This window comes from Ambystoma mexicanum, chromosome 14, assembly GCF_040938575.1.
Source record: "Ambystoma mexicanum isolate Mex_15411 chromosome 14, UKY_AmexF1_1, whole genome shotgun sequence".
Lineage (NCBI taxonomy): Eukaryota > Metazoa > Chordata > Amphibia > Caudata > Ambystomatidae > Ambystoma > Ambystoma mexicanum.
In genome coordinates, this window is record NC_090940.1 from 301007536 (window position 1) to 301151714 (window position 144179).

Consider the following 144179-nt stretch of genomic DNA (forward strand, 5'->3'; position numbering starts at 1 on the left):
CCTATTAGAAAATCACAGTAAAACACCACTTATTTTCATACAGAGGTGAGCGCTTAACTAGATTGCACTCTAATAAGTTTGTGAAAAAGGGAGGGAAAAAGACAGAATAAGAAGAGGTACACCACTCTATGATTCCAGAACACTGTTAGCAAGGCAGAGAGCAAAAAGTCACTGGTGAGCCAAAGTCCAAAGGCTGGGCCCACTCTTAGAGAGAGCAGAGCACAAATGCGCCCAAGATCACACAATTACACTAGGCTTAGAAAGTCTTGCAGAGGGTTCAGAAAAGCATTTAGAGAGGCTTAGAAAAGTTTAGCCAAGGTGTCCCAGGCTAACCCAGATTCAAAAGCCGGGGGCTAAATCTACCCCGTACAGTCGGTAGCAAGGGAAGCCAGGCGGGACACGGTACTTTAAGTGGGAAGGATCCTCCAGCGGTGGCAGTTGTTCCTGGTAGTGGGTGCAAGTTGCGTCGTCGTCCAGGGGAAGAGAAGATCTCGACTTGGAGGAAAGATGAAGGTCGTTGCACTACCAGGGCAGAAACCAGCCGCGGAGTTTTCCGGTTAAAGGTGGTATCTTGGTTTCGCGGTCATGGTAAAACATGGTATCCCGGTTGCCGGGGTGCTTGGCACGGGCAAGGCAGCCACGAGATACGTCGGGAAAGTGAAAAGACGGTGAAACTGGTTATCCCCACCACTTAAAGGAAGAAGACTCTCCAGCGGGAGATCTCCTCTGTTGTTGGGAAAAAGTGGTGAGACGGTCCAGCAGGGCTCCACCGGTCGTGGTGTCGTGGAAGGTCGGCTCAGCTTCTCCCTCGTCGGATTCTTAGGTCCTGTGGCGACTTCTGAAGTTCCAGTCCCCAAAGCCCTACTTTTATGCAGCAAACCCCCATTCACTCAGCCTAGCTGTCACTCAAACATGCTAAGTGGTGAGCCGGTCGGCTCACCACTTGGGCCAATCAGAATGGAGTGCGACTTGAGTTGCCTAGGCAACTCAGTCCAGGGTGCCTAAATTTCCCTCCACCCCTCCTAAGTACCCCAGACAGAGTGGCACCACTTTGGAGGGCTTCTGTGGAGAAGCCCGCCAAAAAGTGGAACAAAGGGCTCGACTTGGGTTGGAGTCACAGAAGAGAACACAAACGCCATTTTAGAATCAAGTTTTGGCAAAAAATACCAACTGGAGAATTAATATTAATTAAATAAACCGGCGGTATGTTCGAGGCTACCGTAAATAATTAAATAAAGATAGTAGCCTAAAACAATGGGAAATCCCATAGGAAAATATTTGCGGTTGAATATAAAAAGCAGTATCCACTGCCACCAGCCAGACGTGCCCCCTCGACAATTGAATTGCCCCAGCCAGTACGTCCACAATATGATGGTTTGTACTGGTTCTGTTCAGAATTTAAGACTAGTAAAGTAAATGGTGACTTTACATGCCCTGGGAGACAGTAGTCAGTCCCAGGGTATGGAGTCTATACTGGGGGGTCACTATGACACCCCTGTGTCACTGCACTGAGGGTGCTGTGTAACACACATCACAAAAACACATGAAGCCCTATGGAGTAAGAGACCCCATAGCCCATTAAACACATCTAGCTTCAAAGAAACACACTGTAATCATGCCCAAGAGTGAGGGTAAAAGAGTCTCACTCTTGGCAGGAGAAAAAAATAAACCCCAAAAATCCAGCAAAGCTGCTGGCGGACTCACTAGGTTAGGAAATTCAGCCTAAACAGAGAATTCTCCCTAACAGGGATAATGACCCTTTCCTGAGGTATGGCCCTCTGCTTCGCCTCAGCCATAATTTGTGGGCAGGGCTTATGCAGCTGTATTAGCACTTGGAGATGGTTACTGACCTCCTCTCAGACACCCAGAACATCCAAAGGGCTTTGGTGTTTGGTAGTCACACAATATGTCTAGGGCTGGGGACTATTTGAGGTTCCTGGTTGTTGTTTGTGGGAATTGTGAGCCTTTGAGTGCTGTTGGTTTTCTTCAATAGGGGGGGTTTGAGGTTTTGGTCACACGTCTCTGAATGGGTTTATTGAATGTGGAAGCTTTGGAGGATTGTCCTGGTTTTGTTTTTTCTCTCTTCACTCTGAGTGGTTCTGGATTTCTCACACTTGAGTTTTGAAATTCATTCTGTAGTTTCTGTTGGAACCGTATGTGGGTTCCTTAGAGTAGGGATGGTTTGTGTTTTATCATGGTGGGGCATGTTGGTCCTCTCCTGTTGTGTCTTAGACTAGCTTGGTCTTGAAGCTCCTCCTTCTCTGAATGTTACTGTTTTGTTAGGATTCTAGGAGGGTGGTGCCCCAAGCTGCTGTTTAGTAATCAGTCCTATCGCAAAGCATGGCTGAGTTTTCTTATCTTGGGGTTCTTGTGGTTCTTCTGGTGGTGTTTGTGATTCTCCTCCATCTGTGAGTGAAGCTCTGTTGCTTATAAATAGGTGTGCTTTGAGCATCCCAGTGGTGGGGTTTAGGGGTCCTCTGTCCATGAGAGGTTCTATGTCTCTTGGACTGGGAGAGTTTGCAGTTTCTCGTGGCTGTGTTTGGTGGGTCTTTAGCTGTGACTGTTTCGGGATTTCTTCACATAGGATGGGTTTGAGGTTCTTAAAATAATTTCATTTGAGGTTTACATGATGGCGATCCTCTGTCTCCAAGTATTCCTGGGATTTTTAGAATGGAGAGTTTTGGGGTCACTCTTAGTTCGTGGCTAGGGGCCCTCAATCTCTGAATGGGTCTGGATTTCTCCGAAAAGGGAGGTTCCGAATTTCTGACTGAAAATGGTGCAGTCCTGCTCTTTCAAATTCACAAAGAAACTTGTTTTGTCTTTTGCTGGGGATGTGGAATTAGCTCGAAGGCCCTTTCTCTTTTTACTGTGGGCTGTACTGGTCATACTAGTCAAGGACCGTCGGGTTGACTTCGTGTTTTCTGCTTTACCTTTGTGAAAATGACGCACATTAATTATCTCTAGAATAGTGTTGTTTTTAACACAAACACTACAAGTGTTGTATCTCATTGTGGTGTGTCATGTCACATGTCAGTGACCATGTGACCACATTAATAAAAGAGATGAGCGTATCCCGCTCGTGAGTCCTGACCAACTGACTCCTGCCTGCTGTGTTGCTCTTTCCAGCACCATGCTGGCGCTGCGTAGCAGGCAGAGGGCCTACCTGCATGGCCCGATACCAGGACGGTGCCCCGGTTGGGCAACGCTGTCCCAATGTTCCTCTGCTGCAGCGGAGTCCCTTCCAGGCATCTCAGCGTGTGTAGGCCGGTGCCCCTGCTGGGCAACACCGGCTGAGTGGCTGTGATGGCCTGGTTGCCCCCAGGTCAGTGAAGCGCCCGGTGTTCATGGACAGATAGGGTGTTCCCTGTCCCTGGATGTTGGCTGGGTGCCCCCAGCAAGTCCTCGGGCTGGCCTGTGAGCCTGTGGGCCAGTTCGTAATTGTTCGCCAACGTGTGTGCTGAGTGCCCCCAGTGACGGTCAAACTGGCCTGTGTGACCGCAGGTCCAGTCACAATATTGGTGACGAGGTGTACGGGCCCGTGCAGGCAGTGGCAGATTTAAGGCAAAGGGCCCCGTGGGCAAAAATTACAGCGGGCCCCCAAGTGGGCGGGGATTAGAGTGGGCGGAGTTGCGCAAAGATGAACTTTAGGGGCACATGATTCATTTTATTTAAGTTGTGATTTTGAAGGCCCGAGCGCAGACATCCAGCACTGAACTAATATGACAACAAGCAGAATTCATGTCTGCTTAAATGTGCATTATTTCTTAACTATAACACATTAAACCCTTGCTAAAGCAGAGGAGCGTGAGTTTCTGGAGAGGGGATACGGCGAGAAGTAAACTTCCCAGTCAGAGCACCCTGGACCGAACTGCAGTGGACAACTGGGAAGTGATTAACACAGAGTAATAGTGGGCATTTTGCACCGCGTGGCAGGCGTTTAAAACCCATTAATAGATTAATTGCCTCCATTACAGTGCGCTGTGACCATCTGCTGAATTTCGGGTCTGACTGCAATGTGTGTCTCAGAGAGAGACTGGGAAGGGAAGGGGTGGGGCAGGGCACAGGGGCCCACTCGCCATTTGTCTGCCTGCCGACTGTTAAATCCGCCACTGCGTGCAGGCTACCTTGTGTCTTTGGAGGTGAGCAGTGTCGGCCGCACAGCTGAGAAGGCTTTGGGGAAGCAGCGCCAGCCAGCCGCTGGCGAGGAGAGCGGTGTCGGCCACACAACAAAGAAGAGGAACCCTGTGTGCTGTCGGTCGCCCGCCGTTGAAGATGAGCCCCTGCTGTCATGCTGCGGTCCGGGACCGGCCCAAGAAGAAAGAAGACGCTGAGTGGCCTCTGCCGCATGGTGGAGAGAGTAATGCAGGCGGCGCTGCCACAGTACATAAATAAATCTCCCACCGGAGAGTGGTGGGAATGGCCTCGCTGTTGCTCTCCGGACAGGAGCGAGGCTGTAGGTGGGTGCGCGGCCAGCCTTCAAATTCACCTCAGCGGCAGGCCCAGAATTATCCCTGGCCCACCGGCGGTGAGTGCCCAGAGAACTCTGTGTAAGCGCTAAAGTAAAAGGGAGTCCCCGGCCCTGTAGGGTGTGAATGTTTTAGAAAAAAAGGGAAAGTGCGGCCATCACTGCATCCACTGGTCTGTCTCCCAACTGGGCGGAGAGCTGCTAGCGGCAAAGCTACCCTCACCACTACATCACTGTGTTTGCCTCCCGCATGAGGGGGGGAGAAACAAAGTGGCGCGGCTGCCCGCGCTTTAATGAGAAACACGCCACTCCCTGTGCCAATGCTCCTAAGGGTGAAGGAAATGCAGCGCTGCGCTTCAGCGCTACGAAAAGGAAATGTATGGGCCCCCTTCAGATCCCAGGCCTCAGGCAGTGAATAATGGAGGGCTCCACGTTAGGAGCCGAAACACGTGGCGCAGCCCATGCTGCTGGCATTGCCCCTTCTAATAATCCTAACTGGGGGAGAGTCTGAAATAAGGAAAAGAGGTGAGGAAGGAGTGGCCTGTCATCCTGCCACACTGGTTATTGGAAAGAAAGGAAGAACTGGACTGGCACATAGGGTTGCAGCTCGCATGAGTACTTGTGCGCCATCCCATGCAAAATAATACTCCTGCATGGGGGAGACCTCCAAGTCATGCTGTCTGCCCCCTACCATCAATGGACCAGGCCGATGTGGCCCCTGGTACTCCCAGGTGCGGCTTTGCCGGCCCCTGAACTGTGAACTGAACTGTCCTCAATAGGTGCCAAAGGAAGTTGGACTGGTCTCTTGCAGACCTGCAATTGCTTAAAATGGACTCAGTAGCCGTTACCATGAAGGCTGGGATCCTGCAGACACTGCACTTGCTTAAAATGGCCCAGTCAACTGGCTATGTGAAGCTGTGATCCTGCGTATTGTGGACATGCTTTAAATGGTGCCAGGTGCTAACGATGGTGGCATTCAGTAGTCTAAGTTCCACTCACCCAGGTTAATAAAGGGTTTGTTCAAATGTGGAATTTTCAACGTGTCACCAGCAATCCACCAACCCTGACTGTCACCCTAAGTGTGTACCAATGCTCAGGATGCGTGTTATGTTTGAAAGTACCAAAGTAAGCTCGGAGGTAGTGATTGTCCCAACCTGAGTTTCAATGTACGTGACTATTATTTGCACCCGGATGACAAGCATTGCTGTTTGTGACTGGTAATTGATTTAATGTCCAGTGGTGTTCGCCACTTTGTTTGCTCATTATGGAAAAGGAGGATTGTGGTGTGTCAACCCTCCTTGGAGCATGTTATCCCCCAGGGCTCCTGCTCATGTTACATGTCTGTGACCATGTGACCACATTAATAAAAGGGATGAGCGTATCCCGCTCGTGAGTCCTGACCAACTTGTAGAGGAGGAGCCACAAGCTTCCACTAGAAGTCCCGCCCCTAACCTGCCTATATGTTGGAACCAGAGATAGTGACAAAGGCGACACCTGTAATGATGCCAATAACATGAGCAGCCTTTGAAGCAAAGTACCCATTGAGAAAGCCATTCTTTATGTATCCTCGAAGAGCTGACAGTCTCTTGGGAAAGATCCCTGAAGAGTGGAAGAAGATGGACGAAAGAGCAGACTGGTGACATCAAATGACGTAAAGTGACACACCGAGAAGAAACAATAGAAGAAGAAGTAAAGAGAACAAATGGAATCCAATGACGAAGTAAAGAATCGAATAACTGTGTATGTGCAAAATGAAGATTTCACTTGTGAAGAGTACATAAGAAAATGCAAACTGTTTTATAATTGTACAGAGCCAGCAACGCAAGTAGGCTAAGTGATCATAGAGGCTAGCTAAATGTAGTAAATAGATTGCAGGCGGTGCCGCCAAGGTATGATTAAGCATAAGAAATCTGGATGTTCCACATCGTGTTTTAGCAAACTGGGATCTCATGAGCAGGAAGCCTGAATTGTGTCGCAGTTAACAAACAGTAGCCGACGAGCAAGAAAGAATCAGGGAGGGTTGTCTGGCCCAGTGTCAAGAAGGCCAGTGCAGCCGAGAACTGGTTGCCTATTCAAAGAATACAATTAATACAAGAGATGAGCCAAGCCCCTGTCAAGGTGCAGCTGAGAGACAATGAGTGCCAAGCTCTATTCATTTTATTACCATTTAATATGGAAATTAAGTGTGAACCGTGGTCTTCAGACATGTGACCTAGATGGAAATAGACTTGAACAGAACTACGCAAGAGACCAGAAGATAAGAGCATGCTCACTCCCTATTATTCCCAGGAGTTTGTGGGGCCTGCAAGGCCATGTTCAAAGGCTAATTGAATGGCAGACAGCTTGAGTGATTACAGATGTTGGGCTAATTGGGTGGGGAGGTAAGGTGAAGACCAGCCCACCCACACCTGGAGTACCAGCTTCTGCGCTGCTAGCGAGTGGAATATTCCAGAAGGGTACAAGGTTGCCAACCAATTATAGAGGGCCACGTGTCAAAGAGCCCTATAGTTTGTGAACCAATAGATCTTTGTGTATTTTGTGATGATGAAGATGACTTGCACTAGAGGAGTGATCAATTGCCCATCTGATAGTAAAGAGCCAATCACAACACCAAACCCCATAGAGAATGTAAGTAGATGTTTCCCATTACCCAACCACAGCCCCACATAAGTTTTAACAGTTTGCCACATAGTATGACGTCAACGATGACACAATTCTAGTATGAAAGAGTATTTTTTATGAAACTCTTTGAGCGTGATACAGTTGACATCCATAGATGTCTGTTGTACTCCCTATTTTAGATAATTAATAATAAAACAGCGTACCTTTGCCAACTTCTTGAGTTGACCTTATTTTCTTTTTTTTTAGATGATTTAGTTTATTTATAAACTTTTTCATCATTTTCTTTGTGATCTATAAATGATAAGAGCTAATGATTTAGAATGAATCTCACGGTAATCTTTTCTTCAGTTCCAAAATGGTGCTTAGGAAAAGAGTGATTGTATAGGTGTATTTATTGTTCTGTCCACTAAGTAGGGTGGCCCATCTTTCTTGAGTGTTCATTTGTTGTTCTGAGAGTTGGAAGAACGCTCCAAATTGTTTGCGTTGGGGAGAAAGTGCTTGGCATTCCATAACAAGATGGAATATGGTTTCTGGGATTGCTTGATCCTTGCAGAATCGACAGTAGCTGTTTGTGACGTCGATCTGTCTTGTTGTTGATAGGTATGAGTTTGTAGGTAGAATGTTCAGACGCACTCTTAAGAATGTTGCTCTAATGCTCTGATCTGAGAAAATTTGAAGGTATTGTGGTAGTTCATGAATTTTCCTGTTGTCTTTTGTGCATTGGAGATTCTGTTTGTAGACGTTCTTCTTATGAATAGTTTTTATCCAGTCGTTCTGCAGAACATTTATTTTTGCATGTTGTGGGCGAAGAGTTAGCAGTTCTTCTGTGATGTCTTCATTTTCCATTTCCTTCCTCATTGAATGTTTCCATTTTTGTAATACCGTATTGTTGAAGGCATTAGCTTGGGGTCGCAGGATTTGGATAGCTGGGGTTTTTTGGTCAGTAAGTATTTTCCGGAAAATATCGAGTCTTTTCCATAGTACAATGGATTCAATTGACTGCGTTGTCATTTCATATCGAATTCTTGGCATAGGATATGACTGTGGTAAGTGGAGAATTTTACGCCAGAAAATTGTTTCAAATTTCATCCAGTTTATTGTGCGGGTGTTCAGCATTGCTTCTGTTCCATATGTTAGTATCGGGATGTACTTCTGTCTGTAGTAGGCAATGATGGGTTTAAATGAAAACTGGCCGTATTTCCTGTGAAGTATACATCCTTGTCTTGCTAGGGTTTGTGCGGTTTGTTCGATTTTGTCAACCCATTGTTCCTCCGATTTTGATTGGTTAATTAGGACACCAGGATATTTAAAAGTTGTCACATTTTCTATTTGGTTCCCGTTGATATTGAAGGTCGATTGATATGTTTTTTTGTGAATGATTTGGTTAAGGTCATTGTCTTCGTTTTTCTAATGTTGATCGTTAGTTCATTTTTGTCCATATAGCTACTCAGAGCTGTCAGAGATGCTTGTAATCCAGTGGGTGTTTTGTCCAACAAAACGATGTCATCTGCATATGCCATCGCAGGAACTGATGTAGAGTTTATTTTTGGTGGATTAGTTTTGTTGGATCTTAGATGTTCCTCAATGTCCACCGTGAACAGGTTGTAAAGAGTTCTTGCCAAGGGGCAGCCTTGCTTTAGGCCATTTGCTGTTGAAATTGCATTGGTGGTGGCTCCTTGTTTTGATAATCTCACTTTTATGGTGGTTTCTGAGTAGAGGAGAATTATTGGCTCAAGAATATTCGCTGGACCTTATTATGGATGTTTCAGTCATTTCTGCATCCCCATCCTTCCCATCCTTCCCATAAGAGTGCCACCTTGTCTTAAAGAGCCCCCTCTGGTTCAAACTGACTCCTGTCTGCTGTGTCGTTCTTGCATAGCAGGCAGAGGGCCTACCAGCTGGACCCTGTACCAGGACGGTGCCCCGGTTGGGCAACGCTGTCCCAATGTTCCTCTGCTGCAGCCGAGTCCCTGCCAGGCAACTCAGCGTGTGTAGGCCGGTGTTAGGCGATCCTCTACACACCAGGCCACGACACATCAGAACACTGCTCACATTCCCACAACATCTCCTCCCAAGCTTCGAGGCTCAAGTGATTCGGTGAAACCACAGAACCGAAAACCTCGTACCAGTGTACGGGCTCGATTGCAACCCTTTCTGCATTGGCAACTGCCTTGGAGAACGTATAGCAGAAAGGGCGGCCTTACGTCTTCACGCCGGTCACGTGATACGCCATGGCGTTCCCCATGTGATCTTGGTGGACGTCACATGATCCAGAGAAGTCACATGACCCAGGGGCGATCAGTATAAAGGTCTGAGAGACAGAACGCTCATTGCTTCTCAGCTGGTTTCGGACACTGTTTGGCGTTACAACTTGCTCCTTGTTACCTTGATCACGGAACTCTTTCTCGGACTCCCTTGGACACCCCTTGGTACTTTTGCTTGGAACTGTTTACCTGTTGCCGGATATTTGGACTGCACCTCGACTTGTCTTTGGATCATCCCTTGGTACCCTGCTGATCTTCTACGCCTTTTCCCTACTGGGGATTCAAGTCAAGCCCTGACTCCCACAGGTGGCTACTCCTCATCCACGCTAACCTGCGGTTCTACCATTCCAGGGACCGCCGCATCTAATGAGCCTCGAACCTCCCTACTAGGTTACCTGGGTCTCCCTTACACCAGATAGGTAAGACACTTTAGATTATTTTGTTTACCTGCCTGTATTGTGATTGCCTGGTGCTTAACCTCCTTCCTTCTTGACAGCAGCATCGGTGTTCCAGAGGCTCCGTGGATCTGGGAAGACATCTCTCACCTGTGGCCTCAAGGGTCGCACAGCGGGTTTCTATTTTCGTTCCCCTGTGCGTCACTTGGGGACGGAGGTCTCATCGGTCTACACGACACTCAAGTCAGAACAGACTGAGAAGCCGTATAGTCGTGTTAGACGATGCAGGGATCCACGGACGAACCCATAACTGCTTTAGTTCAGGCAATTACAATACTAAGGGCAGATATGGCCACCGCGAACACAGTGATCCACCAAAGGCTGGATACCATACAGAGCGTTCAGCATTCACTTCCTGCAGACCCGGAGTTTGGAGAGGGCAGCTCCTCCCCTACACCGCCAGTCCCGACTCCAATAGTCCTCCCAACTCCTTCCCCCCTGGCTGCTCCTGAACGTTACCAGGGTGATCCCAAGACATTCAGAACCTTTGTTAACCAGTGCAAGTTACATTTCTTATGCAGGCCTTTGGCTTTTCCCACGTCCACTGCTAAGGCCGCCTTCGCCCTTTCCCATTTAGCTGGAACAGCTGCCGCTTGGGCTAATCCCCTGTTAGAAAACAATAGCCCGGTTCTTTATGACTTTGATTTGTTGGTCCTAGAAATGTCCCGAGTATTCGATACTCGACACAAGGCACAGTCTAGGGATTTGGAGTTGTTGGAATTGACTCAGGGCAAAAGAACGCTGATAGATTACATCACCAGGTTTAATCAGCTAGTTGCGGAAACATCATGGCCAGAAAATAAGCGGGCGGTGGTCTTTTATAGGGGAGTGAGTAACACCATGAAAGACGCTTTAGCAGTGATCCCTTCTATGCCTACTCAGTACCAGGAATTGGTTGATCTCGTCCTGCAGGTAGATGCACGCCGAGCGGAGCGTAGAGCTGAATCGGGGGCCTCCTCCTCTCCTCCTCCTGTTAATACTCCCGTTTCTGTTACTGTAGAACCTATGCAAGTGGGAGGGGTACGCAGTCCTATTACAACATCTGAGAGGGAACGAAGAAGGGTTGATAATGCGTGCTTTTACTGTGGCACCACTGGACATTTCGTGAAAGAGTGTCCTCGACGTCCCAAGAAGAGTCAGGTTTTTCGGATGGCTCGACCTTAGAACCGGAGACCAGGTCGAGTGTTCCATCATCTTCTCCGGGAACCCCTCTTACCTTTGCTCGTGTTCAACCTATCTCCGTAAAGGCTACTCTATGTCCCTCTACTGGCCTTCTACATGCAGTCAATATCATTATTGATTCTGGTGCCACTGGTAATTACATGGATATTGATTTGGCCCATTCCCTCAATCTACCTTTAGTGGTAAAAACACGACCGGAACCTGTCCAAGCCGTAGACGGCTCTACATTGATTTCTGGTCCTGTTAGACATCAAACTGCACCCCTCTTGTTGAACATACAGGACATACACACAGAAACCTTAAGTTTTGATTTGATCACCGCACCTCAATTCGGTATCATACTAGGGATTCCCTGGTTACGTGAACATAATCCATTGATCAATTGGCAAGCAGGCACTGTACTCTTTGAGTCCGATATTTGTCAGAATTATTGTCTCCCGATCCATCAAGCCCCTGACACACCCTCTCGGGTCTTGGGAGCCCTAGCACAACTCACACTGACGGTTGACGATCCAGAAGTCATACAGTCCCATACTGTTGGGGGGTTGGTGTCTGGGATCCCGCCAGAATATCTGGCTTTCGAATCTGTTTTCGATCGAGGCTCGTCTGAGGTACTTCCTCCACATAGACCTTATGACTGCCCAATCGAATTGCTTCCTGATTCCACCGTTCCTTCGGGCAGGATCTACTCTCTGTCTCCTTCGGAGGAACTGGTGTTAAAAGAATATGTACAGAACGCCCTGCGTTTAGGACACATCCGCCCCTCCACTTCACCAGCGGCAAGTCCTATCTTCTTTGTACCCAAGAAGGAGGGGGATTTACGTCCTTGTGTGGATTATCGGCGTCTTAACGCGATCACCAAGAAGGATAGATATCCCATCCCGTTAATCACTCCACTCTTAGATCATTTGACACATGCTTCCATTTTTACCAAACTCGATCTACGCGGCGCATACAATTTGGTACGCGTTCGCGAGGGAGACGAGTGGAAAACTGCTTTCTGTACTCGTTACGGATTGTACGAATATCTTGTCATGCCCTTTGGCTTATGTAACGCCCCGGCCACGTTCCAACGATTCATGAATGACATTTTCAGGGATATTCTGGATGTGTACATGGTTGTGTATTTGGACGACATCCTGATCTTCTCTCGTGATCTGGATGACCATGTAAAACACGTCCGAGAAGTATTAACCCGTTTAAGCAAACATTCCTTATTTGCCAAACCCGAGAAATGTCAGTTCCATAAGACCTCTGTTGAGTTTTTGGGTTTCCACATCACCCCTGGGGCGTTATCCATGAACGAGTCTAAGGTCAAAGCAGTCTTAGATTGGCCAGTACCTCAAACACTCAAGTCCTTGCAGGCCTTTTTAGGATTCGCCAACTTCTATAGGCGTTTCATCTCTTCCTTTTCCACGATTGTAGCCCCACTCACGGCCCTGACTAGTCCTCGGGTACCATATCAGTGGCAGAGAGAACAGCAGGAGGCTTTTGAGACTCTGAAAACCGCCTTTACTACCGCACCGGTACTCCAACACCCCAATCCGGATCTTCCGTTCATAGTCGAGGCAGATGCCTCTTCCTTTGCCCTCGGGGCTGTGCTGTCACAAACGTGTCCTAATACCGGCAAATTACATCCAGTGGCATTCCACTCCCGTAAGTTTTCCAGTACTGAGTCTCATTATACCGTTACGGAAAAAGAACTCTTGGCGGTCATGGACGCGTTCCGTGTTTGGCGTCATCATCTTCTGGGGGCTAAGTATCCTGTCACAGTATACTCCGATCATCGGAACCTACAGGATTTGGCCTCCCTGAAATGCATTAATAGCAGACAGGTCCGATGGCATCTTTTCTTTTCCTCCTTTGACTTCCGTATTATGCACCGTCCTGGAACGGCGCATGGGAAGGCGGATGCCTTGTCACGTTCCCCGGGGGGGGTCCAATTGCCTACATTCCCCGACACTGTTCTCGAAAAGAGTCATGTGATCTGTCTCTGTACTCCCTCATTGTCACTGATAGACTCGGTTCGATCCTGGACTAGCGATCATTCTGACCAGTTACGAGAATGGGATCCGATATATTCTGATGGTTTACCTTTCGTACATGAACGCCTGTTCCTTCCTACACCTGATACACGTAATCTTGCCCTTGAGTGGTCTCATGACGCCCCCTTTAATGCCCATCCCGGACAAGAGCGCACTTTAGACCTTCTCAAGCGTTGGTGTTGGTGGCCTTCTATGAAGCGCGATGTGGAGTGTTATGTCAGATCTTGTGCGGTATGTGCTCAGGCTAAACATCAAAGGGGTCGACCGATTGGGTTGTTGCTTCCGCTTCCGGTACCTCCCAGGCCCTGGCATACATTGACAATGGATTTCGTTACCGATCTCCCCAAGTCGAAAGGCTTCGATACCATCTGGGTAGTGGTGGACACGTTCACAAAAATGGCCCGTTTTGTTCCTTGCAAAGGCATCCCTTCGGCCCCTGTCTTGGCGGACTTGTTTTTTGAACATGTGTTTATGCTATTCGGCCTCCCTTCGGTCATTGTTTCCGATCGAGGTTCACAGTTCACCTCTCGGTTTTGGAGATCCTTGACGAAACTATTGGGCATTGATACGAGGTATTCTTCGGCCTATCATCCGGAGACCAATGGTCAGACCGAAAGGACGAATCAATCGATGGAACAGTACCTTCGTTGCCTCATATTGCAACATCAGTCCTCTTGGTTGGCCGTTTTGCGGCTTGCGGAGTTCGCGTATAACAATGCGGCTCATTCAGCTACTGGTTATTCTCCTTTTTACGCCCTCTATGGTCAACATCCCAAGGTTTTGCCGGTCCCTGATGCCTCTGGTTCTTCGAATCCTGCGGCCACGACATGTCTTAGGGATCTTTCTGCTATTCATGCGAGCACAGTGGTTCATCTCACTGAAGCAAAGGCCTCTATGAAGGCCCGTGTGGATGGCAAACGTCGTGCTGCTCCCCCTCTGGTGGTGGGTTCTAGGGTCTGGTTATCTTCCCGACATCTTCGCCTAGTGGGTTGCCGGAAATTGCTGCCTCGCTTTGTCGGGCCGTATGTGATCTCACAGGTTGTTAATCCGGTGGCTTTCCGTCTAGTACTCCCCAGCTCTTGGCGTATCCATCCTGTGTTTCATGTCTCCCTCCTCAAACCCTGTCCTGACTCAGTCCGCCTTCGTACCCCTGTTGCGCCGGTGTCCTTGACCTCTCCTGATGTTTTTGAGGTGTCGGCCATTTTGGGTTCTAGATGGTTTAGGGGTAGGCTCCAGTTTCTGGTGGATTGGACGGGTTACGGCCCGGAGGAGCGTTCGTGGGTTTCCGCATCTGATTTGAACGCCCCGCGGTTGGTAGCCCGCTTCCATAGGGATCATCCGTCCTGCCCACGGGGTCGTGGGCCGTTGGGGGGGGGCTATGTTAGGCGATCCTCTACACACCAGGCCACGACACATCAGAACACTGCTCACATTCCCACAACATCTCCTCCCAAGCTTCGAGGCTCAAGTGATTCGGTGAAACCACAGAACCGAAAACCTCGTACCAGTGTACGGGCTCGATTGCAACCCTTTCTGCATTGGCAACTGCCTTGGAGAACGTATAGCAGAAAGGGCGGCCTTACGTCTTCACGCCGGTCACGTGATACGCCATGGCGTTCCCCATGTGATCTTGGTGGACGTCACATGATCCAGAGAAGTCACATGACCCAGGGGCGATCAGTATAAAGGTCTGAGAGACAGAACGCTCATTGCTTCTCAGCTGGTTTCGGACACTGTTTGGCGTTACAACTTGCTCCTTGTTACCTTGATCACGGAACTCTTTCTCGGACTCCCTTGGACACCCCTTGGTACTTTTGCTTGGAACTGTTTACCTGTTGCCGGATATTTGGACTGCACCTCGACTTGTCTTTGGATCATCCCTTGGTACCCTGCTGATCTTCTACGCCTTTTCCCTACTGGGGATTCAAGTCAAGCCCTGACTCCCACAGGTGGCTACTCCTCATCCACGCTAACCTGCGGTTCTACCATTCCAGGGACCGCCGCATCTAATGAGCCTCGAACCTCCCTACTAGGTTACCTGGGTCTCCCTTACACCAGATAGGTAAGACACTTTAGATTATTTTGTTTACCTGCCTGTATTGTGATTGCCTAGTGCTTAACCTCCTTCCTTCTTGACAGCAGCATCGGTGTTCCAGAGGCTCCGTGGATCTGGGAAGACATCTCTCACCTGTGGCCTCAAGGGTCGCACAGCGGGTTTCTATTTTCGTTCCCCTGTGCGTCACTTGGGGACGGAGGTCTCATCGGTCTACACGACACTCAAGTCAGAACAGCCGGTGCCCCTGCTGGGCAACACCGGCTGTGTGGCTGTGATGGCCTGGGTGCTCCCAGGCCAGTCAAGCGCCTGTGTGTTCATGGGAGGACAGGATGTTACCTGTCCCTGGATTTTAGCTGGGTGCCCCCATTAAGTCCTCGGCCTGGCCTGTGAGCCTGTGGGCCAGCCCGTAATTGTTCAGGCCAACGTGTGTGCTGGGTGCCCCCAGCGACGGTCAGACTGGCCTGTGTGCCGCAGGTCCAGTCACAATACACATTACTTTGTGTTTCTTCGGGCTGGAAGATGCTAAGAGCTTTGGCACGTAATAAAGATGATACACGGCGTAAGTATAAAATAATGGCTCAGTGAACTTGGAGGGCTCCTGAAGGTTACAGAATCCGTCACCCTGTGATGCACCGTTCTAATTGTAGAATATACTTCAGAAAGTTTGATGGAGCTCTATAGCAGTGCTGGATACAGCAGCCAATGAAGCAAAGCAGCCTGCTGGCTCTGCTGGCACCATATGCATATTTATGGTGCTCGGAGTGTGTGGGCTAGATTAATTCCATGTCTAATTATGTTTTTGCTGATGCGGCATCTGCAAGCAGTGACTCTCTGACAGAAAGTTGGTGCTCATGTTTGTGCTTGCCTGGGATGTGGGGATGTTATATATGGAAGGTACAGAGAAGGAGATAGGAGGCCGTGGGCAAGTGATTCAATTAGTCTATGCATTACCTGACCTGATTCTTAGTACTTGGCAGATGCTCTTAACACCCACTTGTTGTATGGGCCACTCATGTATGACAAGTAGGCATACTATTTGAGAAGGAGATTCAAAATTTCATATTTTATTAGCACCACATTTGCAAACTGCCTTTGTGTACACAAAATCATTTCTTTTCAAAAAGGTCAAACGATCACATGTAATTATTTCATCTATCGCTGAAAAAAGCCTCTCTCAATAACACTGAAAACAAAAACATGCTTATCAATAGAGAAAGGGTTAAAAAAAAACAGCGTTGAAGGGGGGAGCGGGGCGAGACAGATTGCTACCGTGACCCCTTCGTACCTCATAAGGGACCAAGGGGAGGGAAAACACGTTTTAAAAAATAACTATCGTTGTAAAGTGCTCTTGAGAAAGACACTTTTCAGAAAGGTAGCTTGAGATAGCTCGATGTAGCCCTGATCGTTCCCAGAGATGAACCTACAGAAATCCCTGTAGACCTGTATTCCAGCCACCTACTGGTGTGTCGTAAACTGAAGATGAAACTTTGTTTTTCGCTTTTCGGTTCTTTTGAATCTCAAACCCCTCTACTTTCCTACCCCTCCTTTTCTGGTTCTCTGAAACTAAACTGCAGGTTCCTCTCACAGATCAAATATAGCTAAACACTATCAGGAGGGGTCAAAGTGTAAAGTGTCAAGGTTCACCTCCAGTGGGTTCTCTATTCTCACAATTTCTCAGGGATATAGCACCGGAAGTCTTCTTGGCTCAATTTCACATTCAAAAGGACAGCACCCAGCCACGTCTTGACTCAAGGTCACCGGCACAGGGGTATAGTGCCCAGAACCTTCTTAGCTAAAGGACACATCCACAGGGATATAGTGCCCAGCTACATCTTGGCTTAATTTTACTGTCAGAAGGGTATAGCACCCAGCAGCTTCTTGGCTCAATTCACGTTCAGAAGGGTATTCTACTCAGCTGCTTCTTGGCTCAATTTCACTGTCACTTGGGGTATTGCACCAACAGGTTACATTTGAAATCGACCCAATGGTGCAAAATCATATGGACTGTTGATGGACGGAGTTGCCAACAGCTTACGTCTAATGAGGCGTTCAGAGCATCCACGTGCCACCTGATTCCAAGAATGTGGAAGGGATTTTGAGTTGATGTGACAGGCAAAACCCCCAATGATTATTTACTAGATCCTCTAGTGTTTTTGATCTTGTGCCAAAGGCACTTGATGTACTGTGCTGCCTTCAGATTGTTCTTATAGAGTTGAACATCTTATCAGTTTGGTTATTCAACGAACTTAGGCTAAATTCCCTGCCAGCATCTCTAAACCACTGATGCTTCCACTATGGATCATGCTCCTCCAGTTCAGGACGAGCTGCACAGAGCACCCCGCCCCCAGACACTGGTTTCAATAGTACCTGGCGATAAACTAAAAATGACATTTCCTTTTGAGTCCTCAATGTGACCTATCCACCTCCTGAGCACTGCAATTGCCTCCCTGGAATAGGAAGTCCAATGGGTGTAGGACATTTCCATTCTGTCCATTTTTCCAGGATCCCTCTTCCACGGAAGCCTATAACATCTAAATATCACATGCCCATGGAAGGAAGAGGAGAGGAAGCCTATGATTCTGACCAAGCACCTGAGGAAAACCAAAGGTGATATAATATTCCCGGTCAATGAATGAGTAGCAAACTTTGCAGACTTCACCCACCACAGTGAATGCCTCAGTATTTCTAGAATTATTAAACAACTCTTCTTTAAAACTGGTGGACACTCATGCCTCCTTAAATACCAGCCATGCTAAGACCAAACCATCTGCCCATTGGTACACCCCCGAGCTCGCCTCCAGCAATCTCTCAATCAGATCCCTACATAAATGATGGCACAAAAACCTTAACTCTGGGGACCTCATCAACCTCAGATCCCTATTTGCCAACCACAGGATTCTGATTATCTGGCCAATACTGCTTACTACTCCACCACCATTGCAGCAGTCTCTAACAGGAAGGAGCAAAGCCCTCTTTGAAGTAATGAAGCACTCTACCAAACCCTCACCCAAACCCAAGGTACCAGCAACTCAGGAAAAATGTGATGGGATCAGCAACCTTTTATTGAAATAAATGGACCACATCTGAGAGGTTGTTGAATCAACAACCAACAGCATTAGTGCCCCCTGTGCTCAAGCACACAAACTGCCCTTCTGGACTGAATGTTCTCCTTTTTTGCCCCAATACCTCCTAAAACCTATAATCTCTCTAAAACCTACTTCCTCCTCTGAAGATATCATCCTGGCCACCATCATTAAACAAGTGTTGGGCCTGCCGTTCAACGCACTCCTCAGCATCATTAATGCCTCCCTCACAGAAGGGCCATTCCTAGACACCCACAAAACTGGTCTCATATGACCTCTTTTGAAAAAAACGACCCTAGACCACACTCGACGTGGCCAACTACCAGTCCATTACGAATCTCCAGTTTATAGTCAAAATCTTGGAAAATATAGTCCCTACACAACTACTCGCCAGAATTGAACAACTTCACCTGCTATATAACTATCACTTAGGATTCCGCCCCAAGGGTAGCATTGAGAAAACCAACACCCAGCAGGTGGATGATGTCCTTCAAATCATGAAGAAGGGTGACTCATGTTTTCTGATCATCCTTGACCTATCGGCTGCATTCAACACCATCGACCACTGCATCCTCCTCTCCATCCTTGCAGACAGGATGGGTACCTCTGGCACTGTCATGATATGGTTTACCTCCTATCTCTTGGGCAGACACTAGACCATCCAGATGAATGTGTATGCTCAAACTGACTCCCAGTCTCCTGCAGAGTCCCCCAAGGCTTCATCCTCTGACCAACCTTCTTTAATCTTTGAATGGAGCCCCAGGGCACTCTCCTATAAGGTCCCAATAAAGCCATCCACCAATACACAGATGATACTCTGATGTCCTGGGGGCTTTTTACTCTCATGTACAACTGTTGTCTCTGTGATTACCTAGCCATCATCCAAACCTGGATGTCGACTTCCTACCTCAGACTTAACCCATCCAAGACTGAATTTGTCCTCATTGGCCCCCCGCTAAACAACTTGACCAACTGGTTCAATGGTGCATGCCTAGAAGGATTTGATCCACGACTCCCGGATTCAGCTAAATCCTTAGGCTTCATCATTGACAGCAGCCTGCCCTCCAAGAAGCACATAGCCAAGAAGGCCCAAACAGCCTGGCTCCAAATCTCCACCCTTCTCAAAATCAAACCTGTCATCCCATCGCAAGACTTCCAGACCATAGTGCAGGCCCTTGTGGTATCACACATCAATGGGAGAAATGTCCTCCAGATGGGGCTCCCAGCTGCTGACTTGGCTCCCCTAAAAGCAGTTCACCATGCTGCAGACCATCTTATTATGGGTGCATTAATATTTGACCAAATCACCGCCCCCCCATCCTACAATAACTACATTTTCTCCCTCTGCAGGCCAGGATACTGTTCAAGATGGCATGTGTCATCTGAAAAGTAGTGACGAGTAGCACACCAGTGTACCTGTGGCTAAGCTCTATATATCTGCTGGCATACACTCCTCATGCAGTAAATCGACCAACCGGCTTCAATCACAACTTGTCTGTAAACAGTAGAGCCTCGAACAATCCTTTTCTTGTCACACACCCACAATCTGGAACTCAATCCTGGTATTGGCTCCATAATTCTCCTATGTAATGGTTGGGCGGAAGATCCCAGCCCAGAACAGACCAGATAGGCCGGAAAATCCCTGGCCCAAGAAATGGAAGAGCCAAGGGGAATGACAAAGGCCTGTTTTATCAACAATCACCATAAAACAGGGACAGCAACAAACACAATTTTTCTCAGCACTCTGAAAGAATTTCATGCACAACATTAGCTTATAATCAAAGACAAATATGTCATAGTGACGTTACATTTTCTAAAACCTATGTGAAGGTGGGATTGGTGCAGGGAATTGTATACATATCGAATACATAGTGGTCAGTGTTTTCATTGGACATGCCTAAAGGTGATAAGGTAGGAGAAAACATCATAGTAGTGATTAATCGGCTCCTGTAAAAGTGGTAAGCCAGCACTTAACAGAGAGCAACAATTAGTTGGTACAGGTTTTTACCAACATTGGACATTTTGGTAGGTCATCAACACAGGAACAAAATGGGCCTCATTACGATTTCGGCGGTAGCCATGCCGCTATTGGCGTCATGGCTGCTGCCAAAATCGGGTCCGGGTTCCCAGAAAGAGGAATTACCGGGCCATTCCGAGTTCGGAGGGCCTGGTAATTCCTCCCTCTGGGAACCCGGACCCGGGCCTTCCCCATTCCCATTTCAGCCCCCATAGGGCTGAATGGGAATGGGAGAGGGAGCAAACAAGGGGCCGATTACGAGCAGCCCGTTGTTTGCTCCCTCTTCCCCTCGCGGGACCCGGTCTGCACGTCTGGCGAAACCAGACGTGCAGACCGGGTTCCGTGAGGGGTCCTTGTAATCAGGCGGTACGGGGTTGACGGCGCCGGCACCTTTACCGGCGGCGTTAACCCCTTACCGCCTGACTTGTAGTAAGGCCCAATATCTTTGTAGGAGGAGAGGGAGTGGATAGCTGCTTCTTTTAACTACTAAGATTCCATCCCCAATGTCCTAGGCCACAGGTCAGCGCATCTGTCTTTGAACCTAGCCGTAACCAGCGTCTTTGAGAATTTTTATGGAGTCAAACACATGCATCTCCATGCCTGGTGCTAATGAATAGACACTGGGGTTCATTCCGAGTATGGTGGTAGGGGGTTAACGGCACCGGTAAGGATGCCGGTGCCGTTAACCCCCTACTGCCACATTCCGAGGTCCCTTTGCGCCACCAGGACCGGCTGGTCTGACCAGCCATCCTTAGCGGGACCCGTTAAGGGAACATGGAGCTAATAACGGGCCCGCAATTTGCGGGCCCGTTATTAGCTCCTTCCCCATTACCATTGAGCCCTATGGGGGCTCAAATGGGAATGGGAAATGGTTTTCGAAATGGGGACTTACCAGGTCCGCATAGGTCGGAATGTCCCGGTAAGTCCCCATTCCGACTGACCGGACCCGGACCCAAGTTTGGAGGCAGCCATGGTGCTAATAGCACCATGGCTGCCTCCAAACTCGGAATGACCCCCACTGTCTGTTATGTATGAGTCACGTCTAAGGAGACAACATTTCAAATTATCCTGCTTAGCTTTTACCATGAATTTAACTCTTATTAATATGGGTGTTGTTGCATTCTCTGACCTCTGAAGACTTTGTCGAGTTGCTCTTCATGTGTTTTAAAGCTTTTGATTAACTGACACCTGGCATCCGACGGTTGTTTGATCTTTCACCTAATGTAAGAGAAATATGTCTTGAGCTTTGGAACTGTTATCTTTTCTTCTATTTCGTGGCTAGCTGGTCCTCCCTTTCCTGCACTAATCCTGGACAGGGGCCGCATAGCTCTTGGTGATTCATGCGAATCTGTGTTTCAACTAGTTCAGCAGACTGACTTTCTCTGCAGTGTTGGGTATCCTTAAATTCTCCATTTGCTCTAACGTGGCTGTGCTGTCGTGTTTCTCCAAAATGGCACTTATTAATGTTTTATTTCTACTTTGAGCAAGCATTATATGTCTTCTTAGGCATTTTGCATGCCAGTGTATTCATATTTAATATCTGTGTTCTAGTGTCTATTGAATGCAAGAAAATTCTTCATGTCTAAGTGCAGTTTGACCTAATGTCTGTGTAACTTCATGGTGAATCCATGTCTGCTTCATGTCTAATGCGTCTATGTGTGTCAGTTTCGACGACAGTGTTATTTTGCTCTTGTAATTTTTGGTTAGAGCAAGTCCATTTCTACTAGAGCTTGCAGATTCATCTCTTCTTCAGTCGTCCTGTGGTACAGTCTTTAGGGTTGTCTCAGCGAGTGCCATCTCCTGTGCTTGCAATACGGTGGCAGAGAGTGAACAGGTTCTATAAATGGTGCACGTCTTCCATCCCTATAATATTGAGGTGGGGGAGGGGCCCACGCTATGGGTGATGCATTCATCTGCCTCTCGACATTCCTCCCTCTAGTCGAGTCCTCGAACACATCTCTCTGTGGTCCCTCTTGCCTGTGAGGTGTCTTGGGGGTTCATATCTTTGTCACCCCCCTCAGGTCACGCCAATGTTTTATGTGTTCATCCACAGTCCAGGTCATATGGCAGCATTCCCCGTCTGGTTTGCAGAATACCCAGCATCCCACGTAATTGCAAGGATCTTGGGGGGTAACAAAATTGTGAACCTGGAGAGATGATCGGTTTGTGTTGTGAGAAACCAGAGGGTGTTTTACCCGCTAGTCCCTGGGGATCTCTCTCAGGTGGCCAGGGCACGGCCATCGGATTTTGATCCAGACCCTGGGGGTGGACCAGTGCGGGAGGATCACCTGGGTGAGGGGTCTTTGTTGAGTGGGGGTGACACAGCTGATGGTGAAATGTGGTATTCCCCCCTTTTTTGTTCATCTACCCCATCCTATTGTGTTGCATTTCCCAAATCCCAACCCCTCCTTTTTACACAAACACTGGGCCAAGGAAGAGGTTGAATGAGAGTAACTAGACTAACTCTCTCATATCGTACTGGGCATGTCCCGTTAATCGGGTCAGACAAAGTCAGGCACTTTAAACTAAGTGCATACACCAGATACCAGTTAGCTCTCCTCACATGAATAAAAGGCAACACCTACAGACACACTCCAAGCAAGGCAGAACAAGAGTACAAGGAGAGACAAAGGCACACCTCCTGGAGCAGAGCAACGGACCAAGCGATGAGAGCAGTGGGCCGAAAACCCCAAGGATTCCCTACTGGAGGCCGTTGTCACTGACAGACCATGAAAGACCATGTGGAGAAGGCCAGAACCCACAAGTGAAGGTTGAATTGTGTTTCAAGGACGCCAGCCACCCTCCTGGGTGAATGGCAGAGTTGGGGAGGTGGGGCAAAGACTGTGGCACTTACCTTGACTCGTGAATTGGAAATATAAAAACAAGAAAGAAACGCACACAGCCGGTGAGTTGGCAAGTGACCTGAGAGACCAGTGTGTGTTAAAGCGAATGGATTAGCAACAATATATCACCAGTGAAGGCTGCACGCACGTGGATGAGACGCAAAGAAAGGCAGACCTGTAAATGAACTTTGAAGTAAAAGGCATCTGTGAGATCAGTGATACTAAGTAACGGAGTGGTCCAGCGAAAGGAAGTAGCCCATTCAAAAGTCTCAGTGAAAGATATATTGTTTAAGTTATAAAGTGACAAACAGCAAGAGAGAATTAAACAAGAGTGAACATGAACGTTGATGTCGGAGAAGTCTTGCTGTGTTCCGAAAGAGAACAAAGCACATTCAAAAGTCTTCGACATTCGAAAGGGGTCTGAGCCCAATTGAGGGGAACCCACAGTACAATAAGCTTGGGGAAGTGGGACCCCGGCAAGTTTCTATTGAACTGTGGGAGAGAGGTCTTTGCCCAACAGAAGGGGACCTTTGTGAACTTTATGTTGGAATACAATTTTAAAAGTCAAGAAAGAAACTTTAACGTGAAAGGCCACGCGAGCCTCAATCCATGATTTGGAATGGCTTAGAGTGTTAGAACCCGAGCCAGAGTGTGTCATCCTGCCTACAAGGACAGCCTTAATCTGTGAGGTTTAATGTGAGGAGGAGAGCTGGTTCAACTACCTTCATACTTTTGAACACTGATTTTTCGTTTGCATACATTTCTCCTTTTTACACTTTTTTTTACACGAGTTAGGGCAGGCATTATGTTTTTATTAGCATAGGCCATTTTTATTTGACAGACTTCACTGGACTGCATTGTTTATTATTTGTTGGTCGAGACTACTCCCATCTTAGTTATAGGTCAAACTAGGAGTTTCTCCGACCAGAACATTTTCAATAAAGGTTTACAAATTGTATCCATTGTGTCAGCGTCATACTTGTGATACCATGCCTTCCCTACATATGGTGTCAGTAGTGGGATATGACTCATTTGAGATAAATTGGGGGACCCTAAAATTCCAGAAACTTAGTCACAGAGCCTCCGACCCCTCTACCGCCACAAAAGAATCCATAGGCTTTGATATTTGTAGCAGCAGAGAAGCCACTATCCCGCCTGGGAAAAGAGGTATGATTCCTACGGACTTAGTCGTAATACCCCCTGCGGGTTGGTATATAAGATTGGCCCCAAAATCATGCCTAGCCTGAAAGTTTGGTTAGATGTCCTAGCAGGTGTCATAGATCCAGACTTTCGGGGAGACATAAAGGTTCTTCTCCAGAACCATGGCAAAACTCTATTTGAAATACCCCGTGGGACAATATTGCACAGGGAATTCTTGAGAAGGCTCTATTTCCCCATTTTAAGGAAGAAAGTGAACCAGAGGAAACAGAGAGGTAGCTTAGGCTTTGGAGAGGATGATGAAACACCCATCCCTGATGCAAAAAGAGAAGAAGAAAATACCGTGCTTCCTGATATAGCCTTAGTTTAGTTTAGTATATTATTTATATAGCGCCGCCTGACCCTGGGGCATCCAGGCACTTGACAAAGGTTATAAGTTACTTGGTTACAAGTTGCAAGTTACAAAGGTTGCATGGTTGCAAGTTACAAGTTGTGAAAGTGTTGCAGGCATGGTAAGAATAGATAAGCATTACATAGAAAGAAGACATTATAATCCAGTTGCTGGTAATGTCCGAGTGATAACGCAGTTAAGGAAAATATACAGGTTACAACGTATTTACAAGGTTAGGGAGAGTTCACTTTATATGATATATACAATACAGTTGTAATAGGTCGGTGTTTAAGCTTCTTTGGCCAAGAGCCAGGTTTTGGCACTATGTCTGAAGCAGTGAAAGGAAGGTTCAGATCTCAGGTCGGTAGGTAGAGAGTTCCAAAGTTTGGCGGCAAGTACTGGGAAACTTGTGCCACCGGCTTTTTGGAGCTTAAATCGGGGGATATTTAGGCAGTGAGTTTGGGCTGACCTGGTTGGACGAGATGGTGTATGTTGTGTGAAGTTGTCTGCCTTCACCCAGCGAAATGACCCAGCACTCGCAGCGGCGTTCTTACAAGTGATTCCAGAGGGAGAAGGACCAAAAAGGGGGAGTCCCTTTTTCTTCCTGAAACAGCGATTACTATATAGAAAAGGGACCTCGACAGGAGGCCTGAGTAAAACTCAGTTGGTAATACCCAAAACCCATCGCAAGTCTGTGCTAGAGATTGCACATTCTCATTTGACAGTGGGACATGTAGGGCAGTCTAAAACCCCAGCTCACATGACTGGGAAATTCTACTAGCCAGGTATCCATGCTGACATAAAGAACTTCATTCAGACATATGAAATATGTCAGAAAACAGTGCACATATTCCCTTAGCTGCCCCTCAAACCCCTTACCGATAATAGAAGTCCCTTTCTGCCGAATTGGGATGGATATTATTGGAGCGTTGGAAACTTCTAGACTGGGTAATAAATATGTTCTCCTAATCGTTTATAATACTACCTGGTATCTAGAGGACTTCCCCGTGTGGAACACCACAACCCAGCAAATTTTAAAACACCTGCTGCCATTCTTTTCTACTTATAGGTGAAGTCTAGGAATGACTATGCATTACTACCTTAAGAACCTCAGTTTACCATTCCCAAACAGATGGATTGGTTGAGAGATTTAACAAAACCCTTAAAATGATTTTGAGGAAATTGATAGATGAAGATGGGAAGGACTGGGATCGCATGATCCCATGGGCCCTATTTGCAGTAAGAAAGACCCCTCAGGCATCCACCGGATTCTCTCCTTTTGAGGTACAACCAAGAGATGTCTTAGACATGCAGACAGCTACCCGATTGCGAGAGCACATGAAACTCTTCCAGAGTCTATTCGACACTCACATGGAGAAAGCTTAAGCCCAACAGAAGTCCACCTATAAAAAGAGGGTGAATTTGAGATCATTTTCAGTAGATCAGAAGGAATAAGTCCTTTTACCTACATCTGAAAATAAACTTGTCTCAAAGTGGCATCGGCCATATAAGATGCTAGAGCACCTCGCGCTCTGAAACACTTGTGTATGAGTGCGATACAAATAAAATATCATATATATCATATCAAACTTATTCCACAAGAAATATCTAGAAAAACACAAGGAGATTGGAATACCTTATTATGGCATTCCCTGATGTATTCTGTGAGAAACCAGGGAGAGAACATGCTACTTATCATTATATCAGAACCCGAAAGGGAAAAGTGGTCCATTTGAAACCATACAGACTCCAAGAAGCACGAAAACAAATAGTCATTGAGGAAAAAAATAATGCTGAAGGCAAACATTATCGAGCCCTCTTCAAGTCCATGGTCTTCTCCTAATGTGTTGGTAACTAAACCTGATAATTCTTGGAGGTTTTGCATAGTGTCATGATGCCTACCTCCAAGGAGCCAGGTCCGACCCAGCGACCCCAGAGGCAGGCATCATTTCCCCCAGGGGAGTGCCAGCGGGCCCAAGCTGGGGCCCTTTGGACGCAGTCCTGGCGCCTTAGGCGCCAGGCTCATGTTGGACCTCTGCCCTGGCGCCTTAGGCGCCAGGCTCATAAAGCTAGACATGTGTTCAAGTGTTTTAATGTGCACTTACCTGATGCAGACCATGCTGCCACATCCAGGCCCTCTTGAGGCCTGAATGGAACTACTTTACCTGTGGGACTACTTTCCACCCGGGTGTGGTCGGGGAAGGATACATACCTGATCGGAGGAAGGATACACACTTGGGACTTCTTCCAAAGCTATTTAAACCACAACCGATTAGCAACTCACGCTTCGCGTTGTTCTGCTCCTCGCAGCTGGACGCTCAACGTGTCAGCTCCTGCATCTGGACTTCAGCCACGCCTGTCAGCATCCTGGGTCACCTGCAAAGGGAGACAAGAGACCTTACCAGCTAAATCTGCACCACGGAGACATCACCGACGATCCTGAAAGGGAAGACATTATTTTTAAAAGCATTTCGTTACGATCGCTGCAGCGCTGCATTTCACTCACCTTTCCTGGGTTCCTCCATCTTCAGCAGCGATCATCCGGATACACAGCCACTTCCCAGAGCCTAGAGAAAAAGACAAGAATAAGAGGTGAGAGAAGGAAGGGAATAAGACTTACCTGTTGGGTCATTCCCATTTCATTTCTGGTCTTGCCGCTTCCAGGCATTTTCCGGACCCCGGCCCCTATGGGGAAAAAAGACAAAGACATTGAATGAGCGTATGCAAAGACAGTTTCCGAGAGCTCATCCAGAACTAACCTGCCATTTACTGGAACTGGAACTGCACGTTTCACTTCGGGTCGGTGCCATATCTCCGGCATTCCGAACCCCGGCCCCTAAGGGGAAAAAAGACATAAGCATTAGCGCTTGCTGCAAAAAAGACAATGAACATTATTATTAAGCTTGGACTTTTGAACTTGTAACAGAACTTTTACAGAGCCTTACCTGAATAGTCAAGCTTACCTGAACTCCCATCAATCCTCAATCCAGTGAAGTAACTGGGTTTCAACGCGCCCCAGCATCAGAAGCAGAATGGAGAGCTCATCCTTCCTTACCCTAAGGGGAATATTCCTGCGAGCCGGAGAAGCCAGAGTAGAGGGCCCTTCCTGTCCATCTTCAGAGTCCTGCGCTTCACCATTGAAGAAGCATCAGCACTCGAAGCCAGACCTGCGCCTCCATGGGAATCAGGTGAGCGTTACACATAGACTTCAGGCAGGGTAACACTATCTCTGCCTTCGATTCCTATCCTATGTCAAGCATTAATGACTTAATAGATATACTTGGAAATGCCACACTCATATGTCGCGGTTTATTGTACCGTCACAATCAAGTCAGGGAGCTCCTACCCTACCATGAATGTGGCACACAACAAAACACTATGAGTTTTTATTTGGTTCACTGTGGTGAGGCCTCCAACCCGTCTCGCACACACCTCAACAGACACCCATTGCCACAATGGACTAGGAACCAGGCCGGTGTGTATTAATAAGATATTTATTAATTTATTAATTTAAGCAAATTAGAGCCAATAGATTACAGCAGCCACCAATGTTGTGGCAACACAAAGACACAATATCCTTTTTAGTAGATTATCACCACAGAGCTGACACAAGACTATGCAGTTACAATAACTACTTTTTACATCACCCCGCCTCAATACAAGCAGAGAACAGTTCACAGCACACCAGGAAAATGAATGGAAACAGACAGGAAAGTGATACTTTTGTCCCAGCAACCCTCACCCTCCAAACATCAATTTGACATGATTTCTTTGAATGGAAGGCAGTGGCAGGGAGTGGGGAAAACAAGGGAAAAATCGGATTTAGGACTTGTGGGTCACAGAACCAATAGGGAAGACAGTAAGGCAATGGGACAAATTCATTTAGCTACACCTGATAACAACACCTAAGGCTTTTAGGATTATGGTCAGAACAGAATGGGAAAATCGGTTTTCAGTTACCTAACACAGTTGTAATGGGAAAGCATAGAAATAAATGAGAAATTTGTTTTGTTACACCAAAAGGAAAAGCAGGGCTTTGGGGAATATTAGTCAGCACACAATGGAAAAAATCGGTTTTGGGTTGTGATTCACAGAAACAATATGGCAGTAAGAAAGGTAAGGGGAACATTCGTTTTGCTACACCTGATAATAACACACAGAGTTTTAGGATGATGGTCAGAACAGAATGGATTGGGATGACAGATGCAATGGGAAAAGGAAATGCAAATGGAAATTCGTTTTGCTGAGCACAATTGAAACACAGGGACACATTTGTTTTGCAGATCACAATTGGATGAATTCTTTTGGGCAACTCTTTATGACTATACCGGCTCACAATACACTGGGAAAAGATGGTTGGTTTTGAATGCAACAATACTGATCCCGTGAAACAAATGGGGGAATTAAGTGATTTACTTTGTTAAATATGCTAAGGATCTACATGGGCCAACAGAGGATTTTTCGATGGGGAAATAACTAAATACACAAGCAAACAGGGGATTTTGCAATGGCCTACACACTCTATGGCCTTTGGGGTTTAGTTCTATTTACAGGAGATGTCTGGACTGGACATCAGGGAGTGTTAGGGCACTGCTAGGAGAGCAAAAGGGGGTCAGTCAAGGTCTCTGCTGAGACCTCCAAGGGGTCCCAGGTCAGCTTCTATGTCTCCTGGCTCCACTGCAAGCTAGGCCTCTCTCTGCTGGGATGTTCACGCCAGATTTTGACAGCAGGTCACCTCATGGGATTAGTGGCAAGAGTCTAGCCCTGAGGTGGCTGTCTTAGGTATAGGGCAAATGACATCTCTAATTTGTCATAATTCCCACAGAAGGGATTGGTTGAGTGTCACTACTCCACTCCTCTGTGTGCTGATAGGAAGAGGGAATATGGGAGTGATTTGGGACATTAGGGGAGGAGAACCTTTCATTATCTCATTTTGACAGGTGGGCTCGGCCATGTTTTTGAACTCAAAATCTCACTACATGGCAAGTGCCCTTAACTTTCAAATCTTTACATATATGAATACATTTTTTAGAACGATATTTTAATTGGCATTAGATCAAACTAATCTGGATTCCGCACGTCCTTTCTGTGCAGCAATGCAGTTTTTCTTAATTTTCTCAGGAGTCATATCAGTGCACAAAATGCCATTTTATGGGTGACATGTGAATTATGATTGGCGTGATCTATCAATTTTCGCATACCTGGCAATCACGGGAAGGCCCAAATCACAATTTCATTTATAACTTCAGTTGTGTTTATCCCACCACATTTTTTTTAGATGGTTAGAAGGAGTTAACTTTCAACTTTAATAAAAGCTTACGATTACTATTTTGTGATATATACTGTCCAATTTACACGATAAAAGGCATTTCTCCCATTTTTAACAATGGTCAGCGACCTCCCATCTTTTTTTAAGTTTCACTTCTGGTATGACGTCAGTGGAGGGATCTGTGTTTACATTAGCTCAGCCCTTCAAGAGATAATGACCAGATACTGCATTTTTCTATTGAGGCTTGTGACCTGGAGGTCATCAGTGCTGCCAGACCGGCCCCAATCTTATCTCGTCCACCATGTTTCTGATCTCCAAAGTAATTATGTTCTTATATTATTAAGGAAGGCACTGACAATTACGGCAGCCAGATCTCTCTCTCCCATGCAACAGGGCAGGGAGTTGGGTTTCACATTTTGAAGAAATCAACATCCCAGCCCCTTCCAGCAAACATCCTGTAACTCGTGCCTAAAGGCATTGGAAATTGTCGATGTAATTGAGCTGCTGATAGGCAGAAACCATGTTCATACTTTGAAAGCTTGGCAAACATTTCTCTGAGCAAATATTAGTTTAGAAGGAAAAAACGACATTACATACATTTGTTTTAATGTTCATAAAAGAAAGTGCTCCATTCCTCTGCAGCTGCTTCAACACACAATCTTGGCATTTTTCATTTAAGATTCTGTGGACTGCTGTTTCATGGAAATATTTGTACAGCCCTTCATGGATTTGACCAACATTTGATTTCCACGTGTCTTTCGCTTTCTTCATGCAAGGCAGTTTGCATCTTTAGATTTGTGCATCTGGAAGTTTTTAGGCCCCCTTTGTCTCATTGTTACTTGGGTTTCATAGGCCTGATGTTGGACATTGTTTCGGAGCAGCCCGGGTATTTAGGGGCATTCACACCAGTGACTCTGGCCTCTTTATTTCTCACATCCAGGGGCTATTTCTCCCCACACCTATCAACCAAGGGATATTGGCAAGTCCCACTACATGGACCTGATAAGGAAAAGACAGCTTTCTCGACATCCCTGGGACTTTTCCAGTTCAAAGTGCTCCCTCTTGGCCTGTTTGGGGCCCCAGCCACTTTCCCACTTATGGACAGGATATTACAGCCCTACTCTGATTTCTGTGGGGCTTATATTGAGGACATAGTCATTTATAGTAAAACTTGGCCAGACCATCTTTTCCATCTTTCTACTGTTATGAGAACCCTCAGAGAGGCCGGCTTAACTCCAAATCCATCCAAATGTAAGCTTGCTTAATCACCCGTGAAATACCTAGTCTTCTTTGTAGGGAATGGCAGTATCCAGCCCCAACAAGAGAAAAGTGAAATCTGTCTCAGGTGTACCCACACCCAAGACCAAGATAGACCTCAAGGCATTCCTAGGATTGATTGGTTATTTTCTTAGGTTTATCTCAAATCATTCAGATAGAACAGCGAAATTAACAGACAAACTCACGAATGCAGAATCCCATAAGATTCATTGGACTGATTAGGAGGATGCATGTTACAACGTGTCGGATCCCCATCCTAAAAGTAGTAGACTTTTTGAAAGAAGTTATGTTACCAACTGATGCCTCTTTCACAGGGTTAGGAGCAGTTTTATCGCAAATATATGATGGATTAGAACACCCCATCCTATTCACTAGTCGTAAACTCTTCCCACGTGATAAGAACTACTCTGTGTTTGAATTAGCGGCCCTTACCTTACCATCAAATGGGCAATTGTCCTTCTAAGATACTACCTTCTACGGAGAAAGTTCACACTTGTCACTAACCTTTAGTATGGATAAGTCAACAGAAGGACTCTAACCCTCGAGTCATGCGATGGTTCTTAGACCTGCAACCCTACTGTTTCACTGTGGAACACCGAAAAGGGAAAGAACGTTGATTTCCTTTTCTGGTTTCCCTGTGAAACAGATGCAGCTACATCACATAGAGGATGGGTATGTGAGAAATCAGAGGGTGTCTCACCCGCTAGTCCCCGGGGATCTCTCTCTCAGCTGGCCAAGGCACAACCATCGCTTTTGGATCCAGACCCTGGGGGTGGACCAGTGCGAGAGGATCACCTGTGTGAGGGGTGTTTGGGGGGTGGGGGTGAAACAGTTGATGTTGAGATGCAGTATTCCCCTTCTTTAGTTCATCTAGCCCATCCTATTTTATAGGATTTTCCAACTCCCTCCCTTTTTACACAAACACTGGGCAGAGAAAGAGGGTGACTGAGTGTAATCAGACTAACTCTCACATCATACTGGGCATGCCCCGTTAATCGGGTCAGGCAAAGTCAGGCACTTTACACTAAGTGCATACACCTGATACCATTTAGCTCTCCTCACACAAATAAAAGGAAACACCTAGAGCCACACTCTGAGCAAGGCGGAACACGAGTATGAGCAGAACTTCTGGGACAAAGGCACACCTCCTGGAGCAGAGCAACGGACCAAGGGATGAGAGCAGCTGGCCACAATCCCCAAGGGTTCCCTACTGGAGGTCGTTGCCTCCAACAGACTGCAAAAGACACGTGGAGAAGGCCAGATCACACAAGTTGTGGGCATTGTGCTTCAAGGACACCAGCGACCCTCCCCAGTGAACGGCAGAGTTGGGGAGGCATGGTCAAGCCTCTGGTACTAACCTTGACTTGGGAATTGGAAATAGCAAAACAAGAGAGAAGCGCACACAGCCGGTGAGTTGGCAAGCGATTTGGGAGACCGTTGTGTTAAACCAAATGTAGTAGCAACAATATATCACAAGTGAAGGCTGCACACGTATGGATGAGATGTATGGATGAGATGTGAATAAAGGCAGACCTGTGAATGAACTTTGTAGAAAAAGCAGCTTTGAGATCAGCGATACTAAGTAACAGAGTGGTCCGGACAAAGGAAGTAGCCCATTCGAAAGTCTGTAAAAGGTACATTGTTTGAAGTTATAAAGCAAAAAATCAGCAAGAGTGAATTAAGCCACAGTAAACGTGAACTTTGATGTCGAAGTGGTCCTGCGGTGGTCCGTAAAGAGAGCCATGCACATTTGAAAGTTTTTAACATCTGAAAGGGGTCAGAGCCTGATTGAAGTACAATAAGCTTGGGGAAGGGAGCCCCCTGGCTAGTGTGTGTTGAACTGTGATGAGAGAGCTCTGAACCTGACAGGGGGGGGGGGCGTACTTGATCTGTCTGCTGTAAGGTCTGAGCCCGACAGAGGGGGACCTTTGTGAACTTTACGTTGGAATACAATTTTTAAAGTCTAGTAACAGACTTTAACATGTAAGGCCATGCAGGCTACAATCCACGTTTTGGAACTGCTTAAAGTCTTATAACTCGAGCCAGAGTGTGTCATCCTGCCTACAAGGACAGCCTTACTTTGTGAGGTTTAACGTGAGGAGGAGAGCTGGTTCAACTACTATCATTCTTTTGAACACTGAATTTTCCTTTGCATACATTTCTCCTTTTTACACTTTTATTTTTACAAGAGATAGGGCAGGCATTAGGTTTTTGTTAGCATAGGCCATTTTGATTTAACAGACTTCACTAGGACTTTTTTGTTTATTATTTGATGGTCGAGACTACTCCCATCTTAGTTATAGGGCAAAATAGGAGTTTCTCAAACCCCAACCTTTTCAATAAAGGTTTTACAAATTGTATCCATTGTGTCAGTGTAATACTTGTGATACCATGACTTCCCTACAGTGTGTATTCATGCATCTGGGCATTTACGTTCACCACTATCTTCATCTCTACTGCCTTTTTAGCCATCTTTTTACATTGGTTTATGGCTATCCTCAAAGTGCAGAATCCCAATAATACTAACACCTGTATTTCTATCAGTATTGTGAATGAATTAGCCAACCAGAAGGGGATCCAGGAAAATAGGTAAGCAAACCAGTCACCACTTAGAATATCTTCCACCTCCTCTACCATTTTGGTGTGGATATCTATTAACAATGTAATGGCCTCTGTGAGGGTTCCATTATTGTCATTATGGGCAGGTAGGTAGGTGCAGCAGGACAGGCCAATTCTTGTGCACATGCCACCGTCCATGGCTGTCAGTAGGTTGATGACATACCTGTTCTGCAGAGCCATGAGTCTGATGGCCCTCAACTCTTCCCTTATGGCATGAAACGTTTTTACTGTTGTATTGATTGTCTGCAACAGTTCCCACCTCGAAAGTTTGAGCCATTTCACATTTGCAGCAACCTGTACCTCAGGGGGGGACGAAGGCAGAGAAAACCACTGCTGTTTTGCTGAAGTATTAATGCTCGTCTAGTATGTCATTGTAGGCCTCCTCTGATTTTGCTGAGAAACAGTTTCCTTTTTCCCACGCATGAGAGTGAGGGACCTTTTTTCCTCAGCTATGCATCAATTTTAGGGAAGCCAGTAATTCGAATGTCACTTTGGGGTACCACCAGAGTGGGTACGCCTAGTGTTACTAGGGAACATAGTCCTCCCCAATTAGGGGGCACCTTCATGTAGGCTCTTGATCCACAGGCCCGATGGTGGTCCATTAGCAGAGCTGTTCCTTCTTTCATCCCTGGTTCATCAAAGATCCGTCTACACCCTGGGTTTTTCCTAATATTTATTTTGCCATTATTTCAAAAGCACATGGTGGCATTCTTTAGGGGTATTATCTGCACGGGACCTGGGCCACTGATCAATGCACTCTTTATTCACATTCACTACAACCTCTTCCCATTGTCCTAATACTGCTAATGCTTTCATACTACCAGTCTACCCGTCCACCCCTCAGGCGTGAGTACTGGTCCTCTTACCTGCAATTACCCACACTCTCAACATCCCGATATCTCCTTTCCTGCCTTATCGTTGCACTGCAACATTTTATTTTCCTCTATTGTGATTCCTGCTCCACTTGACCAAGGCTGCTCATACCTTATCACCTTATGCTCTGTTTCGGATTTTGTTCTGGATTTTAAATCTTGCATATAGTCATCATCTCATTGGCATTTTGCCTTGCCTACTCATACTAATAAAGCAGTTCAACCTTGGATTTGTCCTCTGGTTAGAGAGAGTGCAAGGTGTGTCAGGTAGTTTGCCTTTTTGACGGATACCTCAGTGGCTGCAAAAACCTTTGAGGTGCATATAGCATAGGTAATAAGGGAACACATGCAGCAACCTTCATCCGAAGTCTCTCTCCCCATCTTACTAATGTGCTTGTACCACATATTATTGGTCACCTGGGCGAAATAGGTTATATAGTAATTTATGTGTTGAATGTTAGTGCTAACATCCTGTTTCATTCTCCTTGCGTGTTGGGTAGTAATAGGAAAGGGTAGTTCTGTTAAACCATCTAACATAGGAATGGGTGTCATGTTAGCATGCACTAGGTTGGGCACATTATATAGAATCACTTCTCGTACAGCCAGAAGAATGGAGAGATAGAGACAACAGAATGTAAAAAGGCAGCCACAATTATCACTTCTAGTGTGTCCACCTGTTGCAAAGCGCCATGGCCATTACATGGTCCACATGCAAAAGGCTGTACTTAACTCGTTTAAAAAGATTAATAATTTTGCCTCTCCTTCTCTGGTATGTTCTACACTCTGGGTACTCTCTTGTTGACATCAGGTTACCATGGGCTACAAAAAAGAAACAGTATCATAATCGCCTGAAGAATCCTTTAAAAAATAAATCTAGTCTTTGGATCTACTAATAGAGTTAGAAGTTGTATCTTAGTTATCTTGAAGGCACAGTAGCTATCTAGTATAAAGGCAAGAATTGTGTACATCAGAACTCTTAGAGTAACACCTAGTAATGAGTCCTTATTGCTCTTTCTCTTTTTATTTTTAAGATACAGCGCTTGCTTTATTATGCAGGCAAAATGTTCTGGGTGGAGTTCATTTGAGCCAGTCAATAGTTTGTAGAAGAAGAACAGTGTATTATTGGCTCTCATTCGCAGGCTGCTGTCTGTTTCTTGTTGTTGACCTCATCTGGATTCTTCTCACGCCTTCTTCTGGTTCATCATCTTGGACTGGCGGCAGGTGGGTCTCTCCTTTGTAGGGTTTGATGTTGCTGAGATGCAGCCAGGCGTGCCTTGCTTGCACTTTAACAGCCGTGGGAGTTAATTATTCCATCGCAAAAGGTCCTTCAAATCTTGGCTTGTGCCAGGTTCACACAAAATTCTTTACAAGAACAGAATCACTGAATCACCAATGTATAAGGCGAGGGGTTTGAGTAAAGTCTGTAGATCAGGCTGTTTGCTGTTTTCCCCATTGTTCTTCGATCTCACCTGTCAGTTTTGAAGCTGTTGAGTCATAAAAGAAACACTTGTGGTCATAGCAATCAAGTATAATATTTATTATAATAATTTGGTTTTCATATAGCGCTTTAATCAAAGTGCTTTACATAGTAGTCATGCATTTCAGTTCCGAGAACAACAGCAGCAATGTGGGCATCCGCTCGCGCTTTAGTTGGAGGACCAAGAGGTGTGTGCATACAGCATCCTGTCACCAGCTCATGAGGAGTCAGGTGATGGTCTGAGCCAGGTTGAATGTGCAATGCCTGTGGGTGGTATGCGGAAGAGAATTTATGCTTAATGCCCAGCAGGACGGTGATATGTTCGAACAACTCATTAAAAATTGCAGTCCAGACAGAAGTACTTTGCACACTCCCCATCTCGGGAAAACCTCTCATACAAGGACATTTGCAGCACATGTGGGATCGGGGTGCGCACATGGACCCACCTCGATCAACCGAGAAAAAGGGCACATGACCACCAGCATGTATCTGTAGCCATTACAATTTTGGAGCATATCTACATAATCGATATGCAAATGCTGAAAAGGTTAGGTGTATTGCTCCTCTCGCTGCACGCAGCATGTGTCCCGCCATGAATTTCTGGCATACTGAACAATTAATGACAAAAGCAGCAACATGCTCAGCAACATTGGGTGTGAACCAGTCTTCCGAGATCAGGGCTGCAAGACCTTCTCATGTCGTGTGTGCAGGATAGTGAAGCTGGTCTAACGCTACCTTAATTAATGCAAGGGGCATGACTGGGTTAACAGTACTGTCTTGCCGCCACATTGCATTGTTGGGGGATAATGAGCACCCCCTCCTTTTCCATAACTCCTGTTCTTTGAGTGGCACACTGCCCTGTAATTCAATGATCTTTGTTATGGGTAGTAAATGAAAGCCTTCTTTCGCACTTCTTGCGTGTGTCTACCAGATGGTGTATCAAATTCAGATATGTCAGGAAAAAAAACTGCTGTTTTTGCTTCTGTGTCAGCGGCTTAGTTGCAGTGGGAAATAAAACATCTGCCTCTTGTGTGGGGTACGCACGTCACCACATTGATGGAGGATTAGAGCTGTAGTGAGTCTATAAGCCTGTTCAGTAATCGTGAATGCTGCACTGGTATGCCGTCTGCGCATAGGAAGCCCCTCCTGTTCGAGTTTGATAGTACTGCATGCACTGTCAACGTCATGTTGGAGAAGTCTGAATACTCTGAGAAACCAAAGTGTCTCACCCTCTAGTCCTTTGGGACTTGTCATATAGGTGGCCAGGACACAGCCATCACATTTGGATCCAGTTCCTGGGGGTGAACCAGTGTGGGAGGATGACCTAGGTGAAGGGTCTTCAGGGAGTGGGGGTGAGGCGACCAATGGTGAGACGTGCTATTTCCCCCTTTCCCGTACATATGACCCATTCTATTTTATAGGATTCCCCAACTCCATCTTTCTACACAAACACTAGATTGAGGAAGAGGGTAACTGAGAGTAAAGGGGCTAACCCTTACATATCTCATTAGACGTGACCCGCTAATTGAGTCAGGCAAAGTCAGGCACTTGACTTTAAGTGCAGTCGTCTGATACCAATTACCTCTCCTCACACAGATAAAATGTGGAACATAGAGACACACTCTGAGCAAGGTGGAAGACAAGCAAGAGCAGAACATCTGGTGCAAAGGCAAACCTACTGGAGTAGAGTGATGGACTGGGGGATGAGTGCAAAGGGTAGACAGCCCCAGGAGTTCCCTGCAGGATGCTGTTGCCTCCAAAAAGCTGCGAAAGACACACAGAGAAAGCCAAATCCCAGACAAGTAGACTGCATTATGTTTCAAGGATGTCAGCAACCTTCCCAGTGAACGGCAGAGTTGGGGATGTGTGACCAAGCCTGTGGTATTAACTTTGACTTGTGAATTAAAAACTGCAAAGACAAGAAAGAAATGCACACAGCTGGAGAGTTGGCAAGCAACATGAAAGACTGGTGTGAATTAAGAGGATTGAAATTGCAACAGTATATCGCACAATTGAAGGCTGCACAGGTGTGGTTGAGACATGAAGGAAGGCAGACCTGTGAAGAACATTTAATTACCGATAGCTGTGAAACCAGCGATACTGAGTAGTATGATGGTCCGGTGAAATTAAGTAGCCCACTTGAAAGTCTCAGTGAAAGGTGGAATGGTTTTGTTATGAAGCAATAAAGTGAAGGAACTATAAAAAACAAAGTGAACAAAATTATCCCCTGGAAAAAGGGGGGGTCAAAAGGTGAATGTTGAACTTTTGTGCTTTTGTCATTGAATACCCAGACCAAAAGACACTGGGGCAAATAACACAAGAGTGTGAGCTGAAGGGAAAGTCGAAGTGGTCCTGCGAAGGTCTATAGTAGAAGCCACGCACATTTGAAAGTCTTCGACATCAGGAACAGGTCTGAGCCCGACTGGGGGAGACCGGAAGTGTGATAAGTTAGGGGTAGGGAAGCCCTAAAGGATGTGAATTAAACTGGGGAAGGGAATCCCTGCAAGTGTTGTATTTGAAAGGTCTGAGCCCAACTGAGGGAGACCTACGTGAATGTTTTGCTTTGAAAGGTCCGATCCCAACTGAGGGAGACCTATGTGAATGTTTTGCTTCGAAAGGTCTGAGCCCGACTGAGGGAGAATGGCGTGAACTTTTTGTTGAACTGTGTTTTGAAAGTTTAAAAGAGAAACTTTAATGTGGAAGGCCAGGTGGGCCTCAATCCATGTTTTGAACTGACTTTGTTTTGAGAACCTTAGCCATAGTGTGTCATCCTGTCTACGGAGACCACCTTACTCCATTCTGTCTAACATGGGGGGGAGAGCTGACTCAGCCACATTTATTCTTTCTAACACTGATTTTCTGTTTCATATATATTCTCCTTTACACACTTTTTGTACAAGAGATAGGGCAGGCATTAGGTTTTGTTAGTGTGGGCCATTTTGATTTGAAAGACTCGACTAGGACTGTTTTATTCATTATTTGATGGTAGAGACTACCCACATCCTAGCTATAGGGCAAAGTAGGAGTTTTTCCAAACACTGAAAATTGAATAAAGGTTTTACAAATTGTACCTTTGTGTCAGTGTCATACTTGTGACACCATGCCTCCCTTACAATAGACGGTAATTTCCTTATCGTCATGTGTTTCAATGGCTACAATAAGTGCCGCCAATTCTGCTGCTTGCACTGAAAAATGAAAAGGCAGTCTTGCACTGGCCACTACTTTGAAGTCACCATTCAATTTTAGCTTCACCACAGCGGTCGCTGTGTGTCTTTCTCCTGATGTCTGGTCAATTGTCTAGAAACCAGCTATGAAGAGCAGTCCCTCCCCAGGGCATTCTCTCTAACATGGGGTATATCATCATAGTGTTCGGTGTACTCTGTGCAGTCATGCACATAATCCCCTTCTTCTACTGGCTCTGCCATGGACGTTGCTGGGTTCACTACTCTACATCTCACTTTCTTGACTGCCGGGTTTGAAATGAATACCTCATACCCAGATGCTCTCTTTGTTGTCTGTGTCCTTTTGGGTTTCTCAAGGATGGCAAATAGGGCATTCTCCACATAAAGTGTTATTTCACAGCCCATTGTAACATTTGCTGACTTCTCAATTGCAAAGGCTGTGGCAGCCGATGATTTTTCACAGGGGTAATGGACCCTCATGTAATATGCCAGTGGCTTGTGTCCCAAAGCTATCTTCTGTGTAAGCACAGCTGTCATTACCATCCCGTTTGAGTGTGAGAATAGAAATAATCCTGCACTGTAATCAGGGATTCCTAAAACTGGTGCATGCATATTGCTTCTTTCAAGTTATTAAATACTTCATTAATTTCGCCTGTTCAGGCTACACTGTTGTCATTCTTCTGAGCTTCTTTAAAAGGGGTCTGACATACTGTGGAAACTGCTACATATCTACCTTTGGCCTAGCCCCGCGTGGGCGACCATTTTGTCATACCCAGACAAATCTCCTAGGGGGGTGTGGATCACTATGCCCCCCTGCTCTTGTATCTCAGGGCCTTTGTGTTACTCCTATGTTACTCCTAAATTACTCTTATGGACACACTAACATAAGACACAAAGAAAACACATGAACCGATTCAACAATAAAAACACGTTTATTCATACACAGCAATGCATGATGCAAACACTACTATAATGCAAATCTCGTATTTGCACCTTTTATGCTTTTGGTGCAAATCTACAATGCAATGCAATAACTATAAGCCTTACAGGCTTCTAATGCAAGCATTCTAATAGCAACTCCAATCCACACCATTCCTCTCCAATCCACACCATACTTCACACTTTTTCTCTAAGACAATCCCTGTCTGATTACCCCATCTATCATGTCAGCCAACGCTCTATGTGAGTGTCTGTTCTAATTCCCCATGCACGTGTCTTATTGTCAATACTCCCCTTTTGCTCTGTGTTGCTCTGTTTCTCCTCTCCAGCTAACTCTGCAACCAGCCAGTCAGTCAGGGCCTCTCCTTGGCCTCTCTCTGCCAGATCGATCTCATCAGCTCTCATCAGAATGCTTCCCCTTCTGCATATCAGCCAAAGCCATCCGATTCTGCTGCACCCAAACCACTTCCCGAAGTACATCCAATCCCTCCCAAACGCCTCTCCAAGTCATTTCTCGATCTCTCAGAGTGTCAGTGTGTCATCTCCACCTCAAACTCCATCTCCAACAACTTCTCAGAACTAGCAACTCCCAAAGCCTCACCTCTCATTATCCTGTTCAATGACGTAATTACATATCCATGGTTAAATGTCTCTCCAAGCTAAAATGCCTCTCTGTCTGTCAGCATTTCTAAATTTGAGCAGTGCCTAAAAGTCTGTGATGCATGTCTTGTACTTTTCAATCACTGTGTGTTCTGGTCATCATGACATTTTCTACATATCTATACCATGGCCTTCTTCTGTCTGCGGTCACCATCCTACCATCTCGTCATATTTCTCCTTTCACTCCCTCTCTCCTTCTGCATGTCTCTCTGTGCAAAAGCTCCTCTCTCTCTCTGCTGCTGCCTTCCCCCACCTTTTCTCTGTCTGCGAAGCACAACCCAAGGCCTGATAAACCAGCCCTTCTCCATATCTCTACTAAGCCAAAGGCGACCTCTAATCTCTGTCTGCTAAGCAACTGTTTACGCATTCCTCGTTCACACTAACTCATAACAACTTCCGCAGTGCGCGACGCTTCTGTGTGTCTCATTCAGGATGGCTTCATGCTTTCTCTAGTGCTTACTCTCTCACTCGCAAACCCAAGCGAGCGCTGTCTATAATGCAGACTCAATGCATATTCTAAGTGTCTCTAAACAATGCATACATAATACATAACAACATATCTCTACATGTGTCTACATGTCTCTACAAATATAACATGTGTCTCTACATGACACTTGAAATATAACCGGTCTCATTCTATAGCAAATTGCAAATGCATACAAAGTGGCAGAATAATGTGGATAGTCTAATATCACTACTTCATGTCACTACTAATCAGTACTAATCAGAATGAATGATGGATAACTGGAACCTTAAATGGGTAATATTCTCTAACAATTGGTAATGATTCTCTACCAATGGGTAATGATTCTTTAATGATAACAAACCAGGCTTCTCCGTACTATCTGGTTTCACAATACTTACTATTGTCAAAGACCCATGCTCTGCAGTGGCTGCAGAGCCCCAGGAATTGATGCATTCCTCTTACTGTCTTTGGCTGGGCAGTCTTCATGATTGCTTCTGCTCTTTCAGGGGTCACCCTTCTGCTTTCTTGAGATATCAATAGTCCGATGTACAAGACCTCTGCCTGAGAATATTGTAACTATTCCTTGTCCACCTAACATCCTTTGTCTGCTAGAACTGTCATCAACTGTACTTAGTCTTGCCTGCACTGTTCTTCAGCCTCACTGCACACCAGTAGATAGTGAACTGCTGTGCTGTCAAGATGACTGTTTCCCAGGTCCATCTGGAGTACTCTATTGAAAATGGATGGGGACTCACAGCACCCTTGTGGTAAACGATTATATTTCCACTTGTTATTTCTATATGAAAATGAGGTCAAGTCTTGTAATTCTTCGTGAAAGGGGATTGAAAAGAATGCATTTTTTAGATCATTTTTTGTGAAACATTTGGCTTAGGGTGGGCTATTGCACAATATTGGAGCTGGATTTGGGACCAGTGGGAACTTTTCTACAACAAAGATGTTTAGGGGGCGTATATCCTGAATAATTCTCCATGTCCCCCGTTGATTTCTTCACAGGGTACACCACTGTATTGCAGGAAGATTACGATGGTACTAGTATCCTTTGTTGCACTAGCGCAGAGATTGGGCCTCATTCCGAGTACGGCGCTAACCAATGGCGCTATTAACGCCTTGGTTGATGCCGTACCCGGACCGGCAGCGCCTTGGTGGATGGCGGAATTACCGCCCCATTCCAAGGTTGGCGGGGCGGTAATTCCCCATTCACCAAGGCTCTTCCCCATTCCCAAATGAGCCCCCATAGGGCTCGATGGGAATGGGGAAGATGCAAATAACGGTGACCGTTCATTACGGTCACCGTTATTGGCTTGGAGGCCCCTTTGCGCCCTCAACTTTAACACCTGCTCAAAGCAGGCGTTAAGGGCGAGGGCGCAAAGGGAACTCGGAGTATGGCGGTAAGGGATAACTGCCACCGGTCTCGTTACCGGTGGCCGCTATCCCTTACCGCCATACTCGGAATGAGGCCCATTGTCTCATAAATGCCCTCATCTGCTTTTCTTGACATGGAGGTTCTGTTTTACTCTTGGTAGAATTGCCCCTGGTTTTAGTTTGATTTTTTACTGTGCCTACTCCTTTCAGCAGGCACATCATAAGAACTGTTGCTCCATATTGCCTGGTATTTGTGCCAAATCTTCTTGGAAAAATGATGGTCTCTTTTTTATCAGTACCATCCTTTGTGGCACTTCCCTGTTTTCAATTTCCGCCCAATATGTGAGGTTTATAGATTTGATTTTGATTTGACTTTTGGTATTTGTAATGCGCAGAGAATACCCCTTTGTCTTTTGAGCTTTCGTCTTTGAACAATTCCTTGTCTGTCAGGTCAGATAGTCTGTGTCCTTCGTCCACAGCAATCACTGCTCACCAGGTTTTCCCTTCGTCATCAGTCCCGTGGATAATCACCCTTTCCTCTCTCACTACGACTGATTCTAGCTCTAAACGAAATGCATGTCCTTCCTTCTCATCCATGGGAATCTCTGGCCTGAACAAACATTTGGCGGGTAACCGTAATACCTTTCCCCATAATCCTAGGGGGCCATGCTAACAAGAGGTTCACTCCATATTGAAACACTCTGGGATCCATGGGTACGCCCCTCTGTGCCATTTGCCCTGAAAAGGCTAATACGAAATTTTGTGCATTCATGTAATGAATCCGTGGAGTGGAGCACAACATTCCCTGGTCAGTGAATGAGATGGTCATGTTACTTTTGCTCCTGATATCCCTTCCCATGATGTTTACTGGTGACTGATAGGAATATAATAGTGGCATGTAGAGGTTGCGTTCCCCTCTAGTGATGGGTAGGTCGTCAGTGAATGGAACCAAATTTGTAGGCTCAGAAAACCCTTGTGCATTCATGGCCGTGCCCGACATTGGGTATCTCCTTTCCCGTATCTCCAAGGAAGGATAATGTCCTATCGTTAAACAGACTCGTGGTTCCTCTTGTGGGTTGGGTGTAACTGATAGGATTGAACACATCAAGTCGGTCTGTGGGCTGTCCCATTGTGGGTACAAGTTCATCCCTGTCACAGTGAAAGGACTTCCGCCCCACTACGATCACTTTCCCTATTCTAGGTGTAGGTGTCAGCATTCCACGTTGCCATACTGGTATCCTGTTGTACTGGTACTTGCGGCTGTGTTTGTGCTTCCTGTGTCCGTGTGGTGTGAAGGCATCATGAAGTTGGACACAGACAACAGATTCACTTTTCTAAAATAAATGTTTTATTTCTTATTTCATCACAATGGAGTAAGGCCTAACTTGCCTTATTCTAAAGTGGGAATTCCCTACCTAAAGAAACTAAGGATAGTCTGTGTCATAAAGTTCAACTCAAAAGTCTGTATGTGTCCAAAACCTATGCTTGCCCTTGCAACTAAATCCATACAATGTCTAAGGATGTCAGCAACCAAATAAACAGTGTTCAAAATAAAGTTCTGAGGTTCTTCCAGCTCCCAGCTTGCTTTCAGCTTCTCCTTCCCCAAGTTTGAAACGGTTCCTCAAAAAAACCTTGGGGTTCCCTTCCCCAAGTTCAACAACATTCCATATGGCCTCAGGGTTCCCTTCCTCAAGCTCAACACAGTTCAAAATATCCTTGGGGTTCCCTTCCCCAAGTTCAACAAAGTTCCCAGTTAATTCAACTTTCTCAACTTTTAATATTGATTCAAAATCTACTTTGTAACCTTTCAGGCTTTTCAATCATTCACTTGACTTATTCTTCTCTTTAACACGTGTTAGGCAAAACAACGTCAACCTCTTGATTTTCTTTGGTTCATTCCAAGTAGGGGTTACCCTGTCTAGCGCACTTGTAAGATCACACGGTCTACCCATCAAGGTCATACAACCGATAACCCTTGGTACTTTATAATGTTGATTGATTCTCATTGGACTTCCTTGCCAACACAGGTTTCCTCTATGCACCTGTGACATTAGTCCATCTGCACTCATGTTTCTCCTTGGCAGTCTCTTGACTCTGCCAATATGTGACTTTCACACAACTCACTTTGTGGTGTTTATCCCTTGTCACCACCTTGCTTTCAAACTATCCAAAAGTGCTTACCATTTGCCTTTCACTTGCTTCACAAACTCTCATTACTGGTTTTCACTTGGCTTTGCACTTTCACATTGTTCATAAATGTTTTTTCCTTATTTTCACTTGTTCGTAAATACACATCACTTTCTTTCCACTTGTGCAGTATTTCCATATATTTTGCATAGCTTTTCTTTAGTTTGATAGTGATTAAATCATTAAGTACTTTGCTGTTTGTTTGGTGTTCAATATCATCCATTTGGTCTCCAGACCCATTCATTACATGCTGTCACTTGATCGGCATCTTCCTTGGTCCACACCAAGTCGCTGGAGAGCCCCGGCATGAGTGTTCCCTCTCTGTCACTCACCGGTGTACGGCCACTCCTCCTGGTGTTTTCGTGTTCCTCTTCTGCTTTCACTCGCTCCCCTCTCTCTCGTCAGGAGCACTGGCTAGCAGGCTTACATCTTCCGAACCTTCTTGCTGCTTCCTGCAGTGTTGTGGATGCTTCTGGGTCCCGCAGCTCCAGCTGGGGACACGCAGCTCAGGGCTCTGCAGTGCTCTCGATCCTTTTTCAGCCGGCTCTGGCCTCAGCATCTTTCGCGCACTCTTGCAGCTGTTGGTGCCCTTTTCACTACCCCCTCTCCATCCTGATCCACCTCATCCTGGCTTCCCAAGCGGTTCCCTTTCTCCAGGCAGGTGTCTACTTTTTATATGCCCTGTAGACTCTCAAGTTATCCAGAACAGGACTGCGAGATTTGTCCTTGGCCTCAAGCCCTAGGATCGTATCTCTCCAGCCCTGAAATCTTTTCAATGGCTCCCAGTAGCTGCAAGGATTTAATTCAAGACCCTCTGCATCATCCACAAGGCTTTCTGGGGCCTGGGTCCAAAATACCTTCAGCTATCCCTCCGTAAATACCTTCCCTCTCAAGCCATTCGGTCCTTCACCTCTAACTCCCTCAAGGTCAGCCGTTTTTCTAAGAAACGAGCTGGGGGTAGATCTCTGTCTTCGGCTGGGGCCTCCCTCTGAAACAGCCTCCCTGCCACTGTAAAACTTGAGGAGAACCACCTCTGGTTCCAGAAGCACCTCAAGACCTTCTTCTTTGCTTCGGCCTTCTCTCCTCCTCTCCCCTGTTGATCTGTTCTGTATTGACATCGTGCACCTGGTCTCCCTCTGTCTTTAGGGCCCTGGTATCTGCTCACCCTGTCACCCGCACTGCCTCTGGGCAATCCCTTACACTGGGGTGGGGTCTGTATCTGTAACCCTACAGCCCCCCCTTCTTTTTCTGCACTTATTCAGACACACCCTGTCTGTTGCCTTATTCCTAGTACTTGGAACTTGCTGGCTGCACTACCACTGTTTGTTGCCTTTGTTATTTATTTATTTATTTATTTGTTTATTTATTTATTTATTTATTTATTCATGTCTTATTTACTTATTTTTATTTTTGCTCAGCACTTTCCACCTCTCCCCCCTCCCTTGCACTTACCCCTCTCCATCTCCCATGCACTCGCACGTTCTCAATGTCACTGTGCCTAGTAAGATCGTTTTTTTGATGTCCCTTGGTCCCCTACCTTGTCTCCTTGCACTCTGAAACACTTGTATACGAGCATGATACAAATAAAATATCAATTACATGTGGCTGCAGATGCAAGTCCTTTGCCTGACCACAATTACTTCTGTCAATGAGACATACCTGACCATTATAGTGGTGTTCCACAGTCCTCTTCCTCCTCCCGGTGCCAAAGTGGTGTGCACAGATGGAAGTGTACATTACTCCTAGTTGTCTCTTCCTCGTCTCAGTCTTAAAGCGATATGAATGTGGGACAGTTGGAGTATGTGACAGTGGGGAAGATTGATAATAACCTAAAAAGGTTGAGGGTGGATAGGATGAATGTTGACAGAGGAGGTACATGTGGGTCTAGCCTGCCCATATAAGGAGATGCTCTCATTATTGTTCGCTTCCCTGTCCCTCTGTATGGATGATTTACCTGAGGGTTACTTTCATAGAAGGAAGGGAGGGGGTTTGACAGTACCCTATAAAGGCTTTGGGAACTGAAGATTCATTGTGAAATGGAAACAGGGGATACTGTGTCTCACCTAAGGACACACCCCTTCCATCCCCCAAATCTCCTCTACCCAGGTGATCCTCCCTTGCATATCCACCCCCAGGGTTGGGATCCAAAAGTGATGGCCTTTCCCTGGCCACCTGAGCAGATGATATTGGGGAGAAGGAAGTGAGGATGCCTTCAAGTTTCTCACAGTGGGCAACCTGCTTCTGTACCGGTGGTGGTTTTGCTTGCACTGGTACCTGTGGTGTGTGTTGCATTTGCGGTGCGTGATACTGCATATGTTCCTGGGAATAATACTCAGGTGACTGGGAACTGTATGGTGGCGGATATGCCATCCCCCCTCTTGAATCCTGCCAATTCTGTTGAATCCTTCCCCTGCTTCTGCATACTTGGCTAATGTGTCCCATTTTCACACATGTCCAACACTGCTGAGGTGGTCCACTGAATCTGGACAGTCCCCCATTAAATCCTCCTCCTTGCGTAGCCTGGAACACAACCCCTCCTCCTCTCAGTATAATCCCTCTTCCACATGGCCAATAATTATATGTACCTGTTCCTGAAAAATTCCCTCCAGCCATTGGATGTACCTGCTGTGTATCTTGTGTAATTAATCCCTCTCCACTTGTCAACATGGCTTATTCCACAGAAATCTTTGACAGTTTTTTCTGAGATAACTTCGCTTCTTTCTTGCTTTCTCTTGTAATAATCGACAAAGGTGAACTATCGACCATGGCTTCTGTTCCATTCCCACACATTTTTTCAATGTCCTCTGCACTGGCTGTGGTTACCCTTGACACAGAATATGGTAACAAAATAGCTATAGTTTTGGCCAGGGGCTCTCTTGTCTCAAGACGCCATCACTCTTGAAAGTCTCTTGAAACTATTGATTATAAGCAATGGGATCTGTGTCCTCCCTCATTTTGTGTGACATGATCGCACTCATGTCTGACATGTCAGGATATTGCACTCTAAATGCCCTCCATATGGTTGCTCTATAGTTGTTAAATGGTGCGTTATCATGAGCTGTGTCAACCCAGGGTACCCGCCCTCTTCCAAATGTCATCTGCTCTCTTCCCAATGGTGGCTGCTAGCAAACCTTTTATGTCACCCACCGCTTTCCTGATGTCATTCTCTCTTGCTCATAGATCAATTTCCCTGACCCCAGTGTCAATATTGGTAATTTACATCTCATATTGTCCTTGTCCATTTGTGGCTATGGTATATATTTGGCCATCTTCCCCCTTTTCTAACAGTGGAAATTGTGTTAACTCTGATTAGTACTCCTGTTCAGTTATGCCCTTCATCCTTGTGAATTCCCGTCATGTTCACCTTTTGCCATCCTGGTAATGTTCTTAACCCGTTTCCCTATGGCGTTATCTATTCTAAGCCCTGAAATAGTTTCCTTGACCGACTGGGATATGTTACAGGTTACGGCCCTTTCTCTTCTGGTTCTTCCAAATCTGACCACACTTCCTTCTTCTCCGACCACTCTTGTACTGTCGCTTCCTCTGCCTCATTATCTTGTTTACCTCTTCCCTTGTTGAACCCCATTGTCCCACATTTGTCATCACCTTCTTCATTTTTTCTGCCCTCACGATTTCACCGCGGTAACAGGTTTGTCCCGTATATTCCCCTTAAGGATTTCTCCAATAAACGTGTCTCTCCTTGCAGTTATTCTACCACACTCCTTTTCACCTTAAGCGTGGCACCGCTGCACCTCTTATTTCTATATAATTTACCAAACTTTCTTCATATCGCAGCCCTCTCATCTTCACCTGGAAGAGTATTATTTTTCACTGTCTCCTCCCTTTCTCTTAAATATCTCTCTAAACTCCTCTCTTTTTCCCGCTCCTGCTCATTCCTCTCTTTTTCTTTTAGTATGTGCAACTCAACAAGCTTTTGAACTTGCTTTCTCCTCCTCTCTCAGCTCTGCTCTATTTGCCTTTCTCGTACTTCTTGCACTTCCTTTGCTCTCCTTTCTTCCACTTCCCTTTGCATTTCCCTTTCCTCTTCTGTTTTCTCATCTTTTCCCTTTCTTTTCTCTCCTTCTCTTTCTTTTAGTTAGCTCCTCACTTCCTCCTGCCACTTCTTATCCCTTTCCTTGTTCATTCTATATTTCCTTTCCCTTTCTGCTACTTCCTCTATTAGTCTCTTGCATTCTCTCTCTTCGTCCTCTATCTTTTTCCTCTGTCATTCCGCTGCTTCCTCTCTTTCATGTCACCTTGTAACCTCCTGTTCTTTGTTTCTGGAATTGTCTGTAGTCCTTCCATCAAATTTAAGTAATATCTGTCCTCCCACCCACTCTTTGGAGTAATCACTGTCTCTTCCATGTCCTCCAGCCTTGATTTCTGTCCTTGCGTCCCCTCTTCAAGCACTGTTAGTTTTGCCTCTAGTTGGCCTCGCTCGCTATGCTCATCGCTCCTGGGCACTGTCTTTTGATTGTTTATCCTATCTCTATTTATGGTGTTGTCACTTCTGTAAGGTGTTGCATATGTGGGGCTAATATATCCTGCTGCTGCTTTTAACTCTTTTAGTGGGTAAAACCCTTAGTTTTGTCTGGCAGAAAATACCTTGTTGCAAGGTTTAATACGTCACCTTCCAAGAAGGGCCCTCATTACAAGTTTGCGGTAAGCCACCGGTATGACTGGCGGCTCACCAGCAAACTTGCCTTACCGTTTCCGCCGCCCGATATCCCGGTGATTCCAGGATATTACAGGTTGCGGCCAGTGGTCGAAGTGTACGAAAAGAAGTAGTGGAATTGTGTTCCCTGCTGGCCTGCACCCACTCCCCACAAACCCCATCATCATGTCCCCTCCCACACACAATACACACCACCAAACACTTGCACCTGCTGTTTAAGGGAACGTTCAGTGCAGTGCACAGAAATGGCAAATTTCAACTTCTTCCTACACTTTTATTTTAAAATGAAACCATTCCGGAACGGTTTCTTTTTAAAATAGAAGTATAGGAGCTGTAAAAGGTAATTTAAAAAAGTAGAGGAGCACTGCTCCCGACCGTTCCCGCTCACTTCGACCACTGGTTGCAGCAGAACGGTAAGTTCCCATTCCCATGGAATCCCATAGGACTCCATGGGAATGGGATCACTGAAGCACTGGCACTGTTACTAATGGTGCTGGTGCTTTAGTGAAATGTCTGCCGGTAGGGGCCTGAACTACTGGCAGGCCTGACCTGCCAGTAGTTCACTGCCCCTACTGGCAGACAGACTCAGAGTAAGCCAGTCCAGGAACAATGCTGGAGTCGGGTTTCCTGGCCATTTTACTGGAATTTTTTTCAGACCGGCTTACTCGTAATGAGGGCCCTTGTCCTAGGTAATCTTCTCATAAAACGCTTTATCACAATTCCCCACTCTATACAAATACCTACTTCCCACCTTTGTTTGTCAGTACGATGCCTCTTATATTTACAACTGTGAATCGGCCGAGGTCTACGGTATTGCTCCTCCGTTAACCCGCCGCTCGCCTTCACCCTGTGGGGCATCTCCGCAGGGGTCGGGGCAGAACTTTCACCAAGGGAGCTCCTGGCGGCCATCTTTAAGGTTCACACGTGATTCTCCGGTCTCCATGGCTTGCTCCACAGTCCTCAGGCTCACAACGGGAAAGAGTCGACCTTCCGGGGCACCTGGTCAAACATCCGGTTCTGCTACCATATGTAATGGTCGGGTGGAAAATCCCAACCCTGAGTAGTGCAGACAGGCAGGGAAATCCCGGGCCCAAGAAACAGAAGAGTCAAAGGGAATGGCAAAGGCCTGTTTTATTAACAATCTCCATAAAACAGGGATAGCAACAAGCACAATTTGTCTCTGCGCGCTCAAAGAATTTTACGCATAACATTAGCTTATAATTGAAAAAAATACGTCATAATGATGATACATTTGCTAAAACCTACATGAAGGTGTGATCGGTGCAGGGAATTGTATACATATAAAAAACGTACTGGACCGTGTTTGCGTTGGACATAGAATTCTGGTGGCGCCCCCTCGGGCCATGCCTTAACATTGTAAGGTAGGAGAATACATCATAGTAGTAATTAATCGGCTCCTGTAACAGTGGTAGGACAGCACTTTTCAGAGAGCAAACATTAGTTTGTACAGCCTTCACCAACCATGGACATTTTGGAAGGTCATCAGCACATGAACAAAATATATTGGCATTAGGAGAGGTACCAGAGAGCTGCTTCTTTCAATTACTAAGATACCATCCTTGATTTCCTAGGCCACAGGCCAGGGCTTCTCCATGGTTGGCGGTAATTAATAGACACTGGGCCTCATTACACGGATGGCGGTGAACCATGGCGCTATTAGCGCCATGGTTCATGCCGGTAAAATACCGGCACCGCCTTGGTGGGAAGGGGAATTACCACCCTATTCCAAGGTTGGCGGGGCGGTAATTCCCCCTTCCACCATTGCCCTTCCCCATTCCCATTTTTGCCCCATAGGGCTCTATGGGAATGGGGAAGGCGCTAATTACGGTACCGCAAATTGTGGTACCGTAATTAGCTCCCTGGTCCCTTTGTGGGTTGGTTTTTAACGCCTGCAAAAAGCAGGCGTTAAATTCCCCAACCCGCAAAGGGACCTCGTAGTAAGGCGGTAAGGATTTACCGGTACCGGTAAAATACCGGTACCGGTAAACCCTTACCGCCATCCGTGTAATGAGGCCCACTGTTCGTTATTTGTGAGTCACATATGAGGAGACCACGTTTTGAATTATCCTGCTCAGCTATTACCATGAATTTAGCTCTTAATAATATGGATGTTGTTGCTTTCTGTGACTGCTGGAGACTTGGTCGGGTTACTCTTCATGTGTTTTTAAGCTTTTGATTAACTGGCATGCGGCATTCGAAGGCTGTTTGTTTTTTAACCTAGCTGTAAGTAGAACCTAGAGGTCGTTATGACAGATAGTGCGCTAGTTAATGCTGCCACAAGAATACAGATGCTAGTATTGTATTGATAGTCGGACGTGCTGCGTTAAAACACTTCGAATGATACCCCCAGAAAGTATCAGGTAACATAAAATGGAGAACAGTATGAAAGTATATTCAACGTGCAGATCCTATATTTAGGAATTGACTAGATAAATCAGTGATAAATTCACAGTGACTGTAACTTGTCTTGAAATTTATTTTGGTAGTAGGAAAGTCAGCCGACACGTGTTTTGACCCTCTGGGTCGTTGTCAAGGCTGTACATGAAACAATAACAATAGTAAATAGTAATAGTAAATAGTAATAGTAAAGCACTGCAGAAGTACCGAAAAAGTACTGTTTGCTGACTTGCTGCCATTCTGCCCACGCTACGCTACGCGGCGGCAGCGCTTTCAGGATTTGAGAGCCGTGTGTGCTCTCGACTGCTTTTGGACTCGTGGAGGACGTCTGGATCTGCTGCACTGAACTTGCCTGACTTCCTTTCCACTGAGGTGACTGCTATTTCTGGCCAGCCTTTTTCTCTCTAATCAATCGCATCACCCAGTCACACTTGTTGTGCTGGAGTTCTTTCCGGACTTTGGCTTGATGTGCCCAATGCTGTGTGACCAATGCTGTGTGCCCACCATCATATAGTGTGCCCGTGGGAGTTGTAAATCACCTCAAATAAAAAAAAAAAAAAAAAAAAAAAAAAACACAAAGTTGTAGATTGAATCTACTATCACACGAATTACTCGATCTTATTTTTTCTGCTTTTCTGTCATAGGTCACTTCCACTGGCTGGAGCTCCTCCCTTCCTAACTGACGTGCTCCCTCTGGCCTATAACTGTCCCGCTGAACGCGCACCGCGCGCGCACCGCAGAAGTACCGAAAAAGTACTGTTTGCTGTTCGCTGTTCGCGGTGCGCGCTCGGTGGGTAAGTTTAAACAGTTTTTTTACTTCCCTGGCTTGTGCTTATGTCAATCTATGTCTCTCTAAGCCTATAAGTATATTTACAGCAGGGTAATGGTTAGTGGTCTTCGTAGTGGAGCTACGCTACACTCTCCCGCTCCAGCTAAACGCTCCAAGAGAAATCGCTCATTAATAACTAACGCCAAAAGGGGCATTCCCATAGTGACTACGGATATGGAAGAGCCTGATACTATGATTCAAATTAAACCCGTTACTGGGGTCACCCCACTGAATGAGATGGAATTTGGCTCCAGTACTGATTTGGTAACTTCAGAGATATGTAATAATGCACCCAATGTCTCGGCTAGCATGCTGTCTTCTGATTTATGCATAACACTTCCTAATTCAATGTCTATTGCTGAATTAAATTGTTCAGGTGTTATTTATCCTAAATTGAGTAACCAAACACACAATCATGATACTAGTCCCCAGTTAGAACATGGGGAAACTATACTCTTTAATAAAAATCGGGAGATTGCGCTTTCGCTGGCCCCATCAGAATCTGGGGTAATCACGAGTTCGGAGTCTTTGATTCCTCTGATGATCGTGCCTTCTAGCACCACTGAATTAAATTCCAGCTCACCCAAAGGGTGGATGGACGATAGTCCTAACCTGGAGGATAGCATTGTGAGAGCAGCCATTAAAAGGGAAATGGGAAATGAGAGTTTTAACCATCATCTGGCTGACTTCTCTACTCTTCCCCCAATGATTGAAACTGATTTGGGTAGACGTATTAGGCTATCTTACGAACCCTCCTCCCCAATCGCACAGAGAAAATGTAAAGCAGACATACCTACTTTGCCTACTTATGAACCATCCTTCCCTTACTCTGCTACAACCCAAGTATCTACATCACATGGAAAAGCTACAAATGGTGGCTCTTCCAAGCTATATTGTCCAGAACAACGGACCAATTCGCCTGTGGCTACAAAACAGCAAACTGTAATTCCCAATGTTACATCTCATCGTGACTGTTTTCATCCACATCCAATAGAAGATACTAATCTTATCCATGACTCCATTCATACACTGAATTCTCAACCTCAAATGGAATTACCATTCAATCCAGAAGCGTTTCCTATCATTACGCGCATTTTGAATTTACTTGATAAAGGTCATGAACGCACGCATGAAGAAGTCAGGTTCTTGCAATTGCAAAATACGGAAATATCTTCCAAAATAAATAAGATAGAAGGTCTGCTATTCGCATGCAACACAATCTCTCTTCTGAGTTCTAATCACACTACTCCTAACACCTGCAGTGACAAAGGCACTCAGACAAAAACATATGCGGAAATAGTAGCTGATCCCCCAAGGCCTTTGCAATCCCCTTCAGGATCTCAGAAATGTAAGATGGAACAATTAGTGGAAACAAATGCGGCTAACATTGAGAAATGATTGTTGGCCCTCGGGGAAATTCAGTCAACTTTACTACTAGTTACCAAATCAAACAACGACGTGGGCCAAAATTCAGTTGAATGTCCTAAGCTCTCTTTTCCTGATAGTCCTTCTGCACTTACTGATCTACTTGCGCTATCGGAAAATGTGATCGATTTAGATTTGGCATGTGACAAATCAATTGCATCATTATCGTCCGATGAAGTTCCCCCAATGGTTCTTACTAGAAAACAAAAAAGAGCACAACAGAGAGCTGAAAAAAGAAAAGGGGTTGATAAAAGACTCAAACAAAAGGAAGAAAAAAAAAACCAAGAATCAGAGTGCTCCTAAACTAGATCGTCATAATACAAACATAAAAGAAATATGCAATCTGTCAGGCGGGGAGGGTACTATTGACTTGAATCAGCTAACTGCGGAATCTAAAGCGGTGCTCAACCTTTCTATACCACAGCCACTTACTCCTAATTTACCTGATGCATGTGTAAAAGAGGCTCGCCTAACATGCAACAAACAAATGTGCAAACAATCGCCGAAAAAAAAAAAATTGCAATTGAAAAGCAACTCATGTGAGGAAATAAAAATGCCTTCCTCGATGTTTACACTCGAAGAGCCGCATTTGACTGCAAAACAAGCCACGCTCTCTAACTTTTATCCTCTGCTAGCCATAAAAAAAACTGATAGAGTTATTCAAGGTGCATGCAATGATGCAATGTCGAAAAACCAGCAAAACTCCCTGACACAAATGCCAAAAGTGGCTGTGTCTAACCCGGTTGAAAATCGGAGCAGCAATATTGAAAGCTTGGGGAATAAAAAAGAGATTGATTCACTGATTGTAAACTCAAGTCGGGAAAGGCAAGGTGAGAAATTAACACCCATCCCTCCAATTGCGAACGGTTCCCCATCACCTGAGAGCAAAAAGGTAACAGCCATGATAAACACAGCTGATGAACTAAAAGGGACTGTCGTTATGGGATGGGAGAGTAATGTTGAATTTCATGGTAAGGCAAGGCTGAACCGCTCCTACTTTATCTCAACCTTGCAAGCTGTTCCGGCCTTGAGATTGATCAGATCCAACGATATTGACTGGATCACACTTGCAACTGTAAACAATAATAGAATGATTTGTAGATACAACTCTCCACTAATCTTAAAATTGATCTGGGACCAAAAGGCGGATCTACTTTCCATAGGTCTAGTACCTACATTATTTTCCAACATCGACAACGCAGAAAGCTTCGTCAACACTCCGATTCCTGCAATTCAAACTCCGGCTGTATTAAAAGATCAAGGGGTAGCTTTAGACCTTGATGCGAGCACCCTTACACAATTGATGGCAATTGTATCTGCTCTCAAGGGAATACAATCTGCAGGTACTACCGTAGTCGCACCCAGCTCCAACTCTGGAGCACTAGGACGATCCTAGCTTGGGGGATCTCTTGATTGTGTCCTGGAACTCCTGCGGTCTTAACAACTTCCGGTCATGGATTAATAAAAAGAATCGTCCTCAGCCAGATGTAGTCTTTTTACAGGAAACAATGTGCTGCTATCCATTCCTAATTGAGGGTTTTTATGTTTTCTCACATGCGGCCTCGCAGGGTCCTATGGGCCGGCCATCAGGAGGAATTGCTATTCTAATTAATACTTTAACCAAATGTGTCGCGAAATATATATGTTGCACTCAAAGCATCATGGCTGTTGAATTAACAGCCATAAATTTGTCTAAAGATGCCCTACTGTTGGTTTTCATTTATTGGAATAAACTGTCTTCTCCTCTTGATATTATCATTGATGAATTGAATTCACTATTAGTAGCAGCTTTTGCACGAAACTCAAATCTCAAAATAATTGTTGGTGGTGATTTTAATGCATTATGTTATGATTTATCATTAAGTAAAAGGAATCTGGTTCCCAGCCATTCTCTTAATTCTGTACGAAATGGACAAACTTGGCTTGATTTTTTTTTGGAATGGGACATTCAACCAGCTCCTGTATTACTAAATCCATTTAATTTTTCTTGGCACAGGGGTAACTCTAAATCTTTGATTGATTTTTTCTTTGTATCAACATGTTTATATTCCTCTATCAAACCGGTTATTATTTCTGACCCTGAACTTGGAGTTCATATGTTAATTTCCCTATCTATTCAATTATTTACTGCTCGTTTTGACGCTATGCCTAGTTTAACTTTACTTGAAACTGATCGACATCTATTATCTATACGATGGAATACAAAAGTGTGTTGTAAACTGTTGCAAATGATTGCGGCGGATCCGCTCATCTCTACTGACCTCCGTGATTGTAATTTCTCCTTATGTAAAGTTGAAGAGCTTAATACGAAACGTATTCAATTCCACTTATCAAAAATTGCCTTGATTAAAGGCTTCACAACCGAATCTAATCCAAACCACATACACAAATTCAATAAGTTGGTTGCTGACTCAAAAAAAGAGAAGTACAAATAAATCAGGGAGATCATGAGATCTATGTCTCCCTCTCTTTGCAGGACACTTGCGCTAAATCGAATAAAACAAGTCTACAAAAACAGAATTAAATCTTTGAAAATTTCAATGTACATTACTGATAATCAAAACATGATGTATCACCTATTAAAATATAATACAAGGCAATCTTGGTCATTACTACGCTCTTTAAAATCAGGCCAACAATCTGATCCGCAATGTGTAATTTCTGCTGATGCATGGACTAACTTTATAACACAAAAATTTAAACTGCCCGATCGTTTTTCTTTTGTCAAAAACTATTATCCAACGTTCATTCGTAATACAAGATCTGGATGGACGGTTAATGACATCATTGGTGTAATCAACAAACTCAATAACTCAAAAGCTCCAGGTCCAGATGGGATCCCTCCGTGTGTGTATAAATCGGATCCCCTTTTTTGGGCATACATCTTAAAGATCCGATTTGATTTGATTTTACAAACCGGAGAAATTCCCGCAACATGGCACTCAGCACATATAATACCTATTTATTAAAAAGGCCCCCCTGAATTGCCATGTAACTATCGCCCCATTGCACTTACTGATGCTTCATCCAAAATCTTCTCTCTTTTACTCTTGCAGGAGCTTCAAACGTATATCACACGTAATAACTTGCTATCAATATTTCAGGTAGGTTTTAGAAAGCTCATTGGCTGTCCCTTGAATGCAACAATTCTGGCACATCTCTATGCACAGACGAAGAATGCACACATGGGGCCCGTGTATATGGCCAGTCTGGATCTGACAGCTGCATTTGACAGTGTAATTCGAGAAATCCTCTGGGCCAAACTGATCGAAATCGGTATCCCTTATTCGTTGATTGCACTGATCGCCATGTTGCACTGCAAGACCTCTTATCGAATTCGTTTAAATCATAATGGTGCCTTAACTAATCCAATCAGCACCGAAATTGGTGTTAAGCAAGGATGCAATATGGCGGCAGTCCTATTCAATTTATATCTTTATGGGATTGACTCTCTTTGGAAAGATCAGCACGTATTTCCAGCTAAGTTGGGTGCACTTAGGCTTGATTGGATCGGTTTTGCAGACGATCTTCTCTTTTTTGATCGCACCCCGTTTGGCCTTCAGAACAAACTTGATCTATTTGCAAAATTTGCTCACAATCTGAATCTTATAGTTAATCCAACTAAATCTTCAATTCTTACCTTCTATGATGGGCGATGCAAGGTAAATAAATTTCCATGGCTCTTGCAAGGAGTCGAACTTTGCTACACTTCATCCATCCGCTATTTGGGCTACCCACTGATGGACTCTTATTCTTTAAGTATGTGGCAAACATTTCTTAACAATAAAGCCAAAATTTTAGCCGCTCAGATGAAAATCATATTCCATAAATATTGTTTATTCTCTTTATTACCTCTTGTTCATTTTTACTTACTCAAAGTTGAACCCTGCTTATTATACCCTTTGGATATATGTTTATATGAAATCGATTCTTTTCTTGATACAATACAGGGAAAAATGTGGAAGTCTGCCCTGGGTTTAGCCCAGTCCATACCAAATGTTTTTATATGCCACGAAATCAATCTGCTGCCTCTGTCTGTAAAAAGAAATTGGCGAAATATAAAAAACTATATTAAAATGCTGGACCCTCCGGCAAACTCCTTATATGTTAACTTGAATAAATTACTTGAGAATTCAAGTATTTACTCACTCAAAGTATTCACAAACAAATTAAATGCAATTTTAAATGCTATTAATGAAACCCCTGAAAGTATGACCTTGCTGCTTCCTGCTCAAAAAAAAAAATATGAACTCTACTTTTGGTGTAAGCTTACAGATAAAATGGGAACTTACCCATCGTATTCTGAATACAACCAATTTCGCAGAAAGTGGGGTGATCGTGCATTTTATTTGACTCAATTTCCCTCTGCGGTGGGTAGAAATCTTCTAATCCGCTTTCGTTTGAATCAATTTCGAACTCTATCCAAAACAAAAAATTGGAACACATCATTTAAGGCCGGCTTTTCTACTGTATGTCGATTTTGTGAAGCTCCGGAAACAGATGAGACACTTAAACATGTGGTCACTGCTTGTCCCTTTTTCTCACCATTCCGTAAAAAAAACTTCAATTTAAACGCTCAATTCCAAACAGACATTAGTATGGAAGCACTTTGGAACCGTTGTATGTGTAGTAATAGTTTGTCATTCAATTTGAAATTGATAGAATTATTGTCGACTATTGAAGTTAAACTAAATGAATTTTCTACACTTTCAATATGAGAATTCGAATTTGATATATTAAGCATAAACTGTGGTATGGAAATATTATCCTTACAAATGTTATGTATGTTTTTAACTCATTGTTAAATTGTTATTGTGCTGGATGTTTTAATCTTTATTTTTTACTCTAATGATTGTAAAGATTTGTATAAACCAAACACAATAAAAAAATTAAAAAAAAAAATAGTAATCATAAAAACCAGAAAACAAGAAAAAAGAACACAAAAACCCAAATAGTACGGAAATTCGTAGTGTTACAGACATCAGAAAAATTAGAAATATTGAACAAAAGTATGCGTTATAACATCATGTCATTGTAGCACAGTATGTTAAAATTGTACCAAGTTGGAAAACATACCATGTTTCAGTCGAGCAGATGTTTCCAAAATAAAAGGAAATGTAAAATGAAAATAAATGTCAATTAAAGAATTAGTTGTCATATACTTTGAGCAACATGCACATGGGAGCATTTCATGGGCCACCCCCGAAGACGGAAAAGATGTGATTAAGTGCTCCCAGAAAGTGGCAGTGTGCCATGAGAAGATGGTTACAATTGAAAAAAGTAAATCACCTATGTGCTCTGTGAACCAGATAATGGGTATGGTAAGATGGTGAGTGGAGTGATATAAATTGGGGCCAGCTGAGAGAAATGAAACATACCGTTTGTTCTGAGTGAAAAGAGACAGGTTCTCTATTAACGAAGGGTAATTACAACCTGAATGAATTAAACAAAGGGAGGAATGGAATTATATACTGTCAGGTTAGTGGCAAGGCGCCATCTAAGGGCGGTGTGTAGTCATAATCAGTGGCCACTTACCCTGATTTCTAGGTAGCAAATATTGCTAGGTAAATCTAAGTGTAGATATGGTCATCAGAAGAAAATCTGTAATAAAAATAACACGTGGTTGTTTTAGAAATGAGTAGGTCAAAGCTGCTCCTTATAGTAATTAGCTGTTGTAGCTCATGTGGTATGAGAGTGCAAAGAGCATGGTAAACAAAGAAAAAAGCATATATGTATAAGCAGGATAATCCTGTGTGCAATGCAAGGGTTTGAATCCCAGGTCAAAGTAAAAGGAACTAGGTGTAGTACCATCAGAATCCGGACATATTCCTAAATGGAAATGCAGAGCGCGGCGCCGTGACGTCAGATGTGTGCCGCGCTCATGACGTCACGCGCACGTGCGAGCGAGTGACGTCACGTGCCCGGCCCCCGCGCCTCAGAAAAGTAAACAAGTTGGGCGAAATATTAAGTATATTATTGTTGTAAGTATAAGGATAGGGGCAGAAGTCGTGGTGATGTATGGAGAAAAAAATAAGATGTAAAGTAATTATGAGTGGGGATGTTAAGAGCTGATTAGATGGGTTACAAAGGCCAGTAATAGTGGTAAACAGTTATGAAGTAAGAACTTGATGGGTTTGGAAAGTGCAATGGTGTGGCCAAATGAGATGCTCTCATGTTGGTATTATGGCTATAAAATGATATTGATAACTCATAATGCTACTTATAGTGGAAAGAGGCAAGGGAGAGAAACAAAAACCAAAATATATATATTTGCAACTTGTTCATTGCTTGTTACAGTATCTTGGTATGACTACAGGTCAGCATAGATCATACATGCCAACCCTCCCGATTTAGGCTGGAGACTCCCGATTTTTCTGTGAAAAATATTGCTATTTTTCATGGTCTCCCGCCTAAAATCACTGTAACCCCAATGCACTCCTAAATCTCCCTCCCCAGTGTGTCTGAATGTTGGCATGTATGATAAATACAAAAGTGTTACTGTTATTTATTTATTTATTTTATTAATAATGTGTTACAGTTTATATTTATCGTGGACAGAATTGCTATAACATACTTTGTAAGTATCCATCATATTTACACATTTAGTTAGTACATGATTAGCGGTTTCTTTGCATCTGTTATCCTTACATAGTCGGCAATACCTCTCTGTGGAAGATAAACCAAAAGTGTTACTGTGTTGAACGACATCTTAAGCACAATGAAAGATATGCAGGTGGTACTATTAGTAATAGCAGTATCTGAGTAGAATTAGTTTACAAATGATCTGAGCTTGTTGCAGTATTGGACAATCTCCTAAGTATAGTTGAAGATACATAGATTATATTGCTGGTAATAGCAGTGTCAGGGTGAAACAAAGAATAAACATGAATACACATTATCTCAAATTAAATGATGAGAATACTGATTGCAAGGTCATATCATAATAGAAAGTATGTATATAAGTCTCACGTATTGAATTTATGTTATCTGGACATGAAATGTCCTAAATCTATCTGGTATACAATTCTGGTAATACTTGTTTGAGCATAATATGAAATACACATAGACACAGATAACATGAAACAATTGGAATGCTAATTGGTGCTCTATATCTTATAAGAATATATGCATCTCATTACAAATAGTTTTGGATTCTAATTGTCTGAGTTTTAGGAAAACATTGCCTCCTCGTTTGCCACATTTTGCTCTGATCAAACCAATAAAGCGGATGTCTGCTTGATTGTCCATTTGGTGCTTGGTTTGCTAATGGAGCGCCAAAGGTAAGTTAGTGTCCATTTTCTTGAGACTCGAGAGGTGTTCTCTAATGCGAATCCTTAGTTGCCTAATGGTGCTTCCTATGTATATTTTGTGACACACACAGATGATAGCATACACCACCAGTTTGGATTTGCAATTAATGAAGTTCTTCATTTTGATTGATCTTCCACTGTTGTCTACAAATTCTTGACAATTTACATGAGCATATTGGCATTGGTTACAGGTACTGCATTTGTAAAAGCCAACTGGTTGTTTCAACCATATCGAAGAATTGTTAGTCTCCATGGGATCAAAAATGGAGGGACTAAGTTAGTTCTGTAGAGTATTGGCTTTGGTGAAGGTGAACTTGGATTTTTCTGTAATATAGGGTGCAAGGTCCTGGTCTAAATGTAATAAATGCCAATGTTTAGATGCCAATTTGTATAAAATAGGTGAATCGCTAGAAAACTGTGTGTTGATAGAAATGGGTCTATTGGAGTTGAGTGCTGAGCTATGTGAGACTGACATAGCAATTAGTAATTCTCCACATTTGATTTGTGAGTATTTTTGAGAAGCTTTGAGGACTGTAGTTTCTGGATAACCTCTCTGCTTAAAGCGGTTGGTAAGTTGAATGCATTCTGCTTCATAATCTTCCTGTCTTGAACAATTTCTTCGTGCTCTATAAAATTCACCCCCTGGGATGTTTCGAATGGTTGCTTTTTGGTGACAGCTGTTGGCTTGTAATATAGTGTTGACAGAAGTTGGCTTTCTAAAGGTCCTAGTTTCTAGTAAGTTATTTTCCACAAAGATTTCTAAATCTAAGAAAGTAATTGTTGTAGAATTGGAGTGTCCTGTCAAAGCAATATCAAAGTTGTTGCTATTTGCATATGAGACAAATTCTTCAAAGGAAGGCGCCGGAACCATGCCAAATGATCAAAATATCATCTATATACCTCTTCCAACATATGAGTTGGTTGCGAAATTCTCAATTGTTAAGGATATGAGTCTCTTCATAGTGTAACATGAAGAGATTGGCCAACGATGGCACAAATTTAGCACCCATTGTCACACCTTTTTGTTGAAGATAATAGACTTGGTTAAAGAGACATGCATTGTTAGATAGGGAAAATCTAAGAAAAGACTTGATGATCTGAATGTGGTGGTAGTGTGAAACAGATGAATTATGGAAAACATAGTGTACTGCCTGAATGGCTAGATCATGTTTAATATTCAAGTATAGTGCAGTAACATCTAGAGTTGCTAAACGAAAATCTGGTTGCCAAGTAATATCTTGCAAAATTTGAAGGACATGAGTACTGTCTCTAAGATATGTGCTCATTTGTAGAACAAGTGGTTGGAATATTTGGTCGCGTTATTGTGAGATTCCTTCCGTAACCCACCCTATCCCACTCATGATGGGTCTAAATTCTGGTAATGCTGTAAAGTGTTTGTAAATTTTGGGTAAAAAATATAACATGGGTATAGTGGGGTGTGTGATAGAAAGAAAAGCTTTCCCATCATCTATTAGATGCCCAGAAGTATACCACTCATTAAAGAGTAGTTGTAATTCTTGTACAATTTGTTTAGTTGGATTCTTAGTGAGTTTGGTGTAGCTCCCAGATGTGCAAATATGTTTGGTCCCCATTTTGATGTAGTCATCGGTATTAAGGATGACCATATTGCCACCCTTGTCAGCTTCTTTGATTGTTATGCTGGAGTCCTCTTTCAGTTATTTAAGTGCTTGTAATTCTTGTGAATCCAAATTATGAAGTCCTGAGATTTTAGTTGGTCGTTCAAGAATTAGATGTATATCTTTGATCATAGCTGAATGGAAAGTATCTATGATATTGTCAGGACTAAACATGGGTGAAAAATTTGGATTTGAGTTTCAATTCAGTCATATCTATATGTCTGTTTTGTACTTCAAGGTCAGTCATTAGTTGTGTTCTGTCCGGGACAGTCTCCATAGAAAGCGATAGTAATGTCTCTATGTGTTCGATATCTGACATCGAATGCGTGCTGAGTGGCAATAGTGGTTATTTGGAGACATGTGTTTTAACTTGGTTGGCAAAGAATTTTTTTAGTTTGAGTTTTCGAATGAATTTGAATAGATCTATTTGAAATGGGACAAAATCTGTGCTGTTGGTGGGTGCAAAAGAAAGGACTTTGTTAAGGACCCAGATTTGATCACTAGTCAAAGTGCGGTGAGGTAGGTTGACTACTAAATTGGGAATGTTCATGTGTTCAACTGTTTCCTTGCATTGGCTCTTGTGAGAATTCCCATACGGCCAGACTCTATGTTTGGTCTTGCATTGGCATTTGCTTCCCCTGTTGCCCCTGACATGATGGTTGTTGTTTGCATATTTGTAGCTATAGGATCTCGAAATATGACTTCTTTGGTATTGTAATTTAGTTGGCTGCCCTTTTTGTACCTTCGAATCTGTTCTAAAAAACCCTTTTCTGTAGTGGGAGTCGTAGTTGGTTTAGAGATTTGTTCACTGGTACTCGGTGTGTCACCTTCGGAGTCTGGGTCTGAACTAGTTGGACTAGTGTTGGCAGTGCTATCGCGTGATTTGGAAGGAGGTGCATCATATTTGGTTTGGAAAGTGTACACTCTGTCATGTCTATAGTCTTGATCGTCTATAAAATATTTACAGAATTTCCTTAGTTTAATTTCGTCTTGATACTCTCTAAGTATTTCATTCATTGTATCAAAGTTTTTAGATTTGGTGGTTTCTTGGTTGGGCATGGCTTTAATTTCTTCTTTAAGAACATTGATTTGTGATATGACTCTAGTGAGTTCCCGTTCTGCATGCATAATTAGTAGTTCTAGCATGGTTTGTGAACTTTGTGTAAGATTGGCTTCCCATTTGTTTGCCAAGTCAGCATCTTCTTCATTGGTAAAATTAGGGAAAATAAGAATTCTTAAGCCTCTTGGTAGTTTATCATTTTCTAAATAATTGCTGAGGGATGCTTGCTCCCAATATTTGTTAATTTCTTTGTTTGATAATCGCTCTAATTTGATTCATTTTTGTCTAAGGGCCTCATCACGACCTCGGCGGTAACCCTTAAATCCGGCGGTAGCGCTATTACCGCCGGATTTAAGGGTCCGCCGAATCAGGGCTTCGGCGGATTTCGCCCCAGCTCTTAGCTGGGGGGAAATCCGCCGAAAATTCACGCTATTACCGCCGGCGGGAAATCCGCCGGCGGAAAGAGCGCGAAAATTCCCCATTGAGCCCAATGGGGAATGGGGCATTCCCGAATGGGCTCAATGGGGAATGGGAACTTCCAAGTCCGCCCAAGTCGTGATCCCGCGCTATTAGCGCCGGGGGCTATGGCGGTCGCGCTAATAGCCCCCGCGCTAATAGCGTTACCGTTACCGCCGAGGTCGTGATGAGGCCCTTAAGTGTCTCTATTGAGCTCAAATTGCTTCTAAGGGCATTCACTGTACTGCCTCGTGGTGCAAAGAGGGCAGCACGGTCTTGGTCTCTGTTAAGTAAATAGTCTGCCATGTGATCAAAAATAATAAAAGCAGTTGTCGGCAGCACTATCAAAACGAAATGTAGAGCTGTAAGTAGAACCTTACTAAGAGAAATATGCCTTGCTCTTGGGAACTGTTATCTTTTGTTCTATTGTATAGCTAGCCAGGCCTCACTTTCCTGCACTAACTTGGACGGGGGCTCTTGTCTGGTTCATCCAGCTCTGTGTTTTAACTAGTTCATCAGACTGCCTTTCTCTGCAACGTCGGGCATCCTTAAATACCCCATTCGCTCTAACGTGGCTGCTCCATCCATTTTCTCCAAAATGGCCATTTATTGTTATATTTCTACATTAAGCAAGCATGATATGTCTTTTTAGGCATCTTGCATGTCAGTGTATATATATATATATACACTGACAGATATATATATACTGAGTATCTGTTTTCTAGTGTAAATTAAATGCAAGAATATTCTTCATGTCTAAGTGCAGTTTGACCTAAGGTTTGTGTAACTTCACGGCGAATGCATGTCTGCTTCATGTCTAATGCGTCTAAGTGTGTCAGTGTCAGCGACAGTGTTATTTTGCTCGTCATTTTTGGTTACAGCATGTCCATTTCTGCTAGAGCTTGCAGATTTATCTCTTCATCATTTGTCCCAGCGTACGACCGATAGGGTTGTCTCTGCGAGCCCCATCTTCCGTGCTTGTGTGTCAGCTGTGCCCTCTTCCTCTTCACCTGAACCTTCGATGGACGATAAAGGAGAGGGATCCTCGTGCGTGATTGCCTGTTTTCTCCTTTGGGTGATTCTTCTTTCCTTGAAAATACATGGTCTGCCATTAGGGGAAGCTTCTATGCCAGACTTAAGAACTGTCTATGCAAGGGGCCCCTCAACGGAACAACCGAGATAGGGCAAAAAGCCTGGATGGCTCAAAAACCTCTGTGACTGGATAGAGTACAAATTGAAACAAAGGCTCCTGTGCAGTGGAATGTTGGTTCACAAAGCTGCAGAGTGGATTCCGTGAGTAATATAATGTACGACTAGAAGTAGGAAATATCACTGCCAAATGGTGAGTAGAAAGGTTCCAACAGGGAATAGACAACACAAGAGAGAAAGGAAGCACAGACTTATACGTGGAAGGGAAGCACTGGAAAGGACTGAAGAGTGAGGAGTGCACAGAATGGAGGATCCGACACAGGAAGGCAACACAGCAAGAAAAGAAGAGAGAAGACAAAAACAAAGATAGCACGGGGGCTCTGGAAAAGGAACACTAGCATTTTACCCACCGAGTAATAGAACGGGTTGCACCGCATGTCCGAGGATCCGCAGACTGAAGGTAAGCATTTTGGCGGTGGCCATCTTGGAAAAACTAGACCAGTGAGAGACGTTATCCAGGGACGTGATGGCATGTTAATGGCAGTGGAGCAACCACTGTTTCTAGAGAGGCCAGGATGGGCGCGTGTTGAGAGTATGCCCCCTCTATGCCTGATGGTACCAGGCTTACCAAGATGAAGACGATGGAATCTTTGAATCAGCCGATGCACCTTGATATGAAAGCTAGGTTCCCAAGAGTTCTCAGAAGTGGGGTGTCCCTTCCTTTGTACTAGATATTCAGACATTGAAGGGTACCCTTTAAGTATCAGGAGTCATACTGGGTCAGATGAAGTAGATGTCCGGTGGACCTGTCCATTTCTGGAATAATTATCAGGAATGTAAGAGCGTAAAAGAGAGGAATGGAAAACTGGATGTAAGCGACTCACGGATTTAGGCAGATGTAGTCTGAAAGCCACAGGATTGACCTTGGTTATCACCTTGTAGCGTCCGATGTATGTACGAGATAGTGTAGAAGGACAAACCCATTCCGGCAAATACTTAGTTGACAGCTAAACCTTTGTTCCTACCTCCCATCCATGTACCGCTCTCCTATGCTTGTCGGCTTGTAGTTTGTTGCTTTTCTTGCTGGTTTCTAGGTTTTCATAGGCCTTCTTATGGGCTTGGGAAATGTCGTTCAGCAAAGATTTCACTAAGGGTACTTAAGAAGGTGGATAAGATGAGGGTGGCAAGGCAAGAGGGTGGATCCCATGAGTGCAGTAGAATGGGCTCTTCCTTGAAGAGTGGATTGAGTTGTTATATGAGAACTCTGCAGTGGGAAGGAGATCTACCCAGTTGTCCTGTTGTGTATTTATGAAACAGCTAAGATATTGTTCCATCATGGAGTTGAGTCTCTCTGTCTGCCCATTAGTTTGTGCCAGAGGACAATGCCCTTTCTATGCCCAGGAGTTTGCATAAGGTACCCCAGAACACTGAGGTGTACTGAGAACCCCGATCAGAATGGATACTTTCCGGAAGGCCATGTATCTTGGAGATTTCTTGAAAAAACACCTTGGCCATCTCTGGTGATGTAGGCAATCCCGAGGGTGGAACGAAATGGGCCATCTTGGAAAACGAGTCTGTCACCATAATGCCAGTACACCCCTGAGAGGGCAGAAGATCCACCCCAAAGTCTGTTGACACGTGACTCCAATGACAGGTTGGGGTAGGGCCTAGTTCCAATAAACGGATAGGTTTACTGGTTCCATATTTGCTCTGAGCACATAAAGGGCATGAGCTGGTGTAAATCTTGACATCCTTGCAAACATTAGGCCACCAGAAGTTCTGGCGTATGAGATCTAGTGTAGCTGCACAGCCCTTGTGTCCTGCCACCTTGCTCTCATGACACCACAATATAATCCTTTTCTACAGGGAAATTTCAGGGATGACTAGGAAATCTTTGTAAAAGAACAGACCCTCCTTTTCCAGTAAAGGTTGTATGCCATTGGTGATCAACGATGGAGGTAAATTAATTGAGGCTTCCTTCACATCTTGCAGAAATGAAGAAACTGTAAAGACAAATCGATTTCTTTGAAACAAAGATTCCTTAGGAGGACTAAGAGGGGTTTCCTTGCAGTGATATTGTGACAATTGCGCAAAATAGTAAGCCCATCTGGCTTGTCTGGCGTTGAGACATTCCATCTGTTGCAAGATTCCGAGATTTCTGTGATATGTTAGTACTTCGAAGGGGTGACTGGCGCCTTGCATAAGATGATGCCATTCCATGCATGCCATTTTTATAGCCAGCAGTTCCTTCTCAATGACTGAATAGTTGTATTCACTTGGATTCAAGGTCTTGTATAAATATGGAATGGGATGGTCCAGACTCTCCACCACTTGTTTAAGGACGGCTCCAACTGCTCCTGCAGAAGCATCAGCCTCGACTATAAATGGAAGGGGTTGATTGGGCTGTAGAAGGATGGGTGCAGGACAGAACAAACCCCAGACAAGGCACTGACGTAGCTTCAAAAAGATACTTCTCTGGCTTGACCAAGACCTGGTATTCCGTTAACCAATGCAGGACTTCCCTTAGATGTTCATGATGTTGTTGCCTTGAAGCAAAAAAAAAACAGAATGTTATCTAGGTGCACGAAGAGTAAGTGGAATAACATATCAGAGAATAAACTGTCCGTGAAGAGCTGAAACACAGCTGCGGCATTGACCAATCCAAAGGGCATCACTCGGTATTCAAAATGCCCATAAGGGGTTCGAAATGCGGTCTTCCATTCGTTACCAGCTCTAATGCGCAAAAGATGGTAGGCGCCATGGAGGTCTAAATTTGAGAATACCACTGCCCCTGCACAGCTTCCAAAATGTCCTTGATGGAAGGCATAGGATACCTGTCTCGAATAGTGACCCTGTTGAGACCACAGTAGTCTATGTATGGTCTTAATTCTTGTGTGTCTTTCTTAGGAATGAAGAACAAGGATGCTCCTGCAGGTGAACGTGAGGGCCTGATAAGACCATTTTGGAGGTGGAGTCAAGATATTCTCGGAGTGCCTTCTTTTCCAGTCGTGATAAAGGGTAAATGTGTCCAAAGTGTACTAAAGCATCCAGAATGAGGTCTATGGAGAAATCCTCTGGTCGATGGGGAGGTAATTCCTTGGGAATCTTGTCTTGAAAGATGTCTGAATAATCCAGATACTTCTGGGGAATACAATTTACCCCTAGAACGGAAGTATGAAGAGTCTGACTTGTCAAAACTGAAACTTCCAGAGTGTCCTCAGGACAGTCTTGACACAATACTCAGACTTGAGATGTAAAACATTCTTAGCCCAGTCAATACTGGGATTGTGAAGTCTTAGCCATGGTATACCCAAAATGATTGGGAATGGGCTACACGGATGATGTCAAAATATAATGTTTCCTTATGGTAAAACACTGACATGACTAGATGAGATGAGGTGTGAGTGATATGGCCCGAACTGAGTGGTTGTCCATCCACCCCTTCCACCGCTTGGTACTCCTTGCATTCTTGCCTTGGTATTCTTTCCTTTTCTGCCAAGATGACATCCATAAAGTTACCAGCGGCTCCACTGTCTACCAGAGCCAATATTTCAAGGGCCTGTTATTTTAAGTAGACACATAGACGAACCACAATCAACCTGGTATCTGCTTGGTTGGTAAAAGCTGAAGCAAAATGTGAGGGACTTGTGTCCTGGCCCCGGTGCTTAGTCCCTACTAGGACCGGGGTCTGTCATTTCCTGACCATCTGGGAGGAACTCCAGGACATTCTCTGAGCAGATGACTTCCAGAATTGTAATACATACATTATCCCTTCCCCCTTTTCCTCTTCCTTTCCATGGGGATAAGGGTCCTCTGGCTGAGCCGATCTGCATATGTTCTTCCTTAGAGGTCTCATTGGGGGAAAGGGATGGAAGTGTGGATCCAGAAGAAGGGCCTGAGGTTCCCCTATACTTCTTCTTTTTTACTTGTCTTTCTGACAAGCGATAATCAATCTACAGGGCTAAGGAAATCAGATCCGACGGTGTCGCCAGACAGTAGGTGCCAGCCAGCTTGTCTTTTATCTCTTCCTGTAGTACTCGTCGGAAGATGGTGTATTGAGTTGCCACAGGCCAACCTGCCTCAGCGGCCGTAAATTTGGAAGCTGAGACATAGGATAACAAGTCGGAAGAACCCTAATGTACGTCTAATAGGGTTTCGCATGCCGAGTATACCAACTCTGGTCTTTCAAAGGTCTGTTTGAGCAAGGAAATAAAGGCTGTGTAGTCCTGCAACACGGGATTGGCAGAAGAGACTAGTGAAGTAGCCCAAGCCAAGGCATTTCCAACCATGTTAGATATCATGAATCTGACACAGGAGTGATCTGACGCATAAGTAGCTGACCGAAATATGAAGTAGACCACACAGACATCTACGAATTCCTTCAGTTTCTTGGGAGACCCATTGTACTTGCCTGAAGCTAGACCCATAGACAGAAAATCCATGGAATGGACTTCCCTAGCTGTCACCAATTGTTTTAGCATAGTGATCTCAGTCATCAGGCTATGTATCTCCAATGTGAGCCCTTGCACTGCTGCAAGTAATTTTTGAACCTGTTCTGCAATGGCCATGTCTACTGGGTGTTGCGAGCTATCAGGTGTGCCCTATTCCTCCTAACCTGAACCTTCAAAGGATGACAGAGGAGAGGAATCTTCATGAGGGATTGCTGCTTTCTCATTTGGGTGGTTCTTCCTTGAAAATCTATGGTCTGCCACGAGGGGAAACCACTATGCCATACTTAGGAACTGTCTACGGAAGGGGCCCCTGACCGGAACAACCGAGATAGGGAGAAAGCCTGGATGGCTCAAAAAAACCCTGTGACTGGATAGAGTCCAAATTGAAACAAAGTCTCCTGTGTAGTAGAATGTTCGTTCACAATGCTGCAGAGTGGATTCCGAGGGGAATATAATGTACGAGTAGGAGTATGAAAAATCACTGCCGAATGGCGAGTAGAAAGGTTCCAACATGCATAGGCAGCACAAGAGAGAAAGGAAGCACAGATTTATCTGTAGAAGGGAAGCACTGGAAGGGACTGAAGAGCGAGGAGTGCAAAGAATGGTGTAGCCAACACCAAAGGAGGCGTGGCAAGAAATGAAGAGAGAAGACAAAAACACAGTGCACATGTGCTCGGGAAAAGGAACACTGGCGTCTTAGCCACAGAGGAATAGAACAGGTTGCAACACTTGGCCGAGGGTCCACAGACTGAAGGTAAGCATTCTGGCAGTGGCCATCTTGGAAAAAACGAGACCAGTGAGAGACGTTCTCCAGGGACGTGATGGCACGGTAATGGTGGCGCAGCAACCACTGCTTCCAGAGATGCCAGGATTGGCGGGTGTTGTCATATTGATTCAGCGGCAGAGAGGGAACAGGTTCCATAAATTGTACACGTCTTCCATCCCTACAATATTGAGGTATGAGAGGGGCCGAAACTATGGATGTTGCATTCATCTGCCTCTAGACACCAATTTTGCAAATCTATCAAACCATGCCTTTTTCAACAACACCTGACAAAGGATTAATCCCAAAGGACGCACATACCGACACACAAACCACAACTCACATTACTGAGCTACTGTTAAAAGATTGCAGCCAAAATTATGGCCGCCTGCACTCTGTACAGCACTCCACTTCTCTTGAGTTAGGTCTGTGCTTTAAAAAATAAAGCAAAGTATTTCTCTGACTTTTCTACCTGATATAATGTACATTCAATGAAAGGAATCTCTTGCATGATGTTTTGGCCTCTATGATGCATCACACGATTTCTATGGTCAGAGAATGAATGAGTCTGATTTGTCCCAAAAGATGATGCGCTCCATTTTTTTAGCACCCTGACAGTTGGATGCATGTGGAATGGGCATTGTTTTAGATCACTGCCCATCATGAGAATGTTGTGTAATGTGAAAAACCTGAGGGTATTTCACTGCCCCCTTCTGGGGAATTCCTTATTCAGGAGATTGGAGGGAGAGTGCCTCGGGCAGGTACGGCGCATTTCCCCCTTTCTTTTTTGCCATCTAGTCCCTTTTCCTTAGTCAGGAGATATTCACATACGCATTCCATCTCCCCCTCCCCAAATACTGAAATGAAAAAGAATAAAGAAAGAGGGATGAAGATTTCCCACAGGAATAGCAAGATTATGGTTTCCTATGGGAATCCACCATATTATCATACTGATGAGGACAGGCAGGATCAGGCACTCCACCCCAATCATGCACACTTGCAACCAATTGACACCACCAAGGTGTATAAAAGGAGTGGCCCGGTACACAGCAGGGAGTTGCTCTTGTGCAGCCAGGAGGGAGACTGCAAGGCTGAGACCGGCAGAGATTCCTACCCAAATCCCAAACACTCAAGAGGCAAGGCTGGACACAAGAAGGAGCAGCTCAGCAAGGGCTGATAAGGACCAGGCAGAAAAGCACAGAAAGCCGAGGGGCTGTTCAACTGCAAAGGAAAGCCAGAGAAAGGCCGTCGAGAGAACCGTGCTCGCAAGAAGCCAGAAGCATTTGTGACTTGGAGCCAAAGAGCTGGAGAAAGTATTATTTTTTGTGTCAGGAATTAGGGCCCTCTCCTCTCGGGTGAAAGAGAGTGTTGGAGAGGAGTAGAGAGGCTGATGCTGAAGACCCTGACCGCAACCCAGCTGAAATAAATGGAGAGCCTGAACGCTACCAGTGAGTGAGTTAATGAAATAAAAGTCTGGTTGGCGAAAGGTACCAAAGATAAAGAGACAAGAGGGAGGCCTTATGGGACTTGTAGTCCATTTTGGAAAAGGGATATTGTGAAACAAAGTAACCGAGTGGTCCAACAAGAGACAGATGTCCATTCGAAGGTCTCTGTGAAATGAATGTTGAATTTTTGTACTTACGTTTATTGTACTACCCAGACCAAGACACACTGGGGAAAATAACACAAGAGTGTAGAGGGGAAGTCGAAGTGGTCCTGCAGAGGTCTACAGTAAAAGCTACGCACATTCGAAAGTCTTCGACATCAGGAAAGGTCCAAGCCCGACTGAGGCAGACGTACGTGAACTTTGAAGTGTAATAAGTTAGGGGAAGGGAAACCCTAAAGGATGTGAATTAAGAGTGGGGAAGGCAATCCCTGCAAGTGTTGTGCTTTGAAAGGCCCAAGCCTGACTGAGGGAGACATACGTGAACATTTGCTTTGAAAGGTCCAAGCCCGACCCAGGGAGACCAGCGTGAACGTTTTGTTGAACTGTGTTTTGAAAGCTTGAACGAGAGACTTTAACGTGGAAGGCCAGGTGGGCCTCAATCCATGTTTTGAACTGCCTTTGTTTTGAGAACCTGAGCCACAGTGTGTCATCCTGTCTATGGGGGCTGCCTTTCTCCATGCTGTCCAATGTGGGGAGGAGAGTTGACTCAGCCACATTGACTCTTTATATTCTGACACAAATTTCCCTTCACATATACATTTTCCCGTACACTCATTTATTGTAGTAGTATATGGGCAGGTAATAGGTTTCTTTAGTATAGGCCACTTTATTTTGCCAGACATTACTAGGATTGTTATATTTATCATTTGACGGTCGAGCTTGCTCCCATATTTAGACATAGGGCCAGCAAGGTGTTTTTCCAACCCTTGTTGTGTAATAAACGCCCTTGAATTGCATCTCTTGTGTCTGTCTTCACTTGTGATACCATGCCTCCCTTACAGTCAGTAAATCAGCATTCTCACTCTCCTCAGCCTGAGGAAGTCTGGATGTGACAGGGCATAGAAACATGTATCCCCTTCACTGTATTGAGTGGTAAAAGACCAAGTTGTTGAGGGAGAACACATAAAAAAAAGCGGAAATCCTAAGTCAATTGTAAAAAACACCCATATGGATAAAATATGGGTATAAAAGGTATGTATCTAAGATCAGGGCATTCTAGACAATCACCTGATCTCAATGTATCCCTCAGTTAACCCATATTCTCCATCTCGAAGAGTCAGAAGACTACATAGTTATTCAGTTTGCTTAGATGATCCATGTCGGATTTTCAGGATGCCCCTTATTAATATTCTTGAGATAAATTTGAATACAATGATTCTAAATGTAAGCAGATTTTTGCTCATGAATATTAATGAGGGGTATCCTGAAAACCCATCAGGTTTCTGGCTCTTTATGTCTGGAGTTGGACAACCCTGGCTTAGATTGATAACTGATTGGTATCCTTCATAAACATAAAAAAATCCCTTTCTTTGGAAACCCGTGAGGCGCAAAGATTAGTGTTCTCCCTCCCTTTTTTATTATGAAATGTTGGATAAATATAATCTGACGTGTAATGTTTTGTTATGTATGATTGCACTGGAGGAAAACATTATTTAGGATAAAACCCCTTCACTTTATACAGTACTCAGTTTCCTGATGTTATCTTTGACCAATTTGCAACAAAAGATCAAACTCTCTCCCGAAGCTATACATTGGGCAAAGGTACTGTTTGTCCCACCCTGTTGGAATCCGGTTACATTTTTCCAAACACCTCAGTTGTAGCCACCTCTTCCTCATGGAGGGAAAAATATGGTCTGGAGATACTTGAATTCTGGGAGAAGGGTCTATGGTTTGTATGGAGGAGGGGAGATGCTGGAGTTGAAGCAAGAAGAGCAGACAGGTGGCCAGCTCCTTGTCTGATCAGCCCAGGAAAAGACCCAGGCTCAGTACATGTTTTAAGAAAGTCTGCATACTATCTAGCAAAGTAAATGTGGCAGTGAATTTTCCAATATCTTTAAATAGTTTGTCCACAAACAATACTTCTCCTTAATGTTGACGAGGGCAAGTTTCTGCTCAATGTCTCAACTGCAAATTCACTTTTAACAGGATGTTTTCCTGTGTTCCCAGCAGTGGGGCATATTGGCATCTCCTAAGAAAACACAGGGCTCACTGTGCCCACTCTGTGCCTCTGGGTGTACTATTTTCCTCCTGTGATCTAGCAACCTTTGCCATGCCAAGAATATCAACAAGTGCGACAGCCATGTTAAGTTATTGACCCTGACAACAAAGGAGGGCTTTGGCTGTTCCCTTTTCTGGATCCTTTCCAAATGTGGCTAAAAATGTTGGTATGTTCGGGTCAACAATAGACCGGTACATACCTTGCTCAGTAACAAGGGCCTGGGACACTCTGATTTCATTCTGGAACTAGATGAATTTTGCAGTTTGACCTCAGTCCGGCCTTACATATTCATCTACATGAGGTGAAGAGAACCTACCAGAGATTGTGACGAATACACTTATTGCTTTTAAAAATTGTGCCTCCCATATTATCGTTCACTATTGAGGGGTCGCCTATTAATTGGCTCTGATTAGTAAGGTCTTCCTCCATGATGGGATCACCCGCCACAGTGTGATATTTCTCCTGGGAATCATCCAGGTTCACACCATTTTTAGAGTAATCTGGTGGAGCTTCCTGATTCAAGATATATGTGTCCTTTCAAGCTGCTCTGTCCTCCCTTGTGGTTGAAGGGTCCCCCACCTAAGATTGAATCCCCAACTAACGGAGTATCACCAGTATTTCTGGGTGGAAAGAAATGTGAGGCAAAGGCACAGCATCCATTTTCTCTGATGTAGACAGATGTTTCATCTCTTGTGAGGCCTTGTGCCCTTTTTCCAACAGTAAGGCCAGTTTTTGTGCACACATGAGTTAAAGAAATGGCTTTAGAAGAAGAGGTCTTTTCAAATGCTTCCACAACACATCTGTAAATATGCTAAGTGACCCGGACATATGTACAGAACCTGTTGCCTTTTCTGTCTTTTTGTTAAAAGTTTCTGTCTTCTTCAATATCTTTCTGGCTTTGGTACAGAAGCCTCATCATAGTACAACAATGCATAATTGTTGCCCCTCTTTTCTACTTGCAAAGGAGTGTCTGCGTTCTAAATTAATTACACTGCAAATGTGTGGGAACGGGGAGACACGGAAGTGAATGCTAATCACCTTTGTAAGCATGATTATGGGCCATATTATAACCCATATTTCTATTGGTGTAAGGACAGTTAGCACTAGGGCAAACATATTCCTATTGGGAAAAAAGATATGATTTAAATTGCTTTTTAACCAAATGACTAGGACTAGGGTGTTGGGGAGAATTCTCATTTCTGTGCTAATTCCCTTCAATCTTAGAGACCCCCAGCGCTTTTGCTGGACTTTAGGACTTTTTAATTTTAACCCCAGAGCGAGTGAGACCTTTTTCTCACTCTCTCATGTGTTTGACCTGATTTGGATTATGTATTTCCTCTGTTTTTGGAGTCTGACAATCTCTATAGGCATCTGTTTTTTGTATGATGACACACAGCACCCTCAGTGCAGTGTCACAGAGAAATCCTTTATATTTCTCTGAAGGTTTAAATACCTTTTCTTGTGTGAACTACTGTTCCCAAGGATAGTAAAGTGAAATTGACTTTACTTACCCTTTTTCTTTTGTAGGTCCAACACACACCATCTTATGTGGAGTGCTGGGGGGGTTACCTAGTAGGCCCTTATCCTACACTCTCATGTAAAATAATGTATGCGACCCTCACTACTTTAAATGGCTGGTGGCAGTGGTTTAATGTTCATACCTTTGTGCTTTTTTACCACAGGCTGTATCCTCAGCTGCAGTATAGCACCCATGGGTGACCAGTTTTTTCAAAAAGGCCCTGGTCTTCTTTTTTCACCATTTTCTGTTTGTAAGTTCTTTCTAGGGTTTTACTCTTGCATTGAGCCAGATTTCACACCTTTGTTCGATTAGCCTTTGGTGGGGTTCAGCCGTGAAACCCGGCACTGGCTCCAGTGTGTCTGGAAAGGCATGATGTGAGGGAGGTTCCCCTGTCCTTTGTCTCTAGGAATGCCTGAATGCAACCAGTCCTGATTGGCTGGCTGTCCTTTTAGGACAGCCACCCTGCTGTGTGATTGACAGACTAGGTTGTCCATGAATGGGAGAAACCTGCTTAAAAGGCGAGGGTTTTGGGACTAGGGGCAGAGTCCACCAATGGGAGAAACACCTGATGAAGAAACCATGAACAAAGCTTGCTGCATCCTCCTGGACCTTTGAATTGCCCGTTGAAGCCCTGCTGCTGTGCTGAAACTCCATTTTCAATTTGACAGAGAAGCTCCGGAAGGGACGACTTCTTCCCTTGGGTTATTGGGACCAACCAACCCCGAGACAAACTCCACTGGACTTTCTTCCCTGACTGGCTGTACTTCTTGCTGCTGCAGGAACCGAGTTCCAGGGGTCAAGAAATCCGTAGTCGAGTGCAACGTCTGAAATCTGACCAGAAGCTCCAGGAGTCTCCTAAGAACCCTCTAGAAGCATGACGACCAGAGCTTGAGTCCATGAAGGTGCTGTATACCAAGCTGAAACCGCAAAGTGCAGCTGAACTGAAAAGAGCCTATAGCTGCCGACCACCTCCAAACTGCCACTACAGGAGCCCTCCAGACATCCTCCCTCTTGTATCCATGACTGAGGCTCAGGAACCCAGGGTCTGCATCGCTGCAACAGGACAGAATCCAGCTGGACCACTCTTCTTCAAACCAGAGGTACTGTTTAGACCTGGGGTACTTACCTCAGTGTCTTTGAGCTGTGCTTTTCTCAGTTGAGACTTGCAGTGGGTTACCTTTAGAGTTGACCCTAACTCTGCTTTTCACAGGCTTAACAGCTTGTGACCCTACAAGTGATTTTCTCTACAAACTCTGTAACTTAGTGCACAACTTTTTATCTAAGAAGTGCCTCAGCTACATAGAGTGTGTTCCAATTGACTATGGCTGTCCTGGCTCCCTGCAGACTCTTCTAGCCTATTGACTTTGCTATTGTTTTTCCCTCACAGGTTGTAACTTGTTTTAGACTGTTACTGCTGGAAAAGGTTTGTCTAGACTTCATTGGAAGATTTAGTTGTCCTCACAGGTACTGAGAACCTGTTTGACCTTTTCCTCCCTTAAACCTTCCCTTTCTGCAACCTCAGAATCTGCAAAGTATAACTAGTCATATATAAATTGATATTGATATTTTATTTCTATCGCGCTCTTACACAAGTGTTTCATTACCATGCCATTACTGTCCTTGTGAATGAAGTCACCTCAGGGTGTAGGAAGTGTGTAAGAAGCACATCCAAAGAGTATCCACTAACCTGTTTGATTCTGAAAAGTATTTTAATGTATATTTACAGTGTTGCATATCTTGCCCTTTTTAAAGAAAGCTTATTTAAAAAATGATGATGAATAAATAAATAAATAAATAAATAAATATGTATAACTGAAACCTTGAGTGTAAGTGTTACTTGGCTACTTGTATTTGCGAATTTCATTGCTACAGCTCTACAGCTCACATGTACCCCTCTTGAGATAGGCCTGGCCGCTCAGTCACACTACCAACTTGTGTAGTACAAGCCTATACCAAAAGGTGGGTTACCTAATACCAAGCAGATAAGTGTTGTGTAATCTTACACAGTGTTACTACATCAATTCTTACCTAACATAGCGCTATCACAACACTGGTGCAAAAATGCATTGTGGGAATGCATTTTGTGGCACTAAGGAACTGTTTGCCGTAGTGCTAATTTCACTTGCTCTGTTTCTGTAATACCACCCTTCGCGTTTGTTGATTTCCCATTTACTTCTGCACTCAGGAAGGTGAAGATTTATTAAGCCCTTGCACATTGAATGACCGTTGATCTAACTATTATCAAACTTTGTCTAGCTTAAGGTTGAGAGATGCTCGTGGAAGTCAGTCATTTATTCGGTAGCCCCTCATGTAGGGAGGGCGGTTTCACGGACAAAGCATGGAGGAGGTCCTCTGAAGAAACCTGCATAGTTGATCCTACCCATTCAGACAATGAATGGGAAAGACATGCCGGGATTTTAAGTACTTGGGCCTCATCACCAGTTGGGCGGTATTCTGGTGGCAGATCCACTGCAATACCGGTCAACCAAAGCACTGTTACCACCATTTGGTCTGGTGGATTTATCGCTGGATTAAAAGTTGTGGCGGCGGTGTTAGTCCCCATTATTTAGAGTCCATAGGACTCCCTTGGGGATTTCGGCAGAATTACCACCGGCAGAATTACTGATGCAATATTTCTGCCGATTTTGCTGGTTTTTTCAGCAGAAAGTGGAAGGGTCTACCTCCAGCATGATGCTGGCGGTAAATCACTCACTCCAGGGCCAAACTCATAGTATGGTGTAGCAGGAAAAGTGGCGTTAATTCCGTTACCACCGCTTTTTTCCCACACCACCACACCCGTAATGAGCTTTACATGAAGCTGGTAAAGCATTATAGTACTCATCTCTTCCACAGAACCACAAGAAAAGAGGACATTTTGGAGTCGCACTTAGATTTATGCTGTTGCAATAACAGGTCTTTGAGGTACCGGGCACTTTGAATTTTACTTGTTACTAAAAATTATAAACTCAGAGAAAGAGAACGCATAATAGGAGTCTCCGTGCTGCACCATAAATCGGTTTATCAATCACAAATGGATGCATTTTTTGGTTTCAATCAGTTTTCTCTGTCCTTAAAAAGCGTTATGAAAGCTTTGTCGGAAAATGTAAGCGGCTATGAAAAAACGTGTTTTTCTTATGCTGTAGAAAGATGGGGCACCTTTCTCCACCTTTCGCTCGACTCTCCCTGCACGAGCGCAGCCAGGGTCGGTGTTTAGCCTGGTTCTGGATCATTTCCTTGCAAGGAGATGTAAACAGTACAAGCTCTGCCAGTTATGTCCTGCAATGAATCAGTTGTTCGCAAACATAAACAAAGGACAAGTATGAACAAAGCATTTAGTTCCAGTCAAATCGTTTACTTCTAGGCCTCCATCCAATTGTCTTCAAAGCAAAGTTGCCAATTAGATTCATGTCATCAGGGTCAACACTGTTCCAGTTGTGATTGTTGAGCCAAAAATACTTGGCTTTTTTCATAGTTCATTCTGTTAATTGGTTTTCCAAGAATAAAAAACCCATACATAATACAAACCCCCTTTCACATCTAGTCAAGCCCCAAATGTCAGTACGCCTCCTTTTAGTGCAACCCTTTCTGTGCTGGGTATCTCAGCGCAAAGCATAAGGCATGCGCAACCCCCTCCCCCTCTTCCCCCCTCCGTGCCCTGTTAGCTGCGACCAGCAGGCCGCAGGGACCCAACCAACACCTCACAGTGTCCGTATCTGGGACATATCAGGGGAGGAATTCAGCCGAACAAGGTGGAGCTGCGCTCTTGCAAAAACTGTACTGCTGGAGCACCGTTACACAAGATCCAAACCTCCCCCCCCCCCCCAAACTGCGGAAGCGAGTCTTGCTGTGGCTGGAACTGCAGCCAGGTGCAGAGAGCTTTGTTTATTTTGTTTGTTTGTTTATTTTATTTGTATGGCGCTCCAAACCCAGAGGTAGAAGGGCACTTAAGAATTTGGTTACAGCGTTGTGAAGTATCTTAGTTTTACATACTTCGTACAAGTTTATAATATAAGCATATATCTATACAGTGAACAGTAAACAAGAGCAAATGCGTACAATATGCAGTTTTCAATATAAATACAGATACCGCACGGGTCTGGTGTTAATGGCGTTATTCTTTGTTTAGAAGCCAGCTGATGACCTGCTTCCTAAAGATCTGGAAGGATTCGATCATTTTGATGTTAAGCGGTAGGGAGTTCCAGAGTTGGGGGGCAAGCACTGCAAAGCTTACCCCTCCAGCTCTTTTTAGGTGGAACCTGGGCACTGATAAGCAGAGAGTGTTGGAGGATCTGGTGGATCTGGTGGCTGGTTTCAGGGTGAATTTATTAGCTAGGTAAGGTGGTGCTAGTTGATTGAGGGATTTGTACGTGAGGCAAATGGTTTTTAGATCAATTTTTTGGCGTATGGATAGCCATTTGCAGGCTTTCCTAGCAGCGGTGATGTGCTCATGTCTGGGAATGTTGAGGGCTGCACGCAAGGCGTTGTTTTGTATTACCTGCAACTTGTTGAGTACGGATTGATTAGCACCTAGGTACAGGCTGTTACAGTAATCGAGTTTTGATTGTATTAGGGCCCTGGCAAGGGTGAGGCAGCTGTTGGGTGATAGGAAAGGTCTGCTGGCCCTAATGAGCTTGCCAGTATAGGCAGCAGCTGAGGCAGTCATATTGGTGTGTTTGCTAAGGTTGGTGTTGGCATCTAGATGGAAACCAAGGGTTTTTACGCTTTTGGCTATGGGAATGGCGTGGCCGTCTATAGTGATGTTGTTATAGCTAGGGTCGAGTTTAGTTAGAGTGCTGGGGGACCCGACGATTAGGAGTTCTGTCTTCTCATCATTCAGGCAGAGGCCATGGGAGGCCATCCATGCCTGAATGATGGAGAATATTTTGTTGATCCGGGCGGCGTCTTCTTGGTAATTACCAGAGATGGTGAGGAGTATCTGGGTGTCATCTGCGTAGTTTGTGTAGGTGACACCCAGACGGTCCAGTTGGTCAAATAGAGGCTTTGTAAATATGTTGTACAAAGTGGGGGATACACAGGATCCTTGTGGGACCCCGCATGTGATGGGGATGGGGTCTGCTGCAGCTGTGGTGGAAAAGACTTGCATGGTTCTGTTTGCCAGGAAGGATTGTATCCATGTGATGGCAGAGGGGGAGAAGTGGGCTGCGGTGGCAAGGTGATTACAGAGGACTTCGTGGCTCACCAGGTCAAAAGCCGCTGAGAGGTCTAGTAGGAGTAGGATTGCGGCATTGCCTTTGTCTTTAATTTCATCAATCTGGCTTTTGAGATCAACAAGGGGGTTTCAGTTCCGTGTTGAGGTCTGAAGCCGGATTGACGTATTCCTAGCAGTTGGTTGGATTCCAGGTATTCCTGAATTTGGATGTAGGCAACTCTGTCCAGGATTTTCAGTAGGAAGGGAACTGTGGTAATGGGCCTGTAGTTGGTGGGTATGGCCGGGTCGAGGGATTGTTTTTTCAGGAGTGGGAGAAATTGTTTTAAGTTGCTGGGGATAGAGTTATTGGTGAAGGATAGGTTGATGAGTTTGGTAATGAAGGGGGAGAGCTCTCTGGCTGCATCTTTTATGATCTGAGCCGGACAGCTGTCTCCTTTGCAGTTAGAGGGTTTTAGGGTGGTGATGATTTTTTGAACTTCCGGGATGGTGACTTTCTTAATCGAGAAGCCTGCGCTAGTGTTGTTGGGTGTGGGTAGGCTAAGGTTGGTGACCTTATTGTTGAAGAGTTGTTGCAGTTTGTCTTCAATTTTAGTTTGGAGTCCTAAAATTTTATTGTTGAGGGCGTTCTGGATGTCGGTGCACCAGGATTTGTCTTTTAGGCCGGTTTCTGGAGGTGAAATAGGGTTTTCTAGTTCCTTCAGAATTTTGAATAATTCTTTAGTGGAGGATCCTGCCTGAGTGATCCTGGTGTTGTAAGCATCTTTTTTGGTTTGGATTATCTCACTTTTGTAGCGTGAGGATAAGTTAGAGAGGTTGGATTTGTTTACCGCGGTGGGGTTGGTCTTCCAGGTGTGATGAGCCTTAGCTTTCTCTTTCCTGAGTGTTTTGAGCTCAGGGGTGAACCACGAGTTCAAATGAGCTTTAGGTTTAACTTTGCGTATTTTTAAAGGGGCAACAGTGTCCATTGCTTTAGCCATGGAATTATTGAAGGTGTCGATCAACAGGTTTAGGTCAGCGTTGGCTGGGAGAGCATTAAGGGTGGGTAAACCCAGTGGTAGTAGGGCTTCAGCAGTAATGTTGCGTTTATTCCTGGTGGGTCATGCTGGTGCCATGGGGTGCTTATTGGGCAGTGCCTGATTGGTGTTGACCTTAAGGGGGATCATGTGGTCATCGGTCCATGCCAGAGGTTGGGGGTCTTTGCAAGTTGTATTGCAGTTGTGAGTTGCTACCCAATCGAGGGTTCTACCTTTTAGGTGGGTGGGGAGTGTAACGAGTTGAGTAAGACCATGATCGGTTAGGACATTGGCTAGGGATGCAGCATGTGCATCTTTGGGTCTTGGTAGCCGAGATTGAAGTCTCAGAGGATCATGATTTGTGCTGATGGTTTGGAGTTTTCGGTGATGAGGGAGGTGATGTCTTCTTCAAAGGTCCCAGGGGGCACTGGGGGTCTATATATAAGGTGGATGGTGATCGTGGTTGTGGGGGAAGTTTGTAGCTTGGCTGTGAGTAGCTCACAGGATGTGAGAGCGACTGTGTCGGTTAGTCTAAGGCCTAGGGCAGATTTGGAAATGATCGCTACACCTCCACCTCTGGCGTTTGGTCTGTCCGCTCTGAGGATAGAGTATTTGTCTGGGATGGCTAGCGATAAATGGGGTCCGGACGCCTCATGAAGCCAGGTTTCTGTTAGGGCTAGAAAGTCGAGGTCGTTGGTAAGGATAATGTCTGCAATTTCTGTGGGGTGGGCAGCCAAGGATCTGACATTGAGTAGGGCTCCTTTTAGAGGGGGAGGTGTGGGCTTGTTCGAGGCGATGTGCTTTGTGTTAGTTTTGGTGTAAGGTTTGTAGCTGGGAGTGGAAGTTGTGGTGGGGAGCCTGGAGCCTAATCTATCATTGCGTGCTGTGAGGTTGGGGGTAAGGGATGGGGTGGTTGGGACGGGCGGCTTAAAGCGGGCGGGGGGTTTGGTGGTCAGTTTAGTTTGGTTAGATTTAGCAATGGGGCTGGGGTGGCTGTTGGCAGGTGGGCCATGGATGGCAGTGGTGGTGGAGGTGGGAGGGTGGTTAGTGGAGGGGAAGGGGGATGCGGAGGGTAGGAACGGAGTGGGGCATGGGATGGGGTGGTGTCTGGGGCACCCTAGTTTAGCTAGGCCGTCCTGGAGGGCTATGTAGCTGTTGTTGCTACAAGGTACGTTGTCCTGTATTAAGCAGAATGGGAACATGATTAGGGCGAGCCAGAAGATCATGGTCTGTAGATACGGGTGGCACCGACTAAAATGCAGTGAGGCAGTAAAGACACTGGGGCTAGAGGCGAGAAGTGTGTACAGATAAGGCTAACGTGACATGTGCAAACAGGTACAGTAGACCAAAAAGGTTCACCTAAATGCAAAATTCACAGGTAAGGCTAGCGTGGCATGTGCAAACAGGTACAGTAGACAAAAAGGGTTCACCTAAATGCAGGATTCACAGGTGAGGCTAGCGTGGCATGTGCAAACAGGTACAGTAGACCAAAAGGGTTCACCTAAATGCAAAATTCACAGGTAAGGCTAACAGTAGACCAAAGTGGTTCACCTAAATGCAGGATTCACAGGTAAGGCTAGCGTGGCATGTGCAAACAGGTCCAGTATACCAAGAGGATTCACCTAAATGCAAGTTCACAGGTAAGACTGGCGTGGCATGTGCAAACAGGTACAGTAGACCAAAAGGGTTCACCTAAGTGCAGGATTCACAGGTAAGGCTAACAGTAGACCAAGGTGGTTCACCTAAATGCAGGATTCACAGGTGAGGCTAGCGTGGCATGTGCAAACAGGTACAGTAGACCAAAAGGGTTCACCTAAATGCAAAATTCACAGGTAAGGCTAACAGTAGACCAAAGTGGTTCACCTAAATGCAGGATTCACAGGTAAGGCTGGCGTGGCATGTGCAAACAGGTACAGTAGACCAAAAGGGTTCACCTAAGTGCAGGATTCACAGGTAAGGCTAGCGTGGCTTGTGCAAACAGGTACAGTATACCAAAGGGTTCACCTAAATGCAAAATTCACAGGTAAGGCTAACAGTAGACCAAAGTGGTTCACCTAAATGCAGGATTCGCAGGTAAGGCTAGCGTGGCATGTGCAAACAGGTACAGTAGACCAAAAGGGTTCACCTAAGTGCAGGATTCACAGGTAAGGCTAGCGTGGCATGTGCAAACAGGTACAGTATACCAAAGGGTTCACCTAAATGCAAAATTCACAGGTAAGGCTAACAGTAGACCAAAGTGGTTCACCTAAATGCAGGATTCACAGGTAAGGCTAACAGTAGACCAAGGTGGTTCAATTAAATGCAGGATTCACAGGTAAAGCTAGCGTGGCATGTGCAAACAGGTACAGTATACCAAAAGGGTTCACCTAAATGCAAAGTTCACAGGTAAGGCTGGCGTGGCATGTGCAAACAGGTACAGTAGACCAAAAGGGTTCACCTAAATGCAGGATTCACAGGTAAGGCTAACAGTAGACCAAAGTGGTTCACCTAAATGCAGGATTCGCAGGTAAGGCAGTGAGCTCATAGGATAGGGCAGCAAAATCGCGGCACAGTAGGTTCAAAGCAGTGTGGACAGCAAGATCCCGGCAATATGGGAATAAAATGCAGTGCGGGCGACAGGCTCTATTTGGGCGGCAGTATGCGGGCTAGTAGAGTCATGAGAATGGGTTGTCCCAAAGCGGATAGGTGGGTTTGGGTGGGTGGCTGGGTGTGGATTGCATTTGCCCTCCAGTGGATAGCAAGTCAAATGAGGGGTGGTGAGATCACCTCGAGTTCTGTGTGAATAGGGGTCCCAGGCAGGTGCAGGCACAGGTGTAGAAGAAGTGTACCTTATGATGATTGCAATCGCGCAATCCGGCGCATAACAGGGCGTTATCAAACACGGGCCTTTGCAACAAGCGGCTGGCTTCCGCCTACCGGCGGATGTGCATCATTAATATGCACGAGCGTTGCTTAGCAACGCGTTCGGGCGCCATCTTGGGTGCAGGCAACTCCGAAATGGCAAGAAACAACGTGTATTCATTCAGCATTCAGCACTTTGCTTAACGTGACAGGGTTTACTGCGCTCTTTGCATATCTCTGCTCAGCTGCATGCATAGAGATGCAGTGCTTCTATGCATGCGACTTCACAGACTGCATCTGAAGCAGGCAAAGCTCAAATTGCATGCTCAGAAGAAATGAACGTTTGAATTATTAGCACAGACATGGTTAATACATTGGTGGTCACGCTTATGTTCCCAGAATACACTTTGTTTTATGCAAAGCAGCCAGCATCCTATATTCAGGGTGCACACATCATTCGAAACTTAGCTCCAGCCCGCAGTCCCCCCCACACCACTGACAATTTGGCCCCAGTCCTGCCCATACCACTCATACCACTGACAATCACCACCCTTAACCCCCGCAAAGGAGGGTGTGTGGTGGGTTCTCCCAATACATTTTGGCAATTTCCAGCACTGGGATATACTGCCATCCAAAACACTGGTAAATCCCGTATTTTGTTAGACAGTATATTCAAGGAATGCACGGCCCATTCAGTCAGTGGAGGTGACAGCACAGCTTCACTTGCTGAGCATTCTGTGAATCCCTGAGTATACCGTCATAAAAAACACTGCACTTGCTAGTGATTTACATGAAGGTCGAAGAGAGTCCCTGGAAGGCCCCACCTCGCCCCCATGAACATGACGGCCAGAAGAGTCAAAAACGCACCCACTGTTCGGTCAGCCCCCAGGAGCACCAGTGACTGACACGTATGCAGAGAAATATTCTCTCAGACAGTCATTCAAACCTTATACAGTGAATGTCTTTGTACATACAGGTGCTTCAACAGTGGTCATGGACCTAACTGCCTTGATGGATGACATTGGCTAAAGCCAATAAACCACTGTGCTGACGTCATTAGTGATATCACGACATAGCCACATTAGTCATGAAGTACACTCGCAAACATGCACAATGTTACACAAACACACACTCGTATGCCCAAAGAACATGCTTACACAGATCTGTAGATAGAGGGCAGATACATATCTATACTGTCAAAAGCTTTTATTATTTTTCTCATTAGCTAAGTGCAGAAACGCTGGATGCAAGGCAAAGAAGAGATTCAGAGCAAGCTTGCAGAGGCTTGTGGCAACTAACCCTATGGAACTACCGGATCACATAAGGAGCCTGGCCGCACCGAATACAACTAACCTATAGGAAATATAGCATGATATAGAGGTGTAGAAATCATAGTATAACTACGATCACATAAGGCCACAAGCCGGAGAACGAGAGATGAGGGAAAGCAGAACCAGACTGCACAGCACAGGAAGGACAGGGCTCACAGCCAAGATCAGAGACAAGCAGCACATTCCAAACCAAAAACGACAAGCGGCCCTCTGCAGAAAAACAGAACAAATCCTCATAAACTGCAGGCCAGAAGAGCTTGATTTTGTGGTCCTCCACCACGTGATGCGGCCGAGCTAGGCAATGGTCATTCACCCGCGATGGGAAGACAAACAGTTCTCAGCACTACAGACATGAAGTGAAACATGAACAAGTTAACAACATTGCAATGTGGAGAGCACTCTCACAGGCAAAAGTGGTGTTGCTAACAGATACATTGGGAACACATAGTCATTCTCATCACCTTGAAGAGGTACACAGAGCGCTGAGAACAGAGCTGTGTCCCAGGTATGGGGAGACCAGTTCCAGCCAATCAGGGGACAGAAATCCAGGGGTGGATGGCAGCGGACAAGGGCCAATAGTAATCCTGTGACCCTGAAACAATGCAATTGATAGTTTAGGGAAAGGGCAAGCCAGCCACCTGACAAGAGAGGACCAATTAATTAAGATCTATAGGGACAATCCATACTGTATACCATTTCAAGCACCCAACCAGAAAGTCGGAGAGGTTTTTCTGGGCAGGACCCATGTTGTGATGACACTCTGCAACAAAAAGGGTTGACACGGGTTTCGGAGCAGAGACCCTGGAGATTTTGGAATGTCCTGTATGATCCCTGTTGTTTTTTTGTAATAAACGAGTCTAACTTGCCCTTGGCTGAGTCCTCCGTTTGATCTGGGGACAAGGGTTTTTGGGCCCTTGGGAGCTGAGCGGGTGAGCTCATCGTAAGCCCCAGACCTATGGCATAACAGACCTCACCAACAAGATATATTTAAGATACAGCGTGCCCTGCTGTCTGTGGCCAACAGGGGGGTCTGCGCCGAACACTCTGTGGGCAAACAGTCAGTACCGAAAGGGCCAGGCTGAAATGCCCTGCTTCGCCCAAATGTATTCCCTTTGCTCCTATTTCCAGTTTTGTCTTGCATTTGTACCAATTCAGGGAAACTCCAGCCTTGCAATGAAACCAAAAAAAGTTATCCTTTTAGCCTTTCCTTTTCAGTCAGAATAATCATGTTCATCATAAGGGGTTTTGGTCCCTGGGGTGCAGACAAATTTCAGCCCCCCCCAAAAATAATTAAATTACGGCCTTCTGGACTCCTATTCAAATTCAACAGCAGTTCATCCATTCTTTGAACGGAATGTCTACTCATTAATAAGATGATAGTAATGTGTTATTTTTTGTAGCGCATTACCTAGAATATTTTTACCAAGTATTATTAATATTTCATATCAACAAACGAATGAGCAAGGTCAGGTCGATCTCTGCTGAAGAATAACCACTGCTACACCCTGAGTGGGTAACCCCTTGTGTGGGTGGTCACAGAATTCTCATGAAACTGTTCTTCTGCACAAAAGGGTTTTATTTTGAAGTTCAGTGGTGTAGTAATACACTGGTATTTTTCAAAAACATAGGACATTCACATTTGAGGACATACAAAGTGTAGTACCTAAGTACGAATGATCAAGTAGTCAATATTTGAGACATTTAATTGTACAGTTTGTTCATTCTCTATAGGTTCCTTGGGAAGGAAGCTTAGAGAATTCAGTGGAATCATAGACAGGTAGGGGGCCCATAGAGTGTGGGCATAATCAAGAGTTGAACAACAACATATAATACATGTCAACACAACAGTGTTTCGGCCATTTTGCGTGGAGCTAGGTGAGCTCTAATGGTGTAGCCCTTCATCAGGACAGGAGTGTCTTTACGAGTGGAGGGTCCTATGTGGTCGAATCTGAGGAGCTTAGTTGCTCAGATTAAGTGTGCAGTGTGTCGTCAAATTTGCATCCGAGACGACACACTGCTGTTTCAACGATCTTGGTAGCTGAATGCACTAGCAATAGGCGTGACTGCGCCTGTTGACAAGATGATGACTGCATCCTAAAGAAGTGGATCCTTCCACCTCTTAATCTGAGCCACTAAGCTCCTCGGATTCAACCACATAGGACCCTCCACTCGTAAAGACACTCCTATCCTGATGAAGGCCTACACCATTAGAGCTCACCTAGCTCCACGCAAAATGGCCGAAACACTGTCGTGTTGACATGTATTATATTGTCAAAACCAGACAGTTCTTATCACAACCCCCTCTTAGCCTGGAGCTAATTTGCAGCCAAACTTTCCTCACAAGAGCGCAGTCTGCAGGAGTATGAAAAAGCACCTAACAGACAAGGGGCTTGAGTGAAAAGGCAGGAGCAGCAGCAACGGAGCTAGAGGAAACAACAATAACAGCTGTTCAGTACTTTGATCAAAGGTACCAACCGTGTCAGCCACCACCCCCTATTTCCCACTCTTACCTGCTCCATGAAGAACAAGACCCGAAACCCACTTGGCCACAGTGGATGAAGCGAAATGAAGACAGGATAAAGAAATTCCAGAAGAAGTCCAGTGATCCCAATAGAACAGATAAACAATAGCTTGTGTCGTAGTGCACAGCGTCCTGGTGGTAATGGGAGGAGTGACCAAAGAAGAAAACAGGAGAGTGTCCACAACAGTCCCACTTGTATCCAAAGGAACAATCCTCGTAATTCAGCAGAGCGTCCCAGTGTGTAGGTAAGTGAGTCCGTGTATAGAGGTGAGGAGGAGGGGCGACAAGCAAGGATAGGGGGCGAAGGAAATGGAACTGAAAGAGAGGAAATAAAGGTAAGCAAGCGGGTCCAGGCGGGAATCGGGAGGTACTTGACCAAGTTGCAGAGGCGATTACCCCGGGTTGCAGAGCTCCGGAATAGCAACGTAACCAAAACGGTAAGCAACAAAAATCCAGGTAACGTGTGCCGCTTCGGGGGTAACAGGAATCAATCCAAAGGAACCGGATACCAGAAATCAGGGTCAATTCAAAAGACTAATCCATAGTAACAGGCCAAGGAGTCAAGGACAGGTTTCACAATGACGCGATTACAGGAAACTAATGCTACAAAACTGGCTGTAAAACTCAGTTAAGGAGCACCCGCTCCATGAGCGCAGCAAGAATAAGTACTATTCGCGTTCAGATGAAAGACGATGCTCCGTGCGTGTCACGTGACCACAGTGCCCGATTCGAGCACTAACGCGGAATGCTGGATGCTGCAGTCCGCATGGAACCACTGCGTTTTTGGCGTTGACTCAAACACCTGGGAATTTTCCAGGTAATTGGAGGGGCAATCGCAAGCTTTCGTGGCCTTATATGGGGCCGAGTCACGACAGTACCCCCCGCAAATGGCATTGCCCCCGGAACCTCGCAGGTGCTTCCGCCAGAAGGAGCGTAAAAGTCAAGGAGCATGTTGATTTGTAGGCCGGTTCCCAAGTCCTGTCTTCCGGACCATAGCCCTTCCAATCGATCAAATAAGAGCGTATACCTTTCCTTACTCGTGTGTCCAGAATTGCATGAACCTCATATTCTTCTTCACCTTGCACTCTCAGTGGAGCGGGAGATACCGGGAGCCGAGTGCCAGAGACATAAGGACGGAGTAAGGAAACATGAAACACAGGGTGTACACGCCAAGTTGAAGGGATTCGTAGATGCACAGCAGCTGGATTGATGCAATGCGAAACCTCATAGGGGCCAAGGTAGCATGGCAGAAGCTTCTTCTTGCCTTGAAGAGTAAGGTGTTTGTTCGACAACCATACTCGGTCACCTGGAGTGTAAAGAGGGGCCGGGGAGTGATGTTTGTCCGCTTGTTCCTTAGTGCAACGCTGGGCAGCTTGGAGGTGACAAAGAACAGAGGTGCGTATAGAGAGCAGAGAATCCCTCACTTTCTTGGCAGCAGGAACCTGGTCCAGGGAAGGAAGGACGGTTGAAGAGTCCTCGGGTGTAGGCCATACAGAGCATAAAACGGAGAACACCCCACCGAAGAATGCCAGGAATTGTTGTACGCGAACTCAGCAATCCCCAAAACAGACAACCAATCCGACTGATGTTGTAGACATATACAACGGAGGTACTGTTCCATGGTAGCATTAGTACGCTCTGTCTGACCGTCTGCCTGTGGATGATATGCTGAAGACAGATGAGCATCGATACCCAGAGCACTGGTTAATGCACGCCAGAAACGTGACAAAAACTGTGATCCCCGATCTGATATCACCACTGTGGGAAGTCCAAAAAAGCAGACTATATTGTCAAAGAACAAAGAGGCCAAGAGGGAAGCCGATGGGATACCTGGACACGTAATGAATCGGGCCATCTTGGTAAACTTGTCCACAACTACTAGAATTGCCGTCCTACCCTGAACCATAGGAAGGTCCACTACAAAATCAAGCGTAACCATGAACCACGGGTGCGGAGGCAATGGCATATTCATCAGAAGACCAACTGGTTTACCTGGTTGACACTTGCAATGAGTACAGACGGCACATGTGGCAACGTACAGATCAACTTCTTTTTTCATCCCGGGCCAGCAACACCATCGGCTTAATAGCTCATGAGATTTTGTCCGGCCTGGGTGTGCCATCAGTTTGGAATCATGCGACCACTCAAGAGCCATTCTCCTTGTCTTGTTGTCTGGCAAATACAAGAGGCCATGAACATAGGGAAGACCCGACACCAGTGTAGCCCCCAATTCCTCAAGAGAGGAGACATGATCCTTGGCCCACCGTCGGACCAGATCCAAAAGTGAAGAAGAGGCTGCACAAACACAGAACACTGACCCAGTTGGTAAAATCTGTGTCACTGGTTTATCGGGGGTACAATCGGTACCAATCCGGGACAGGGCGTCTGCCTTCCCATGTAGGGGGCCGGGACGATAAGTCACAGTGAAATTAAACATTGTGAAAAAAAGGTGCCAGCGTATTTGTCGGGCATTGGTACACTTGGCTTGCGATAGGGCTTGCAAGTTCCTATGAACGGTGTATACCGTGACCGGATGTTGGGCACCCAGAAGATGATGCCTCCATTCCTTAAACACAGCCCGTATGGCCAAAAGCTCCGTGTCCATTATTTTATAATTGCGTTCAGCAGGTGACAATTTCCGGGAGTAAAATGCCACAGGGTGCAATTGCTGTGTAGAAGGGCAGATTTGCGAAAGGATAGCTCCTATAGCAACAGCAGAGGCATCAGCTTCTACAATAAACGGGAGAGACTGGTTTGGATGTTGTAAAACAGACGCGGTTGTAAAGGCCCCTTTCAAAGCTTGAAAAGCTAACTGTGTATCAGAGTTCCATAGGAATGGAACTGTAGGACTGGTAAGGTGTGTAAGGGGTACTACGATATCCGAAAAAGAGACAATGAATCTGCGATAAAAGTTTGCAAAGCCCAGGAAGGATTGTAAGGCTTTTACAGAAGTGGGGACAGGCCACTCGAGCACTGCCTGGACTTTGGAAGCACACATATGTACCCCTTCTGCTGATATTTGGAATCCTAAGAATTCAACTGATGATGCATGAAAAACGCATTTTTCCAGTTTCGCGTATAAGGAGTTTTCTTGTAAACGTTGCAAAACAGAGCAGACATGCTGAATGTGTTGAGACAGATTATCAGAAAAAATCAAGATATCGTCCAGGTATACCACAACATGACAATCCAGCATATCCCTGAAAATATTATTGACAAAATGCTGGAAGGTGGCCGGGGCATTACAAAGGCCGAAGGGCATTACACAGTATTCGTATAGACCAAACTTGGTTTTAAACGCGGTCTTCCACTCGTCCCCCTTTCGCATCCTGACCAAATTGTAAGCCCCTCTTAAATCCAGCTTGGTAAAAATGGTGGAAGAGGTCAATTTATCAAGCAGTTCGGATATCAAAGGCAGTGGATACTGTTTTTTTACAGTAATTTTGTTTAGAGCTCTATAGTCCACACAAGGGCATAGATCCCCCTCTTTTTTGGGTACAAAAAAGATGGGGGACACTGCAGGAGAGCGAGATGGCCGGATATGCCCCAGCCGTAAGGCTTTGTCTATGTATTCTCGTAGATGGTCCTCCTCTTTTTGTGTCAGGGAGTAAACTCTGCCATGTGGAATCACTGCCTCAGGGACTAAATCAATCGGGCAGTCATAACTTCGGTGCGGAGGACGTTTTTCAGATAGTTTCTTGTGAAAGACATTGATATACTGTTTGTGTACCGTAGGCAATTCTGTGGTAGGTTTTTGCAACGTGGCATTGACTGAGGAAACGTTAGCACCCATAGCCAAACAAGGCGAGAGCTCCGGAATAACCGGAGAATCAAAACATCACTTACGGCAAAACTCAGAGTAAAAATGCACCGGTTGTTGGGTCCAATCAATGACAGGGTTATGTGCATGTATGCAAGAAAGGCCGAGAATAATCCCGAACTGTGGAGTTGAAATAAGGTCAAACGTAATGTACTCCGAGTGACCTTCTGAAGTTGACATCCAAAGAAGCCCAGTCTGTTCTGCTATCTGACCTGATACCAGACGGGAACCATCGACGGCATGTACTTCTTCCGGGATCTCTTTGATGATAGTAGCTAATCCATGGTGACCAGCCAGTTGGACGTCCATGTAATTTCCGCTGGCGCCAGAATCAACCATGACAGGGCTGGAAAATGACTCAGAAACAGGAGCGGAAAAGCACATATGAAGAAATATGTGAGAGGAAGAACAACTGACCCCTGAGCCTTGTGTCTGTTGACTCGTCCTGCATGCTCAGGTTAAGGACGAGTCTTGGCGTTTCCCGCCAACTTAGCCGGTCTTTTGGGACAGACACGAATGTAGTGACCTGCCTGGCCACAATAGAAACAAAGGTTGTGAAGCACGCGTCTTTCCCGTTCCGTCTTGGACAAAGGTCCTCTGATAGCCCCTATTTGCATGGGCTCCGGTCCAACAGAAGCGCTAGGAGTACCAGCGTCTGGTTTCCCGGAGGTGTGGAGTTCTGGGATTCTGCATTCTCCCCGTCTCTGCCGCTGTCCAGCATCAACTTTCAAGACTAGGTCCACCAGTTCTGAAAAAACAGAAGGTACTGCTGGTACTACTGATAGGGCATCTTTAAGTTTGTTTGAAAGCCCTTTATAAAAGACGGCGGCTTTCTTTTGTTCTGGCCACGAGGTTTCAACCGCTAATTGGTTAAAGCGAGCAAGATAAGTTATAAGGTCTGTTTTCCCCTGAGTGATAGCCAGGAATTCAACATCAGAGGCTTGCGATTTATGTCTCATGTCAAACACTGCATCCATAGATTGGATGAGGGTGAAAAAATTGTACAAAACCGGGTCATCCCCCTCTAAAAGAGGGTTAGCCCAGGCAGCTGCCATCCCACCCAAATGGGACAGAACAAAAGCACCTTTCGTTGTGGCATCAGAGAATGCCAGGGGTCGGCAAAGAATATGCAAACGGCACTGGTTTACAAAAGTGCAATAGGTTTTAGGGTCTCCCATAAAACGTTCTGGCGGAGCCAGACGAAAAGGCCCCGGCAATACCACTGGGGTCGGAGCAGGAGGGATAACCTGGGGTGCTGGGGGGCCTGTAACTGCTGCAGCCTCACTGGATTCCTCATCAGGAGGTAACGGTTGTATAAAGCTCTGTAACACGTCCATACGTTGGTTTAAGGTCGTATGGGCCGATGCCATGTCTGCATGCAAGGCTGACAAGGCTTGCATGAGTGTCTGCACTGGATCTGGCCCCAGATCCATTCCACAGGTTGATAATGGAAGGCTCCTTAATCTGTCACAACCAGACAGTTCTTATCACAACCCCCTCTTAGCCTTGAGCTAATTTGTAGCCATACTTTCCTCACAAGAGCGCAGTCTGCAGGAGTACGAAAAAGCACCTAACAGACAAGGGGCTTGAGTGAAAAGAAAGGAGCAGCAGCCACAGAGCTAGAGGAAACAACCGTGTCAGCCACCTCCCTCTATTTCCCACTCTTACCTGCTCCGTGAAGAACAAGACCCGAAACCTACTTGGCCACAGCGGATGAAGCGAAATGAAGACCGGATAAAGAAATTCCAGAAGAAGTCCAGTGATCCCAATAGAACAGATAAACAACAGTTTGTGTCGTACTGCACAGCGTCCTGGTGGTAATGGGAGGAGTGACCAAAGAAGAAAACAGGAGAGTGTCCACAACAGTCACCCTTGTATCCAAATGAACAATCCTCGTAATTCAGCAGAGCGTCCCAGTGTGTAGGTAAGTGAGTCCATGTATGGAGGTGTGGTGGAGGGGCGAAAAGCAAGGATAGGGGGTGAAGGAAATGGAACTGAAAGAGAGGAAATAAAGGTAAGCAAGCAGGTCCAGGCAGGAATCGGGAGGTACTTGACCAAGTTTCAGAGGCGATTACGCCGGGTTGCAGAGCTCCGGAATAGCAACGTAATCAAAACGGTAAGCAACAGAAATCCAGGTAACGTGTGCCGCGTCGGGGGTAACAGGAATCAATCCAAAGGAACCGGATACCAGAAATCAGGGGCAATTCAAAAGACTAATCCGTAGTAACAGGCCAAAGAGTCAAGGACAGGTTTCACAATGACGCGATTACAGGAAACTAATGCTACAAAACTGGCTGTAAAACTCAGTTAAGGAGCACCCGCTCCGTGCGCGCAGCAACAATAAGTACTATTCGCATACAGACGCAAGACGACGGTCCGTGCGTGTCACATGACCACAGTGCCCGATTCGAGTGCTAACGCGGAATGCTGGATGCTGCAGTCCGCACGGAACCACCGCGTTTTCAGCGTTGGCCTAAACGCCAAGGAATTTTCCAGGTAATTGGAGGGGCAATCGCAAGCTTTCGTGGCCTTATATGGGGCCGAGTCACGACATATATGTTGTTGTTCAACTCTTGATTGTGCCCACACTCTATGGGCCCCCTACCTTTCTATGATTCCACTGAATTCTCTAAGCTTCCTTCCCAAGGAACCTATAGAGAATGAACAAACTGTACAAGTAGATGTCTCAAATATTGACTACTTGATCATTCGTACTTAGGTACTACACTTTGTATGTCCTCAAATGTGAATGTCCTATTTATTTTGAAAAATGCCAGTGTATTACTACACCACTGCACTTCAAAATAAAACCCTTTTGTGCAGAAGAACAGTTTCATGAGAATTCTGTGACCACCCACACAAGGGGTTACCCACTCAGGGTGTAGCAGTGGTTACTCTTCAGCAGAGATCGACCTGACCTTGCTCATTCATTTGTTGATATTATTGTACCGACCTGAGCAGAGGAAGGCAGTAACCAGGTATCCTTCTGAATACTTATTAATATTTCAGTTCAGCCCCATAGGGTTCTCCACAGAGACAGTTTAACCGATGTTTTTTAATGATGTGTTCCTTTTGAATGAAAAAGGAATCATCTTTATAAGCAATGCAAGGGTGCAGAAGGAGGAGACTGACACACAGGTGGCATAGTGATGGCTATAGACATTTATTCAGTATAAAAATGAAGAGAAAACCTATCTTTCCCTATATCTATGAAGGGTTTCCCTGCCTAAACTAAGGTGCTAATGGGTCTTTCAGGATGTCTTTGGTAACTTAAAGAGTCCACCGTCCTTTGTCCAAACGTCCCTTTCTCTGTCCCTTACACTTATAACTAAACTAAAGGTTGTGTCAATGTTCTTGGTCCAGGAGAATGACTCCCTCCTCATGGACTGGATGGCAATGTTCTGGTTGCATGTTTTTCACCAAGGAGAATGACTCCCCTACCCTTCACAAATAAATTATTTCTGATTCTGTAACACTCTGCACCAGAAACCTCACTATTTCATTACTCCAGGGGAAATTACTCCCTTTGCCGGGATCACTGGTTTGATCCTCCTTGCAAACTCAACTAGTAGGAGAATGATTTCCTTCTCCTGGCCTTCCTTGACTTTGTTCTCACAGTTCTCAGAACCAAGGGGGGGAGGGGAGTCACTCCCTCCCTCAGACTTAGTTGCCAGTTCACGACACCAGGGGCAATGTCTGCCTTCCCCTGATCTTTCTCAGGCTCAATTGCACAGTTCATAACACCAGGGGAGTGTCTCCCTTCCCCTGACCTTTCTCAGGTTTAGTGTCACAGTTCACAACATCAGGTGGAAGGTCTCCCTTCCCCTGGCCTTTCTCAGGCTTAATTTCAAAGTTCACAACACTAGGGGGAATTTTCCGGCCTGGTGCTTAAGTGCCTCTCTTTTGTTTCCTCTGCGCAACCTTGCTGCAGCTCAATGGTTGGGGTGACAGCCGGGGGCACTGCACTCTCACCGTTTTCCAGACCGCCATGCAAGTCAGTGATTCGCAGGCTCTCTGGACCCTCTGCTTCGGTCCACTTCGCTCATTGGGTTCTTCTATGGAAAGGTGGAATAACAGGTCTTCTCAACTTGAAACCTGTCTTGACTGCTAATATTGTAAACAGGTGCCACTACGTTCATTCGTGAGTTTTTATTTTGAACGAACAATTAAATAGTCTGGTTGGTGTAATCATACAAGGACCCAGCGAGGCAGAGCAAGGCTTCATAAGTAAGTAGTGTGGAAGGAATAGCAGACCACTAAATATGTCCCATTGACCAGATTCATAGCCTGACTAATACACAAACAAAGAGAGTGACATGTAGCTGGTGTTCATTTTGTGTTTACAGATGTAGCTGGTGTGTGCACAGAGCACAGACAAGCCAGAACATATCATACGTATGAAGACCTGGGAAAGACATTGGAGTGCCTGGGTAATTATAATGGCATGTAATCCAAGTTCCATATGGTTTATTCACAGAAATAATTACAGACGGTGGACAGCGAGAAGCAGGATGGCCCAACAAGTCAAGCACGCTACTAAATGAGGCTGACTTACAATTTTGGAATAATGGTTAGGATGCATGTGAAGCCCTTGCAGGTATAGGAAAAAGAGGGTAGCCCACTGATTCAGCTACTACAAGGTTTACACTCAAGACTGTATGGCTCCTAGCAGCACAGGGGTCAAAGGATTGATTAGGAAACAGAAATTGTCCTAAAGGCAGTGCACACCCGAGCACAAAGATATGTATGGAAATGTTCAGTAGGAGCATTAGCCCCTGAAGAAGTTCTATAGATTTATTGTAAATTAGAAAAAGAACGAAACATGTTGGGCAGATGATGGGTAGATGTATCCATAAGAGGGTCTACTAAATAAGTGTTGGATTTGTTAGGGTTCACAGTTGGTAGAATGTAACATGTTGACTTGACACGTGAGCACATTGCAGTATAAATTGTTTTTTATCATAAGTGTTTTTATGTTGTGATAAATTTTATGTTGTCAAAGTTTTATTGGATGTGCCTTTCAAGCTGAACATTAGGGTGCAGTATGTTATATGTATTGACCATTTAATTGTTCGCTAAAATAAAAACTCACGAAGGAACCTATTGGCTCCTCTTTCCTATATCAGCAGTGCATGCAGGTTGCAAGTTGAGAGGAGTCTTAATTACCAGGAACAACCCGTCTGCTGCTTTAACAAACGATCCTGGAATCTCTAAGTGTTGGTTGAGGCAGAATCATAGGTGCCTTCGTCTTCTCCATTCAAACTTTCTGGGTTCGCCACATTGGAAGTCCTTCTTCTGTGTTTAAGTTTATCCAAAGTTTGTTCCATTTTGTAAGACTAGACTGTTGCTCTCGATTCTCGAGATTAATCCTCATGTCTCCACACATCTTCTTCATACCAGTATATTCTCGTGAAGTCTTAATTTAGTCATCTCTACTCTTCCTCGTCCCAGTTAGTGTTGAACTTTCAACTTCACAGAAACAAATAGAAGTGTGTGATAAAGAGGGGTGACTGGTGGATAGGAGGATGGTTATGAGATGGGTGGAAGGTTGGTATAACACGTTTTCCCTAAATGGTTATCCTTGCCCTAGAGGGTGAGTCTCTCCCCGTGAGATCCTCCTGCCGTGTTCCACCCTCAGGGGGACGATCGGGTAGCAGCATCACCTCCTTGGCCTCATGGGAAGGGGCTCCTCCTCGGGGAAAAGTGACAACATCTAAGGATTCATCACATACCCTTCCCCTAATGCTGCTGGCTTCCTCATCTTCCAAAGGAAAACCGGACAGGAAATCCAAATTTCCTTGCTCCTTTCTCTTCCTGTGTTCAACACTAAAATACAAGGTTTGAAGATCAAGGAACCAGCGCATTACCCTTGGGTTGATGTCCTTTCTAAGACTGAGCCACATAAGCGGTTAATGGTCCATGATTAGCTTACATTTTCTACCTGTGAGTTCATATTTGAGGTATCCTGCTAAAACCCCTAATTCAATGGTGGCATAGTTCCTTTCTTTTGAGAATAGTTATGGCTAATATAAAGCAACGCATGGTCCACCCAATCATATTCTTGAGATAAAACTGCCGCTATCCCCACCTTAGAAGCATTTGTTTGAAGCAAAAATCCTTGTCAAAGTTAAGAACTTTTAAGGTGGGTTAGCTGCATAGAATTGACTTCAGGGAATCAAAATAGGCCTGATCTTCTTTTTGCCACCGTAATTTTTGAGGTTTGGCATTGTAACTTATCAGTTAAACAGGAGTTGATGGCGGAGTAATTAGGAATTGAACCTCCTGTAGTAACCTGTACATTCTAAGAAGGCCCTCAGATCCCTTTTGGTTTGGTGAATTGCTGTTTCTTGAACAACCCAGACCTTTTCTAACTACGGTTGAACCAGTCCGTTTCCCCCAAAGAAACCCAAGTACTTAACTGCGGATTGGGCTAAGTGGCATTTCTCAGGGTTGGCAGTTAGGTTCGCTCCTCGCAGGGCTCTAGTAACTTCACACAGATGGTACATATGCTCTTCCCAGGTTTTGTTATGAATAACAATATCGTCCAGATAAACGCTACAAAAACTGGAATATGGCTGAAAAATCTGGTTCATTAACCTCTGGAGCGCCACTGAGCCCAAATGGAAGAACTTTAAAGTGAAATAGTCCTTTAGGAGTGGAGAATGCAATTTTGTCCTTGTCCTCTGGGTATAATGGCACCTGCCAATAACCCTTGGTAAGAACAATCATGGAGAGGTAGACAGCCGTACCCAGTTGATCAATAAGATCGTCAATCCATGGCATCAGGTAATGTCGAACTGAGACATAGCATTGAGTATTCTAAAGTCTATGCAAAACCTTCACGATTGATCGGCTTTTGCCACTAGGACTATTGGCGAGGACCACAGACTTTGTGATAGTTCAATAATATCCACGCTCAGCATTTTCTCCACCTCTTGGAGGACTATTTTCTTTTGGACTTCAGGGATCCGATAGGGCTTGAGATTAATGACTTTCGGGGTGGAAGTGCGTATATGATGGTAGATTCCCTTCACTCTCCCAGGCTCACACTAAAGACATCATTGAATTGATCTAAAAGATCTTGGATGTCTTGTTTTTGGGATGGCGGAAGGTCTGTTGGTATTGAACTGGAACCGCCTGTCTTTTCTGACAAGAGACTGGCCATTACCACAGAGGAGGATTCCAGTGGGTCTTCTTTCCACTCCTTGAAGAGGTTAATGTGGTATATCTGAGCCTTAAGTCTTCTATCGGGTTGGGAGATGTGATAGTCACAAGGGCCTGTCTATTCCAATTCGTCATAGGTTCCGTGCCAGCGAGACAATCTTTTTTGTTCAGAGGTAGGCAGTAGTACTAGGACATTCTGTCCAATAGAAAAAGATTGAGTGACAATTTGTTTGTCATGTTGGGCCTTCTGGTGTTCTTGGCCCTTAGCTTGGTGAGTGTGGACTATGGGCGTCATCAGAAGTTGGGCAGTATCCTGGCGGTAAATGCGTCAGGATACTGCCCAAAGCGGATAGTGTTACTGTAACTCAATCTGGTGAAATTAGCGCTGGATCCTGAGTTGCGGGGGACTGGAAGTCCCCATTCCCATTGGGTGTACCCAATGGGGCATATTGGGCACAATTACCGTGGCGCAAATCACGCCGCAAATGGGCAGAAACTCACAAGATTTACCTCCAGCTCAAAGCTGGAGGAAAAGCTGGCCGACTTTCCACCCAACTCATATTTGGGCGGAGTGGTAATGCAGTGGTAATAGCATTACCACTGCATTTTAACCACCCAACTTATGATGAGGCCCTATATCCCTTACCACAGTTATGTGCTCTTTAATCTGCGGTGCGGTTCGGGATAAGGGTAAGATAGCCTCCTCCCTCTGTTCCTTAGCATGTCTAGGACATTTATGGGATCACACCCATAAAGGAGTTTTAAGGCTGAAAAACTGAGGGAAGTTTGGGGAGCTTTCCTGATGACAAATAGGGCCCAAGGGATCATCATATCCCAGTTCTTTCCATAAGTGTCTACTAACGTTATAAGAATGCTTTTGAGTGTTTAATTAAAGCGCTTAACCAGGCCATCTGTCTGAGGATGGTATACGGAAGTGCTCAAAGATTTACTTTGAAGGATTTGCTTGACCTCTGCCATAATTTTACTCATGAAGGTTGTTTCCTGGTCTGTTAGTATCTCCTTTGGGAAGCATACCCGTTACAAAAAGGGAATAAGTTGTTTTAGAATTTGTTGAAAGGTGTTATTTCTCACAGGAAAGGCCTTAGAGTAACCTGTTGCATAATCTAGTAATGTAAAGCTTACCTTAAGTGTTACAGGGATGCCTGGTTTGCTCGTGGAATGTCCTGCACCAGCAAGCAACCCAATCACAGATGGCACTTCTCAAAGTTTCTCAGAAGTGCCTAGGCTAAGAGGATATGGGGTTGGTGGTGAAGCGGACTGCCCTCGGGTGGCCTTTGATGTGCTGGTTCCCCTGAAGAGAAAAATGTGTTTTAATATGAATTCTGACTTCTGCTCCCATTCCCAGTGTCACCCTATGGGGATTGGACTCATCATATGATGCAGGTGATGGGCAGAGATACAACCAATTACTTCACTGGTTCTGGCCCAGTCCAGCTGGGACCAACAAGGTTTCTTCACCACAGATTGAGGTTCAGGGTTTACGCCTGCTTTCTCTTGCTGAACAGTTGATTGCAAGGTTATATTGGTTTCTTGAATGTCTTGCACGCTTAACAGAGCATTATGGATCTGTGAGTTGCTGTGATGTGCGAGAAGGCATGCTATTATGTGCTTTTAGCAGTCCTTGTCTTTAGGTGTGTGCTGCTACTGTGCGCAGAGGGCATTGTGCTCCTTGGTGTTTCTAGTCTGCAGATTGCTGCTGCTGCGCGCATGCAAGTGCACAGTGTTTGCTTAATAAGTTTGTTGAGTAAAGCTTTTCTTTTCCTTTTCAGGTCAGGAATGAGAGGCGACTGCTGGTCAGGACATGCAGTGAAATACAGGCTCGCTATGCCTGCTCGGAGCGGATCAGCTAGGTCTTGGTATTCAATGGGGTAAGCAATGTCTTTTGGCCGGAATCACAATCTTACTTTGTCTCTGTGTTTTCTTTCCTTTTCAGAGACAGCCCTGGAAGGCAGCCACTGAGCTGCTGAATGGGAGCTCCGTGGACTTAAATGCAGCTGGTAAGCGTTAAGCACAAGAGTACTCTGGTAGCTGGAGAAGAGTGCTAAGCACCTTGTTGGGCCCAGGGTGTGGTTTATATAGCCCTGAGCCCATGCTAAGTGCATAGTGTCAACATGACTCCTTGGACTGTATCCCCAGTGGCGGCCATCTTGGTTGGGTAGGTTTGTTCCTCCTGGCAGCCATCTTACAGTGGGTTTTGAACAGCCACTAATGCATCAAGGATCTCCAAACCCCATTGTCCCCTGCTATTGCTAAGGTCTGGGTAGGTGGGGAGGAAATGGCACAAGGGTGTGGAAAGGGAGTAAACCAGATTGGGAGAAGTGTACCTGCTTAGGGTCTCTGTAGCTCCCCTGCCCTCACCTACAAGTCCAGCACTGTGGCCCAAAAAGAGGCCCAGCCCTGGTTCTCTCTATACTAAAAAGGCTATTGCTCCACCCCTGCAGAGACTGCCCACAGGGTTCAGGGAGGAAGGGGGTGGAAATTATGACAGGGTGTAGGATGACACATTCAAGCACAGGTCCCCCTTCACAGCTCTCACTTCCTCCCACCATAGGGGAGGAGATGAGATTCTCAGGAGGTCAAAATATTTCCCAGGGTCCAAGTGACAGGAAAAAGGGTGGATATTCACAGGGGGGTAGGGTGACACATGCAGGTACAGCCCCCTCCTCCACAGCTGTCCCAGGAAGGGGGATGGAGGTGTGATCTACCACCTTGTAGCGTCTTTATGCTAGATGGAATTACCAATAAAATTTCTCAGACCAAATAATCGGACAGAATAAAAGAAGATGGTAAAATACTGCTTTTATCTCAATGAAGGAAAGCAGAGTTAATCGTCATTCATCAAATTGATTCATGCCGGATCACATTGTCTTCTTGGTCATACTTAGTTTATATAATGCTAGATGCGTCATCTATGGTGTCATCCAACATGGCATATTACAAAAACCTATTCAGGCGTGAGATTGGATTAGGGGAACATGTCTACATATAGAGTGTATGAGTATTAATCTCCCATTGGTGGTCCCTTGTCTGTAGGACACGCCCTGAGCTACTCTTACACATCTAGCACACTGATTACATCAAAGAATATGGCAGCAGAATAATACTTGAAACATTGCATGTAAAAGTGCATGGCAGGTGTTTCTGATTGGTTGGCAACCCAAATCCAACCTTGGACATTCGGCTTGCTTGCTGCACGTACATAGAAACGAAACCCAGGTACTTGGAGACACGTCAGATCTCCCCTTGTTTTCCCAATAAGTCTACCCTCTCTCATCGATAGGCCTCATGCCAGTGTCCTCTGTTTAAGACTGATCTTGCCAGTCTGCTCTGTCTCGGAACATTCAAGGGAGTTTAGGCACACCATTATCTTAGTTTCAAGACTAATGAATAGCCCTTGTTTGTGTGCTCTTCCTCACATGTTAAGAGACCTCGAATGTGTTCATTTTGACAGTGTATTTAACACTATTTGATTCAATTGCACTGGGTGCAGTTGCTCCACTTGGCCTTTACAGACTTGCTCACTCTATCCCATATGAACTTTATACACTTTTAAGTATCCAATACCTGGCAACTGTAGATGTTCTTGTTCCTCCTATTCTTGAGAAATATGTCTTTTGCACATGGTATGCTCGTTGGACTCCCTTCGTACTTTGCCTTCATCTCTCGAAATAGCATCCCTGGTCCTAGGTCAACGTACTCCTTTATTTTGCGAGGGAAAAACAGCCTCTTCATCGCCTTTTGAATTCAGGATCCTGGGTTTGCATTTTGAGGTAGCTGGGTAGAGTGACATAAGCTGTCGTCCATCTTCTTCTAATGTTCGTCCAAAACATTGAATATATACCTCTCATAAGCAAGCTTCTATATGTTCTTTCTACCTTGCGTTACGGCTTATTTACAGTTATTGACCAGTGAATCACTTAATTCTTCTTTGTGTTCATGATTACTGTATCATTGGGTACATGTTTCTCTTAGTGCTTCAATCCTTAAGTATTTTCATATTGTTTCAGCATAGTTTCTTATATCTTCTTTATGACAATCTCTTGCTGTCGTCAGACTTTGTTTTAACGTACATCAATTCTGTTCATGGCTGCATTTTGACAGCTCAGTAAAGGGAATGCTTCTTGGTAGCTTTCCTCCACTATGCCAGCTTGTGGGTACAATCTGAATGGTTGCCTGAGTGCATATCGTCTCTCATATACCCAACATGGTACAAGAATATTGCAAGGATTCATGCATGGATTCTGTGAGAAACATGAAGTTGACTCACTTATTAGTCCCCTGGGATCGGTCATCCAGGTGGCCAAGACACGGCCATTGTTATTGAATCCAGTTCCTGTGGGTGGACTAGTGAGGGATGATCACTTGGATGTGGGGTCCTCGGAGAGTGGAAGTGGAACACCGAAGGGTGAGACATGGTATCCCCTTCCTTATGACACCTTTTCACCATCCTGCCAGGTAGGATACTCAGAAACTCTACCCTCCCGCCCTTTTTCCGACAAGAACACTTTCTCACAGCGTGAACGACAATGGACCAATACCCGAGCCGTTTACCTGACATGTAGCAACAAAAGGGTCAGGCAGAGTCAGGCAATTTCCGACAACTACACACAGCTGACTACCCTTTCCCTTCCACATTATGGATAAAAGGGGGAGCATGCAAGCACTCTCTGAGCAAGGCCAAACGCACGAGGAAGCAGCTATTCCAGGACGGCAGTTCAAATGGAGGAGAAAGTCACTGACACCTCAAAGGACGTCAAGGAGGGAGTTGCCCTTGCCCTTTTCAACCCAGATCTGCAAAGCCTCCGATGAAAGATATGTAAGACTGGGAATCGCAGCTGACACGTGGTGCAATGGATGTCAGCGGTACATGGCCCCCTCCCGCACTCATTGCCAGGGCGAGGAGGCGTAGTGGCCTAGGAGGTACTGTGCTTGACTCCAGAGGAAAAAGAGACAGAACGAGTTCAACACAGCTGATGAGTCCAGCTTGTGTTAAGCTGAAGGTTGCAGTAGCAACCGTAAGAAGATAAAGTAGACAAAGGTTGTTTGTGAATGAACAAACTGGGTACCGGAGTCAGAGTGGTCCAGCGTCATGCAGGTGCTCAGTCAAAGGTCTCTGGCTGGTACCCCTCGATTGAATAAAGAAACTGTGTTGAACATTAAGAATAAAGGAAACTACAAGTGCTAAGAAGCCATAGGGAAGGGCGTGCTATAATGTGTTAAGTTGGTCATACAAAGGGCAAGTCAAACCCTTTGTACAATCGAAAGTCCTTGACACCTTGAAGAAGTTTTGTTATAATAAATTGGTGTTTACACCCGGCTGAGGGGAATGCTGTTTGAACCTTGTTAAGAACATTGTGTTAAAAGGTCTGCACTTGCCGTTGGCTAACAGAGTGATCCAGCAAGATGGGATCACCCTTCGGAAGTCTCTGTTTGAATCGGAAAGTGCTCTGGTTGTTCTGAGTCCAGACGAGGGGACCTAATCTGAACCTTGTGCCACTGTTTAAAAAGACATTTAAGACTTGCGATAATTGTAGGGGAAAAGAAAAGCTAAACACAGGAAACTGTGTTAGTGGGGCAAACGTGAACTCGACCAAGGGATGCCCAAAAAAAGCATAGTGTTGATAGAACTATGTGGAGCCTGACTGGGGTCTAAGAGAAAGCCTGACTGAGGGCTGAAAAACCAAGGGAAGTGAATTCTGCATTGTGTTAAAACACCTATGAACATTGTGATGACAAGTGTGAACCCGACAGAGGGTTGTCCACAGTGAGTGGTTGGTCTGAACCCGACTGAGGGCGGCGATGATTGAGAGAAGGATCGGAACTCGGCTGAGGGATCCAAGGGTGACAGGTATTCACCCCACGTAAAGATTACCCAAAAGAACCTTTTTTGGGGCGAATCAGGCCCTCTGACACAAGAGACTTTACATGAGAAGAGACTTAAGCACAGAAGGCCCTGCTACTGGAAAAGGAACTGTAACCTCATGCTGGAGAAGCCCAGGAGTATGCTGTGCTCAGGAGTCCCACCATGTCCTGTGCTAGAAAACGTGGGGAAGGGAGATCCCAGCTATAACATCCAGACTTATCATTTTTGTGAACACTTATTTCTTTTCTTATCAACCTTATCCCACACAATTTTGGAACATAGCGGTAAGGGTTGGCAATAGGTTCCGTAGTATAGGGCCTTTTTATTTGACTAGACTCCACTTGAACAGTACTATTATTATATGATGGTCGTAGCTTGCTCCCATCTTACATTTAGGTTTAGATTAGGAATTTATCTCACCCATTTTACAGTTTAATAAACACCCTTGAACTGTGATCACTTGTGTCTGTCTTGCTTTGATACTATGCCTTTCTTAAAGTTCCCAATTGTGGCTCTTCGTCTGTCATTCCAATGGGAAGGTGCTAAGGGGGTGGATATCAGGGAGAAGGTGTCCTTCATTCTCAACCAAACCTTTCACCTCCTCTTCTCCAATTCCTGCTTTGTCTTCTTCCATCATTTCATCATATTTTCTTTTCTTCGGCACCCATATCTTTGTAAACCCCCCAGGTGACCAGGATTTTTTATATATTCACTCACACTCCAAATCACCAGACAACAATCTCCTGCTGGTGCAAGAATTTCCATCGTCCCATATATTTCTTCCGATCTTTAGGATAATAGAACTTAGTTTCTGGAGGTGCAAAGGTACATATCTTTATGTTTTCACGAATACTGTCTTCACTTTGCACTGATTCACCAGTTATAGTATCCCGGTCAATAATTATCTGCATTCCATTACCTTTCTTGGCTGTCCTCTTACATTGTCCCACGATGATCCTTATGAGACAGAATCCTAGCAATATGAACACTATAGATTGTTGAAAGCATTTGCTAGCCAGGTTGGAATCCATGAAAACAGAGATGTAAACCAATCATCATCTTCAATTTTGTCTACCTCCTCCACCATCTTTTGTGTGCAAAGTTGATAGTGTGTTTATTGCTTCTGTCAAGGTTCCATTTTCTCCATCATGAGAAGGTATAAAAATGTACAGCAAGAAGGCACAACCTTGGCACACACGTCTCCTTCCATTGCTGTAATCAAGTACAGGACATACCTGTTCTGGAGAGTCATCAGCCTGATGGCTCTTAATACTTCTCTGGTTGCATCGAATCCTTTTATTTTTGCATTGATTGTCTGCAGTAGCTCCCATCTGGTAATCTGCAGACACTTGGCATTTACTGCAGCTTGAAGTCTTGGAAAGAATATAGCTGTCATTATCATTGCCGTCTTGCTGAACACTTTATGCTCATCTGGGAAATTGTCATAAGGCTCCATTGGTTTTGCTGCAAAATGATTACTTCTCTTCAGTCGGCGGAGTTCAGGTGATCTCTTCTTCCTTAAATGTCCATCCATTTTTGTATATTCATCAATATGGAGGTCACTTTGGGAAATCACTAATGCTAGTAAATGTAGCATTACCATAGAACATGTTCTTCCCCAGTTCTTAGACAACTACATGTAGGTCCTGGATACACAGGCCCAATAGCGATCCATTAATACTGCAGTTCCTCCATTCATTCCTGGGACTTCAATTACCTGTCCACATCCTTTATTTTTCCCAACCAGGATCAGGCCATCGTTCCTGAAGCATGTTGTTGCATTCATCAGTAGTATTATAGAAATGGGTCCTGCTTCATTCTTGACCCATGTGAGTAACTCTGTATACTTGGCCCACGATTCCAGAGATTTTTCGCTCATTATCTGGACTATACTTGCTGATTCTCTCTTCAATAGATGTGCAGGGCAGGCCAATAGCCTTTCTTCCCATTCAGTGCTAGTGAAAACACACACTTATATCAGCAACTGAGGTATTTCTCCACATCTTGGCTCACCTGGTTTTTCAGTGATGTCTAAGCAATTCAGCTTCTTCATCTGGACAACCTTTATTCGTTTTCCTATCTGGCATGGATGCATGAGTTTCTTGCTTGTCCATCCTAATCCATTTTCCATCCTTCTTGTTTTTCACATAGGTATCTTTATATGGGATTGCCACTTTTGTTTGCCATCGTAACATAGCTAATTTCCTTTCAAACTGTCCTCTGGTTGTGCATGCTACTATATGATAGAGGCATTTTGCAAAATGTGGAGACATTTCTCTTGCAATCAAGGATCTTTCCACTTTCATGGCATACGGTATTAAGGAACAAACATAACAATTTTCATCTGATCGTTCTTTTGTCCACTTACTTCATGTGCTCGTACCATATGGTATTCTTCAAATTAACCAAATTTTCAAGATATGTATTTATACCATCATGGTTATTTTCAGTGTTTTTTTTTTAATCAAAATATCCTTCTAGGTATTTTATATAACACACTATCCGTGCTTATAGTTTGGACAATAATAAGTGTTTCATTAATACACTTTATGTTAGTGTCATTTTCTGCAGCATTTCGCAATGCTATATTGATAAGCAGAAAAACACAAATCATAATACTACCTGATATCAGCATCAATATCACATGAAACCCTATCAATTCTTTGGAAAGTAATGACTCTCTGAAATGCTGAAGCCTCTCCATTGTATGAATATGCAAATGTATTACCTCCCTTTTAAATCATTTTAATATCAGAAATTGGAGTATTTTTCAATTATCACTCTCCAAATGATCCAACTGTTCTTGGGGTTCTCCAGGAATGCAACAATGTTTATTTCTCTGTGAATCAAAGCTGGGTACGTTTGAGAAATGTAAGACAAAAGAATAACTAAGAATGTATATACCAATGTAATGATAGGTATCATGAACACAGATCAGAAGTATTTTTCCTACTTTTTCTTTTTCTTTCAAAGCTCAAACTCTTCTCTCATTGTCTCTTTTGGCTTTTTTTAGGGAAAGTGTTCCACGATTACTGTTAATTAATCAGTTCATAAGACAACCCTAATCTAAAAATGTTTTGTGTTCTTTATCTGTGTTCTTGGCCATAGATTGTGTTGTCATTCATTGCCACTCCTCTCTTGCTTCACTGGCGGTAGGTGCAGGAGAGGTCAATACTTCACCTTTGTAGGGCTGATGTCATGCAGATGGATCCACGCCTGTCAATCTTTTAGCTTTACTGCTGTAGTGCTTACTACCTCCACCACATGAGGTCCATTGAATCGAGGGGTATTCCAGGTATGAACACATTTTCTTACTACACCTGGTCCCTTGGGTAAAGTACTGGAAGTTTTAATGAGTCTTCAAAACTAATAGACACATTGGGCCTCATTATGAGTCCGCCAGTAACTGCAGCGGTAAAACCGCCTGGTTACCGCCGGACTCGTATTACCATTCCGCCTCCGTGACTCCCGGAAATACCAGGGCATTACGACCCTGGTGTCCTGGGAATCCCGGAGGCGGAATGGTGTAAATCCTCATTCCCATTGAGTCCCATAGGACTCAATGGGAATGAGGAAGTGGAAACACCGGCACCATCTCGTGATGGTGCTGGTGTGTCCACGTCCGCCTGTAGGCGGGAGGTGTTCAACCCGCCAGGTCAGACCTGGCGGGAAGATCACCTCCCGCCTGCAGGACTCGGGATCGGGCGGTCCGGAATTAACACTGGTGGCGGGTTTACCGCCACTGTTAATTCCGGATCCCCCGACCTGTAATGAGGCCCATTGTCTTCTTTGTCACTTTTGACCCCTCCTATTGATTCTTGATCTGTTGAGAAATGAAATGAATACTTTGAGTCATCGTTTTCAAATAATCATGTATCTCGTCACCTAATGCCTTCACTACACTGTGTGCCTCTGTATTTGCCCTTGTTGAGGGGGTGAGAGGAGTTCTCATTCGGTGTCCAGTCACCAACTCATGGGGAGTTAAATGGTGCTCTGAACCAGGTTGATTGCGTAATGCATACAATGCCAGGGGTAGGCAATGCAGCCGTCCTTTCTTCAATGTCATTTCAAGCTTTGCTATTCTCTCATTCAGAAGGCATTTAATTTATCACATATCCAGTTGGCTTGCGGGTGATAGGCCAAAGCTAACATATGCTTGATGCCTATGAGTGAGACTATATGTTCAAAGAGTTCATTTACAAAGTGCGGTCCATTGATGGATCGCAAACCTTTGCACACCCCACATCTTGGAGACATTTTGCAGACTACAAACATTGTGGTGCATGCAGCATCAAGATGCATGCACAGACCTGCTTCAATCCATCAAGAAAAGGGACATGCTACAACTAACATGTATTGATAACCATTACATGTTTGAAACATATCCACATAATCTATATGCAGATGTTGGTGTTTTACGATCACTCTCAGAAGACAGCTTCCCCAACTCCTCACCTGAGCTTCAAGAGCTGATGGTCGTTGTCTTCTTCCGCCGGTAGTCTTTCTTTTTGTGTAGATAGGGTCTATCATGGGAGGCCGCCACTGTGCCCCCTTAATGAACAAGGAGCCCAGTGGCTCAGCACCGGGGATAGCCTGATAGGGGAAAAAGCCAGGAAGGCACAAAAAACCCCTCAGTAGTACTTGATGGTTTCCAAAAGTAGCCCCAGGATAGGTGTAGTAGAAGCACTAACCCAAATCACTCAATCTCATGTCTCCCTTGTGGTTTGAGCTGGATGGAGAGAATCGTGTCCCAAGAGTCTTGCAAGGGGTGATGATGATAGCCGGGAGTCCAGGGAAGCTCCGCAAGGGAGAGTTCGGAAAGACGCAGATCCACTGCAAAAGACAGTAAGTGTAACACTGGAGATACTGGGAAGAATTGCCACCAATGAACGGAATGCAAGGGCGAGGGAAAGAGAAAGCAAATGGGAAGAAGGAGCGAGCCACGGGGCCAAGGGAGAGAGATATAAAGTGGGCAGAAAGCAGACTGGGAAGAGGAAAAGGGACAGCGAGTATGTCCCAGCAGTGAAAGGCAAAGCAGCGGACCGCCCAGAGAAGGCAACAGAAGGAGGAAGGGCGTCCCGCGAGACACAGAAAGAAAAGGCAGGGGCTGGGCTCAGCAGAGCCAAGAGGAAAAGCACAGCGTAAGGACCCAAAGTGAGATAAAAAACTCACAGGTTGAAACGTGCTGGCCGCCGGGGGTTAGAATGCTAAGTATCTCCCGGCGGCGGCCATATTGAAAAACACTAGACCTCTGAAAGGTGATCTGTGAAAAACGTGACGGAACCTCAATGGCGACTCATGCACCACTGATCCCACAGCCTGCAGGAGGGAGGCGTGTGACAGTTTGCCCCCCTTTGCCCCTGGATGTACCAGGTTTCCCGGGATGATCCCAATAAAATCTGTGAAGAAGAACAGGGGCGTGCACATAAGAGCTAGGCTTCCATGAGTCCTCGGAATCGGGGTAGCCCTTCCAGTGTACCAGGTATTCAAGTCAACCTTTATGGTACCTGGAGTCCCTAATCTGTGATACTTCGTATTCTTTGGTGCTTTTCCCCTGTCTGGTGGTTCTTTTGTGAACAGGAAGAGATGGAATATTGTCTCCTGCTGGGCAAAGGAGGGAGGAATGGAAAACAGGATGAATCCGACTAAGGCTTGTTGGTAATCTTAAGCGAAACGCCACTGGGTTGATCCGTGCAATAATCTTGCAGGGACCCAGGCATCGAGGGGATAACTTTGAGGGATGAACCCACAGGGGAGAAATTTGGTGGAGAGCCAAATCTTGGATCCCACCTCCCAGAGGGGGCCAGGGGAGCGTTTGCGGTCCACCTGGGTCTTGATCTTGCATTGTGAATCCAAAAGGTTGTCTTTAGTGATGCGATGCAACTCCGCTATCTCCTATAAGAAAGCCTCGATAGATGGAACATTGATGCGGCGAGAAACCACTGCTATAATACCCCAAGGATGTAATCCGTAAGTTCAAAAGAAGGGGGTGATTCCAGTGGCGGAGTGGACAGAGTTATTATAGGAGAATTCTGCCATAGGCAGCAGAGATACCCAATTGTCCTGTTTTGTGCTAACATAACAACGCAGGTATTGCTCCAGAGTGCCATTGAGGCACTCGGTCTGTCCATTGGACTGTGGGTGAAAGCCAGAAAACAGAGCCCCCTCAATACCCAGTCTGGCACATAATGCTTTTCAGAACCTTGATGTAAACTGGCTACCTCTATCGGAGACAATCTTGTCTGGTAGTCCATGCAAGCGATAAATATCTCAGATAAAAACCTCAGCAGTTTTAGATGCCGACGGCAGACCAGAAAGATGGGAAAAGTGCACCAGTTTGGTGTAGTAATCCACTGTCACCATGATGCATGTACATCCTTCAGACTCTGGTAGTTCACCAATAAAGTCTGTGGAGATGTGACTCCATGGTCTGGTAGGGGGCGTAGCTTGTTCGAGTAAACCGGTGGGTTTCTGAGTTCGGGATTTGCTCCTAGAGCAAACTAGACATGCTTCAGTGAATTTCTTAACATCAGAGGTCATACCTGGCCAGAAGAAGGAACACAAGATCAGATCCAGAGTCCCTTTCAAGCCTCTGTGGCCTGCGAACTTATGGTCATGACGCCAAGACAGTTCCTTGAGGCGTAAAGTGGGATCTGGAAGGAAGAGTTTTCGATTGACAAAGAGAAATCCCTCCTTACTCTCCGTAAATGACAGGTACCGTTTCGGGATGGATGGCTTAGACCTAACGGTAGCTTCCTTGACATCTTCCATAAAGGACGAGACTTGTGCAATGATCCAATTTCTGGGAAAAAAAGGTCTGGTGGATTTACTGAAGGAGCTTCCGGAGAGTCTCTGCGAGAGAGAGCTTCTGCTAGGATATTCTGAGACCCTGGGAGGTATGTGATTTCAAAGTTGTATTGGGAAATAAAATGCGCCCATCTTGCCTTGCCTGACGAGAATTGACGCAGTGCATGCATTGTAGCTTCTTCAGGTTTTTATGATCTATCCGGATGATAAATGGATAGATACTACCCTGCAGCAGATGCCTCCATTCTTCGCAGGCTCTCTTCATTGCCAACAGTTCTCTCTCAATTACTGAATAATTACATTAGCTGGAAGTAAAAGTCTTGGAAATGTATCCAATGGGATGTTCCCTTCCTTCGTGCTCTTAGAGTAATACAGGACCTATGGCTCTGGCTGAGGCATCTGCTTCAATGACGAAAACCTTAGTTTGGTCGGGTTGGCGGAGTATCAGTGCCGATGATAACAGGTCTTTAAGGTTTAAGAAGGCCTTATCTGCTTCTTCCGACCACTTGAACGGGTTAGGAGACTTTTTAAGGAGTCCAGTAATGGGCAGAACAATGCCGGAGAAATGAGGAATGAATTTGCGATAGAAATTCGCAAAACCCAGGAATCTCTGGACCCCCTTTACTGAGGACAGAGTCGGCCACTCCAGAATGGCTTGTACCTTCGGTTTGTCCATCATGATGCCGTCACTGGAGAGGATGTATCCCAGATAGGGGACCGAAGAAACCATGAACAAACATTTTTCGGGTTCAACAAGTAGACAGTGTGCTTGCAGACGTGACAATACGGACCAAACATGATGAGTATGTTCCTGAATAGAGGGCGAGAAGACCAGAATGTCATCTAGGTAGACAATGACTGTATGAAATTGTAGGTCTGAGAACAAACGGTCCATAAAACGCTGAAACACTGCAGGTGCATTAACGAGACCAAAAGGCATTACCTGATACTCGAAATGGCCATACGGTATCCTAAAGGCTGTTTTCCACTGGTTGCCCTCTTTAATGCGTAGGAGGTGGTATGCACTCCACATATCTAATTTGGAGTAGATACAAGATACTTGGACTGCTTCGAGAATGTCAGCGATAAGGGGCATCGGGTAACGATCCCTTGTGGTCACCCTGTTGAGTCCTCTGTAGTCTATGCAGGGCCGGAGCTCGGAGGAATCCCTCTTAGATATAAAGAACAACAAAGCTCCGGCAGGTGAACGGGAATGCTGGATAAGACCGTTTTCAAGATTTGAGTCAAGATACTCTCAGAGGGCCTTCTTTTTAGTAACTAACAATGAAAACATCCACCCAAAAGGAACCAGGGCGGCTGGCACTAAATCAATGGAGCAGTCTTCCGGTCTTTGGGGAGGTAGGGCAAGGGATCCCTTGTCAACAAATACCTTGCTAAATTCACTCAGGACAGCCGGTATGCAATGTACAGTCCGGGGTTCCATGGGAGGGCTAGGTAATGTGGTAACTGAATGATATCCCGGTTTCAGAAGACACTGATGTATACAGAAGGAGGAGTGAAAGCCTAATACATTGTTAGACCAGTTGATCGATGGGTTATGCTTTCGCAAACCATGCTTTGCCCAAAATAACAGGGAAATGGGCAGCGCGGATGATATCGAAAGCCATCTTCTCTGTATGTTGCATGATGTTAATCTGGAGGAGTTCGGTAGTGTGGGTGATGGGTCCCGAGCAGAGCAGAGTACCATCCACCCCTTCAACTTTCTGGTCCTCCTTCTCCACACGCTGAATGCCGACTTTGTTGGCCCAAAGGGTATCCATGAAGTTGCCAGCTGCTCCACAGTCAATGAGAGCCAGGGTATCGACCATCTGATTCTTTAGACTTAACTGCAGGTTGACTACCATCAGTTGTGAGTCTTCCTTGTATTCGGGGGTCATTACTGCTACTGAAACATAGGGACTGTAGACTGAACCTCGGAATTCCGTCCCACCTAAGACCGAGGTCGCCCATTTCCCGGGCATCTAGGTGGTACTTCAGGACAGTCTCGTAATAGATGGCTCGATGATCCGCAGTATAGACATAACCCAGAGTCTCATCGACGTTTGGGCTCTTCTGGAGTGAGTGGTGCTCTTGTAGTCCCGAGCTGCATAGGCTCATCCTTGTGTTGACGGGAAACAGCCGGAGAAGAAGGTGCAGCTGGAGCAGGTGAGGGAGTGTAAGGAGCTCTGCCTTTCTTCCTTTCTGTTTTTCTTTTTCCCAGACGATAATCGATCTGGAGAACCGCAGAAAGTAGTTCCGAAAATGAAGACCGTCGGGGAATCCCAGCTAACTTGTCCTTGAGCTCTTCCTTAAATCCTCTCTGGAATATCGTGAACTGTGCTTATTTAGGCCAACCCGCCTCTGCTGCTAAACGCTTGAAGTGAGTGATATAAGTGAGCAGATCTGTGGATCCCTGCTGAATGTCCAGTAATTCTTCACAAATGCCAAAACTTATCTCAGGGCATTCGAAAGTCTGTTTGAACAAATCAAGAAAAGACCCATAGTCCTGTAAAACAGGATCGTTGCATGTGTCACCAGCGGGGTAGCCCAGGCCAGGGCATTGCCCACTAGATTGGATATCATGAAGCCCACTCGGGCATGCTCAGACATGTAGGTAGTGGAGCGAAAAGCAAAATGGACCGTACATGCCTCCAAAAACTCTTTCAGTCTTTTAGGTGGTATTTACCGGAAGAAAGACCCAAGGGAAGAAGATCAGGCGGCAGGCGATCTCTTGCTGCTACCGTTTGCCGGAGGATTGTGTTCTCAGATTTTAAATTCTGCATCTCAAGGTTAAGGTTCTGGACCGCAGCAACCAATGCTTGCAATTGTTCTGCGGTGGCCATCCTTTCTGCTGAAGGTATTGGGCGTTTCAAACTGTCATGATCACTCTCAGAAGACAGCTCCCCCAACTCCTCACCTGAGCTTCAAGAGCTGATAGTCGGTGTCTTCTTCCGCCGTTAGTCTTTCTTTTTTGTGTAGATAGGGTCTATCATGGGAGGCCGCCACTGTGCCCCCTTAATGAACAAGGAGCCCAGTGGCTCAGCACCGGGGATAGCCTGATAGGGGAAAAAGCCAGGAAGGCACAAAAAAACCCTCAGTAGTACTTGATGGCTTCCAAAAGTAGTCCCAGGATAGGTGTAGTAGAATCACTAACCCAAAGCACTCAATCTTGTGTCTCCCTTGTGGTTTGCGCCGGATGGAGAGAATCGTGTCCCAAGGGTCTTGCAAGGGGTGATGATGATAGCCGGGAGTCCAGGGAAGCTCCGCAAGGGAGAGTTTGGAAAGACACAGATCCACCACAAAAGACAATAATTGTAACACTGGACAAACCAGGAAGAAATGCCACCAATGAACGGAATGCAAGGGTGAGAGAAAGAGAAAGCAAACGGGAAGAAGGAGCTAGCCACCGGGCCCAGGGAGAGAGATATAAAGCGGGCAGAAAGCAGACTGGGAAGAGGAAAAGGGACAGTGAGTACATCCTAGCAGCGAAAGGTGAAGCAGACGACCGCCCAGAGAAGGCAACAGAAGGAGGAAGGGCGTCCCGCGAGACGCAGAAAGAAAAGGCAGGGGCTGGGCTCAGCAGAGCCAAGAGGAAAAGCACAGCGTAAGGACCCAAAGCGAGATAAAAAACTCATGGGTTGAAACGCGCGGGCCGCCAGGGTTAGAATGCTATGTACCTCCCGGTGGCGGACATGTTGAAAAACACTAGACCGCTGAAAGGCAATCCATGAAAAACGTGACGGAACCTCAATGGCGACTCGTGCGCTACTGATCCCATAGCCTCCAGGAGGGAGGGTGCATGACAGTTGGAAGGAGACATTAGGTTTAGGGATTACTCCTCTAACCGTTCGCAGGGTGCGTCCTGCTGCAGATTTCTCACACACAATACAGTTTAGTATGAACTGTGCCACATGTTCACTGAGGTTTGGTACGAACCAATCTTCTGCTGTTGCAGCAGCTATACTCTCTCGAGTCACATGCGCTGGCTAATGGAGCTGCTCCAATGCTACTCTCAATAATACTAGAGGCATAACTGGCTTTCCTGTACTGTCCTGCCTCCAAATTGCATCAGTGGGGGATAAGGAACACTCCTGCTTTTTCCATAGTGTCTTCTCTCCTTGCGATGCTCCTCCTTGTGTCTCAATTAACTGTACAATGGACGTCATATTAAACCCTTCTTTAATCAACATGCATCGCCCTGCAACTTTCTTTATATCTTTTATCTCATTTTCCAATATGTTTGAATAATATGCGGCACATTTGGCCTCTAGGTCTGAGGCTTAATTCCCGCTGGGAATTTCACGATGGCTATTGTTGCTGGAAAGCTTAAACCTTCAATGAGTTTGTCTAATAGCCCTGCCTGTTGCACTGGAGTGCCGTCTGCGTGAGGAAGCCCCTCCTCTTCCAACATGACAGGCCTGCGTGTACAGTTGATGTCAGGTAGACCGAGTCAGAGTACACTGTCACTTCCTCATCGTCAAAACTTCGTAGTGCCTCAATAATTGCACCTAATTCAGTGGCCTGCGCTAGGTTGACGCAATCTTCTACTTATCAATACTTCAAATTTACCTCTTGGGGTCAGCTTAACTTCTGCTGTACAGTGGTCGAATATATGTTCTGTAGTCAAAGACCCTCGCCCTGCAATAATTTCATAGACCTAATAATTGCTGCATTTTTCTCAACGTTTTTGGCTGTACAGTTCTCATAATGGCTTCTGCTCTTTCAGGTGTCACTTTTCTTCCTTCATGCGAGATTAACTGTCCTATGTATAACACTTCTTCTTGATAATGTTGTAATTTTTCTTTGTCTACTTTGTACCCTTTCTCTGCAAGTATCGTCATAGGTTTGACAGAGTCTTTTCTACATTTTTCTTCTGTCACACTGCACACTAAAATGTCATCAACATATTAAATTGTGGCACTTTCAAGATGAACATTTCCCAACCCCATCTGAAGGACTCTATTAAAAATAGAAGGGGACTCACAGTACCCCTGAGGCAAACGAGTATGTTTCAAACAAATCTTTCCATATGAAAAGTAAGACAAATCCTGTGAGTCTTCATGTAGGGGAATTGAGAAAAACACATCTTTAAATCGATAACATTGATGGAATGTTGCACAATATTGTCACAGAGTTTGGAACTAAAGGAAACTCTGGTTTGACCATATTATTTAGGGGGAGAAGATCTTGTATAAAGAGCCACAACCCCCCCATGGATTTCTTGATAGGGCACGCAGCCGTGTTGTATGGAGAATCTGATGGTTCTAGAATGCCTTGTTTCATTAGGGCGGATATAGTTTTGAATATTCCCTCATCCACTTCTCTGGACATCGGGTACTGTTTTGCATGTGGCAAAATAGCTCCTGGTTTAAGTTTAATTTTCACTGGTCCCATTCTTTCAGTAGGCCCACGTCATATGAACTTGTAGTCCATTAAATACTTGGCACCTTTGCCACGTCTTCCTGAAAAAATGGCGGTTTCATTTATACCAACGCCATTCTCTGTGGTACCTCTATGTTCTCAACTTTAATCCAATAAGTGACTCTTACAAAGAATATTAACTCATCATATGAATAGTCATCCCCAAACAGTTCTTCATCTGTTAAGTCTGTCTGTCTATTTCCTTCATTTAGGGCTATCACTTTTCTCCATCCGCTTCCCTCATCATCTGTCCCATGAAGCATCACCCTTTCTTCTCTTACCACAGCTGATTCTAGTTCCAAAGGAATAACTTGCCCTTCCTCATCATCCATAGAATTTTCGGGACTGAACAAAAATGTTTCAGGTGTATTTACTATTTTACCTGCCAATTTAGGTAACCATGATAATAAAACAGTCACTCCATATAAAAATACCTCCTCATCTAGAGGGACTCCCCTTAAGGCTTTCTTTCCTGTAAATGCTAATATAAGTTCCTTCACATTCAAATAATGTATCCCTGGGGTTGAACACACTATGTTTTCATCAGTAAAAGATATTGGGCCTCATTCCGAGTATGGCGGTAAGGGATAGCGGCCACCGGTAACAAGACCGGTGGCGGTATTCCCTTACCGCCATACTCCGAGTTCCCTCTGCGCCCTCGCCCTTAACGCCTGCTTTGAGCAGGTGTTAAAGTCGAGGGCGCAAAGGGGCCTGCAAGCCAATAACGGTGACCGTAATGAACGGTCACCGTTATTTGCATCTTCCCCATTCCCATTGAGGCCTATGGGGGCTCATTTGGGAATGGGGAAGAGCCTTGGTGAATGGGGAATCACCGCCCCGTCAACCTTGGAATGGGGCGGTGATTCCGCCATCCACGAAGGCGCTGCCGGTCCGGGTACGGCGTCAACCAAGGCGTTAATAGCGCCATTGGTTAGCGCCGTACTCGGAATGAGGCCCATTGTCATGTTAAACTGTGTCATTAAATAGTGTCCTAGTATGTTCACCGGTGTCTGTTTAGAGTATAGCAATGGCATAAACATGTTGTGTTCCCCTATAGAAATGGGTAACTCGTCTGTAATTGGAACTAAATTTGTCACCCTAGCATGCCCCTAAGCATTCATGGTTGTGACAGATCAGGCTGGAGACAGGAGTGCATCAACCAAATTAAACCCTTTATTCAAGAACATAGCTTCCCAAATAATATCTCAGAACAGTAACTCAAAAAGTCCTTAATTTCAGGGTCTGGTCCTCTCTAAGGGAAAAAATAGGGGTGTCTTCTTCCAGAATTGAAGTGTCCAAGAGTTTTAATAGGCCGAGTTAACATATTCTCCTTGTTCGGTACACGTGTCTCCTACAAGAGTCAGAGACAGAGGGCCTCATTACGAGTCCGGCGGTAACCGAGGTGGTAAAACCACCTGGTTACCGCCGGACTCGTATTACCATTCCGCCTCCGTGATTCCCTGAATTACCGGGGCATTACAACCCCGGTTTCTCGGGAATCACGGAGGCGGAATGGTGTTAATCCCCATTCCCAATGGGAATGGGGATCATGGAAACACCGGCAGCATCTCGAGATGCTGCCGGTGTTTCCTCGTCCGCCTGCAGGCGGGCGGTGTTAAACCTGCCAGGTCAGACCTGGCGGGAACATCACCTCCCGCCTGCAGGAATCGAGATCAGGCGGTTCGGAAAAAAACGGTGGCAGCGGGTTTACCGCCACCGTTATTTCCGGACCGCCTGATTTGTAATGAGGCCCAGAATCTCCTTTAGGAACGGTGCTGTAGGTTTCTATAGGCGAGATAGGTCTCATTAGCTAATCAGGATCCTTTTTGCAGGCAAGTTGAAATATCCTAGCCCACCCCCTCCTGCTCTACGGACTGCCATGGCCGCCATATCCCAGTGTTGATTTGGCGTGTTGTTGAGGACCGTATTCCTCACTCTTTACAATGTGTCCACCGCCCGGTGGCCGGGTAGGGTTGCTGTCATCATAGTGAGCTGGGTGGACCGACTTTGCTTGAGTCAATGTATGTTACTCCGGTTCTGGGTAAAAGTGGCCGCAATGTATTCTGTCCCAAAACGAGGAGGGTTCCTGCATCCCCATGGGGTATGGTGAACCCAGCTCTAGGGAACCCCTTGCAGGGCTCCGTGACCGCACCTGCAGCCACTCAGAGTTGGGAAATGCAGTACTTGCACTGCCCAGACGTGGGTCCCTTGCTTTCTTCTGCATCCACTTGCCTCTTCTTGCTTCCTACCCTTGGCTTTCTTCTTATCTTTTTCTTTTAGCATTCTGCAATAATGCACATTTGCCAATTGTATCTCTGGCCATGGTTTTGCTTCCACTCCCACCTGTTTCTTTAACTGCCTTTTTACTGGTTCTGGCAATCCCAGACATAGTATGTCGTAAAATAATGCTACTGTTTTATCCCACAGCTCGTGCGTCACCAAACTCCATCTGTCCTGAATTTCCTGAATAAGAACAATGGGGTCTTCATCCTCCCTCATCTTACTAGTAATTTTTGCCCCAATATCCGATGTATCTGGATATTGCACTCTAAGCGCTCGCCATATGTCTGCTCTACAATTATTGAATGGCGCTCCATCGTGCACTGTGTGTTCCTCAGTTACTTTTGGGTACCTTCTCCAAATGTCATCAGTTCTCTCCCTGAGGATAGCTGATAATTGGCCTTTTATATAGCCTATAGCCAAGGTCATTCCTGGTGTCCTTTTCTTTAATTATTTAATCCATTTCCCCCACAGGAAATCATCCATCTGGGGCCATGGTATGTATTGTGGTCGACCCCCTCCTTTCTCTAATAGTGGAAACTAGGAAAACCCTTGTACTTAGTCATACCTACCCACACTACAACCAAAAAAGTGTTGGGTGGAAGGTTTTGAATAAATCTGAACCACTAACACTGCTCTGGGCAACTTTCCACAACACCATTTTTAGCCCATCTGCGCCATTGCAAAAGGAGTCCAGCTATATGCAAATCAATAAGGTACTGCCACCAATGGTAGCAGCCGAGCTGGAACTGCTAGGCCAGGTCCCCTCTGCACAAAACCACAAGCAACCCCAGACATGTTTCAGCCTTGTTGGGCCTCCTCAGTGAGAGGCAACTTGGTTCCCTATGGCGCAGCGAGCAAGGGACCCACGTCTGGGCATACCCTCTCTCACACAGGGAGACAAACTAAAACCAAAAAAATGATGGGTGGAAGGTTTAGAATAAATCTGAACCACAGGCACTGCTTTGGACAACTTTCCACACTGCTGATTCTTAGCCTGTTTGCGCCATTAAAAAAGGGGCCAGCCATATGCAAATCAATCAGGTACTGCCACCAATGGTAGCTGCCCAGCTTGAACTGCTAGGCCAGGTCCCCTCTGCACAGAAACACAAGCAACCCCAGACATGTTTTGTCCTTGATAGGCCTCATCAGTGAGGTGCAGCCTGGTTCCCTATGGCGCAGAGAGCAAGGGAGCCACATCTGGGCATACCAACTCTATCATAGAGAGACAAACTAAAACCAAAAAGTAATGGGTGGAAGGTTTTGAATACATCTGAACCAATGGCCTTGCTCTGGGCAACTTTCCACACCACCGTTATTTAGGCAATCTGCGCCATTGCAAAAGGGGTACAGCCATATGCAAATCAGTTAGGTACTGCCACCAATGGTAGCAGCCAAGCCCGAACTGCTAGACCAGGTCCCCTCTTCATGGATACACAAGCTACCCCAGACATATTTCGGCCTTGTTTGGCCTCCTCAGTGAGGCACAACGTGGTTCTCTATGGCGCAGTGAATAAGGGACCCACGTCTGGGCATACCCTCTATCACATAAGGAGACAAACTACAAACAAAAAAGTGATGGGTGGAAAGTTTTGAGTAAATCTGAACCACTGACACTGCTCTGGGCAACTTTCCACACCAGAATACTATAGCCCGTCTGCGCCATTGCATACCTACCCACACTCCTTGTTCTCCAGGCAGCATTATCACTGCTTGCTTGTTTTCCTCTTGGCAATGCCCTTAGTCTGCTCACATAGGGCGGGACGCATCTCCCGTACTGTGCGATCATACTTGTGGTCGTTCAGTATATGGTATTGGTTCTGGCGTTCTTCTTATAGGGTCCTCTAAATCTAACCATTATACCCCTTTCTCTACACTTGATTCTCTTCAAAATCCATATGCACCCTCTTCTTGTGTCTTCCTATTTTGTTTCCTATCCTTGTCACACATTACGACGCCCCAACTCGTATGACTATTATCCTCTTCCATGTCATCAAGATCTACCCTATTTAAAGATAATGTTCTATGGTCCTCTATTCAGACATCATCTAAGCTTCCTCCTATTTCTCTAACGGAGGCTCCTTGTTCACCCTCTTGAATTCTACATCCTTCCTTGTCCCTCATTTGCCTATTTTATTTCCCCCTCCTTGTCCCTATGGTGTTTGTGTCTTCTCTCCGTGTTGGTATGTCTCATAATCCTTGCAACCCTCCACAGGACAGTTGTAACTCTCTCTGTTCTTCAATTCGCTCTTGCGTTTCTATGGGTATCGTGCTTCTGAAGCATGGATATTCAATCTCATCATCTTTAAATCCCCTACATCTGTTCATTTCTTCCTCTCTTGTTCTTATTTCCTTTAATTCTTCTTCCTCTCTCCTTCTTTGTAACCTACGTACTTTCAATCTTTGGGCTTCTACTTCTTCTTGTTTCTCTTCTTCTAGTCTCTCTTTTTCTCTGTTTGCCTCATGCATTCTTCGTTCTTCCCTTCGCTTGCATTCCTTGTCTCTTTCTTGTTTGTATAGCCTCTTTTCCTCCTTCTCTTTTGCTTTCTTATCTCGCTCTTCCCTTTCTTCTTTTTCTCAAACTCCATCAATACCTTTATCATCTAGTTTAAGCAATATGTGTCCCCCATCCATTTGTACTGTACTATTGTTTTACCTTTAGCTTTATCTTTTCTTTTTCTTTGTTTCTCTGCCTCTTCCTCCATTTCTATCTGTTCATTCTATCCATCCCTTTCTCATCATGTTGTTTACTTTCATCATGTGTCTGTATATATTTGCGTTCTCTACTCTTATTTTCTTCCTTTGTCTCTTCACTACTATAGGCAAGGGGTTCTCATTGTAGATTAAAATAGCCCAATGCTGTTTTTAATTCCTTTAGAGGGTAAAATCCCTTCTCTTTATCTTCTATGTCTTATTTCTCGGGAGGGGAAAGAGGAGCTGAAGGTGTTACATCTTCCCCTGTATTCTGATTAAGCATCCACTCCCTATAGACTGGGTCTTCTTTCTCATTCTGATACATTTTCCAAAGTTCTAATACTGCCAATCGTTTCTCTAGCTTATTTCCCTTATGTGTGATATGTAAATATGTTGTCAGATTACGTAATACCGTATTTGACAACAAACCTCCTGGAGGCCAGGGCATAAATGGTTTGTTGGTTGTTCCCTTAATCCATTCGGAATGATACTGCCTGATTTTGGCTGTATATCTTGGTAATGTTCTGCATAAATATGTGAGAGGTGTTTCTTCCATAATGACATGTCAATTCAGACTCCCAATACTTACCAAATGTTTTCCTCTTCCTTCCAAGTTTATTAAATATATTGTTTTAATATATTTGAGCAGGCACCATCACTCGCCGCTCATATTACAGAAAATCTGAATATTTTCCCTACTGTTATTTGTCATTTTTGAAAAAATCGATGGACACCGTTGTTCTTGTTCCTTCGTTTACACTTTCTGTTAATTATTTTTATATCGTTCTTTGTTTTTAATATCTTTAAGCTGTCTTCTTTATTCATATTTTGTTTTTGTCTAATTCTGACTAATTCTGATTGACTTCAATCCTTTGTTCAAAAAGTGTATGGAAAAAAATCATTATTTATTTATGTATTTATGTTACCATTTCTTATTTTTTTGTTGTTCGTTTTAAACACGTTATCCTTTATACAAACATATTATACCCCTTACATATGTGCACTTGCAATATATAGATATTCCCCTTACGCACGTCTTCCTCAACTATCTTAGTAAATGTAACTCTTCTCTTTTTGTTACTCCCTCTGGGAGTTAGACACGCTCTTCTAATTGGCTCAGCCTTTAGGAATGCTTAATGCTTTGATATGGAGCTATAGCGTTTGCCCTTTCCGTCCCTCTCGGGCCCATGAATTTGAGGTATTCCTATCTCTCTTTCTTTTATAGTCCCCAAAATCCAGTTACTCTTTATGTCTCTTATATATACAACGTAACACAATTACAGTCCCTCCCCCTCTATATTTTTACCAGCTGTAATGGTCTACTTACAACGTGGCTCAGCTCGAGTCCCTCTGCATTGACTTTTCCACAATCAACAAGTTCGCCTTTCGTCCACGGGGCACCCGCAGCGACTGGACAGGAATTTTGGCAAAGGGGAACCTGTCGACCGTATGTTTTTTGCATGATTCTTTGCATGCTGCTCTCTGCAGGAAACTCCATGGTCGTTTGGCTCATGGCAGCAGCCGTCGATCGTCCGGTAATCTGGGTCTGGGCTCTAGGTTGATTAGACCTGAACCATCCGCACTGCTACCAAATGTGCTCTATCACCTAGAAGAGTCTTTGTGATGGATTGAATTACCAATAAAATGTCTCAGACCAAATAACCAATAGACTCAAAGAAGATGTTAAAATACTGCTTTTATCTCAATGAAGGAAAGCAGTGTTAATCGTCATTCATCAAAGTGATTCATGCAGGATCACAATGTCTTCTTTGTTGTCTGTAGGATGCACCCCGTGCTGCTTCTACATATATAGTATACTGATTACAGCTAAGAATATGGCAGCAGAATAATACTAGCAGCTATGTATGTAAAAGTGCATGGCAGGCTTTTCTGATTGGTTGGCAACCCAAATCCAACCTTGAACATTTAGCTCGCTAGTAGCACGTACATAGAAACCAAACCCAGGTGCTTGGAGATACGTCTGCTCTCCCCTTGTTTTCTCAATTAGTCTACTCTTTCTCATTTGTAGGCCTCATGCCAGTGCCTTCTGTTTGAAGACTGGCCTTGTCAGTATGCACTGTATCAGAACATTCAAGGGAGTGTAGGAACACCATTTGCTTAGCTTCAAGATTAATGAATAGCCTTTGTTTGTGAGCTCTTTGTCACGTGTTAAGAGACCACAAATGTGTCCATTTCTACAGTATATTTAACACTATTTGATTCAAATACACTGGGTGCAGTTGTTCCTCTTGGCCTTTAGCGACTTGCTCACTCTTTCACTTATAAACTTTATACACTTTTAATTGTCCAATACTTGGCAACTGTAAATGTTCTTGTTCCTCCTAATCTTGTGAAATATGTCTGTTGCACATGGTATGCTCGTTGGTCTCCCTTCGTACTTTGTCTTCATCTCTTGGAATAGCATCCTTGGTCCTAGGCCAAAATACTCCTTTATTTTGCAAGGGAAAACAGCCTCTTCGTCATCTTTTCAATTCATGGTCCCGTGTCATTGGCATGCAGCGCTGATGCTCTTTCCTAGAACTAGAGGCTGCAGTGGCTCCGACATCTCGGTTCTCAAAGCTCTGCTTCTCCGATTCTGTGTCTCCCGATTACTGTGAGTACCTAGCCCTTGCCCATCTTTCTTCCTAGCTCCTTGCTCGGCATGCATTCTCCCTCTGGCATTGCTTCTGCCCTGGGTTCCTTCCCTGGAACCTACCTTCCGTGATTCTTCCTTACTTCCGATCCTCTGGCGGTTGCCTGCTGACTCCTTGAACCACATCTGGATCAGCACGTTCTACGACAGCCTGGTAATTCTGCCACCCAGGTTCTACTGGAGGTTTTTTCTATGGACTCTGTCTTTCCAGGTTCCTTCCTTCTTGGAGGTCCTCCTACTAGAGTGTGTCAACTCCACTCCAGTCAGAGTGTATTTTGGGAGGGACATGAGTTGACAACGCTCAGACAAAGTAAGGCATGTTGTTGACATAAGCATTGAAGAGCCAGGTTTGTAGACTTTTCCTACATTTCAGGAGGTCCTGTAGGGTGAAGATTCCCTTTGTAGTACTATGTGAAATATTTTTTTTTCTGGGTGCAGCTAATTAAGCCAGCGACCTTAAATATTAATCCTTTCGGTCTGGTGTCGCGTTGGTGTGCAGGTTTAGGGAAGGACCAATCCCCTCCTTCCCTTGGTCTGAATATAGAAAGATTGGTACACACTTGGACTGCGCCACCCTCTTGAATGGATGAAACGTGCTCACACTTGATTTTCTATTGTCAAAACAATTTTTTATTTTCACTTGTTAATTAACTCCATTGCCCGTTTTGTTTGTTAACACGTGTTTCAGCCTCTCAAGGGCCTTTTTCAAAACAGTGACTAAAGGTCTGGGCAAAAATCCTTTTTGGTAATCACTTCAAAATAAATTAGTATTCCAATGATTTGTTTTAACCTTGCATTCAAAAAACAAGAAAAGAAAGGAAAAGGGGGGTTTGATTGCATTCACCATTCATCATCGTAATATGTAAGCAATTTAAAAGTTATATATGTTACAATACCCGTGTAATCAAATAAGTATACATATTTACACATATATTGATAACCGACATAACAATAACAACAAGGGAGAGAATGCATTTGTGAAAAAAGAGAAAAAATAAAAAGAAAAGGGAAAAAAATAGAAAATAGAAAAAACATTTGAGTGTAATTGCTTGTCCTGAGCGGTCTACCCCTAAATTTTCACTTTACCCCTGCATTCAACCCATTCCGTTTGGTGATGTCTATAAATCATGAACTATATATGACTATGCGCACTTTGTTTCTTGAGTTGAAGCAAACTGAGTATTGTGGTTGTGTATCACCGTGCTCTTACACCTAAGAAATTCGTTATCTTTTTCATTTTTCCTATTCATTTAAAAATACATTATTTAATGACGTGCCACCGCATCTGGTGTATTTACTTTAAACACCTTTAATAGTGAATAAGTGGTTTCTGCTTACCAAAATTCATGTTCACGTAATCATGAGTTAATCCCTGTAAAAAATATATAATACATATCACTTTGCACCCGTTAGCTTTGTATTTTAACCTTCCATTGTCATAACTCCAAATATTTATTTGTACTTGACTATGTACTCCCGTTGCTTTCATAAATGTCCACATACTTTAAATTAGTTTTACCGTTGCTGAATTTCTCCTCCCCCATTGTATTTTAAAAGACCCATCCTGTCTCTTTTTTCGACCGGCCCGTGTGTAATATAGCTTGATATCTCTCAGTAATGCGTGTTGCAGGCGGGCAGAAAAATCCGCCCGCCGCGCTTACCTTTGTTTTCTTAGTGTTTCAGTCCCTCGCGTCGGCTCCAGTCTGCAGGAAGTGCTGGCCGCGCGCGCAGTATTGTTTTAATATGTTACCACGACAACCTAGTTGTCCCTCATCGCTGTCTCCATCTATCTTTATAGCGGCGGCCATTTTGTAGAGCCTGTAGTTCACACTTTGGGATGCTAATAGTAAAATGAATCAGTAGATGATTGCTCCATAGTACCTGAATAGTAGAGGAGGCGTTTATTGGCCTTCTTCACAAAGGATTGCTTGAAGGGTGTGACCAGCAGTGTGCATCGCTTCTTAGATATTTTGAGGTGAAAGCCTGCCACGTTGGAACACTTTTGGGAGCTGTTTTCTGTTTGGTGCTCAAACCAAATGTTAAAGTTATTAGATGTTTTCAGGCATAATTGCTCATCTAACAATACATCATGAAATGTTCTGCGAAGGTACGCTTGTATGATGATGGTCTGCAAATATGAAGAAGGAGAGGTTCATTTGGTGGTTGAGTGTAAGGTGGATTAGGAATCCAGCATAGTCCAGGACGTCCATTTGGTTTGAACTAAGGATTCTGAGGGGTTCCTTGTGTGCCAAGGCAATACCTCTTCCTCTTTTGCCCATTCGGTTGAACGTCAAGAATTTAAAGTTGGTGTGGATGGATTTGTGTGCTATTTCCTTGTGGTCATCTGCCAGATTTATGCTAGAAAGAGCATGTTGGTTCCTCCTTCCTGCATTTCCATTCTGTGTTTAGTGATAGAGGGGTTATGGATCAGGCTGCAATGTATCATGTCTTTTGTATGTAGATCATGTGTCCTTGTCATTGGATGCCCTACATTGGTTTTACGTTCTGTGTGTGAGCCGTGGTCCAAAGTGGCAGATGTTTGTGGGGGGTGGTCAGCTGTTTCGTGTCTGGTGTTTTGCCTGTAAACAGATCCAGTAGGTTATGGGTCGGGTGGTTTACTTTGTCTGATTCTAGCAAGAATGTGGCGGTTAAGTGGTCTGTGGTGATATGATATGATATTTTACTTATATCGTGCTCATACACTAGTGTTTCAGAGAGCGACCAAGCAAAGGGAGGGGAAAAGGGGAGAACAAAAATAGCGATCTTACTAGGACCAGTGACATTAAGAATGTGCAAGTGCATGCAAAAGGGAAAGGGGGAAGTGCATGGAAGGCGGAGAAGTGGAAAGTGCGGAGGAGAGAAAAGAATAAATAATAAGTGAAATAAATAAATATATAAATGCAGTGAAAAAGGCAGTGCAGCCAGCAAATGGCAAGTGCATGATTAGTCACATAGGGTATATCTGATAAGTGTAGAAGAAGAGTGGGGGACTGTATGGGTACATATACAGATCCCAGTGCCAGGGGTGGTCCAGAGGCAGTGCAGGAGGGAGGCAGCGTGAGCCGGTAACCTGGGACAGAGGGTGGCCAGGTGAACAGTGCTGCGAGAGAGAAGCAGATCAACAGGGGATAAGAGGGGTAAAGGCAGAAGCAAAGAGGAAGGTCTTGAGGTGATGGTTCTCCTCAAGTTTCAAGGTGGTCGGGAGGCTGTTCCAAAGGGATGCCCCAGCCGAAGACAGAGATCTGCCCCCAGCTCGTTCTTTTGAAAAACGACTGACCCTGAGGAAGGTAGAAGTAGAGGAGTGAAGGGCTTGAGCGGGGAGGTATTTACGGAGGAATAGTTGGAGGTATTTTGGATCCAGGCCCTAGAAAGACTTGTGATGAAATGTGTGTATATGTTGAGGGGGATTCTTAAGGTCTTTTAGTCTCAGGCATCTGTGGCATGATGAATGGGCCAAGGTTCCAAAGTTGGTGTTCTAAAATGGGTTTCTTGAGTCTGTTTCATTTAAAGTTGGCTCTGAGCAGTTTCCAAGCTTCTGGTTCTTGGTGTCACATATTGGTCTTCATGAGTCATTTCTCATGGTGTGCTGTGTGAAGGGTGCAGGTCATCGTCAGTAGGTGGAGAGTAGAGGGTGAAACATAGTAGGTACTGGACCAGGATTGTAGTAATTCTCCCCCAGGGGCACGAGGGTCATCGTTGCTCGGTGCTGTATATGCACCCTAGTAAGTGGAGGGTTGAGCTGTGTTTGTAGTGTTGAAGTGCACCTGTAGCCTAGTGCTCTTCTGACTTGACTGTCTGTCCTTGGTTGTCATTGTCACTGCACAGTGTTGTATGTTTAGGGATGGGAACCAAAGATGCTGAAACTGACAATATTTCACTGTCTAGAGGCATCTCTTACCTGAGGAGTAGGTGCATGGTGTGAGATAATACACCACAGCGCACATATACTCTAAGGAATTGTAGGTGTGGAATGTGAAATGGTGGGGATATATTTTAGTGTGGATATTTAGGGATATCTAGATGTGATACAGAAGAGGGCACACTATACAGTAAGGCAATGTTGTTATTTAGCAAGGCGTGTAGGTGAATAACCTACGCAATGAGCACCATGCCCTCCCAGAGATAGTTAGGCACGAGACAGCGTTTAAAACACAGAAATTCATGGGGTTGGTAATGCTTCGAATTTCTAATGGTAGCACATTTGATAGTATAGGGATCATAACATCTTCTGTCTCCTTGATTACTACACCTGGATGGAGGCAGGATAAGTAGAAGAGGACTAGAAGATTAAAGGGGTGTATTTGATAAATAAGGTTTAACTTTAGCCAGAAGATTTCCTGGAGCCAGTCTATACGCACATTTAAAAGTAAGGCAGTCTATTTGAGACAAGATGTGACTTTGGAATGGAAATAAGTGCAGTGAGCATAGTAAGGATTCAGTAGAGTCTCTCTTTATTAAACTAAAGATAAGTCGAGTCCCAGCATTCTGCAAATCTTTAAGACGCCCGATTTGGTACTCTGGAAGGCCTCAATTATTGTTGGCATACACCGATTTGGAATCGATACAACTTCTGCCATTTGCTGATAAGAGGTTGGTGGGGTAGTAGTTGGCGGAACTGATAGAAGGAGCTACTGACAGTGCATTTGATCTGGACCTGCTGCTTTACTCTGCCATTCCCCCCTCAGTCTCTCTCTCTCTCTCTCTCTCTCTCTCAGCCACTCTGTCACTCCCTTGATCTATTGCACTAGCACTCTCTCACTCTGTTGTTTCAAACCTGTACCCACTGATTCAGTGCTACGCGGATGACACCCAGCTAATTTTCAGGCTACCCTCAGCCTCCTCTTCGCCTTCTCTCATCTCTGACTGTCTGCTATCCAGGAATGGTGTGCCGCCAATGACCTCTGGCTTAATGCCAGTAAGACTGAGATTCTACTTATCGGCACACCCACTCCCTCCTTCCCTGCAGCTCTCTGGCCGGCCTCCCTTGGCCCTCTTCCTGCGCCTACCTTCAAAGCAAAAAACCTTGGAGTCATCTTCGACTCCACACTCTCTTTCTCTCCTCACATATCTGACGTCTCTAAGAAGTCACACTACCAGCTACACCTCCTCAGAGGTATCCTTCCCTTCCTCTCCTTCCCCCAGAAGCTCACTGTCTCCAGAGCCCTGGTTCTCTCAAGGCTGGACTACTGTAACAGCCTCTATCTAAATCTTCCTGCCTCTACTCTCCGCCCTTTGCAACTTATCCAGAACAGGACTGCAAGACTTGTCCTTGGCCTCAATCCCAAGGACCGTATCTCTCCAGGACTGAAATCACTACATTGGCTCTCAGTGGCTGCGAGGATTAAGTTCAAAACCCTCTGCATTGTCCACAAGGCCTTCTGGGGCCATGGGCCGAAATACCTTCAACTCTCTCTTCCGAAATATCTTCCTTCTCGAGCTCTTCGCTCATCCACCTCCAACTACCTCAGGGTCAGCCGCTTCTCCAAGCAACGAGCTGGGGGTAGACCTCTCTCCGCAGCAGGGGCCTCCCTCTGGAACAGCCTTCCTGTCTCCCTGAAACTTGAGGAGAACCATCTCCGGTTCAGGAAGCACCTCAAAACCTTCCTCTTTGCCTCCGCTTTCTCTCCCTCTCTCCCCTGCTAAAAACATTGAACCTGGACTGAATCTGCTACCGGGCCACTCTCCGATCTCTGTCCTGGCCCAGCCACTCTTCCCTCAACTGCCTACCCTCACTACGGGACTGTCTCTGTATCCTACAGCCCCTTCTCCCGGCACTTACCTTGCACTTGCCACCAGCTGGCCCTATTATTTATCTTGTATTCTACTAACCATGTACAGCACTTTCCCCCTCTCCCTTCCCCTTGCACTTTTTCCCAGTCCCCTCTACCCTTGCACTTGCGCGATCTGAATGACACCTGGCCTAGTAGGATCGTTGTCTGTCTCCCTATGTCCCCCCCGCCTCGTCGTGCCTTGAAACACTTGTGTATAGGCGCGTTACAAATGCCATATCATATCATATCGCTCATTCTCCCCGCCACACTGTCACCCAATTTGCTCCCTCGTCCCAGAGCGGGCCTGTAAAAGCCAGATTACACTGTATGTCATTTCATAAATTGCCACCAATGATAGCAAAACATATAGCAACGTTTAAAGCAAGTAGCTGAGAGTGTAGTAGCCTTCTTCTGTCTGCCACCCAAATGTTCCATCTCCCCAGAAAGCTACACTGGTGGAAAATACACCCCCGTGGTACCCTGTTCCACTACCCACTCACAACTGTTAATACCCAATACTTTTTCCTGTGCTCGAACCCGTGCGCTATGGTTCTCATACACAAGAAATGAAAAGCTGTAAGGCATTTTTTGCCCGATTCATGGAATTATTTGCCTGGTTCAAAGTGACTTTGCACTGCTGAAAAGTGACTTTGCACTGCCGACACAAACCCTGATTCATGGAACTGTGTGAAGTGTATTTTTACTGTGCAAAGTCAGTGCAGAGTTCATTTTGTACTGCAAAACCATTTGCTTATAGAGGGAAAGTGTGTTATTTTTGAGCAGTGGGTGAACACTGTTGTTCTGCTACTGGTTAGTAAACTGATTGAAGAGCTGGAGTTTAACCCAAATATGGTATTGAAGGTGCATTTTGAGGGAGATTGGATCAATAACGGGGCGAAGCTGGTGGGCTATAAGATATTCGAACATTTTATAACGGACATTAAAACATATAAAGTGCTTCAGCGATGGTCGATTAGATACCCCTCACCTTTTCTTAGACACTTTTGGTTGGGAATTAAACTGAATCTCTGTTTAACCAACAATGTGATAAGAAGTCGTTCTGAGTTGCCACAAGCTGACCGTGTATGCCGTTGTTGTAGGTTCGGAGCTGAAACTATGAAACATTTATTTGTTGATTGTCAAACTCTGTCGGAGCTCTGTGAGGAGAGTGTTAAAGGATATTTTAGTACTCGCCCGTTTTTATCTTGGTATCATGTATGGTGTAATGTGTTGAATGATCCTAATGACAGACTCTTAATGCTTTGTATTTCTTCAAGCTGCTTTTATTTCTGTATGACGTTCACTTGATTTAGCTGTTTGTTATTATGTGATGATTTTTTGTAAGTGTGTATAATTTGATTTGAACTAAAACACACAATAAATAAATAAAATAAAGAAATAATAATAATGATATATTTGTATTGACTTTATTTGAAACCTTTAACAATGTTTTTTCCCTTCTCATTTCTCCTTTCCACATTTACAACCTTACTGTCCTGATTTTAAGAAAATGTCACAATATCACAGTTAAAAACAATTAAAGTTCCAATATTCAAGTCATCATTGCAAGGAAGCTATCCACCACACACTCCTACCCCAACCTCCTCCTTTCCTTCCTCTACTCTTCATTTTACTTTCCACTCTCAATTGATCCAACCTCCTCAATATCCCTCAGCCCACAACCCAACAGTCCTACCCTGGTTTAACCCAGGTCTTAATTTCTTCGTCTCAGGCCCCAATTAAAAAGTGGTCCACAGTTGCAAATGGCAATTCAATCCTTTTGTGACACTGTTTGAATAGTACCCAAGGGGGGAGTTTTTCAATAAAATGTGATGCATTTTGTGCATTTTAAAGGATGTTTATTCAGTAACACTGGTCAAAACTACTATCCGCATACTGAAGTAAGTCATCAAACTGCCCCACATTGGCCAAAAGACTGGCCCACTTTGACCAAAATACCTTGCCCACACCAGCATTTTGTGTTTTTGGTCCGGCCACGGGACTATTGCCCTTTTGGCCAGTCCAATACTGCTTCGTGGTTATCATTTCATTTCCACATCAAACATTTTGTTGATAAACTTCACGAGTGCAAAGATTAGTGATGGATGTTCATCCTGTAGTAAGTAACATGTTCCACCATTCCTCTGCCGACAGTGACCTCACACTTTCAATTAACCTTCCCAGGTAGATTGTTCTCTGGGCTGTCAAGCCTTTACAATAAATTGTTACATGCTTCAAGTTCTCTACAGCATGTTGTCTATCACAAAATCTACATGACATTGCTGATTCCTCTATTTGCTTTCAGGCCCCCAACACTTCCTTGGTTCCTCCGGTACAGGAATTTCAGCATATAATTCGGAATAGATCTCAAGGCTCGACATTCACCATTAAAATCCAACCTTAGCTTATCTAAGTTCCTTTTTCCTTGCGTTGCTATCCAGTCATCACGATACAATTTGACTTTGACCGCCATAGGATTTGCAATTAGATCTTCCAATGCCACATTCAAATTAGCTAAACACCTAGTGCATTTCCCTTTTCAATATGATATGATATATGATATGATATGGCATTTATAACATGCCCATACACAAGTGTTTCGAGGCGCGAAGCGGCAAGGGAGGGGGAACAGAGGGAAGACAGAGACAGCGATCCTACTAGGCCAACTGTCAATCAGATCGCGCAAGTGCAGGGGAAGGGGGAAGAGGAAATGTGCGTAGTGGGAGAGGGGAGGGGACAGTGCAGTACATGGGCTAATAGAATAAATAAACAATAAGAGATGTAGGGCCAGCTGGTGGCAAGTGCAAAGGTAAGTGAAGACATCAGGTGTCAAGTACTGGTGGGGGACTATAGGGATTATATAAATGACTCAGGCTACCCCTCCCTTCTGACACTGATAGATGTTTGTGAACGGGGAGAAATGGGAAAAAGGAAGGGGGAACAAATGCTGTGGGAGCACCACAGTAATGAAGGGAGACAGCCTGGGAGCCAGCGAGAGGGGGAAAAACAACACCGCCTTCCCGGACTGAACACAGGGTCACATGGAGCCCAGTCGCGTGGAGCCGAATTGTTGGATGAGACAAACAGTAATGACCTGGCAGTTCCCGCTCCAGTTCCCGCTCCCCTGGTTCACAATTGTTCCTTTCCCGACCCACAAACAAAAACGAGTGACAGGGAACTGTCACGTGAAACCGCGAGTCCTTTTTTCAACCAGCATGAATACATGGCAAAGGGTTACCATTCCCTACATGCTCCCGTGTCCCGTTCGGCTGCGAACCATGCGGCTTCCCTCGCAAACAAACAGAATAGCACAACAGACGCTGCCAGGGTAATGAACATTTCACAGCCCCAATTTCACACAAGTTACTTACCTTCCTTGTTGGAAGACAACACTCCGGAAGGATTAGTTGTATCAGCTTGCCTGGAGGCAGAGGTATCCCGCGAGTTACCGGCTTTGAAGGGAGAGGCTGGATGGCGAACTTCGTGCAAAGAGAAAGGGGCAGGGCTTGGGGGTGTATTTATAGAAAAACAGCACAAAGCAGCCCTGATTGGTACAACCAACCCCAACCCCTATATAATGGTGAAACTAATGACGGACTGTGTGTGTCTTTCCGAATCTCTTGCAGATCACCGGAGGAGAGAGAGAGAGAACTGCACCTGAGACGCTCTGGGCATACGAGGACTAGGCCTCATTTTTTCACTGTTCATCCGTATCACAGAAAAAGGAAGAAGGCTATTTGAGAACTTTGAGCCATAATTTTTTTATTTTGTTGAACCTGAATAAAGGCTGTTTTTGCGTTCCTTTAAGTCATCGGCTGTCTGCCTAATCCTTTTTATAATGATATTCACGACACTTTTAACAGATATTCATATTTGATGTGTACGTATAGTAGAACACCACAATTGCATTTCACAACATATTTTTATTTTTGTTTTGGATCATTTTGTTGTTACCATGTATAGGCATGTGGTCCCAGGGTTGAACCTTCATATTTTTAGTGCTTATAATGGTATATCAAATATTTACATACATGTCACACAAGTTTTGATTAAAAAAACAGTGTGAAGGGGTTAGTATTTTTTGTGACTTAGAGTATAGCAATAATGTCCATACGCCTATCTAGTCGACACCTATAGTGTTTCAAGCACGAACAAGTATTTACTACATCTTCTGTAGTTGGAGTTCTGGTGCTTTCCTCAGGACTGTTGGAGAAGGAGGGTGGGGGATGTGCTGTAATCCTCCACACTGTTAGTCTGATAGGGAGTCTAAAGTAGACGAGAGATCAAATTAAAAATTACTATTAAAAAGTGGTGTATCTATGTGGCCGTTTTTAAGAGGCCAGGAGTGTGCGGCGGGATCATTCCTATCTCCGGTTGTTTCTGTGCCTCGGGTATATGCTATTTTCTTCTTCGGACCGCCTACGGTGCGGTGTGAGGGGCTCTGTGGTCACCTCTGATGTAGTGGACGCCAGATCTCTCCAATCTGTAAGAGATAGTGCCACTGGCTCGTCAGCATTTGTTGCATTGCAGCTGCATTACATTTTTTCTTTCATTTCACCTGTGTGTGTGAGCTACACAGGGATTTGCGCCCAGGATGTGCGAGGAGAACTAATCTGGGTGGAGATCAGCCTGTGGCTGACTGTGCGCCATGTACTACTCGTGCCGTGTGCTGCGAATCATCTCAAGGGGCTGTGAATGGTCCGTAGTCTGTGACTATATTTTATGCAGGGATTCCAAATACAAATACAAGTTGAACAGGCCTGGCATTAATGGACAGCACTGCTTAAGGCCACGGTATGTCTTGATTTATTCAGACAGGCCCCCTTGCATATTCAGACGGACCTGCATTGATGTTCCCGAGTATAACTCCCTTATAGATTGCAGTACGTGAGTCGGACACCTCCAACCTTCCAGTTTGTTCCACAATTTCTCACTGCTGATACCATCAAATGCCTGCTCTAAATCCACAAAGGCTATATAGATTTAAATGTTTTCTTTTTTTGCTTGCATTTTCAAGAGATTAAGCAGGAAGAGCTTGAGGGAGGTTCCTATACCCTTCACAAAACACGTCTGATGGGGGTCCAAGACTCCTGCTTCATTGGCCCATTATTTTGTTAGAGGTTTCAATACGAAGGCAGCATAGAGTTCCCCCAAGATGTCCAGTAGGGTGATGGGGAGATAGTTTTTCAGGCTTGTTCTATCGCCCTACTTAAAGATCAGCACTATCACAGCCTTTTTCCAAGATAAGGCAATCCTCCTTTTCCTCATTATTTGCTTGAAGAGCTGGTATGCAAATTCAGCCCATTGTTCTAGATTTTGCTTGAGTATACTATTAGTTAACCCATCTGGCCCCGGGCTCTCGAGGTATTCAGTTTCATTATCAAAGCCAGGATGTCATCTTTATCAAAATACCACAACCACGGTTCCTGGTCTTGAAGGGCCCCTCTCTGTCTCACTGATCGACGTTAAGGCAAAAAGAGTACAAAAGTGATTTACCCACTGATCTTCTGTCACTGCAGCTATCTATAAGGCATGCTGGGGGCTGCCCATAGAGTTGATAATTTCCCAAGTTGGGCACAAGTTTTCTTTACATAATGTTTTTAACATTAGTTCTGCTTCAATCTGGGCTCTAGTTTCTTTAAATGACAGTCTCCAGTTTTCATTCTGATGTCTTCGTTTTTCTAACTTCTGATCTCCTATTATCCCATGGAGCCTCCTCTGTTCTCTCATTTCCCGCATGAATTCTTTTCTGGCTTGCACACCCTCATTATTATATCTGTACTTGTGTACAAATTTGCAGTTTCTTCATCCTACACCCTTAACCACAAATTGTGCCAGCAGCGGGAGATAATCCAAGGCCTCCCTGTCCTGTAACGCCTCCTCATTCCACTTTCTTGTCAAATACAGAACGTCCAGCGTAGTAATAGATAGAAGGTTTCTACCATTAGAGATCGAAACATCAATCACCTTTCCCGGGGTCAAAGTTTTGGCCATTCCCCTCCATAGAAGAGTAAGGAGGGAATGGGCACTGGAAGCCATTCTACTGATCTCGAGATATACTACTTCTCGCAGGACATTGGAGGATACAAAGAAGTGATCTAGAAAATGTTTACACCGGCCCTTGTGCCAGGTGCAGATTGCGGGAATATCTCCCCTTGTCCAGCAGTTCAACATATGCAATTCCATAGCCTCCGTTATCAGTAGCCACCTACTTATTCTCCCACCACTATGAATGGCCAAGTCATCTGTGGGCCCTATGGGTGTCCCTGCATTATCTAGACACTTTATATTTAAATCCCCAAACAATACAGTATATAGGTTTTTCTTTTTGCCACGGGCCACATCAATCAGCTCAGTTATACAGTCGACAAAAACATCATCCTTGATCTTCGCTGGGTTCCAGTATGCATTAATCAATTGGACATATCTCTTTGGTCCCCCCTCATCTTGCTTGATTTCTAAGATTAGCCTCTGAACCCAGGTGTTTGGACTATCACGTTTAACCATTTTCATTCCTCGTCCCATTTTAATTAGAGTTAAGAGGCCAGAGTAGGGTCTAATTTTCACACCTTTTTTTGCCAGATTTAAAAAACATACAAACCCATCACACAAGGGGGCTTCTCTTAACCAACATTCCTGAAAGCACCGGATATCATAAGATTTCATGTCCTTCTCCTCGTTGGAAAACAAATGTGAAAAGCCCCTTGTGTTCCAGCATCCTATGAGGATCTCTTCCGGGCTATATGGGCTCTCACTCTATTTGCAGTTGTCATGGGTGTAAGCACCCCCTGCAGCCAAGTCCAATCTGACCCGTTATCCTCCTGGTGGGGTCTCCCTTGTTTGTCATTTACTGGTCTTGGCTCAGTTCCTGAAGATGAAAAAGTGACTGTCAAGGGGCCAACCCCCCTATCTAATGTTCCAACATTTCTTTCTTCCAAAGTTCTTAGAGATTCCTCTTTACACATCGGGGGTTTTGAGAGGTAGATGTTGTGAACCTTCCTTAGGGTTCTACTCTCTTCTGGGGGTGATCTTTTTCCCCATACCTTCAGCCCTTTGGGCTCTCGCGTCACCCTCTCTGTCTCCTTAAGATCAAACCCCATGGGCAAGAGCTCTTCCGACGCATCCCAGAGAGTCTTTTTAATCAGGTTAGATTTCAGATGTAATATCACCTAATCCGTTGTTGATTCCTTGACAAATTCAACCTGTATGATAACATCGGATATATGGCTCGAATGGCTGGGATGTGGTGAATCAAGGCCACAACATTTATTCTATTTAAAATTAAGCCATCATCACAGCTCAGCATACGTTGCATTGAGAAGGTTACACCAACATCGAAATGGTCTCGTAACTTTCCCTCTTGATTGAGAGCAATCTGCGGTTCTGGACAACACCCCCTCCCCCCCCCACTTCACATGCTTAAATTCCCTGTACTTTTGATCCACCATTTGTCTTTTTTGGTCCAAGGTTAGAAACCCCTTGGTAGATTTCTGTCCAAATCTCGAGTCCGGTTCGACTAAAGCTCAATTTCCTGGGTCTGAGTCCCGTTCCGTCGGCACTATAGGGGTAGATTCTGATTTCTCCTCCGGATCCTCGCTGATAGATTCAGTGGAATATACTGAATAGTCCAGAAATTCCTCTTGGTTCTCAAAGACCATATTGAGAGGCTCTCCCAAATCACAATCCCCCTCAATTTCCATGTTTATGACGGCTCCTTGTTTTTCAGTAGAGATGTTTTTCTTAATTGTATCCTTTTTTTGGATCATGTGTTCTCTGTGGGGTGGTGGTGGCGTTTTCAAGTTACAAAAGACGTTTTTAGCAGCATTCGATTTTGAGGTTTTGGTACAAGCTTATTTTTAGATTTATTTCTTTGGGGAGATGGTTCACTGTCGCTTTGTCTTGAGCATTTGGTGAAGATCAGATCATTTTCCTTTGTAGGAGGACCCCTTTTAGCTTTGAGTTCTATCCCAGCCTCTTTCAATGGATCGGAATGATCCTCATCCAAGACTCCAACTTCCAATATCTCACCTAGAGAATTATCTCCATCCGGTATGGGAGTTTATGTCGATCTTTGTTCTCTTTTACATCTGTTCCAGCCTTCTTACCAAAAGCAAGCACATTCAATGGTTTCAGTGGGGTTTTACATATCCATTTCTCTGGTGACCGGTAAGGACAGAAGCCTTCTAAGATCCCCTTTGGATCTTCTCCAGCTGAATAGCCGTCTCCATTGTTTGGTACTTTTTTAAACAGGCAGGCTCAAACATCACTTCCATTATTGTTTTATCGTTCATTTCTCCACTAGCCAGATCACACAGACGATTTTGCCATTGCATCGATTGTTCTTCTTCCCAATCAAGTCTTGCTTGCACAGCAGCAGTAAATGATTCCAAATAGATCATTTTTTAAAGCATCATCGCCAGCAGTGTAGCCTGTTCTTTATGATTTCCATTAATTGACTCATATAATTTTATAAAAGGTGCAAGAGAGCAGACATTATAGTGCCTTGGAGCTGTTATATTGAGCTTATCCTTCCCAGGTCATCTGAATGCGTCGCATTTCGGGAGAATGCGCATTTGTTCTGCATAGAATCCGCTGAGGGAGATGATATGACCTGGGACGCCTCTCGAGCGCTCCTATTCTCTGAGGTAAGCTATGGTGTTTGAGAGTTACTGAGTCCACGTTGTTTAATTCTCTGCCCATATCCCTGTTCTCCTCCTCCCTCTCTTTATTTCCCAGTCTCCGAGGGGGGTCAGGGAGCATTGTACTGGGGCTTTTTAAATGAAAGGTCTCAAACCTACCTACCCCTACCTAAGTGTTTTCCTGTCCAGATTAGCCTGAATAGCGGCTATATCCTTTGACAGCTGGAGCACTAATAATGAGGTTGAGGACTCTCGCCTCTCTCCTGACCCGGGTTCGCGCTGTAGAGGCAAATCTGCTGTCTTTCCAAATTGGGGGTCCCTCCTCTGGACAGTGCCCTTGTTTCTGCCTGGAATCCTCTTGCAATGGCTCCTTGCCTTCTGGTGATATACTCATTTTGGAGTCAGTCATCGGCTGCACACTTTTCTCCATTGTACAGGAGGGCGGTGTTTCCACTGACGGGCCCATAGGTCAGTGCTCACCCTCTAGTACCTGTAAAACAAGATAGCTGCACCATGTGAGGAATGGGGGTGCAGGATTCACTTACTCCAACACGACTCAATAATGAGGACTCAGTAGTTTGGCAAAGGGAAGTCTGTTTAATGACAAGTACATCAAACAGGGAAACAATTGAAAATCAGCATTGTGGCGCTCGCCTGTCTCGCTCCAACTCCCTCGAACTTCAGTTGAACAGCAACTTTTATAGATAAAACTCGTCATTACTGACGTCTAACTCTACAAATTCGTCATGCAATATAATTGGTTAGGAAAGGTAACTTAAGTATAGGTGCTATATCTGTATATGGTAACAGTGCATGCGGATTGGATAACCCTTATCGGGTGGGCGTCTACGCCCAACCTTCTATATCACGCGTGATAGACATCCCTACAACTACGACGTCCCATTGGTTCTACTATCTATAGGACCCTAGATAACTTGGTACATTGTGATTGGGCAGCTTACACCCCTAGACGTAAATCTCCATTTTAATTAGCAGCATGCAGACTGGACACCCAGGTGCCTAGTGTCCCAAGATTCACCCTGCCTCCCTTCCATCAATCAGGGCTTTTGAGCTATGTGTCAATTAGTTGGCTGGGCATGACCTCGAAACTGTAGCCTCTTATCTGGAGAAGTTATGGCACCCTTGGATCTGGGTGACATAAGACGTTGGTAATTCTTCGCGCCTGACTGGTCACATGCCTGTTCACCGTGAATCTGCTTCAATTTCCAGCTTTTCGTGTATTTGATTCTTCTTTAGCCTCGGCACCTGCCTGAGCCCCCTTTATCTTGACCTACACAGCGCAGGCTGCTATGCTCTAAAGTTTCGATTCTCCAGCGTTGCCGCTCTCCCCCTTTCTTTGGGTTGACCTCAAATTCCCAGGCATGAGCTGCTCTTTGTTGAGTTTCGATTCCGCTCTTACTTCTGGCTTCAGCTGCAATATGAAACCTGGCCTGGTAGGCCACTGGCCGCCTGGGCATACTTCTGCTTTACAAAATGGAGTCGCACTTGTATAATGTGCCTTTTTGATGTAGATATATGGTTGGCGCTTGCCGCTCTTTTCTTCTACTAAGCACTGCAAGCCGTATTGTTCTCTTAGCGTCTTGCATTCCAAGCCTATTTACACGCATCAGCTGGTTGGTTACTTCCATCATGTCTCATCGCAATGTTTCCTTATGGTTTAACATCATCTCTTTCCTGTGTCCATTACTTCTATTTTTCATAGCTGCTCGCACTGGCGTGCTATCCTTGATAGCCGTTTTCGTTTTTCGTTCATTTGCGAGTCTGTCCAGGCCCTTGTGTCATTTCCACTGGCCCTCCATTAAGGCTAGTTGGGTCTCTTCGTGGACCGTCTGTAGGTACTCCTCATTTAGTCTCAGCTGCTGGTATGGTTGCCTAAGAGGGTATCGTGCAGCCCATGGCTGTCTGGTTATGGGTGCTTCAACAGGTACGGCTCTTCTGATGTACACTGGGCATAGTCCCAGCGCGGCTCTCTGTTGGTTCATTTGCTCCTCATACATCACAAACCTTGGCGAGTATGCTCCTGGTACCTCAAAATGGGGGGATGGGTTGCAGACTATGCCCGGAACATCCGCTACACTCCCCCCTCTGGTCGGTTCATCGACCACTTCTGCTTCTTCTTTTGTATTTATTTCCTTAGTTTCTTCAGTGTCCTGTTCATCGTCTTCAGTGTTTGTACATGATGGTGTGAATGTGTGTGTCTTTGGAGTTCATATTTTTATCACACCCTTCAAACTTCCTGCGGTTTTTACATGTTCATCTTTATTCCATGTCATTATCTGGCATTGTCCATTTGGGCTGCAATAGATCCATTTCCCTTCATACTTTCTTCGTTTCCTGGGATATGTAAACTTGGTTCCTTCTGGCGCAAATTCACTACCCTTCACAAAGTCTCTTATTTCCTCATCAGTCAAATCTTTGGGCTTCCATCCTGGTTTGACATTGACCATTATTTTCATCCAAATGGCTTTCTTCGCAGTTTTCTGGCACTGTGTGATGATTATCTTGATAACACAGCATCCTAGCAGTATCATTGCTAGTAAGGCTCCCAGAAACTTGAATATATCCGCCATCCATTGTGGGACCCATGAGAATAGGGCTCCAAACCAGCTGTCGTCGTCCACCTCATCACTTTCATCGATCATCTGGTTCTTTAGGTTTGTCAACATACCTATGGCTTCTGTTAGGGTTCCATTTTCTTCATTGTGCGATGGTATAAAAAATGTGCAACACGATTCTCCGATTTTTGCGCAAACACCTCCATCCATTGCTGTGATCATGTCTACTACATATCTGTTCTGGAGGGTCATCAGTCCGATTGCTCTTAGTTCCTCTTTGATCACGTTAAATCCCTTTATAGAAGAGTTGATGGTCTACAATAACTCCCATCTGGTTATCTGCAACCATTTAGCATTCACTCCAACTTGGATGTGCAGCAGGAGTAGTGTTGTGAATACTGTTGAGGTGAGGCTGAACAGCCTGTGCTCGTATGGGATTGCATGGAATGCCTCTTCTGATTTGTCAGAAAAGTAATTTTCTCTCTTCATCCTGGATATCAGTTCCACAGATCTCCTTTTTCTGAGATGAGCCTCTGCCTTCGGGAAACTGTCCAAATTCAGGTCATTTTTTGGGATTACTAGTGCGGGAACGTGGACATTCACCAGTGTGCATATGCCTCCCCAGTTCTTCGGTAGTCTTATATATGCCTTGGATCCGCATGCCCGGTAATGGTCCATAATAACTGCGGTTCCTTGTGTCATTCCTGAGGCCTCATAAATTCATCTGCAGTTTTGATTCTCCCCCATCTTTTTCGTGCTGTTGCTTCTGAAGCATAGTTTCGGGCTCTCCAGTGGTACTATTTGCAGGGGTCCTCCTCTGTCCTCGACCCATGTCAGCAGCTTTACCAACTTTGACCATAGAGGTTTGCATAACCTCTGCGAATTCTCTATTGCTTCTTGGCAGGCTCCAAAGAACATCCAAGCTCGGCAAATTACTACTCCTTCTTCCCATCTATCTGGGGAAACCACTGTTCCCCAAATCTGCATTTGGCCTATGTTCTTCCAGATTTGAGCCTCTTCTGTAGTTTTTCCTTGAACGTTCAGTCTCGGGTTTATTTCCCATCTTATTCCTGATCCTTTAACGCCAGGGTTCTCGTATCTGATCACGTGATTCCTGGTTTGCGCCCTGTTTCTTGTTTTAATGTCCTGGATGTAGCCATCTTCATCTGGGTAATCCTTTTCGTTGGCCCATATCAGTGAGGCGTCTCTTCCCATAAATTGTCCACTGGTGTTGCACATTGCTACGTGTGACATACAGTGTGCTGTGGGGACATCAATTTCTACAGCTTCAAAGATCTTGGATTTTCCCATGCTGTATGGTAGA